General features: G+C 39.4%; 2 protein-coding genes across 4 annotated transcripts; one reads left to right on the top strand and one right to left on the bottom strand.

Annotated features, from left to right (window-relative positions):
• Window positions 1-45215: 45215 nt before the first annotated feature.
• LOC124591425 (meiotically up-regulated gene 135 protein-like) lies at window positions 45216-45799 on the bottom strand. The gene is made up of 2 exons (XM_047131734.1): window positions 45441-45799; window positions 45216-45390 (listed from the first exon to the last, which is right to left on the bottom strand). The coding sequence occupies exons 1-2, from the start codon at window positions 45797-45799 to the stop codon at window positions 45216-45218; spliced, it is 534 nt and encodes a 177-aa protein (XP_046987690.1).
• A 10753-nt stretch (window positions 45800-56552) lies between these two features.
• LOC124609119 (elongation factor 1-delta-like) lies at window positions 56553-109314 on the top strand. Of its 3 annotated transcripts, XM_047140045.1 has the most exons (10): window positions 56553-56683; window positions 57280-57371; window positions 72987-73334; window positions 75575-75658; window positions 79125-79218; window positions 86140-86309; window positions 98794-98863; window positions 102501-102626; window positions 103590-103705; window positions 109056-109314. In XM_047140045.1, the coding sequence occupies exons 1-10, from the start codon at window positions 56644-56646 to the stop codon at window positions 109092-109094; spliced, it is 1179 nt and encodes a 392-aa protein (XP_046996001.1). In that variant the 5' UTR covers window positions 56553-56643; the 3' UTR covers window positions 109095-109314. The 3 variants fall into 3 exon arrangements, with proteins under 3 accessions (XP_046996001.1, XP_046996002.1, XP_046996003.1); XM_047140046.1 differs by lacking the exon at window positions 72987-73334 and having other exon boundaries at window positions 56555-56683; XM_047140047.1 differs by lacking the exons at window positions 72987-73334; window positions 75575-75658 and having other exon boundaries at window positions 56555-56683.
• The last annotated feature ends 34865 nt before the right edge of the window (window positions 109315-144179 follow it).

Below are 144179 nucleotides of genomic sequence, written 5' to 3' on the forward strand. Positions count from 1 at the left end.
TGATCTTATGGTCGACCAACATTTGTTATGGGACGAACAAAACAACTCCGACAATAGAATAATTACACAAGCCATTATTCTTGTCGAAATTCATGATATTAGGCTACAAGTCCTTTTAGACAATGGGCATCAAGTCAGTACTACATCACAGTAATGTTTTGAGTACATTTCAGAAAAATTAATAATTGTGTCCATAAATGATATCAAAGTCGTAGGGTCTACTGGTGAAACCAGTAAGCCAATTAAAACTCAAATATTGGCAGGATTCAAAATTAAAGGACGAAAATTTGAATGTGATTTCCTGGTCATTCCAGTTTTGAACGCCGAAATGATTTTGGAAATCGATTGGTTGGATAAAGAGGAAGTGGTTATTGACTGTAGTAATGAAGATGTCAAAATTATCAGTAAATGCGATAATTTGGAAGTAGGGTTTGAACAAACTGAAATTTCACAAGACGCTAAAGTAAGTGCAATTAGAAACTGGCCCTGAAAATAAAGGTTTTTCTAGTGTTTTTGAAATGTATCATGTTAAAAGCTTAATTGATGACAACCAGAAGAGGATAATTTTAAAGAAATCCTTGAGAACTTACAGGATCTTACACTAGAATAAAAATTTGAATTCTTTAGCATATTAAAAAAAATCAGAATATATTTTCGGACAAACCTGCCCTAGTTGAGAACTTTGGGCACTGTATCGAAACTCTGGCACACGAACCATTTTTCGTGAGAGCCCATTTGGTTCCCTTGTCTAAGACATAGGCTGTACAGGAAGAAATAGATAAAATAATTGAATGGGGGGGTGATGATTATAAATAAGAAAGATAGCGGGGGGGGGGGGGGGGGAGTATTGATTGATGTACAAACTTTAAATAAGATTATCAAAAGAGAAGTACATCGACCAGAAAATCTGGATGAGATGCTGCAAAAATATCATAATGTGCAGTACCTGACAAGATCCCAACAAATGCAGAATCTCGCAAATACGAGGGTGGTTTGAAAAGATCTCGGATTCACCAAGAGAGGACAGTGCTAGCGCAACGAGTTGTTCCCGTGATATTCATTAGACTGTTGCCTGCAAACACATGCCACGTCAGTGCTCTTAGAAGTGAGCTGTGGCGGTGAAGTGACTCTGTGGCTGTTCTGACGTAGTGATTTGCGAAGATAGAAAAAAAAACGAGATTCGAGCAGGGATTAAGTACATCCTAAAGAAAGGTATGAAAGCAAAGGACATTCATGCCGATTTCCAGAATATGCTGGGGGACTCTGCTCCTTCATATTCAGCTGTGGCCAAGTGGACAAATGAATTTAAATTTGGTCGGGAGAGCTTAGATGATGATCCGCGCAGTGATCGGTCAAGATGTGTCACTACTCCGTAAATTATTGCCAAAGTGCACAAAATGGTCATGGATGATCGCCGACTGAGAGTGTGTGAAATTGCTCGTACTTGCCAGATGTCATCTGAAAGAGTATATCACATTTTAACTGAAGAATTAGAAATGAAAAAGTTATATGCAAGATGGGTGCCCCGACTCTTGATGCTGGATCAAAATCGCAAGTGTGCCGTCGCCATGGCAAAATTACACGAACTAAGGCACCAGTCTAAAATTGTCCCGTTTGGTATTAATACATCTGTTTCGATATTTATCACGGCTTTAGATTCAGTACTGGGACAGCAACTAAGAGCTAGATTCACAATACATGTAGACGACTTGTTGATTGCCACAGAAGAGTGGCAAGAGCACTGTGATTTGTTAAACAAAGTCTTCCCTGCTCTTCAAGCAGGAAGGATGACATTAAAACTGAAAAAAATTGAATTTGCTAAAAGAGAAATAAAGCACCCAGGACATATCATTACCACTTCTGGTACTGGTAAGGACCCAGAAACATTAAATGCTATTGAGAACTGCCCTCCTCCTTGGAACAAAAAGCTACTTAAAACCTTCCTTGGACTTGGCAGATTTTACCGCAAAATTTTATTTACACTAAAGAAAATCAGGATGACTTCGAAAAATTAAAAAGTGAACTAAGTAGGAATAACGTTTTACACCACCCAGTATTAACGGAAAAGTAGCTTCCCATATTGGCTTGAAGGCAAAGTAAATTGAGTGTTTAAACTTTCTGGTAAACAACTGTATTATGTGTTCTCTTATATATGTGTCATTATCATATGGGTGTGCCCATTGTTACTCAGCGTTCTATGCAACACAGAATTTCTTCTCTACAGTGAAATAATATGTAAAATTTAACTAATGTTGTTCCTATATGAATGAGGTGAAATGATATTCTTTGTCTTTGTATTGCTCCTTATGTAGATTGAATACTGTTGTTGTGGTCTTCAGTCTTGAGACTGGTTTGATGCAGCTCTCCATGCTGCTCTATCCTGTGCAAGCTTCTTCATCTCCCAGTACCTACTGCAGTCTACATCCTTCTCAATCTGCTTAGTGTATTCATCTCTTGGTCTCCCTCTACGATTTTTACCCTCCACGCTGCCCTCCAGAAATAAACTGGCGATCCCTTGATGCCTCAGAACTTGTCCTACCAACCGATCCCTTCTTCTAGTCAAGTTGTGCCACAAACTCCTCTTCTCCCCAATCCTATTCAGTACCTCCTCGTTAGTTATGTCATCTACCCATCTAATCTTCAGCATTCTTCTGTAGCACCACATTTCGAAAGCTTCTATTCTCTTCTTGTCCAAACTATTTATCGTACATGTTTCACTTCCATACATGGCTACACCCCATACAAATACTTTCAGAAGCGACTTCCTGACACTTAAATCTATACTCGATGTTAACAAATTTCTCTTCTTCAGAAACGCTTTAGTTGCCATTGCCAGTCTACATTTTATATCCTCTCTACTTCGACCATCATCAGTTATTTTGCTCCCCAAATAGCAAAACTCCTTTACTACTTTAAGTGTCTAATTTCCTAATCAAATTCCCTCAGCATCACCCGACTTAATTCGACTACTTTCCATTATCTTCGTTTTGCTTTTGTTGATGTTCATTTTATATCCTCCTTTCAAGACACTGTCCAATCCATTCAACTGCTCTTCCAAGTCCTTTGCTGTCTCTGACAGAATTACAATGTCATCGGCGAACCTTAAAGTTTTTATTTCTTCTCCATGGATTTTAATACCTACTCCGAATTTTTCTTTTGTTTCCTTTACTGCTTGCTCAATATACAGATTGAACAACATCGGGGAGAGGCTACAACCCTGTCTCACTCCCTTCCCAACCACTACTTCCCTTTCATGTCCCTCGACTCTTATAACTGCCATCTGGATTGAATACTATCGTGATGTATCTGTAAATTTTTCTTTCGCCCAACGAAAGATGCAATTACTTCATAACTATTTCAGTAGTGGCAACTCCCTATAATCAAACTCACAAAAGTACCTCTTAGCACCTCTTGTCCAAGTCAGCAGTGTTCCACCATTAGTAATCATTTACCTATAATTATCATTATTGTACCACTGTACTGTAGAGATAGTAAATGTTATTGAGAGCCAGTTGCTGCACAAACGTATTAATAGTCCTCCTGTGTAGTTCAAGTCAAATCAATGGTACATTACTTGCTAAATTGCGTTGCTATCTTGTATCTTATCAGCAAAACAGAAGTTCAGTATCAAGTAAAGTCAGTCCCAATAGATAACATGCTAGTACTGGGTACAACTTTGCCTAATCAGACTGGCAACCATTTTCTTTTACGTTTTTATAGTTACCCTGATTACTTATAGAACCTTGGGCCGTAAGAATAAAGTGAAACAAATGCTTTTCCTTCGAATTTCGAAGCTAAAGCTTCGGAATTTATGAATAAAATGTGAAGCAAGAGCTTTAGCTTGTGGGAACAAAAAGAACAGTGAAAGCTTTTGCTTTCCCCTTGAGATCTTGCTTCGGTATTAGATGAACTGTGAGAATAAAGAGAAGCTCTGACTTCATTCTGGAAGCAATTGCTTGCAAAACTTGTAGGCTCTTCAGTAGCAGGCTCATGTTTGCAGAGGGCAGATATGGCTCAAATAGCAGTACGTTTACGCCGCGAAAAATGCTACAGACCACGTCGATGTCTAGAGCATTATAAAACTGTATCGTTTCAACGACGAAAATATTAAGTAGCTTGCAAAGCATTTTCTGACAGAGACAGTGCAAAGAAGAGGTGGAACACTATCGTCGGAACAGAAGATGAAGATTTTCCTTCGGTATGTAGCTGATCCAGGATTCCAGTCTGGAATAGCAGAAGAAATGGGAATTCATTAAACTACAGTGAGTAAAAAAGTGAATAGTGTTTCTAAAAAGATAATGGAAAAAGCTGATTTGTGAATCAAGTTTCCGTCATCAACACATGATATTACTGTGGCTAAAAATGAGTGGCTACAAAAATGTAAATTTCCAAGTGCTATTAGTGTAATTGACTGTACACATGTGCGAATTCTAAATCCTGTGCAATTTAACGACGAATATATCAACAGAAAGGGTTTTGCTAGTATAAATGTGCAGGCTACATGCACTGTGAAGAAACAGTTCACTAGTGTTGAGGCTAGCTGGCCCAGGTCAGTACATGACAATCGAATATGGAGGAATCCAAGTGTCTGGAAAGTGCTGAGTGAATGTAAGAACACTGTTCTTTTGGGTGATGAAGGGTATGGCCTAGAGCCCTAGTTGATGACCCCCTTTTGTAATCCAATTGAGGATAGTCACAAGTCACTCAATAACCTTTTAAAAGAAGAAAGAGTTGTTTGTGATAGAGCGTTGCCTTGGTCAGCTGAAGAGGTGGTTTCCTGTTTTGCAGTATATCTGTAGAGTTGCCTTACCAAATGTTCCAAAAACAATAGCTTGCTGTTTTATACTGTACAATGGTGCGAAACATCTATAAGATGAAGATTTTTAAGACACAGCACAGGATTTATATGAAGATGGTGGTAATGAGGAGGAGGAGCCTTTAACTGAAGCAGATATTCTTCGGAGAGGAAGTCAAAGAAGACAATAAATTGCAGCTTTAATACAAAATGCAGGACTTTGAATTTTTTTGTTTATGAAAAGATAGAAAACTACCGATCGTCTACAACAAAAGGAATAACACAATCTACAGAACGGTATATACATTAAAACTATTTTCATTTTCCTCGTGTTGCAAATTGTTTACATTATTGGTTGTTTGGTTGTTTTTTGTTTTTTTTTTTGGGGGGAAGGAGACCAGACAGCGTGGTCATCGGTCTCATCGGATTAGGGAAGGATGGGGAAGGAAGTCGGCCGTGCCCTTTCAGAGGAACCAACCCGGCATTTGCCTGGAGTGATTTAGGGAAATCACGGAAAACCTAAATCAGGATGGCCGGACGCGGGATTGAACCGTCGTCCTCCCGAATGCGAGTCCAGTGTGTTTACATTATTCATCTTTATATTAAGAAAGTACATTAACATAAATTCTTTTTCCATTTGCAGTCGAGTGAGCTTCAGTTGCTCCAGCAGCACCCGCCTATGTAATTCTGTGGTACTGAACATCTTCGTCTCGTCTGTTTCTGGCAATGCTCCTTTCTTCAAGGGTGGTGGCCTGGCATATGGACTTGCTCTAGACGAAGAGAATGGTAGGCCAGCGAAGATGAAAGCGATCAATGGTTGTAAGAGAGAAGGTAAACCCTTTTGATGGTGGGAGTAGTTCAAAGATGTCAAGATGCATGTGCTCAAATTATTGATTTTCTGGAACAAATATACCAGAAGGCGCCCTGACATACTGACTAATACTGTTCCACTGCCAGGCCACACGTTGGCGCACATATTCCTCACAGTCTTTGTCTTTGTTTAGCCACACAAAAGATCGTTTCACTGTGTTAATACTGTCCCATATTCCAGGGTGCTACCAGTCATGTAAGGAGGTGATTGCCTGCTACAGAAACCCAACTGTCACAAACTCTGGTTTGGTAGTTGCAACGTCTCAATACAGCTGCGTGTTTAATTGTGGTTCTGTAACATGATAGACATAACATGACATGATGGTCACATCAAGAAGTCTCGCAGCTAGCTGTCTGTTCGAAGTGCTGCAGCAACAGCTTCAAAATCAACCGTGTCAGTTATTGCTTCAATATGAGGGAGAGCATCCACTCACACATTCAGGTCTTCATTAGCATGTACTGTGTGGGTGGTGAACAGAAGTGACGTAATGCTGATTCTGGTGCATTTTGTTTGTGTGGGTTGCATCCATCCTCAAGCAAGCAAACGTTCAGGGGAAATTATTTCTGATGACTCCCTGCTGATAACCCATCCTTCTGAGAAACCGCCAACCCTCCCTTCCCCACTCCTTCTCCCACACCCTTCTGGGAAATGTGGTGCTGATCCTAGGACAATTTTTTTGACATTCCCCCCCAGTTCAGTTCTGAGCCAATTTTCCCTCTGGGAAATCCCTTAGCCTTCATTCCTCCCCACCCCTCCCCTACCCACCTGGAAAAACTGTGGCACTTTTGATGTAAAATATTGGTGAGAAATAGCTCAGTTGTGGTACATCCATTCTTATCTATTGGTGGATAGTGTTGCAATTAGGTCAAAATCCTTTACTGCTTGATCAAACAACCCCTTAGTTCGCTACCCACTTCTGCATATATTGACACATTTTTGACTGATAGGCTTGACTTGTTTCATCACTACAGCTCATTTGCATGTTTTGCAGGAAATATCTCGTCAAATTGACAAATTTCTGCAGAGTACCAGGTGATGATGGGGTCATGGCTTCATGCACGTTGAACACAGGACAGCGACAGCGAGAGTGCAGGGCCACTGTCAGCAGCATCCCCAGTCACCTGCTACTTAATTCATGAACAAAGCATCAGGCATCTGCGGCCCTTTGATACCAGATTCATTACCTGTTTTATTCCCAAATACGCACCTTCAATACCAGGTAAATGGAAGCAGCTGCACTATGTGTTCTCGCCCTGCTGTGCAGATACTAACTAAGATAGTTCACAATACCATCAGCAGAAGATGCTGAAAGAAGCAACCTCTCCAACCCTCTCCCTCCAATCCACTCCTCCCTCCTTGTCACTCCGTTAATTACATTCTGTCGAACAAAGCATCAGGTGGCAGCAACTCTATGATATTGATCTCTCTCTCTCTCTCTCCCCCAGGTGGCTACACCCTGTTTGTATGTGAACCAATGTCTGAAACCACACAGATGGAGGTTTTCATCTCTACCCAGAATAATATGTTGCTGCTGACTAATTCTGGGGACTAATTGAGAGCTGACGCAGTTTCGATACCAAAAACAGAGGGAAATAATCCACTTGCAACATATTACCTAAAACACTCACCACCACCTTATGGTGATCCTTCTTCATAATAAAACTATTTTCAACATTTGATTAGCGCATGCAAACTTTATGCAAATCAAGAAATCAAATTCCTACTTCAAATAGGTTGTAACGCTAAATATATGTGAGGTCTTGTATGCACGAACATTCGAAAACACAAGCGCCCTTCTCCACCGCAATGTTTCCACTAAACACATCTGATGAATGAACCCTACCAGTCACATACACTCGCGATCACGAAGAACGCGATGTCCGCCATCCTCTGGGCAGCACCATGCTTCAGGCTCCCAGCCTCACTGCGTTGTCAGCCGAGACATAGCATCGTCGGATGGGCGCCAGTCGGGAGAGATTTGCACACGCATCGGCAGCTGCACACTCGTCCCCTGCAGCCACACGCTGGGCATATCAAATGCTCAACGGTCGGAAAGAATGCAACCAAGCAGCCAACCGAGATGTTTAAATGGATAGAACAATCGTCCAGTGTAAGCATCCATCATATTGAATCTTCTCACGCCACACACACTTCCGTTTATGTCGCCACTCATCCAGCATACTGATCACTTCGCTACTCAGTCATCCAGAGAGCGCCGCCGCCAGGACTTGTCCTCGCAGCCGCGGGCAAGAGCTGACATGTCAGAGTATTCCCAATAACTATGCACCCGTCACAGGCACGCTAATCCGCTACTTCCGGTCGACCGTAGCCTCGTGCCCACTCGTGCCTCCAGCCGCGGCAGACTGCGAGACAACCAGGCGCGGGTTGGACGTACAGTTCTAATTGCAATTCCACCCCAACATAAAATCCCTGCAGTTTGAAAAGTTCATTTTACCAAACCTGAGACAGAAATGTTGATGACCATACACCTCGAATTTGTCACGCGAAATGCAGATTTCTCCCTTTCATACGAGTTATTTTCGAAGATAGAAGTAATCGAGGCATACAAGTGTTTTCACTTCACTAAAGTAACGTTATCTGTTGTGAAAATCCTGCAACACTACGGCACAGGCTGTAAGTCCCCTAAGTATTCTCTCATCAGGAAAAAAAAAGTTCTAATCAGCTTAATGTCTGTAACGTCCTGCATCACAGGACTAGAATATTAAACTCATTTTTGGCTAATCATGGAATGCTAAGATGTACCTCTGTCACAGGATGCTTCCTCACCTTCTAACTCTCTTAAAGTAACCAAATACTTGTTCTTAATGTAACAGCACAGAGAAGTTGTAAATATCAGGTTTACACTGCGTATTACTTTTAAACTCGGTAATATAGCTGATTTTATTAGGATGGTCATCTCTCCCAGTGTAGGTTGGAGTTTGAAATTTCGTTATAAGATATCGCCACAACAAAAAAATCTCCTGATTATTACTCCAGCTGTCCGCAGCTCGTGGCCGTGCGGTAGCGTTCTCGCTTCCCGCGCCCGGGTTCCCGGGTTCGATTCCCGGCGGGGACAGGGATTTTCTCTGCCTCGTGATGACTGGGTGTTGTGTGCTGTCCTTAGGTTAGTTAGGTTTAAGTAGTTCTAAGTTCTAGGGGACTGATGACCATAGATGTTAAGTCCCATAGTGCTCAGAGCCATTATTACTCCAGCTCCCGAATCATATCTGTGGTACTCTAGCTGTCGCTTCCACCTGCTCGGCGGCACGTCATTGATATCAAATTGATATCTTAATTAATGAAATTGATCATGAGAGTCACTTTGTGTGGCGAGGTATTTTTTTCCAACAGTCGCATTACACTCGCCAAGTAACTCAAATGGGAATCCCTGGAGGGAAGACAATGTTCTCTCATTTCTCATAGGAACTGCGATGATAAAGATACAAGAAATTAGCGCTCATAAGGAGTCATATAAGCAGTCTTATTCCCTCACTCCATTTGAGAGTGAAATAGGAAGGGAATGACTAGTAGTGGTACAGGGTACCCCTTGCCACACACCGTAAGTGTATAGATATAAGTATAAATTTAGTCTACCTATTAAGAATTCACTCCATCCATTTGTAGGCACACAGCACTTATGGAAGAATGTTGTTTCTTATTTAAATAAACCGAAAATGGAACTTCTGACATTTACCCTACAGTCCTGGTGCTTCAAACACATAGATCATGATTCAATACACGCTACCACGAGTGACAGAAGATGCTTCACTGCTCTAATTACACGTCAAAATTGTGAAAAGAACCACCACTCGTAAAGAACAGATCGTAATGCAAAACATATGTGAGAATCACACATGCATTTTGCAAATCAAGTAATTAAAATTAAAAAAAAAGCGCTCGCTGTAGCGCTGAATATATATGAGGTCCAGTTTGCACTGACGTTTGAGAACAAAGACACCTTCCTCTACATGCTGCCCACAATCCAGGCCACGCACACAGACGTGAAGGCAGCTCAGTCCATACTGAGTAGCAGTTCACAGTACAGACACCCAGCTAAATTTTTTGTGAACGCCTACTTGGGCAGCCTGGGACTGAATCCCCAGGCTTTCTCTGATCTCAAGGTCTCAAACAATGTATTAGATGGCGCCATGCCTCTGAAATTTGATACCTGGGAAATTCATGTTTGTGTGGCATCTCAGAACATGTGCACTGTCTCAGGTGGTTAGTTCCTGTCACTGTCGCTAGGTACAAAGGAAGTTTCCAAAGAGATGTCGCCATCCTCTGCTGTGAATGACAGGAAGTAACCATCTAAGACAATGCATTAAGCTGGTAAGAAGAGGTTTTTCTTTGCGGGACGATAGAATACTTAGAGGGAATTCTTCCAATCCATATGTGGCATAAAGAAAACCAGTGCTGCCGGCCGGGGTGGCCGAGCGGTTCTAGGTGCTACAGTCTGGAACCGCGAGACCGCTACTGTCGCAGGTTCGAATCCTGCCTCGGGCATGGATGTGTGTGATGTCCTTAGGTTAGTTAGGTTTAAGTAGTTCTAAGTTCTAGGGGACTGATGACCTTAGAAGTCAAGTCCCATAGTGCTCAGAGCCATTTGAACCAAACCAGTGCTTAACAGTATTGGTTAAAAACAGTCTTGGTTGCAATTTTAGTTTTTTAGTTTTCAACGACGCGTCGCCTTATTTAGGCATCTTCAGGTTATCTTAATTTGGCATTTCTTAGAAGAATCCTTTACTCACTGAAGCCAAAGGGCATCGTCGAATATATCAGGCCAACATCGCCTTCGTTACTCAGTAAAAACTTTTCTTAATGGTCACGAGTGACACCAAGATTTGCATAACGCGTTCCCCTTCACAGGAGGGCCTCGGGCAGTGCGAGACAAGCAGGCATCTTTTGGATGTGGAGCTGTAACTGCAATTCCACCCACTGACATAGATTCCCTAGCTCATGAAACCCACTTTACCCATGCCAAAATAGGGTTGTTGATGTCCACATACCTCGAATTTGTCGCGCAAAATCTAGACTCCCCCATTTTACATGCATTATTGTCGAAGACAGAAGAAATCTGAGGCTACACGCTTTTTCACATCGCTAAAGTATCGTTAAAGTTTGAAAATCCTGTACAATAGTGTGGCATAGGCTATATTTCCTCTAAGTATTCTCTCATCCGGTGAAAAAAATCTCTTCTTATCAGGTTAATGTCTGCAACGTCCTGCATCACAGGACTAAAATATTAAACTCATTTTTGGCCTCCGTCACAGGATGGCCTCTCACTATCGAACTCTCTTAAGGTAATCAAAGGCCTTAAGCTTGTCAAAAGGGAGTACAGAGGAGTTGTAAATATCAGGTTAATACAACGTATCACTTTATAAATTGGGTATTGATTTTATTATGATAATCATCTCTTCCTTTGCAGGTGGGAGATTGAAATTTCGTTGAAAGATCTCGTCGCTAAACGAAAACCGATTACCGCTCTAACTCACGAATCATGTAACTCCAGCGCTGCTTTTTAGACAGTCCCTTTACATCTTGTAACTGCTCCTCAGTTTCTGCTCCACACTCCCTGTAGTTTCGTCCATGTAATCGTCCGAATTCAGTCGCAACTGAACGGAAGTCAGAGAGCGCTATATCTAAGACCTTCTGCAATCCTTGGAGTAACAGTTAATGCGACACGGCCGTCTTTTTTTACCAATCGGCTGAAATGGGAACATGTTGTCGTAGCTCTAACTAGTGTATATGATGTGTAAGGCAAACGTCAAATGAAGCTTTCTAACGAAACACGCGGTAGTAGAAAAAAATAGTACAGGCAATTGCAGAAGCTAGAAGAAGGATGAGGATTTTGCTACTGCATTGCGGGACAAGAGGTAGTAGAAAAACATAGTACAGGTAGTTGCAAAAGCTAGAAGAAGGATGAGGATTTCACTACTGCATTGCGGGGCAACACGAGGTAGTAGAAAAACATAGTACAGGCAGTTGCAGAAGCTCGAAGAAGGATGAGGATTTTGCTACTGCATTGCAATGCGATTCCAAACTACATACAGGTACTTTTGAACAATTAGTTCATGATCCCACTCTAAGGGTAAATTGTTGCGAAAGCATACTTGACCTTTTAGTAACAAATAATTCTGAACAAATAGTGAGTATTGTGACGAATACAGGGATTAGCGATCACATGGCAGTTACTGCTAGGCTGAATACCGTAACACCTACAACCATCAAAAAGAAACGCGAAGTATATCTATTTAAAAAAAGCTGATAAAAATGCTCTTAACGCCTTTTTAAGAGACAGTCTTCACTCCTTCCGATCTGATCACGTAAGCGTAGAAAAGTTGTGGAATGTTTTCAAAGAGATAGTATCGACAACAATTGAGAGATATATACCACATAAATTAATAAGTGATGCATGGTTCAAGCTGGAAAATGGGCTGCGACAGGGAAGTGCACTTTCGCCTTTATTGTTTATTATTGTTATGGATGAAATCCTACAGCAAGTATCAGATGCAATTGGAGATCATAAAATGAAAGCAGTGCTTTTTGCCGATGACCTGATGTTATGGGGAAATTGCGAGAAGGAGGTGCAAGAGCAGTTAGATGTATGGGAGGCAACGGCAGCACAATATGGAATGCATTTCTCTGCAAAGAAAAGTGAAATAATTGTCACATGAAGGAAGAAGAATAGGCCAAATGTGGATATAACTTGTGGAGGGGAAAAACTACAAGTGGTAGAGAACTTCAAGTACCTGGGAAGCATGATTGAAAGTAAGGGGGGAAACGCAATGGAAATAAATGAAAGTGCAGAAAAGCAGGGCAGTTCTTCAAATGCATTAGGGGGCTTATTTGGAGCAAGGAGGTGCCACAGAAATCCAAGGGAATTATATACCGAACCTACTTTGTCCCCATATTGGCATACGGAAGTGAGACATGGGTAATGCACAAAAGCGACAAAAGTAGAATACAAGCTAGTGAAATGAAGTTCCAGAGGAGCAGGTTGAGTGTAACAAGACGAGACAGATTGACTAAAGGAGGAACCAGTACAGGACAGGATAGAAAAATCAAGACTGCAGTGGTATGGACACATGAAGAGAATGGATGAGGGAAGAATTCCAAAGAGGATGTTTGATCTGCAACTGGAGGGGAAGAGGCCCAGGGGAAGACCAAGAGATAGATGGGTGAAGGGAGTGAAGGAATGTGTGACGAGAAGAGGAGAGAACTGGACGAAGGTGGAAGAGGGGAAATGGTGGAAAGACAGAACACGATGGAGAGGCTTGTGTTCCCGACAGACCCAGCCAGTGGCTGGAAACTGTCCAAGATGATGATGATGACTGATCACCCATGGTACACAAAACGCTTCAGATCGTTGTTGCAGAATCAGCAAAAAAAAGCATGTCAAATTTAAAAGAACGCAAAATCCCCAAGAGTGGCAAAGCTTAACAGAAGTTCGAAATACAGTGCGTACTTCAATGCGAGATGCATTTAATGATCTCCACAACGAAATTCTATCTCGAAATCTGACAAGAAACCCAAAGAGATTCTGGTCATACATAAAGCACATCAGTGGCAAGACGCAATCAATACCTTCACTGCGCGATAACAACGGTGAAGTCACTGATGACAGTGCCACCAAAGCAGAGTTACTAAACACGATTTTCCGAAATTCCTTCACCAAATAAGACTTAGTAAATATTCCTGAATTCCAATCAAGAGCAACTGCCAAGATGAGAAACATAGAAGTAGATATCCTCGGTGTAACAAAGCACCTTAAATCACTCAATAAAGCCAAGGCCTCCGGTCCAGATTGTATACCAGTCAGATTCCTCTCAGGGTATGCTGATAAAATAGCTTCGTATTTAGCAATTATATACAACCACTCGCTCACAGAAAGTACCGTATCTAAAGACCGAAAAATTGCTCAAGTCACACCAATACCCAAAAAGGGAAGTAGGAGCAGTCCGTTGAATTACAAGCCTATATCACTAACTTCGATTTGCAGTAGGATTTTGGAACATATACTATATTCGAATATTATGAAGTACGTCGAAGGAAACGATTTATTGACACATAGCCAGCACGGATTCGGAAAATATCGTTCTTGTGAAACACAACTTGCTCTTTATACTCGTGAAGTAATAAGTGCTATCGACAGGGGATGTTAAATCGATTCCATATTTTTAAATTTCCAGAAGGCTTTCGACACCGTTCCTCACAAGCGTCTTCTAACCAAACTGCGTGCCTACGGAGTATCGCCTCAGTTGTGCGACTGGATTCGTGATTTCCTGTCAGAAAGGTCACAGTTCGTAGTAATAGACGGAAAGCCATCGAGTAAAACAGAAGTAATATCCGGCGTGCCCCAAGGAAGTGTTAGGCCCTCTATTGTTGCTGATCTATATTAACGACATAGGAGACAATCTGAGTAGCCGTCTTAGACTGTTTGCAGATGATGCTGTCATTTACCATCTTGTAAAGTCATCAGATGATCAAAACGATTTGCAAAATGATTTACATAAGATATCTGTATGGTGCGAAAAGTGGAAATTGACCTTGAATAAAGAAAAGCGTGAAGTTATTCACATGAGTACTAAAAGAAATCAGCTAAATTTCGATTACGCGCTAAGTCACACAAATCTGAAGGCTGTAAATTCAGCGAAATACTTAGGGATTACAATTATAAATAACCTAAATTGGAACGATCACATAGATAATATTGAGGGTAGAGCAAACCAAAGACTGCGATTCATTGGCAGAACACTTAGAAGGTGCAACTGGTCTACTAAAGAGACTGCTCACACCACGCTTGTTCGCCCTATTCTGGAATATAGCTGTGCGGTGTGGGATCCGCATCAGGAGGGACTGACGGATGACATCGAAAAAGTACAAAGAAGGGCAGCTCGTTTTGTATTACCGCGAAATAGGGGAGATAGTGTCACAGACGTGATATGTGAATTGGAGTGACAATCATTAAAACAAAGCCGTTTTTCGTTGCGACGGGATCTTCTCATGAAATTTCAATCACCGGTTTTCTCCTCCGATTGCCAAAACATTCTGTTGGTACCCACCTACATAGGGAGGAATGATCATCATGATAAAATAAGAGAAATCAGGGCTCGTACAGAAAAATTTAAGTGCTCGTTTTTCCCGCGTGCTGTTCGAGAATGAAACGGTGGAGAGTTACTTGAAAGTGGTTCATTAAACCCTCTGCAAGGCACTTTATTTCGAATAACAGAGTAATCACGTAGATGTAGATGTACTGCAGCTCGAAGGAGTTCTGCGTCCATCAGGGTGCATTCACGTCTGTTACCCAAACATTCTCTCTATCCTCGTAATTTTGTACCATCCAAGAGAGATAAACTACGAACTATAAAAACTTCAGTAACATCAATCGATAGAGAAGTAGATAAGATATTATTGCATCGCTGTCTCCCAATATATCCCAAACGAAAATACTGTCTGCACGCCGGCATTGACCATATGTGGCGATCCTATTAAACACAAAGGTTCATTAGAACAGGTGGCTCATGACTGAAGTCGCTTCCATAGACCAGTGTAAAATTTCGTCACTTGTACTGTAGGAGGTCCATATCCCACAGACCATCACTTGCAAGAGAGTGTCACTGTCTTGTTGTTTGATACATTGGTTTTCTTTTTCTTTCTACTGTAACACATCCGAGTCGTGTATGACTACAGCTACATACACTGCAAGCATTTTGTTTTTTCTACCACGACTTCGAGGTCTGTGTCAGGGGCTAGAAAGACATTAACACATCTCAATTCATCAGCTCTCACAGAAAACTGAACATCGCAAAGTCTAAATTATGCTGCTGATTCCGAACACACACACACTCACACACACACACACACACACACACACACACACACACACACACACACAGGATGCTTGGAATTAAACACAGTGGAATGTTTCTCATTGCCAAGAAAAAAAATGTGGAAGATATCGTGGCATATGGGAACTGATAGAGTTTTGCGGTATTTTGGGGCGTATCCAAACAGTTGTCTGAGGGTGATTCATGACCTAAGCATTTAGAGTCATCTTTCACAGTGTCGTAGTACCAGATGTCTAAGTGTCCCGTTCGTGTACGTGATCACTATTTCGGTGCAGGCCATCCCCAGAGGGTGTGCTCCCTCTAAGACTCTAGCTCCAACTCAAACAGGTGATGTCTGTCAGTCATCATGTGGTAATCAACAACACACCAGTGGACAAATGGGATGTGAAAGACGCTACTGATGTACTGTAATAAGCACCACAGTTGATAGGGTGATCAATTTTAGTAATTATACCAGTTTCTCTGTAATTTCAACACTGACCAATGTCAAGTCAGCACGCCTCATAGTTTCTATGTATCGCTATACCACCCCTCCACTAGTTTGACAGTAACGTATACTAGACAGCGAATGGTGATAGATAATTGTGCAGTATGTCCATTCACTGTTAATTCTCGAACATATATATACCTAAATATACCAGACAGTGTCCCATTCTGATATAAATATTACCAGCACTTCCATCATAGTGCGTAATTTACGATTGCGATTGCCGATCTCTCTCTACGTGGACGGGAGCCACAGGGCATTTTCTCATTCTTAGTATAAAGTCGGAGATTGAAAGATTCCCACACATTGTCTTTGACGAAGCCTTCCTACAAGGCTGTCGCCGATTTAATTTGCTGCTGACCAGAAATAGGTGGCTGCTACATGCACTACATTCTACTTCTCGTAAAGGAACAGAGCGAGTCCAGAGCGTAACTGCTGTTCAGAAGAGACTGTTTCGCATCAATCATATTCAAGGCGCCCATCAAAGTGCACAAGATCTCTAAAGATGTGCGCATGTAGAGGCCGTTAGCAACCCTTATCGGCATACAGTAGATATGAGAGTGTTGTGATGATACAACAGATTGTTATGAGGAAGAAGCGCGTTTATGCACGATGGAGTTCCAGATGGACGTAGTTGGAAGTATTTTAAGGAATCAACTGCACTAACAACTCAAAAGTATTGTTCCAGTGTCTGGAGACAGTACCAAGAAGATACTGATCATGGAACATAAACACATGCATTCGTCATGTTATACGGCTCTGCACTTAACACATGCTATAATGCTAGAGCGGTGAGGCTTTCGACCTATTACTCGTGCGGAATACAATGTACGAAATATATTCCCAGCGCATGACATACGTTCTCTATGCAAGTTTCTCTACGATACTAGGATGATAAATTGTACAGTGATAAAACTACTACCTTGCACACCAAATAAAACATCAGTTATTTGTAACACAAACACTACATAGGTTTCTAGAGGTATATCACGCCTGCTGTTTTCGAAGTCCATGTCCGATTACGGTTCTCAACAGCCCTATAAAAAGATCGTCGACAGCCGAAAATGCATATGAAGAAACAGTGACATCTTACAAGGAAATAAACACTGCGATCAGTAGCCATAGGAGATGTAATAGTCTCACTACAGTTTACCACCGCCCTTGGTAGCCTTCCTCTTGCACACACAGGTCATAGTCCGATGTTAGGCTGTATTGCTCATGTGTGGGATACTATTGTCATTTCTCCTTGAGATCATATCTCTAGAATGCCTCCTCTCTCCACTATTTAGGTGTATATATGTACTATGAGTCCAATCTCCTCCTCGAAAAGACGCAGTTTTATTGTCTTTTTAGTACTCTGTTCATGGTAATTGTCTCTAATTTTATGTATTCTCAGTCAATTTCCATAATTTTACTAGGTTGTTGCGAGTTTTACTTATTTCATGCTATTTTTCCGTCAATTATTACGTATCTCACATTAATTTTTTCGTGTTCATACCAGGATCTCCTCGAATTTTATCAATTTTATGTCTTCTTCCATATTTTTTCCATAGTTTTCCATATGTATATGGTCATGCTGCTGACATACCTATGTACTGTTTGATTTTCTACGAGAACATTCGCGCATCTTACACACCACCTTACTAAAAAAATCCTAAGGCTTGCCTGCTCCCCGATGAGCCATATGCATGCATTTAGGATAGGTCGGACATGAAAAGTATAGTAACAGTAGCTTCGTATCTACATGAAACTCAAGATTCGATTTACGTCCAAGATGTGGCAGTGAAATGGGGTACTTGACATACATCTCCGTTCGTCTAGAGGAGGGTACCAAAGCAGGTTTTCCATCGAGAGACTTGTTTCATCATACATGAGTTGGAAGTCCCCTGATGATTGTCGTATCTACAGGTTTGCTGTTAACGATTGCAGTTAGATTGTGGTGTAAGTCACACACAGAACACGGACACAGAGTTAATCGCAGATTATACCACACATCTGATACAGCCGAGGCAACAACGAAAACAAAATGGTTAAATGCGTGATAACGACCTGCAGCAACATCTCCGTCTCCCTCTCAACCGATCACTTAATCTACTCTCTACGCAGATCCATATAAGTTGAGAGGCAGATGGCTCTCTTTTTTCCAGAAAAGCATCAAAGACAGCAGTCAACTTGCATGTATCACTATTACCTCAATAGATATAGAGTAGAATGTTGTTAAAAAAGCCATACTGCTATTGTTTGTTAGGGGAGTGCAAGGTTGTGACTGGTGGAGTGTACAGAGAAGCACATTGTTATTACTGTTTATTAGGGTTTAAAACACCTAAACAGTCGTGCACGGGGTCCAACACGTGACCCATTCCTGTAGCTGTATATTGCAGTCACCCCAGCTGGTAATACAACACTCTTTAGGTAAGGACACTTTATAAAAATTTATAACACAATTGGCAATAATTTCGGGGTCACACCTGAGCTTGTGGTCCAACATACATAAAATTTATTACTCTAAATTTGATGGTCATCCACGTTAAACGTTCTATTTCAACCGTCTTATCGCTGTCAACGAAAAATGACTGTTTGCCTAGTTCCCGGTGCTTGCATGCCTACTTTTTCTCGTATTCCTCTTATTGTCGAATACTCGTTGCCATGTACAATAATTGTCCTGCACCAAGCAGAAAACATGCAGGTATTTCATAAATTTCTCCGCATTTCGGCTTATTTTCCCTCAATCTGTACGTATTTTCCGTCATTTTTCCTTATTTTATCAATGTTGTGTCACTTCTGCACGTGCCATCATGACATTACTTCTCGCTCCGTATTCAAAAATTGCATACGGGAGTAGACCATACGATGCAGATGTCCCAACCACCGCAGGCGATGTTGTTTGAGCGTGGCAGTGATACTCTGTTGTTTTGCAGTTTTCAGAACCATATCATTTGTCACATGACCCTTCCATGATATTCCAGAAAGATGCTGCGTAAGCACCACAGGTGAAAGGCGCTGAGCTTTCGTTCCTGTTTGGCACACGACGCCCAGGTCTGAGCTCCATACAGGAGAGTACTCAGCACACATGATTGATATACAAGTATTTTTGTCGACTATGTTATATGCTTGCTGTCCCATGATCGTGTGCGGAACTTTCTGAAAGTGCTGGCAGCCTTTCCTATTCGTGCATTTATTTCGTCATCCAGGGAGAGATCTTCTGTCATTTTGAACCAAGATAGCAGAATTTATCGACTAGATCACATAACTAATGGGGAGGTATTGAATAGAATTGGGGAGAAGAGGAGTTTGTGGCACAACTTGACTAGAAGAAGGGATCGGTTGATAGGACATGTTCTGAGGCATCAAGGGATCACCAATTTAGTACTGGAGGGCAGCGTGGAGGGTAAAAATCGTAGAGGGAGACCAAGAGATGAATACACTAAGCAGATTCAGAAGGATGTAGGCTGTAGTACGTACTGGGGATGAAGAAGCTTGCACAGGATAGAGCAGCATGGAGAGCTGCATCAAACCAGTCTCAGGACTGAAGACCACAACAATAACATAGACTACCTTCAACAAGGAATCGTCCAGTTTGATGACAGGCAGATCTATATATTCTTGACCCATAATAACCGTTTTCTTTACATTTATAGACATGGAGAAGAGCTTGCATGTAGTAGAAAATTTATCCACAAGCTCTTGCAAATCGTCTTAAGTATGCACTACAAATGCAGCATCATCAGCAAATAAAAGGCTATTTACTAGCAAGTCTTCTCGGCAGCGCTTGGATCTGAGTAGAGAAATGTTGTAGAGCTTCCTATCGGCTCTGATATGCAGATTAATGCCCAGGTTAGTTTCACCAAAAGCCACTATGAGAAGTGCTGAGAAAAAAAATATTAAACAGAGTGGGAGCCAATACGCAGCCTTGACGAACCCCTCTTTTCACAGCAAACGGGTCGGATGTGATTCCGTCGAAGACCACAGTACGTTCCATACCTTCTTGAAAAGCCTTGATCATCTTTAGAGCTTTGGAGGACACCCTATCTTCAAAAGTACTGCATACAGTCCTTCTCTGCTGACTGTTTCGAAAGCCCTTTTTAGGTCGATAAAGGCAATGATTAGAAGGGTTATCTCTTCGCGTCGCTTTTCCTGAATTTGCAGAGTGTGAAGATATATCAACTTTAGATAGCTGGGGACGAAACCCACATTGTTCCTCAGGGTATATGCGCTCGGCAAGCTTCTGAAGTCTGCCCAGCACCACACGGGCATATGTTTTTCCAGGTATACTCAGAAGTGAGATTCCACGGTGACAGTTGCAATAGCTGCGATCACCCTTACCTTCAACAATATTAGCATCGCGCATGTCTTGCGGCGCAGTACCCTCAACCAAACATTTCAGTAAGAGGTTGAAAAGCAGCTGAAAAAACTGGCTTAAGTTTTACAATTTCTGTGGAGATGTTGTCTTTTCCAGGGCACTTCCCACATTTGAGCTGTGCAGTTGCTCTCTGAAGCTCCTCTATAGTAGGCATGACATCCAAGTCATGATAAGGTGTCATCTGAGGAATTTCATCCATTGCGTTTGGACTAATGTTCATGGGATGTGAGTAGAGGCTGGAGTAATGTTCTACCCAACGGTGAAGTTGACGATTTCGATCTGTGATGACTTTTCCATCCATTTTCTTGAGTGGTACGCTCTTCTTTGGAGTGGGTCCAATGGCCCGTTTGATGCCCGAGTACACATCACCGAGGCCGCCAGCGTTGAAACACTCCTGTATGCCAGTGCAAAGTTGCTCCCAATAGGAATTGATTCGGTTGCGGACAGTGCGTTGAATAGTTGCGTTTACTTTGCTTAGCTCTCTACGAGTAGAACTGCATGTGTTTTTAATTCCAGATGTCAGTGGCCTGACGCTTATCCTCAAGGAGAGGTTTCAGCACATCTGCGTTCTCAATGAACCAATCCCGGGATTTTGCTTCTAGATTACAGAACACATTTCCAGCCGTAACGGTAAGAAGCGATTTGGTTTTCTGCCAGTCCTCAGAAATAGGAGCGGCTGGGTCCCAGGGATCCACCTCTTTTTGTATCTCTTCTACTGCAGCAGTTTCTTGTTTGGCAAAGATAAATATTTATTTTGCAAGGTGTTCTGGCAGAGTGAAACTTTTTAGTCACGAAGCGCACTTTTCTCGCTACTAGTGAATGTTCTGTGTCACAGTCTACACTAAGGAAAGAACGAGTATGAAGAAAGTAATGCAGATCTTGCCTTAGAGTTAGTAGCATGACCATATAAATATGGAAAACTGTGGAAAAAATATGGAAGAAAACACAAAATTGATAAAATTCGAGGAGATCCTGGTATGAACACGGAAAATTAATGTGAGATACGTAATAATTGACGGAAAAATAGCATGAAATAAGTAAAACTCGCAACAACCTAGTAAAATTATGGAAATTGACTGAGAATACATATAATTAGAGACAATTACCATGAACAGAGTGCTGAAAAGACAATAAAACTGCGTCTTTTCGAGGAGGAGATTGGACTCATAGTACATATATACACCTAAATAGTGGAGAGAGGAGGCATTCTAGAGATATGATCTCAAGGAGAAATGACAACAGTATCCCACACATGAGCAATACAGCCTAACATCGGACTATGACCTGTGTGTGCAAGAGGAAGGTTACCAGGGGCGGTGGTAAACTGTAGTGAGACTGTTACATCTCCTATGGCTACTGATCACAGTGTTTATTTCCTTGTAAGATGTCACTGTTTCTTCATATGCATTTTTGGCTGTCGACGAACTTTTTATAGGGCTGTTGAGAACCGTAATCGGGCATGGACTTCGAAAACAGCAGGCGTGATATACCTCTAGAAACCTATGTAGTGTTTGTGTTACAAATAACTGATGTTTTCTTTGGTGTGCAAGGTAGTAGTTTTATCACTGTACAGTTTATCACCCTAGTTTATCGTAGAGAAACTTGCATAGAGAACGTATGTCATGCGCTGGGAATATATTTCTTACATTGGAATATTAACAGCACTGTATTCCGCACGAGTAATAGGTCGAAAGCCTCACCGCTCTAGCATTATAGCGTGTGTTAAGTGCAGAACCGTATAACATCACGAATGCATGTGTTTATGTTCCACATCAGTATCTTCTTGGTACTGTCTCCAGACACTGGAACAAGCAACTGGAATCACTCAATAGAGGAAAGTCCACTGGACCTGACGGGATACCAATTCGATTCTACACAGAGTACGCGAAAGAACTTGCCCCCCTTCTAACAGCCGTGTACCGCAAGTCTCTAGAGGAACGGAGGGTTCCAAATGATTGGGAAAGAGCACAGATAGTCCCAGTCTTCAAGAAGGGTCGTCGAGCAGATGCGCAAAACTATAGACCTATATCTCTTACGTCGATCTCTTGTAGAATTTTAGAACATGTTTTTTGCTCGCGTATCATGTCATTTCTGGAAACCCAGAATCTACTATGTAGGAATCAACATGGATTCCGGAAACAGCGATCGTGTGAGACCCAACTCGCCTTATTTGTTCATGAGACCCAGAAAATATTAGATACAGGCTCCCAGGTAGATGCTATTTTTCTTGACTTCCGGAAGGCGTTCGATACAGTTCCGCACTGTCGCCTGATAAACAAAGTAAGAGCCTACGGAATATCAGACCAGCTGTGTGGCTGGATTGAAGAGTTTCTAGCAAACAGAACACAGCATGTTGTTATCAATGGAGAGACGTCTACAGACGTTAAAGTAACCTCTGGCGTTCCACAGGGGAGTGTTATGGGACCATTGCTTTTCACAATATATATAAATGACTTAGTAGATAGTGTCGGAAGTTCCATGCGGCTTTTCGCGGATGATGCTGTAGTATACAGAGAAGTTGCTACATTAGAAAATTGTAGCGAAATACAGGAAGATCTGCAGCGGATAGGCACTTGGTGCAGGGAGTGGCAACTGACCCTTAACATAGACAAATGTAATGTATTGCGAATATATAGAAAGAAGGATCCTTTATTGTATGATTATATGATAGCGGAACAAACGCTGGTAGCAGTTACTTCTGTAAAATATCTGGGAGTATGCGTACGGAACGATTTGAAGTGGAATGATCATATAAAGCTAATTGTTGGTAAGGCGGGTACCAGGTTGAGATTCATTGGGAGAGTGCTTAGAAAATGTAGTCCATCAACAAAGGAGGTGGCTTACAAAACACTCGTTCGACCTATACTTGAGTATTGCTCATCAGTGTGGGATCCGTACCAGGTCGGGTTGACGGAGGAGATAGAGAAGATCCAAAGAAGAGCGGCGCGTTTCGTCACTGGGTTATTTGGTAACCGTGATAGCGTTACGGAGATGTTTAATAAACTCAAGTGGCAGACTCTGCAAGAGAGGCGCTCTGCATCGCGGTGTAGCTTGCTCGCCAGGTTTCGAGAGGGTGCGTTTCTGGATGAGGTATCGAATATATTGCTTCCCCCTACTTATACTTCCCGAGGAGATCACGAATGTAAAATTAGAGAGATTAGAGCGCGCACGGAGGCTTTCAGACAGTCGTTCTTTCCGCGAACCATACGCGACTGGAACAGGAAAGGGAGGTAATGACAGTGGCACGTAAAGTGCCCTCCGCCACACACCGTTGGGTGGCTTGCGGAGTATCAATGTAGATGTAGATGTAGATGAACAATACTTTTGAATTGTTAGTGCAGTTGATTCCTTAAAATACTTCCAACTACGTCCGTCTGGAACTCGCATCATGCATAAACGCGTTTCTTCTTCATAACCATCTGTTATACGGTTACAACACTCTCATATCTACATGCGCGCATCGTAAGAGATCTTGTGCACTCGGATGGGCACCTGAGTAAGATTGGTGCAGAACAGCCTCTGCTGTACAGTAGTTATGGATTCGGCTCGTTCTGTTCCTTTACGAGACGTGGAATGCAGTGCATGTAGTAGCCTCCTACTTCTGGTCACATGCAAATTAAATCGGTGACAGCGTTACAGGAAGGTTCGTCAAAGACAATGCAGGTAAATCTTTCAATCTCCTACTTTATCCTAAGAATGCGAAAAATGTCCTGCGGCTTCCGTTCGTATAGGGAAAGTTTGGCAATCGAAATCGTAAATTACCCACTATGATGGAAGTGCTGATAATATTTAGATCAGAATGGGACACTGTCTGGTATACTTAGGTATATATATGTTCGAGAATTAACAGTGAATGGACATACTGCACAGTTATCTATCTCCATTCCCTGTCTACTACACGGCACTCACAAACTAGTGGAGTGGAGGGGTGGTATAGCGATATACAGAAGCTATGAGGAGCGCTGCCTTGTCATTGGTCAGTGTTGAAATTACGGAGAAACTGGTAAAATTGCTAAAATTGATTACACTACCAACTATGGTGCTTATTACAGTACATCAATGTTGTCTTTCACATCCCATTTGTCCACTGGTATGTTGTTGATTACCACATGATGACTGACAGACATCACCTGTTTGAGTTGGAGCTAGAGTCTTAGAGGGAGCACACCCTCTGGGGATGGCCTGCACCGAAATAGTGATCACGTACACGAACGGGACACTTAGACATCTGGTACTACGACACTGTGAAAGATGACTCTAAATGTTTAGGTCATGAATCACCCTCAGACAACTGTTTGGATACGCCCCAAAATACCGCAAAACTCTATCAGTTCCCATATGCCACGATAGCTTCCACATTTTTTTTTGGCAATGTGAAACATTTCACTGTGTTTAATTCCAAGCATCCTCTGCGTGTGTGTGTGTGTGTGTGTGTGTGTGTGTGTGTGTGTGTGTGTGTGTGTGTGTGTTCGGAAGCAGCAGCATAATTTAGACTTTTTAGAGTTTGCGATGTTCAGTTTCTGTGAGAGCCGATGAATTGAGATGTGTTAATGTCTTTCTAGCCCCTGACACAGACTTAGGAGTCGTGGCAGAAAAAACAAAATGCTTGCAGTGTATGTAGCTGTAGTCATACACGAGTCGGATGTGTTATAGTAGAAAGAAAAAAAACCAATGTATCAAACAACAAGACAGTGACACTCTCTTTCAAGTGACGGTCTGTGGGATATGGACCTCCTACAGTACAAGTGACGAAATTTTACACTGGTCTGTGGAAGCAACTGCAGTCATGAGCCACCTGCTCCAGTGAACCAATACCTGTATGTTTAATAGGCATATGGTCAATGCCGGCATGCAGACGGTATTTGTTTTGGACATGTTGAGAAACAGTGATGCAGTAATATCTTATCGAGTTCTCTATCGAATGATGTTACTGAAGTTTTTATAGTTCGTAGTTTATCTCTCTTGGATGGTACAAAATTACGAGGATAGAGAGAATGTTTGGGTAACAGACTTGAATGCACCCTGAGTGACGCAGATCTTATTCAGACTGCAGTACCTGTATGTAGTTTGGAGACACATCGCAATGCAGTAGCAAAATCCTTGTCTTTCTTCCAGTCCCCATAACTGCCTGTACTGCCTTTTTCTATTGCCTCGTGTTGCAGCAGAAAGCTTCGTTTGATGCTGCCCTTTAGCATCGTATACTGTTGGCAGAGCTAAGACAAACTGTTCCCATTTCCGCCGAGGGCTCAAAAAAGACTGTGCTCTCTCATTAACTCAGCTCACCCTGTTTTTCCACGGATTGGAGAAGGTATTAGATACAGCGCTCTCTGACTTCCGTTCAGTTACGACTTAAAATTAGGTCGATTACATGGACGAAGCTATAGGGAGTGCGGGGGAGAGACTGAGGAGCAGTTACAGGATGTGGAGGGACTGTCCAAACAACCGCTCTGGAGTTTCTTCTGTATTTTATCCTTGGCAGATACGTCTGAAAAAGGTAACTCGTTTCGAGAGATGAGAGGGGCCCAAATATAAGTCACCATTGGCTGTAATCATTAAAAGATGTCTCCATAGGATCCAACGCAGGTATGTGGTTAAATGGAGAGACTTGATTCCAAATCTCAGAGCGTATTTCTACCAGAAAGCATAACGCTATCAGTGACTCTTGTGTGTGCCTGTAGAACCAAGACCACTTTTTATGCAGGGTGACAGTAACATAGTCGTTGTGATTGTGTTTTTAATAGCGTGGTCTTTACGCGAAATATATGTTGGCTGCGATAGGATCCTTATGCAGTCAGCATCAAATGTCGGTTCTCAATAACGTTCGTCGAAAAGAACATCGTCTTTTAATCGCTATGCAAAGTGACTCTCATGATCAGTTTAACTACTTAGCTTATCAGTTTCATATCAATGACGTGCCGGTTGACGGGTGGAAGCCATGGGTAGGGCTCCACGGAAATGGTTCTGAACATGGAGCAGTAAGCAGGCATTTTTTTTCGTTGTGCCAATGTCTTTTAACGATATTTCAATCTCACACCTATGCAGGGAGAAACAACCGTCGTAATAAAATCATATGTACTACCGAATTTACAAAGTAATACATAGTAATAACCTGATATTTACAACTTCTCTGTGCTGTTACCTTAAGAAACTCCATATGGTACCATATGTTTGATTACCTTAAGAGAGTTCGAAAGTGAGAAGGCGTCCTGTGACAGCTCTCCATCACGAGCCAAAAATGAGTTTAATACTCTAAACCTGTGATACATTACGGAACGAATAAGAAAAGATTTTTTTCCTACATGATGAGAAAATACTTAGAGGAAATGTAGCCTCTGCCATACTGTATCAGGGGTATTTCACAACAACTAACGATACTTCAGCGATGTGAAAAAGGCTGTATGCCTCGGTTTCTTCTCTCTTCGAAAATGTATAAAAGGGGAGAATCTAGATTTGACGTGAGAAATTCGAGATGTATTGTCAACAACATCGCTGACTCGGACTGGGTAAAGTGGATTTTTTATTCTTGTGGATCCATGTCGGTTCAAAATGGTTCAAATGGCTCTGAGCACTATGGGACTTAACTTCTAAGGTCATCAGTCCCCTAGAACTTAGAACTACTTAAACCAAACTAACCTAAGGACATCACAAACATCCATGCCCTAGGCAGGATTCGAACCTGCGACCGTAGCGGTCGCGCGGTTCCAGACTGCAGCGCCTAGAACCGCTCGGCCACTCCGGCCGGCTCCATGTCGGGGTGGAACTGTTTTGAACTAATGTATACGTCCAAGCCGCAGCTGCATAAGGAGTCAGCATCCAGTAGCTCAGCGTGTGACGGGTACAAAGAAAGTGCTGACCTGTCTGATCTTGCCAGCGGCAGCGATAGAACCAGACGTGTGTGTGTGTTGCGTGAGAGAAGATGCAAAACTTTGCGTGTTGGTGCTGGATGTATTAATAACATCAGTGTTCCTACCACCCCAATCATCGCTTTCCGTGGCTGTAACATACGCGCGTCCACGACTGTGGCTGTGGCCGTGTCAGTAATTTTTACTGATCTTTGAAGGTGGACGCTGACGGTGCACAAGGGGACGTCTGGCAGGTGGGGGGCGGGAAGTGTTAGTGTTTCAGCGATCACGAACATCTAGCCCTGAAAACTACTGCTACGGGCTGGATCGTGGTTTAAGTGTCTTGTAGTGGTCTCTATGCTATCACACAGTAGTAGAGAGAACTAATTCAGGAATTCTACAGTGCTTGAAAAACCCGATCGCGACGTCAGATTCCCGATCGATAGCGATCTCAGACATCTAACCATGACAACTACTACTACTACCGACTGGATCGTGGTTTAAGCTGCCGTGTTTAGTGCTTCTCAGTACATGCAGTGGACTCTCTTGCATAGGTATTTGTTGTTGCTGTTGTTACTATCCCCTTTCCCCACTTCTTCTTTGTCCTAATTTAGCGGAGGGAACAAATTTAATAATTCTATAGCGCCTGTAGTGGTCGGAAATTCCATAAAAACATTATAAATTCATGTCGAAATCTAAAATTCCAGCTATCATTTCACACATCACCACTATCAATCGTGACTTGAATAATAATACGTTAGAATTATTTAATGAAATTTCTCTTCGAAAACATAACACTGTTGTTTATGCATGCAGACTATTGTGCAGTGTCGATCTTTCTTTATTTCGTGCAATTTTAAACTGTATGAAACAAATTGTTTAAATGCCTATGTTAACGATTTAATTAATATTTCCTGTGGCACATCTTCTGAAGCAACATTTGTCACATCTTCAAGATCTGATATTCCATTCCAGATTTAATAACCCCTGAAGCAGTTCGTGAAGTGTACCACAAGAAAGTTCACCTAGAAACTGGGGTACTTTAGCGTTCATGGCCGAATGAAATTTCCCATACTAGTTACTCTGTTATCTGCAAAGCAACTCTCCCACTCTCTCTCTCTCTCTCTCTCTCTCTCTCTCGCTTTCCTTGTTCTCTCTCTCGCTCTCTCCCTTTCCTTGTATGCAGCGATCGAGTCAGTCTGCTACTAGCTCTGTGACATAGTCAATTTGTGTGTGTGAAAAAGCTACTGTGTCCGCCTTATATCCCCTACATCACGATCATGTGACCGAAATTAATTATTTATCAACTTCAGCTGTATTTCTGGATCGATTCCCAGTCACGCATTTGCTTTGTAAGAATGGTGTCTCGCAAGTGCTCGTATCCGACATGTTGGTTCATGCATACATACCACTTGGGATGGCTGTGGACGCCGACAGGAAGTGTGTTATTATTGAGGGAGGGTTTCGCTCGCTGCTACTTGTAGTAGCCAGAAAGGACACCGGCGGGTCCAAGTCCCTGGCGCATAAGCCAGAGTGCACTGCTGCCAAAGCCTGCACAGTGAGGCAGCCGACAACCGTCGTGGCTCTTGGGTGTGTTGCTGGGGCAGCCATCATGAGTGGGGAGACGCAAGAAAGTTTTTCAGATACGTGTAAGCTATCTGTTACAGTGTAATTACATGTTTCTTTACACGATTTGAATGAAAAACAAAACGCCACAGTTGTTTAAATATTCTGCACACTGCAATCGATTTCCTGACAAATTCTTTAAATAAACTATACACCAACTTGTGTACCATAAATTATTAAAGAAATAATATTCTACACATTGTCTACGTTGTTTAAACAAAATTCCATACACTGCAATTGATCAGTCAATGTTTCCAGAAGGGAGGAAACTGAAGGATATCGATTTAACTAATTAATTACTTAGTCCATGAATTTGCTACAGTGGTGGGGAGGGGTATTCAAATAACCTGAAGCAGCTTGTGAATACCGAAAGTGGCGCAATTGAACTATTTCCAGCAATTTTTTCAGTCAGTTTAGTTAATTAATCACTTAATTAGACATCAGAAGTTGTGCTGGGTTTCTGAGAGGATGGGGAGGGGCAGGGGTGCATGGAAAACCACTCATGACCAATAGGTTAATGACCTGTCAATCAATCTGATTTGGACCTCGAATTCCCCTTTTCTAATGGCCATTTCTTGTTGTTCTGATTTCGATGAGAACAAGAAAGACTTTCATTTTCCATGTCTGTTTCGTCTTCTTGCTCTTGAATTTAACTCCCATGAACTCTGTAGCTGTTTACCCGATCAATAGTTGCAGACTGGTCTTTATCAGTTTCATTTGTTTGGTCGTTGTCTGAGTGTTCGTGTACTTCATTTGTTGCTAGTCTCTTCTTCAAGGGTGGGAATCCCTCTTAAGCTAAACTAGGGGATTAGCCAGCGGATTCCATGTGAGTATTCTCGGTGTTGCCCGTTGCAGCACTCGAAGAAATTAGTTCTTGTGCCTCCAATCTTGGCTGTTGTAGCGGATTATTTCGTGGAATAATCACGCGCCAGTTGCAACACTTGATAATGACATAAGGCGGAAACCTAGATCATGTAATAAAGCATATCATACAGTCAGATGGCGGTTATATCATTCCGAAAATTTCACAGATTTTGGCACTCAGGTTGTCACGTAATAGTGACTTATTTAGTTTCGTTATCGTAAAAAAGGTCTTTCACACACATGCGTTGATAGGAATATTGTAGCACTTTTGCAGCCCCATTATGGAGACATTTGGCTGCTCTACCTGAGGAAAACAATGTAGACGTTATGGACAGTTTTAAAGCAAAAGGATATGTCTTTAAAACGGAAATTTGATTGCAGATCAATCAGCTATATCTGCATACGCACAGGAGGGGTTTCAACGAAGCGGCAAAGGGCCTTGAAAACAGACGAAAGATTAGTAGTGACCTGAATGCATTTAGAAAACTATCCTCGCAATTCTTTTAAGGCCGCAATGAATTCTTCAAACCTCACCTTTTTTTTAACGCCAGAGAGCTTAGGGAACTGGCAGTTTATTTGTCAGAATTAGTCCTTCTAGAATGCGATTTTTTTTAAATGCCTCCCCATCGAATCAGAAATAAGTTGTTTCTCACCTTGCAAAGTCTAATTGTGCCCAGTAAAGAGAAAATGGAAGGTCTACAGTCCTTTCTGGATGATGTAATTTTCGTTCTTGCTTTTCTTTTCATTTTCCAACAGCCTTGCTGCAGTGGTAATACCGGTTCCCGTCAGATCACCGAAGTTAAGCGCAGTCAGTGGTGGCTAGGACTTGGAGGGTGAGCACAGTCTGCCGAGCTCTGTTGGAAAGCGGGGTGCACTCAGCTCTCGTGAAGCAAATTGAGGAGCTACTTGTTTGAGAAGTAGCGGCTCCAGTCACGAAAACTGACAACAATCGGGAGAGTGGTGTGCCGATCCTATGCCTGTTCACATCCGCATCCAGAGATGTCTATAGGCTCAGGGTGACACGATGGACGGTCAGCACCGTTAGGATCTTCCGAGACCTGCTCGGATGGAGTTTAGTTTAGTTTTACTACTTTTCCTTTACAAAATCGAGAACAGCGGGCCTTAAATTGAAAAATTGTTCTGGGCGTGTCCCTTAACTTAACCAATGTACTTTAGAATAATATATTAAGTCTCCATACTCTTCGTTCAGTTCCATCGAAAACTGTTGCAACAGACAGTGGAATAATGTGTGCAACTTTAGAAAATTTACCATTCGTACTAGTAATTTCATCACATGCCTCATGCCTGCAAATTTAGCATAAAATGCTTCTTAATATACAGAGCAATGAATATACTCTCTCGATTGTTGTAATTTTTTGCACTTTCGTTGTCAACTACATCTTTAAATTCTTTCTACATGGTACCATAGCAAATTTACGGTACCTGTTCCGGATTATGCAATTGCAGTACACTCGTAGATATTCTATCATTCCCATTGATTTTTTAAGGCTTATGACGATAGATCTCTAGACTAGATCTTTTTGTTCGGGCATCCACTCGACCTGTGAATGTCCTTTACGTCACGAACAAATAGTGTAGCGTAAACAGTGCTGACACCGCAGTTCTGTCGAACTGAAGAAAGTTGTGCCGACCAAAAAATGGCACATCGCAATAATAAACAAAATGTCTCACTGTACCGTGTAGTTAGAAGAACCACCTAAGCCATGCACGCTACGGTCGCAGTTTCGAATCCTGTCTCGGGCATGGATGTGTGTGATGTCCTTAGGTTAGGTAGGTTTAAGTAGTTCTAAGTTCTAGGGGACTGATGACCTCAGAAGTTAAGTCCCATAGTGCTCAGAGCCATTTGAATCATTTTTAAGTGATACAGGCCGAGCTCTGGCTCGCACGCAGCTCACACTTCCAGCCCACGCTCGGTCTGGCACGCTGGGACTGTTCCTGTTCTTGACAGTCATGCTTATGGAAGCCGTGTCAAAGATGACAGGAGCTTTCTAGCGACTTTCGTGATCGTTTGGTGCGTGTCTCTCTCCCATGTGGAATACATCTCATCTGCGCTTTCTTAGAGTTCGTTTGCTTTGTATAGCTTCACTTTGGTTTGTTCTCTTTTCAACAAGTGTCAGTTTGAGAAAATAGTGAAAAAGTGCCTGAAGGATTTCAGTGTCAGCGACAGAGGCCAGTTTTGTGACATTTTCACATCTCAATATGAAATCGAGAATCTTTCCTCCAAGTTCTGACCACATGAATGTAGAACTTCAACATTTATAAACAACAGAACTTCGAGTTTAATGTAGCCTGCACTAAAGGAAAGGCATAACCGCCAGCTTACTTTGAGACAAATGTCAGGACAGTTCACACTAGACGATATGATGTTGCAGTGCTCAAATGGTTCAAATGGCTCTGAGCACTATGGGACTCAACAGCTGAGGTCATTAGTCCCCTAGAACTTAGAACTAGTTAAACTTAACTAACCTAAGGACATCACAAATATCCATGCCCGAGGCAGGATTCGAACCTGCGACCGTAGCGGTCTTGCGGTTCCAGACTGCAGCGCCTTTAACCGCACGGCCACTTCGGCCGGCTGTTGCAGTGCCTATGTTGTTCAGAAGTACGATGCAATGTTTCTTCGGACATGCATTCACTGCAGCGACGACATCTATTATGAAATGCATGAGCCACCAGACGGTTTGTGAATTGGTATAATCATGTCTTCCACAAAGGTCGCAAGGAGTGGCAGTCGTAGTCTGCAGATTGTAGTTCGCGGTAGATGCCTGTCCACCGGATGGCTAATCAACATTTAAACGTCCGATAAATACTAAGGGCAGTTCATCAGGGCCCGGAGACTTGTTTGCCGCCCCTGTACTAGTGCTGTCAATCCCATCCTCTTCCGAAACTTCTTACAGCAAAGTCGCCTCCTTTGTCGGCGTTGTGGTGCCATATTTCAAATAACTTCCGGGAATTCAGCCGAAATATCGGCGGTCGCTGAAAGCGTTACCTGGCTGAATTCCCGGAACTTGTTTGAAAGTTGTATACGCCAGGAGAAACTCAGGTCTCACATTGTGGTGCCATAAATCGTCTGAGAAACATCTGCCAATGCCGTCGGATCATGATTCTGAGCTGAATAAAGCTGGGGATAATGGTCATGGAATGTTGTGTTGTAAGGAGAAGCGACGACCGTCTTCTGTGCCGACTGAGTGTATCAGCACTCTTCAGCGTCGATGACGTTCACGAAGTACAGAACATAGACGGGCGTTCACTTGCTATCCTACATGGCGTCCTTGAGCGATCACCATCCCCATCGCGTGTGAGCGTTGATCTGAGCCTTAGCATGGTGAGACGTCGTTTGTTATTCCGCAGATTGCGTCGTAGTATCACAATCTCATAGTACTTCTAGCAGAAATCAAGTATATGGCTGCGCCAAGCTGCGCGATCTCGACCAGTTAATCAACGTTCGTAGCATGGCCGGTTTGGTATAGTCCAACAACCAGTGGATCGTCGTAGGATATGCATGGAGGCGGATTTCAGACAATTGCCCGATATCCTCAATCGTTTTGCTACAATCTGGATAAGCCAGGTGAGCGAAGTTTAACTACCAGTACGCAACTGAAGTAACCCAGAGCATTGAACGGTCGTGCCGGCTTTGGAAGAGCAGCACGACTTCTTCCACATAGAATCGTGAATGTTCGCGATGTCTGTCCATACCAGAAGGTGCACAGGAACTGATAAGTCTTATACCCAACCCTGTGAATGCCATTCCTCGAACACCAGGAAAATAGTAAATGTCGTCCACCACTATTCCTTCCTATAGAAGTATAGTGACTCCACTGACTGTGAGAGAGGAGTGGGACATTGTAACCCCTACTTAAATATGTGGTCTTTCTTGAAACTAAAATTTATTCGAACCGGCCATGAACAATTCCCATATTTTATATATAATCATGGATTCCCGTTTTAAAGTAGAGAAAATTATATAAAAGAATAATAAGAGCCAATTGAACAGAGCGTTATTTGCGAAGTAGCAAGGGGCTTTATTCATAGAGTTTCTAAGGAATGTCCTTTTGGTTTCACAACTACTATACAAACCCAATGCATGGAGTTTAAACGTTTTCAGCGTCTAGAAGTCTTTAGTGTTTGGGAGTCTTTGGCATCTGAGATTTTTTGTATTCGCGATTTTAGTATCTGAGCTCTTAGAGTTTGAGACCTGAGTTTTCGCGACTCTTTAAATTCATGCGCCACTGCGTGAAATAGTGAACTTCGTTGGAAGCCAAGCTAATTAAGAGTAAACCCCTATTCGTTCAATTTAATGTCAAAAGTACGAACACTGATAGAACTGAGATAACATCCACTGAACATCTCAGTAGACAAAAGATCGATATCATTAATTCCAATTTAAGAATATCGCAACTTGACTTTCGATTATAGACCCTGTTTGCGATTTTACTATCGAGCTAAAGTATGACCATGCATAGTAGTGAATTATATCAAAGAAACTGTGTCAGTAAAAACTGAGTTAAGCAAAAACAATAGTGTCCCACGATTTCGGACAGAGTATCAGGAGAAGTGAACCTTTTTTTGGACTATCTCTGGACAATAATAATAATAATAGTTTATTCCGTATTAATATTAAAGGGAATAATTTGCAATGGACAAAACATCAAGCTGTGTTAAATGAACGCTGCGTCTTTTGAAGGAATTAATTCAGTATACATGTGCTACGCTACTCTAAGATATCAGTTCATTTTGAAACACAAATCGGCCGCCTAGTAACTGTTAATGAGCATCTTCGGTGGCAATCGCTGAACAACACAGCTAGCCGATAGTAATAATTTGAATATAAACTTATTAACGAAAGAGACTAAAAGATTTGTGTAGCCCCAAATATAGACTCAAATTAGTGCAAAAAGTCTACATTGTCAACAAATATTGACTGCAATAGCAGATAGTGTTGTGTCGCCACACTTTAATGTATCTCGATGAGGTCAAAAGTACTGGTTGTGCATAGGAAAAGGACATTACACTTTTGCTGATCGTGGAGGTGCCAGTAGGCAGCAGTAGGAGGCGTCACAACATGCTTGTGACATAGCCATACATGCCTGGGAAGTAATCAACTTTTACTTTCAGGAGAAAGGCTGTATTGATGGTAGCACCGTTCAGCATGTCCTGAAGCAAGGATAACTTAGTGGGCATCTGTATAGTGTTGATGTTGACAGTCACATCATGATAAGTTTGAAGTCTATCCATTGCACCCATGTTGGTCATCAGCACCACCATAGTCAATGTGGGCTCATCACATCAGGGTGTTTCATTGTGGTCACCAATAGTGGAAAGGGATCAACAGTGATTGGGTGAAATCGCTTGCATAGTGTCTGACAGTGGGTGCTGAGCCTTCTTCGCAATCGTCTACTAAGTCACCATGAGATACCACTGACAGTTGATGGATTATCTCAGCTGCGGAGACTCTGCCATCACTACAAGCTGATAATCTGCGGCAGGTATCGCAACATACATGCATGTATGCAAACACATTTCACCAGGGAAGCGACTTTCAATTAAAATGTCTTCCCTGCACAGGAATATACACACTGGATGTACAAGTACAGGCTGTAGACACATAGTTGGTAACATGTGCGAATTTGGGTCTTACTTTGAAGTATACGCAGATAGCTTAATGGTAAGGCAACCCCTCATGATAAGTGGGAAATCAGGGTTTCAAACATGATCAGGCACAAATTTTCATTAGCGTCATTCCATTATACAGCAGATAGTTGTTCATATTCACAACTGCAAATACATTTCATGTGTTAACACTAGATATCAGTACAACAGAACAGACTGTCAAGTCATGCCGTTGGCTAGTGGTGGATGGTTCACACTAGACAGAACATCAGTACAACGTTAATTCACTTAGCCAGTATCAGACAGTGAAATTGAGGATATGAGGTACTGTCCAAGATACAAAAAGTTGGAGAATAATATCAGAATTGAAGAAGTTTCTACATCTACATCCATACTCCGTAAGCCACCCGACGGTGTGTGACGGAGGGTACCTTGAGTACCTCTATTGGTTCTCCCTTCTATTCCAGTCTCATATTGTTCGTGGAAAGAAGGATTGTCGGTATGCTTCTGTGTGGCCTCTAATCTCTCTGATTTTATCCTCATGGTCTCTTCGCGAGATATACGTAGGAGGGAGCATTATACTGCTTGACTCTTCGGTGAAGGTATGTTCTCGAAACTTCAGCAAAAGCCCGTACCGAGCTACTGAGCGTCTCTCCTGCAGAGTCTTTCACTGCAGTTTATCTATCATCTCCGTAACGCTTTCGCGATTACTAAATGATCCTGTAACGAAGCGTGCTGCTCTCCGATGGATCTTCTCTATCTCTTCTATCAACTCTATCAGGTACGGATCCCACACTGCTGAGCAGTATTCAAGCAGTGGCCGAACAAGCGTACTGTAGCCTGCTTCCTTTGTTTTCGGATTGCATTTCCTTAGGATTCTTCCAATGAATCTCAGTCTGGCATCTGCTTTGCCGACGATCAACTTTATATGATCATTCCATTTCAAAACACTCCTCATGCGTACTCCCAGATAATTTATGGAATTAACTGCTTCCAGTTGCTGACCTGCTATTTTGTAGCTAAATGATAAGGGATCTATCTTTCTGTGTATTCGCAGCACATTACACTTGTCTACACTTTCATTGCGACAATCTAGAGAAGGAACTACAGTGCAGTCTTCCTCTGTGAAACAGCTTTGGAAAAAGACATTTAGTATTTCGGCCTTTAGTCTGTCATCCTCTGTTTCATTACCATTTTGGTCACAGAGTGTCTGGACATTTTGTTTTGATCCACCTACCGCTTTGACATAAGACCAAAATTTCTTAGGATTTTCTGCCAAGTCAGTACATAGAACTTTACTTTCGAATTCATTGACGGCTCTCGCATAGCCCTCTTCACACTACATTTCGCTTCGCGTAATTTTTGTTTGTCTGCAAGGCTTTGGCTATGTTTATGTTTGATGTGAAGTTCCCTTTGCTTCCGCAGCAGTTTTCTAACTCGGCTGTTGTACCACGGCGGCTCTTTTCCATCTCTTACGATCTTGCATGGCACATACTCATCTAACGCATATTGTACGATGGTTTTGAACTTTGTCCACTGATCCTCAACACTATCTGTACTTGAGACAAAACTTTTGTGCTGAGCCGTCAGGTACTCTGTAATCTGCTTTTTGTCACTTTTGCTAAACAGAAAAATCTTCCTACCTTTTTTAATATTTCTATTTACTGCTGAAATCATCGATGCAGTAACCACTTTATGATCGCTGATTCCCTGTTCTGCGTTTACTGTTTTAAACAGTTTGGGCCTGTTTGTCACCAGAAGGTCTAATATGTTATCGCCACGAGTCAGTTCTCTGTTTAACTGCTCAAGGTAGTTTTCAGATAAAGCAGTTAAAAAAATTTCACTGGATTCTTTGTCCCTGCCACCCGTTATGAACGTTTGAGTCTCCCGGTCTATATCCGGCAAATTAAAATCTCCACCCAGAACTATAACATGGTGGGGAAATCTACTCGAAATATTTTCCAAATTATCCTTCAGGTGCTCAGCCACAACAGCTGCTGAGCCAGGGGGCCTATAGAGACATCCAATTACCATGTCTGAGCCTGCTTTATCCGTGACTTTCACTCAAATTATTTCACATTTCGGATCTCTGTCAATTTCCTTCGATACTATTCCACTTCTTATCGCTATAAACACGCCTCCCCCTTCACTGATCAGCCTGTCTCTGCGGTATACATTCCAATCTGAGTTTAGGATTTCATTACTGTTTACGTCTGGTTTCAAAAATGGCTCTGAGCACTATGGGACTTAACATCTATGGTCATCAGTCCCCTAGAACTTAGAACTACTTAAACCTAACTAACCTAAGGGCATCACACAACACCCAGTCATCACGAGGCAGAGAAAATCCCTGACCCCGCCGGGAATCGAACCCGAGAACGCTACCACACGACCACGAGCTGCGGACATACGTCTGGTTTCAGCCAACTTTCTGTCCCTAGTACTATATGGGCATTGTGATCGTTTATTAATGAGAGCAGTTCTGGGACCTTTCTATAGACGCTCCTGCAGTTTGCTATTAGCACATTAATATTGTTATTCCCTGTTGCATTTTGCCTACTCCTACCTTGCCGCGTCTCAGGAGGCGTCTTGTCGGGCCTAGGGAGGGAATTCTCTAACCTAAAAAAACCACATGTGCACTCCACACGTACTCCGCTACCCTTGTAGCCGCTTCCGGCATGTAGTGCACGCCTGACCTATTCAGGGGGACCCTACATTTCTCCACCCGATAGTGGAGGTCGAGAAATTTGCGCCCCAGATCTCCACAAAATCGTCTGAGCCTCTGGGTTAAGCCTTCTACTCGGCTCCAAACCAGAGGACCGCGATCGGTTCTGGGAACGATACTACAAATAGTTAGCTCAGATTCCACCCCGCGAGCGAGGCTTTCCGCCTTCAGCAATTCCGCCAACCGCCTGTTCGGACTGAGGATGACCTCTGAACCCAGACGGCAGGAGTCATTGGTGCCGAAATGAGCAACAATTTGCAGTCGGGTGCACCCAGTGCTCTCTATCGCTCTATGACAAAGGAGTAGAAATTGGAGGAAGAAGAGTAGGGTGTTTGAGATTTGCTAATGACATGGTCCTTCTAGCCACAGGGGAAAAAAAATTACAGGATTTGGTGGACACCATTGCAAATAACGGAAAAAAATATGGAATGAAAATTAACACAAATAAAACAAAAGTATTGGCACTAGGAGGAAATAAGGAAATAAAAATTATGCTGAATGGAGAAACACTAGATCAGGTGCAAAATTTTAAGTATCTTGGAAGCAGGATAGACACCGGCTGGAAGTGCACCACAGAAATTAAAACAAGGATAGCAATGGCAAAAGTGGCGTTTTATAAGAAAAGGAGAATCTTCTGCAGCGGTCTGGACAGAGAACTCAGAAAGAGACTCATAAAATGTCTTGTATGGAGTGTTCTTCTATATGGCGCTGAAACATGGACTATGAGGAAAAAAGACATAGAAAGGCTGGAAGCTTTTGAGATCTGGACATGGCGGAAGATGGAAAGAATAAGTTGGATGCACAGAGTAAAAAATGAAGAGGTACTGAGAAGAGGGGGAGAGAAAAGACAGTTACTAGATGTAATAAAGAGAAGAAAAAGAAATTGGATTGGGCATATATTAAGAAAGAATGACGGACTGATAGAAACAGTTTTAGAAGGTTATGTAGAAGGGAAAAGGAAGCGAGGAAGGAAGAGATTCCAGATACTGGATGACATGATGGACGGTACAACATACAGCAGCCCTAAGAAGGGAGCAATGGATCGCAGAAAATGGAGAGGCAAAGGACCTGCTAATATAACAGATAACTGATGGTGATGCACCCAGTGCTCTCTATAGCCGTCGGTAGGGCCTCCTCCACATCTCGGATGAGACCCCCCAGCAAGCAGATAGAGTGAACAGTGGCCTTCTTCCCCGACCTTTCCGCTAATTCCCTAAGGGGCTCCATCACCCGCCTAACGTTCGAGCTCCCAATAACTAATAAACCCCTACCCCCATGTGCCTGCTAGGACCTTGCTGAAGGAGCGGCCATATGTCCACTCACAGGCAGAGCGGGCGATGCCCCACAGCCAGCCTCCACATTGACCCTCCGCCTCGTGCGCCGCAAACGCCGCTGGACCCGCCACTCCCCTCGGGGAGAGGGTGGCCCAACCGCTCCCGGTACTCGCCAATATGTCTCGACAGCAGGGACAGTGGGTGAAGCCTGTAACACCTGGGGTGTACCATGCGACGCACCAGACTCCCCACTGCCGCCTCACTCCAAGGCAGCAGCCTGAAGACGGCTGATGTAGTGTAACGACGTAAGTTTCTTATAAATGATTTTCTTTCGACATATGACCATGTGTGGACTTCGTCACCTACGTCAGTTACAACCCACTTCAAAATTATTTAAATTCTTTTTAAATTGTCTCAGAATGGTTCTTGAACGAAACTGTAAAACATCATTTCAGTCGTATGCACAGAATTACGTCACTCGGGCCAATTGGTTTGCGTAAACTTTTTCAATTTTAGATGTCGTTTGTTTCTCCTCAGAAATTATATTGATACACGTTATCTGATTTAATCGATATTAGAACCACATTGAATAAACTTTTTGAGATTCAAAGTCGCGATGAACGCTGTCAAAATTCAATAATCTTGTCAAATATATTATTAATTCATTCACATAATTCTTCATAAATAAATCTTCGGAACACGTATTTCAACTTAAGTAGCATCCAGCAGTTTATTATCTTCCTACATACAGACGTGAACCTGAGCCTTGACGAGACAAAACTAATATTTTCAATAAGATTAAACTTCCTATGATATCATTGTTGTACAAAACATTACAAATTCTCAATTATTTGATTTTTAGAAGCACGACGCAACAACTCGGTTTCAGGATCTTCTGTTGCTCTTTGGCTGTCGACCCGCGACGTATAGTGGCCAGCAATTTTCTCTCTGGTCCCGGCAGCGAAGATGCTGTCTCCGTTCGTTGCGCCGCCCTCTCCGTACATGAAACATAAAAAATAAATACAAAAACTTTAGACAATTCACAACCATTACAAATATTACAAAAATACATAAACAAAACTAAATTAAACTTATATTCACCTGTAATCTGGGCTGACACTGGTGGATGGGTGACGCTTCAATTTCGCGTCCCACTACATACCCCACTCACAAGCGCAGTTTGTCAGGTTTAACCGAAAATAAAACTTTTTTTATATACCATATTTAACTGTTAATACATTTTCTTCACATTTTACCTAATCTAGAGTCCTTGCTCTTAGATAGATTTAATCCTCTTACTACGATATTGTTGTGACTATTTGTCATTTACTCTTAATTGTGTTATTATGGTAATTCATAACCGAATATATGGATATTACTCCTTTTCATTTAATAGTTGCTAGTAAATAATAATTTAGTACGTTCTTTAACGTTGTTAGATTAGGACAGAGCGTTCAAATTGTGATAGGTTAGTTTCAGTTTTATTCATTTACTAAGTTATTCTTTTCACTAATGTATATCACTAATAAGTTTCTCACAATAACTAATAGTACTATTTACTTTACGTCATTCTTTTCCCTAATGCCTTATTTATGCCTGAGGCCAAGAAGAAATCAAGCAAAACTTTCTTTAGAATCTCGGCACAGCTCTCTTTACCTTCGGACACTTTGTTGGGTAATGGCAATTTACTTAGGAGAAACAAGCGAGAGAGCCCCGTTTGGTGTGTTCTAAATTAACACTATTATAAATCTCTATTAAAGGCACTCTGCTATGTTCTCGTGAGCCATATAGCTCTGGACGCCCATGGTCCCTAAAATTATTAACCATCCCCTTTGGTTCCTACTATCCGAGTAAATATAAAAATATTCAAAATTCCTTCTGACCTAATAACAAAATTTCTTCCAATTAAATCCCCTTTTAGTTATCTTTCTCTTTTTGAAGTACCGGTAGATTATTGTAGAACACTTGTTTAAGCTTTCTGTCATTTCTTTAAAATAACACGTAACTATCACGAAAAACTTCACATGAATAAACTATGAATGCTCTTCCATATGTAACATATACTAAATATTAACTTATTTAGGAATGAAGGGTTTCATTTCATCAACACTATATAATCCTTTAATTACACCTGATGAAGGTTCCATAAGAAGTAACGCTTTGGGATGTACAATCTTATGTACAACATATGGACCTCCAAAGATAAAGAAGAATTTTCTACATTCCTTATTGATCTTCGAACTTTTAGGATGAGATCGTACTAAGATCTCCTATCTGAAATTTGGGTTCTGTAGCTTGTTGATTACAACTTTTAATTCTCCGTTCAGCATTTTTAACAATCTGTTCGCAAACTTTTTCGTCTGGGATGGAATGTTGGATCTCATTTACTGGTGGCCAAGGTAGAGCAGCTAGTAAAGGCTCACCTATAATTCGTTTGCCTAAAATTTCTATAGGTGAAAATCCCGTCGTTAGGTGAGGCAATTCATTTAATATCTTTTGGAATTCAGGTATTACTTTGGCCCACTGATAATGTTTATGTACACAATAAGTTCTACATAATCGTCCTAATTCTTTCATGACTCTTTTTACTAAATTACTTTGAGGGTGATATTTCGAAATTAAGATATGTTTGATTCCATATTGTTTTATCATACCTTGAAACTTTTGACTAATAAAGGCACTACCGTTGTCAGACATAAGTCGTTTAGGAATGCCCCAGTTAACAAAGTAATTTCGGGTGAGGCAGCGTATAACGCTTGCTGTATTCGCTCGTTTCAAAGTATATAGCTTCACATGTTTGGACCAACATTCCATTACAACAAACACATAAGTAAATCCTCCTGAACTACGAGGCAGAGGGCCGAAAAAATCTAATGACAGTAGATCCCACAGACCTCGAGGAATTACAGCATATAATTTATAATGCTTAGATTTGTTATTAACTTTAACCTTTTGACAGGTTTCACAAGCCCTAATAATACTTCTCACAATACGGGACATATTTTTGAAATAATAATACTTCATTAGATGTTTAATACATTTATGAATTCCAAAATGCCCGTAACCTTCATGAATATAAGTAATTAACTCGTACACAACAGTTTTCAGAATGCAGATTTTCCATCTCTGGTGTTCCCTCTGTCCTTTCCAATACAAGTCGTTGAAATATAACCACACACCCTGGGTGTTAACTGTTTCGTCCCCATTATTAAGGTTTTGTATAAGGTCGCTATATTGATCATCATTTCTTTGATTGCATCTAATAGCAGTTACTATCCTTTTAACCTTACGTTCGTTCTCCTGAGTTAAAAGGAAATAAACACGGTAATTTGTTCCTGGTTCTTCTGCAATGTTAATATTCTCCATTCCTACTGGAAGTCTCGACAAAGCATCCGAAACTACATTCTGAGATCCTTTTATACACCTAATTTCGTACTGAAATTCTTGCAAGCATAATACCCAACGTGATAGTCTACGGTGAAGTAACTGACAATTGTTCAAAAAGATTAAAGCCTGATGATCAGTATATACAATTGTTTTCCTTCCCATTAATAATCCTCTAAATCGTTGAAAACCCCATACCACTGCGAGAGCTTCCTTCTCGGTTACAAAATAATTTCTTTCATGTTTATTTAAAGTTCTACTAGCGAATCCAATAGGCCGATATAATCCCTTTTCATTGGTCAGATCACCTTGGAATATTACGCAAGACACTCCATAATCAGAGGCATCCGTACACATACAAAAGTCCTGATTGAAATCTGGATGGTATAACATTTTGGCTTCTGTTAATGCTCCTTTTATCTTATTAAAAACTTCCTCTTCCTCTTTTCCCCAGAGCCATACTGACTTCTCTTTTAATAAATCCAGTAATTTAGGGTTAACAACATCCTGCCCTGGAAGAAATCTTCTCAGAAATCCTACCATTCCTAAGATGATTTCAGTTGTTTCCGATTTCTAGGACTCATGCATCGAGCAATAGCTTCAATACGTGCTGGGTCTGGCCTAATACCTTTACTGTCCACTATATGCCCCAAAAATCTCACTTCCTCCTTTCCGAAGTACGACTTAGATAATTTTAACGTAATTCCTCTGTCAATTAAACGGTCAAACAATTCCCGTAATATCATTACATGTTCTTCCCACGTTTTAGTGGCTAACAAAATATCATCTACATATAAAATAATCTTTTGTAACACTTGCTGACCCAAAGCAGAATCTAATGCCCTAATGAAAGTTGACACTGATATATTACGTCCAAAAGGTAAAACTTGGAACTGATATGATCTGCCTTCAAAAAGAAAAGCCGTATATTGCCGTGAATCTGGGTATAATATTACTTGATGGTAGCCAGCAGTTAAATCCATTGTACTCATATAAGAGAACCAGCAATCTTAAGAAGTACGTCCTCCATAAGCTGAAATAATTCTTTAGATAAAATACTTACTTCGCTACCCGAATCGATTATAATATTTACTTCGGTATCTTTAATATAACCTTTAATAACGGGTTTATAAGTTACATTCTCCCTTATCTGATTGTCTTCCTGAAGTAAATCTTGTTGCCAATCACCTTCCTTTTGGCAGCTTAATGATAAATTGCCATTGGGTCTTGTATAATCTTGACTAACAGATCCCTTTAGTTGACCTGTACTAAAGGACTTTACTAGTTTTCTGAACTTTCTATGATAACGTCACCTACAGCATGACCTTCATTAATTACTTGAGGATGATTTATCTCATTATCGTTATTGCGTAATTTCCGCATTTTAGAGTTATTACCATGATTTTGTTGGCTCTCTTTATCTTTGGATTGACGTTTTATATAACAAAACCGGCTATGATTGTTGTTGTTAAATTTTCGTGGTTCTGAATTATTATTATTTTGAGGATTGTCATTTCTACCAAATCTAAATTTCTCGTCTTCCCTTTCTCTGTTAAGTATATCTAACTGTTCTAAATATCCTAATAATTCGCAAGGTTGTGAAAATTCTCTTTCTATCATTCTTTCCTTTACATAATACGGTAACCTACTAATTAGGACTCGTATTAGGTGACTTTCAATAATTGGTTCTTCAATTAATTTAGCACAGTTTAAATGCCACTCGAAATAATTCCTATAACCTCCCCACCGTTTAGAATATGGAGGAGGGTCTAACAACTCTAAAGTTTAGTGTTTTTGTTTTCCTCTTGACCAAAAATTTTGTTTAAACTGCTTAACAAAATCATCCCAGTCCCTAAATTCAGTTCTATGCAGTACTGCCCATTCCGCAGCTTCTGCTTCTAAATGTCCTATTACAAATTGAATCCGTTTTTCATTACTCCATTTAGGAGATAATGAAGTTTCAAAAGCTTTTATAAAGATTATAGGGTGAAGTTCGCCTCCTGGTTTGAATACAGGAAATCGACTTGCTACATTTGAACTTGTCGTTATATCATCCCAACATTCTGCGATAGACATAGTTGGATTTTGTTTAGATTGCAGAGACGGAGTTGCATCAGATTGGCTTGCCGTGATTTCTTTATTTATATTGTTGTCATCCAAGCTAGCAAACACGATTATGTTATTACTTCTACTACTTGAAATGTTTTCATTATTATCTAATTCCGATAACCATTTAGTAATTTCCTGTATTTGCATTTCTGTATTGGATACACGATTAGCTAATATCGATTCTTCACTGTGTTCACAATGTGAATGCTCTGTACCTTCATCAATGTTATTATCTTTGGAAGTCTCAAGGTTACTGCGTATTTTGGTAATTAAATATTTCATGTTTTCTATTTCAGTATGATCTTTTTCTACTCAATGAGTTAATATCTCTAATTCTACATTGTCTATTGAAGAAATCTGTACAGGTTTGGTAGAAACCTCTTTAATAGATTCTAATAATTATCTACGAACAGTTTCTGTTTGCATAGAGAATTCATCTAGTAACTTATCGTTATTTTTCTCTATTTCATTTACAACTAAGACATTGACATTATCTAGTCTCTTGGTTAAGTCAGTAATATCATTTCGCATGCGAGCTTTTCCCTCATGCGATTCCTGGATATGTTCTTCTAACCTTTTACAATTATCAGCAATCTTATTACTAAGTCCTACTAGTTTTCCTGCGTTTCAACTTTAGAAGCCTCTATTTTATCACTTAATTCTCGACTGGTTTCATTAAGATGTTCCTGTAACCTGTCCGTAGATTTTTTTAGCTCCCCTTTTAATCTAGCAGTAGATTGCTCGTTAGACTGTTTTAATTCCTGTTTTAGTTCCTCTTTTAATCTAGAATGTTTTAATCTAGCAGTAGATTCTTCGTTAGACTGTTTTAATCTAGCAATAGATTCTTCGTTAGACTGTTTTAATTCCTGTTTTAGTTCCTCTTTTAATCTAGCAGCAGATTCTTCATTCAACTGTTTTAATTCAGCTAGAAAATCCCCGTTAGATTGTTTTAATTTAGCGATCGCCCTAAAAAGGGATCTCATGCTTCAATCGGACACAGATAGCTCTTCGTCTGACATTTCACTTCCCGACATTATTGTAAGATATTAACTAGTTACACACGCAGACTTGTAATCAACAATCCTATTGAAGCACACTCCCTATGTACAACACTCCACTTCCAACTTAAAACAGACTCACCGGACACTAATATTGTAGCTTGCAGTTCTCGGTGATCAGTGTGCTGCTATGGGCTGTAGAAGTAACAGCTGTCGATGCAGCCGCTGAGATGCTGCGACCCCGCTTCCGCAACCGGCAGGACGCTGAGTCGAACACCGGAGACGTCACTGGCTGCAACCACGCCCGGCCCACCGTTGACAGGCGAAGCCCTCAGCAATACCTCTAATAGCATCTGGAGGAACGCCCCCCAGCTGATGTACTGGCCCTGTTAGTTTAGGAGAAAAAGGTTTTCGGGGTTTGCAGCGTTCAGCTGCTGCCCAACAGATGCGCCTTCTCGTAGAATAACTGCGTGACCGTACTGCTTGGCTGCACTCCATCAGCTGCCCACACCCGCGAAGTCGCCGCTGGCTGGTGAAGGCTCCACGAAAACTCGCGTTGACTTCCGAAGGACTCTTGATGTTTTGTTTCGTACCTGTATGCCTTAGTTGCACACAAGTCCTGTTTATAAGGTCGCCATGGTGTAGTGTAACGACGTAAGTTTCTTATAAATGATTTTCTTTCGACATATAACCGTGTGTAGACTTCGTCACCTACGTCAGTTACAACCCACTTCAAAATTATTTATATTCTTTTTAAATTGTCTCAGAATGGTTCTTGAACGAAACTGTAAAACATCATTTCAGTCGTATGCACAGAATTACGTCACTCGGGCCAATTGGTTTGCGTAAACTTTTTCAATTCTAGATGTCGTTTGTTTCTCCTCAGAAATTATATTGATACACGTTATCTGATTTAATCGATATTAGAACCACATTGAATAAACTTTTTGAGATTCAAAGCCGCGATGAACGCTGTCAAAATTCAATAATCTTGTCAAATATATTATTAATTCATTCACATAATTCTTCATAAATAAATCCTCGGAACACGTATTTAAACTTTAGTAGCATCCACTAGTTTATTATCTTCCTACATACAGACGTGAACCTGAGCCTTGACGAGACAAAACTAACGTTTTCAATAAGATTAAACTTCCTATGATATCATTGTTGTACAAAATATTACAAATTCTCAATTATTTGATTTTTAGAAGCACGACGCAACAACTCGGTTTCAGGATCTTCTGTTGCTCTTTGGCTGTTGACCCGCGATGTATAGTGGCCAGCAATTTTCTCTCTGGTCCCGGCAGCGAAGATGCTGTCTCCGTTCGTTGCGCCGCCCTCTCCGTACATGAAACATAAAAAATAAATACAAAAACTTTAGACAATTCACAACCGTTACAAATATTACAGAAATACATAAACAAAACTAAATTAAACTTATATTCACCTGCAAACTGGGCTGACACTGGTGGATGGGTGATGCTTCAATTTCCGCGTCCCATTACACTGACCGCGACCATCAACACGTTCAGCTGTTCGCGAACAGTGGCCAGCTCCTCCTGCGTCCTTACACAGCAGTCACACATCCTATCCGTCCTAAAAATCGATTTACTGTAGAGAGTTAATCAACTTTTAGCTCGACTGCTAATTCACTAAAGGCGACTGATTGTTGACTAAACTGTGGTTGCTAGACACTTCTTGTGGAAAACTATGGAAATAGCACTATCTGTCTGTGGACTGTATTGAAAACAAACTCTAGCACTACTGGCACTATGGTTGACTAAAGGGACTCTCTCTGACTGTATTCAAAACAAACACGAAATCTATGGAACACTATTACTAGCACTCGACAATTGAAGCTTCCTAAGCGCAAAAACACACTGAAGAAGAAGTGACAAGTAAGAAAAATACAGTTAATACTTAAATTAACGTAGTTCGCTGCACAGCAGACGTGAAGCGGATGGCAGTTACGACGACACTGACACTACAATGATAACGTTTATTAATGGCCAAAGCAAACAATACAAAAGATATTCTTGATCAGTTTTGCATGGTAAATTGCAGATAAGTGAAATAATATTTCAAAACAAGGGCATTTACTTGTTAGTGAAAACATATAAATACAAAAGCATCAAATAACATTTGTAAGGGAATATATAAGAGTTTTTTTACCTTATCCATTAGGTTTATTTTCGTATATAGCAAATAACATCAAACAACTATATTTTTTTCCATCAATAGAACTGACTTTTTCACTTAATAATTTGTTACCTAGTGAACATTGCTTCATCGATTTAAGTTCTTATTTACATGCAGTGTACATATCAGGTCTGTTCTGCTCTCGTAAAACCTAAATGACTTTTTACTTTCAAATACCTGGCCTTGCTTATGGAATAACAATCTAAGGAAAAAATGTTCTGACTTACTGCTACCCCTCCCCCCTCCCAGGTGAACATCAACATCTGAATGACATACCAGGATAATTCTAGTAAATTTTCCAGAAGCACGATCATCACTAGTATTTCGTTTTTGATTCATAGTGAAAAAGACAAATCTAACTTTTGGTAAATTTTCAAACTAATCAAATCATACCTCAGTAAAAGACAGCAGTTTGTGTATTCAGGACATCAGCTGTCAAACACACTTCAGGTTCAGCATAGAGTAACACAGGGATATAAATTAGGATTATATCTATCCCTTGCACAATAAATGACCTATCAGAAAATGCAGTTGTAAAGACATATATTTGTGTGGATGATGTAGATTTTTTGTCTGTAAACCATGTTTTAGATGATCTTGTCAGTGGTATGAATTTGGTGAAAAAAACGAAGACCATTGTCTAATGTTAATGGTTTAGTATTAAACATAAAAAGGATCCAGAATATTTGATTCAGTCTATCAAAATTGAAAAAATAGGAAAACAGAATCTAAAATTGTTAGGCATTGCACTTCACAACAAACTAACATGGATCTCCCATGTTGAATATGTGACAATTACGTTGTCAAGAGTGATATATTTGCGGAAGAGACTGAATCAGTTTTGAATTCATAAGGACAACATGTTTAGCTTTCTTACTGTATTTTAAGGTATTAATGAATAGCTTGGGGAAGTAACAGTAATATTTACGAAATTCTTGTGATTCAGAAAAAGGTAATAAGAGTAATGGAAAAGGTAGATAGAAGAACACATTGCAAACCCTTGTTAATTAAGTATAAGATTTTCACAGTAATATATATATATATATATATATATATATATATATATATATATATTCTGGGTAGTGTTAGTTATATACTTGGCGAAACAGCTAAATTAGGTGCAACAAACCAAAGACTTGATTATAATATAGCAGCCTGCACCTCTATACTTTCATCACAAAATCGGTTAGCAAAATCTAGTAACAGTCATATGATCTATAATAAATTGTCCAAACACATCCCAAGCATGCCAGTCAAATTATTTAAGAAAAATTGCACGGTTTCTTGTTAGCTCATTAGAAGAATTTTCAGATATTTCCAGTATGAGTGTAGCAATGTAAAAGCTTATTCTTACGGAATTAATAAGTTAAGTGTGCTGCCAATATTTATTGCATTTAATAATGCCAAAAGACTAATAAAGAATCTGAATCAGAATCTAATCTATCTCTGCATTTATCACATTTCCAGTCTGATACTGTCTTTTTCTGTTAAAAGTTAATAACTTTTCCATATCTTGGTTTTATACCTTGTGCAAGGTGCTTACATACATGTTATATGTATTTTTCAAATTATTCTGTTGTAATTAGTCTTTGCTAAGTCCGTTGCTCCTTTCCCAAGCACTCTGTATGTGAATAGGTTATATTAAACCTTTCACTGCAGCATTAGGAAAGCAGATACAAAACATGTGTGCAGCTCATCAAGTGGACTTTCTTGCAGTCGAAATTTTTCCCTTTCTCTTACTTTTTGTTTTGTTTTTAAGTCAGAAATTCGAAATTAAACTCAGGACCATCTAAATCTATCTCACACATCTTTATTCATACCGTTTTACAAAAACAGTTGCCTAGAATTTCCAGCCATTGAAGGGATGACAGCACAAGAAACCAATTTAAAACGAGTGCAACAATGAAATTGAAAAGTTAATCCATATATATATATATATATATATATATATATATATATATATATATATATATATATATATATATATACACTCCTGGAAATTGAAATAAGAACACCGTGAATTCATTGTCCCAGGAAGGGGAAACTTTATTGACACATTCCTGTGGTCAGATACATCACATGATCACACTGACAGAACCACAGGCACATAGACACAGGCAACAGAGCATGCACAACGTCGGCATTAGTGCAGTGTATATCCACCTTTCGCAGCAATGCAGGCTGCTATTCTCCCATGGAGACGATCGTAGAGATGCTGGATGTAGTCCTGTGGAACGGCTTGCCATGCCATTTCCACCTGGCGCCTCAGTTGGACCAGCGTTCGTGCTGGACGTGCAGACCGCGTGAGACGACGCTTCATCCAGTCCCAAACATGCTCAATGGGGGACAGATCCGGAGATCTTGCTGGCCATGGTAGTTGACTTACACCTTCTAGAGCACATTGGGTGGCATGGGATACATGTGGACGTGCATTGTCCTGTTGGAACAGCAAGTTCCCTTGCCGGTCTAGGAGTGGTAGAACGATGGGTTCGATGACGGTTTGGATGTACCGTGCACTATTCAGTGTCCTCTCGACGATCACCAGTGGTGTACGGCCAGTGTAGGAGATCGCTCCCCACACCATGATGCCGGGTGTTGGCCCTGTGTGCCTCGGTCGTATGCAGTCCTGATTGTGGCGCTCACCTGCAAGGTGCCAAACACGCATACGACCATCATTGGCACCAAGGCAGAAGCGACTCTCATCGCTGAAGACGACACGCCTCCATTCGTCCCTCCATTCACGCCTGTCGTGACACCACTGGAGGCGGGCTGCACGACGTTGGGGCGTGAGCGGAAGACGGCCTAACGGTGTGCGGGACCGTAGCCCAGCTTCATGGAGACGGTTGCGAATGGTCCTCGCCGATACCCCAGGAGCAACAGTGTCCCTAATTTGCTGGGAAGTGGCGGTGCGGTCCCCTACGGCACTGCGTAGGATCCTACGGTCTTGGCGTGCATCTGTGCGTCTCTGCGGTCCGGTCCCAGGTCGACGGGCACGTGCACCTTCCGCCGACCACTGGCGACAACATCGATGTGCTGTGGAGACCTCACGCCCCACGTGTTGAGCAATTCGGCGGTACGTCCACCCGGCCTCCCACATGCCCGCTATACGCCCTCGCTCAAAGTCCGTCAACTGCACATACGGTTCATGTCCACGCTGTCGCGGCATGCTACCAGTGATAAAGACTGCGATGGAGCTCCGTATGCCACGGCAAACTGGCTGACACTGACGGCGGCGGTGCACAAATGCTGCGCAGCTAGCGCCATTCGACGGCCAACACTGCGGTTCCTGGTGTGTCCGCTGTGCCGTGCGTGTGATCATTGCTTGTACTGCCCTCTCGCAGTGTCCGGAGCAAGTATGGTGGGTCTGACACACCGGTGTCAATGTGTTCTTTTTTCCATTTCCAGGAGTGTATATATATATATATATATATATATATATACAAATATATACAAATATATATATGGATGGGGGGTATATATGTGGGTGGGTGTCACACCTGCATGTAACAATTACCACCGATTCTGTACTTAGGTGTACCAGTGAAAGGGTTAAACTGCACTGCTTTAAATTTTACCAAGTAGTTACTTACACTAGAATTTGTCAAGAGGTTATGGTCCCACACAACACAAGTAGGAAATTGAATATGTAACTATCCATCAGTTTTTGTAAAGGAGCACACAAACAAGTCAGTGACGCATTACAGATCAACCAACAGTCAGAAGTAGCATCAGTCAGCAAGTTAATGTCAGTAAATGAAAGTCACAGAATTATTGTCATAATCATTAGTGAAGGTATAGAAGTAATGTAAATTGTGTTTAACTTCGTGCATAGTAAATTTTTGTTCGTTATTAATAGAGTTGATTAAATCACAATTAGAACTTCTGTTAGAGAATCTAGGTTTTCCGTGATTTCCCTAAATCGTTTCAGGCAAATGCTGGGATGGTTCCTTTGAAAGAGCACGGCCGATTTCCTTCCCACTCCTTTCCTAATCTGAGCTTGCACTCCGTCTCTAATGACCTCGTTGTCGACGGGACGTTAAACACTAACCACCACCACCACCATCTGTTAGAGAATCAATTACATTGCTTGGCGATTTAATCTAGACTTAACATTAAAATTAAAGAAGTTGCTTTCAGTAGCAGCAATGTAGGAAATTAAATGGACAGCAGGAGAAACTGAACCATATGTCATGTCTTAGATTGAGAAAGATCATAAGCCACAAATTTTATAGATTTGAATATCAGCAGAAACATAGCTAGAAAAATAGAAAGTTCAAGTCTGCCAGTCAAATGCTTTACAGATTAGAAACGGTCTATTCTTCATATTTAACAACTGAATCTTTGGAGAGAAATTTCATCAGTTACAGATACAATATGATAGTAGGTAGTAAGTTAGCTATTCAAAACTATATGCAGACACAAGAATGGAGAGTTAACAGAAGAAGCAGAAGCTGTGAAAGAGAGTTGGATTATGTCATATAAACTTTGGCTGACCACCAAAACACCATCACTTCCATTCTGCATGGGATAATATGACAGTATTCGGCAAAAATTTCGACACATTTTCTGAATGTTTGCGTCTGAATAGGTTAAACGAGCTAGAATCGCCAAACATGCCCGTAAACACTTTTATCTCAAAACAAAATATGCTCTTTATTAAAGCAAGTCAGCAGGAAAATTCTCGGTATTTGAAATATGGCATGTAAAGAAACATTGTAGAAATAAACTTGACTGTAGCATTTAGCCTATTCTAGCGAAAGGTATTTATCCAATAACTTCAAATAAAAGGGTAATTTAGCCAAAGAATATCCAAATGCAGCAGTAGACAGCAATAAGGCTAACAAAAGATCCAACAGTAGGGAATCAAACGGTTTGAAATATAAAGAGAGTATTCACAGTTGGATTATCTATAACCAATATAAAAGAAATGAATTTGCAATCTGATCGAGAAAACGTTTGGTACCAAGATAGTGGTGTCACACAATTCATGACATTCAGAAAGGAGTGGTTAATAAATTAAGCAAAATTAAATGAATGTACAAAAGTGGTGATTGGCGACATTACTAAATTAAAAGGAATGGTGTGGAATACATTGAATTAGAGGCCTTCAATTGGAGAACAGTGGTATGATATAGTTCTAGACAATGTTTTATATGTGACAAATATAAACTTTTATTTTCTGTTACTCAGCTCTTACATAAAGCCTAAAATCAGATGCGAGTGACAGCTGTGCACACTGTTATTTCGTACAAAAGATTCTAATAAATGTATGACAAAAATCTCAATTAAAATGTGGCATGAAAAGTAAGCACATCGAAGTCACCTATGTCAGAGATGTACTAAAAAGAAATAACATTGATTATATTGATGACAAGAATGAGTATATATGTATTGGTTGTATCTATGACAAACAAAGTCATAAACCTCATGGGACAAATACGAATGTTGCTGAAAATAGTTTGGATCTAATCCATGTTGATTTGTGTGTGGTGAATCCCTTGTCATTAGGAGGAGTAAGATATTTTTTGTTTTGTTTTTTAAAGATGATGTTTCCCATTTCTTATCTCTTCATTTTTTGAGGAAGAAATATGAGGCTGTTTCTCAATAAGAAACTATCATGAGAATGGTAGAAAATCAGTTTGGGAAGAAAGCAAAATTTTTAAAGTCAGATGACAGGACCAATATCAAGAATACTCCCACTAAGATGATTGTAGATGAACTGTGTGTTCTCCATATCCAGACCAACACATACACACCTCAACAAATCTGAAAAAACTGAAAGAGAAATGCAACAGTTGTTCAGTCAGCACGATCAGCAATACATGTGTGTAATCTAAATGAGAATCTGTGGGATGTAGCGATATATTATGCAGTCTTTACGCTAAATCAAGTTGGAAGAAAAGTAGATCTTACTACATTCAGACGTTCAGGACTTGACTGCTATGCTCTGAATGGAGATCACAAACGAAGAAAAATTCAAAAGATATCACAAAAAGAAACCTTTGCGAGGTATGATTTGAATTCATCCTGCTACAGAATCTACCTATTTGATGAAATGTGCAACTCGTCTCTGGTAATACTACATTTAATGAAAGAATAGAAGATAAAGAGGAAGCTGTCATAGTTGAGACTTTCACAAGAGAAAAGCAGAATGAAATTGATGATCCAGGAAAAAGCCAGATATCTGACGAACCACTCTGTGATATTGTGGCGTTCGCTGTGTTATTCAGTGGTTTGGTATTTAACTAATTTGTAAATGGAAATGATAATCTTATTTTATTACATTGAGTAATTACTAAATAATTTTTCTCCCCGCTAAAGATTTGATCAAGTTGCTAAAGAACTCCAAGTTAACGTCATGTTAAAGTGTTGTCTGTAATTTGTGTAAGTGTCACTGAATCACAGTTCATACAATGGATTCTATACAACTATGGATTATGATGGAAACAGTTATCTTCAGCAAAATGATCATTAAAACCACCAAATATCAGCCGCGCACAAAACTGACGTATGTTACCTGAAACAATATTCTTCGCAACTCGTGCGTAATTAATTTCGGCTCCATACATCAGCAAGAAAAGTTTGTTATAATGATCGTGCTATGAGCACTGTTTTTAAAGAACCAATCTGATTCGAATCATTTTCATTAAAATGAGTTCGGAACCACCAGTGCACATTTACTTTTACACATTTGTATTACGTTCGGCATTTATGTCTGCAGAGTTGCGTAATTTGAATTTGCCGCTGACATAATTGTTAAGATGGCAGCAGACAATTGATAGAGACTTTCTATTGTTAGACCAAATAAGTAAGTATTTAAAATGATTATTAAATTCTATAAACTATACTTTCATATTGTGCAGTATTTAGACCTCATCAAGCAAACATTTGATTTGTTCTAAGGAAAACACAGACAAAAACGCGATACAAATCGCTATCATCAATGGCTGCACTCCTTGCAGCGGAAAGAAATAATTAACACAGATAATGCTTACTGAGAGAGGAATTAAATTTACAAATAATTATTCACTCATATTTATAATAATAATGAACTATATTTTCAAGTAATAGTTAACAAATAATTACAATTTCTTAACAGACCTCAGTTTGATATGTGTCCGAAACTTACAAAAGCCAACCAACAAGACGTAAAAACAAAGGAAGAAAAAACGCAGATCATAAAAGCAATTTACAATTATCATTGTCTTTGTATGATACATATCAATATGTCCAATTATATCATGGAATATTATATAAATAATTAATATTTATAATTTTCACTGTTTTTTCATATGTCGAATAGATAATGTTTATATCTGTTAGAGGCATAATTTCCTCTCATCGCACTGTAGCCAAAAATTTATCTCGTGGATGTTACAATATCTCTGAAGATTGCAGGATGTCATCTGGTTACCTAACACAAAATAGAGACTTAACACTAAACCTATGTGACAGACGATACATTTGGCAGCCTGTCACTTTTTCTGACTATGAAATGAATCCTGTGCAACAGAATAATGAAGACGTTTGTAGTTCAAATTATTTGAAAGACAAAAACTGGTATAAAGCAATGTCTGATTAATATAAATGGTTAATAAATTTGAAAACTTAGAATCTTGCAGAAATTCTAAAGCATATGAAACCTTTAACCAGGGTATTGTGTAAAACTCAAGACAGACATTATAAAACCAGACTAGTTGCACGTTGTTTTGAGCAAGACGAAAGACTAGACTATTCAGAACCCTTTAGCTCTGTAGCATGTTACGAATCAATTACATTCCTTCTTAGTTACTTCTTAGTCTTGCGGCTACAAATAAAATGAAAATAACAACTTTTGATGTAAAGGCAACATTTCCACATAGCCATCCATCAGTGGAGGTTTATGTGAATCAACCAAATGGATTCACTGCTGGTACAAATAGAGTCCAGAAGCTGAATAGGAGTTTATGTAGCCTAAAAAAGCTCCATAAAACTGGAATGAGATATTCTGAAATTCTCTGATGATGTTAGTTAGGGTTTGTTAATACTGGCTATGTTTCATGTGTCTATTATAATGATGAAAGAATTGTTATAGTAATGAAGCATGTGCTTTTGTTTCTTTTTAATCTTTATTTTGTTATTGTGCTTTGTTTTCTTGGCAGTTGCAAATGGTCCGTGGCGACTTGGATACTTTTTTCCATTGAGTGTTTTTCCACAAGCTGGATCAGATATTTCAAAGGGAAAAATTATTTAGGTTTTATAATAACTGAAAAGAGCTGATCAAGAAGTTTGCGTTGGCCATTAATAAATTTCATCGTTGTTCGTTTTTCAGTTCAGGTACTGCACTTCGAGTTTTTGTGCCACAGATGATGATTCATAATCTCACACTCACAATTCGGTACTGGGCTAAGCGAATTAACATGGCTGACGTAAGGGAAAATGGGAAGCAGCCGTTTCGTGACTGGCAGTAGTATTTAACTTTAATTGGAATCTGATCGATATAATGGAGAGTTTCATGTGCGATTTTTCAATGCCTCTGTAGATGCAGCATATCTTTCGCCTAAGAGTTGTACTCAGTTTTTTAGTACTGTTCTCTTTGCGCTAAGATCCATGACAACAGCCGGTCTTTGCCGTCAGTGGTCGGACGTATGGTAGTTGTTTCTGGCAACGTGTTGATTGTAAAGAAAGGTATGAGGAGTGAGGAATATGTTTAATGTTAACTTATGTACGCTGCGCTATTTCTGTCACTGCTGCTCATTCCCGAAAGAGTTAATTTGGGTGATATGTGCGGAATTTGTTGAAGAACCGTCGGTGTTGTTGCATAGTGTTTCTGTCGATAACATAAGCTTTCTGTCTAAACGAAGTAAAATATTTTCAGGGATCAGAAGTGAAACAAGGTGTCATTAGTGTTCAGAAAATGCAATCGCAGAACAATGAGCTTGCATATCGATGAAGCGTGTCGTATATTTAGTGTGTTATTCTGCAGTCCATTTCTGTCACCCGTATTCTGATAAGTTAATTGCATTAGTATAAAGCATTTTAAGTGTTATTTCACGACAAAAGTTTTTCAGGCATATTTTCTCATCACCGTTGTAGTCGCAGCTTGTGACAGAAGTTGTATCCCTTATTTGTAGATACATTCTTGAAGTCAGTATTTAGCTTAAAGAATGAAGATTGTAAGACTATAATTACCGTAGTTCGTATGTCAATATGAATAAACCTTCGATACATTTCACACCGAAAATATCAGCATGTTTTAAAGCATTATTTTTTTTATTCACCAGACATGACGTCACCGTTAGTGCACGAGAAAATATGGTTCGAAAAATTCAGATATGACGAAGCAGAGCGACAGTATTTTGAGAAACTGTCAAAGGTAAGCAACCTATCTTACATTACAGTAACTAGGACACTACCTCATGTGTAAATAACTGCTGTCACTTTTTCATGAACGTTGTAAGACCAAAGGCAGAAAGATTTTGTAGTATATCCAGTTTACTTTGTGGAATAACAAATTCAACAAGCAAAGTAGTGTTCACCTTCTTACATGCACACTGGTCAGTTTGGAGTGCTGTAAACTGGTCATAAGCTGTTGCCATTTCCTCATTTCCTGAGTACGCTGTGGTCACTTGAATCCTCAGATAACATCCATGTTCACAGGACTTGATCAATTTGCAGCTCGTGGTCTAGTGGCTTGCGTTGCTGCCGCTGGATCACGGGGTCCTGGGTTTGATTCCCGGCCAGGTTGCAGATTTTTTTCTGCCCGGGGACTGTGTTTGTGTTATCATTTCATCATCATTCGTGCCAGTGGCTAGATTGAACTGTGTACAAAAAATTGGAGCTTTGCACATGTGCTGATGACAACGCAGTTGAGTGCTCCACAAACCAAACATCAGGACTTGCTCATCTATGTCTCTAGATTTATGAACACAGTAGTAACGTATTGTAATGCTCCTGGCCCATTAAATCAGTCTTGATGACGCATGGACTGTCAGCTACATGCAATAGCAGATGTAATGTAGCAATCAACAGCTTTGCAGTTTGGTAGTTGCAGAATATAGTAATCAGTGAGTTTCTGGAATACCTTGGAAGCAATGCGTGGACCCTCTCCCTTATTGAATTGATCCCATTATCAAAGTTGGAAGGGGTGTTACATGGAATTAGTGTGATGTCTCTTGGGGGTGATTAAGCTTTCGTCTGATGTGCTTATGTAATTGTTGCACCGTACAAGGTGGATTTGAAGTTTGTTTTATTAGTAAGGTCTTGAATTATGTATAATAATACAATAATTTTCCTACATTACCGTCAGATAGCTCAGTACATTAGTAAAAATCTTGAAAGGGAACTTCTTGTTTCTGAATTTGTGGTGACAACTGTTTACTGATGTAGTCTTATTGAAGTTGACAATCTTTATTTTTCCAGTACAGCAGAAAATAGTATGGAAATTCCAAGCTTCCATTATCACATTGCTGGAGTATCTGTTTAATGATCTCAGATGGTGTCCTTTCCAGATAAACATTGGCTACTGTTTTCTCTTCAGTAGTGGTATTTGAAGCAGAAGAGAAAAAAATTAAAAGTGAATCTTTTTAGTCATATTCCATCAACTGACATACTGTTCTGTGTTTGTTATGGTTAAATATCAAGTTTAATCAAAATATATAATGAAAAGCAGGGTTCCGTATTTTTAACAAAGTTAGTACATTTGAAATTAGTGCAAATTCAGAACAAATGAGTAAATCAGGGCTTCATAGACTTGCCATCAGTATACTTACTTTTTGACATGATCTACTGCATAACAGATGAAATGCTAACAGCAATATTGCATATATGATTGGACTTTAAATATAAACAAAAATTTCACACATATTGCATTGAACGTGATGTGGAGATTCACCAGTGCTTAAGTAGAATTTCTTAGTGGTGTGTTTTTGCTCTAGAAGTTTATTTGGATTAAGTCTCAATTTGTAGAATTTTATCATTGCCATAGCTTTTGTTTCTAACTTGTCTGGTTTTTTTCATCTGTAGGCTATATCTTGTTTCAACAGGTGACTTAGGACCTGGCATGGCCAATGAATTTATTTATTTTACCGACTCAGTTGGTTTCTTATACCAGTCAAACAGTTTACCTTCACAGCATTAACTTACTCAGAAGTACTCATCATGCAATGAAGTTCGTGGCACTAGATTTTACGAGCCTGATGGTTTTATATTGGGCGACCTAAGACACTGGTTAAAGAGGTTTCATATATGATTCACAAATATATCCTATGCATATATCAAAGAAAACTGTGTTGATGCTGTTAAAATGAACAAGTGTCACTAGTTGCTCACTTTCCAACACTTGTAACTAATTCACACCAGGTGTCTAAAATCATTCAGAGTTATATATAATCATCTGCAACTTCAAATACAGCTAAATTTTCTGTTCAGTGAATAGAATAAGTAACTGGCTTTTTTGCTGTAATGGTACTCTGTAATGATGAGCAGATTTTTGAAAAAGTTCTTCAGGATGGGTGGGCACTTGTCAGGGGAGAAGTAACATTTTAATGTTTGGAAAACATCACTGACTCAACAGCTAGTAGAAGAGAGAAACGTTTAATTTTGCTATGACCTAGAAGTTCCATTTAAGAGCATTTCCAGGAAAACAGGGACATTTCAATGAAAATATATTTATTGAGATCTAGTTGCCAAAATTTGGCAAAATAAAGCTAGAAGTGTATATTTTATCATGTAATTATCATTTTACAAAACTTTCAATGTAGAGCACGTCAATTTTACCATCCGTTATTGCCTTTTTTCTGTTGAACAATAACACTGGAACAGTGTATTAGTGCACCCTTGTTTGTAGTCCAGTGGGCCATTCTTGAGAGTATGACTCAGAAAAGCAAGTCAGAAAAAAGTATATTTGTGCCAGAATGAGAGCTTCTGTGAAGTCTGGAAAGTGCGAGACGAGGTACTGGTGGAAATAAAGCTGTGAGGATGGGGCGCGAGTTGTAATTGGGTAGCTCAGATGGTAGAGCGCTTGCCCGCAAAACGTAAAGGTCCTGAGTTCGAGTCTCTGTCTGCCACACAGTTTTAATCTGCTAGAAAGTTTCATTTCAGTAGATTTGTGTATTAGTTCATTTGATGTGTCTATTGTTTCAAATTAATTATTTTTATTTCAAAATAGCGTCCCACATGTAACACTAACACAACATTAAGTTTTCTTTACCAAAAGTACTTTGTGTAATTGTGCTAAAGAACACTGTGAAAGTAAGCTAGTTTACATGAAGAACTCGGCTGTAACTCATAGTAAAATTGAAGTACATTAAGAATCACTCCACTGCAGAGTGAAAATCTCATTCTGGAAACATGAACCATGTCTCAACAATATCGTTTCTTCCAGGAGTGCTAGTTCTGCAACGTTCGCAGAAGAGCTTCTGTTAAGTTTGGAAGGTAGGAGACGAGGTACTGGCAGAATTGAAGCTGTGAGGATGGGTCGTGAGTCGTGCTTGAGTAGCTCAGTTGGTAGAGCACTTGACCGCGAAAGGCAAAGGTCCCGAGTTCGAGTCTCGGTGCGCCACACAGTTTTAATCTGCCAGGAAGTTTCATATCAGTGTACACTCCGCTGCAGAGTGAAGAATCTCATTCTGGTAATATGGACTTACTATGCAGAGGAGAAGCAGAAATATTAGACTGAATATGAAGCTGTCTACCTGTAATACTCAATTGAAGGGAGATAACGATTGCGTTGTTTAAATAAGTGTTTTCCAGACGCCATATCTAATTGGGCTAGCAAATCTGCTTCAGACCTTAACATGTAAACTGTGCAGTGAACAACAGTTACCACAATTCAGTTCTTGTCTTTCGGAAGATGTCGCATGAAATGTAGTGAATGAGATACATGTGTCAAGAATTGGGCATTGCACACTGCATTCTGTTCAACATCTGATGCTGTCAGAAAATAGGTGGAGAGGAATATTGTTTTAGAATGAAGGTACATGTTTTGGGCACTTACTTTGCCAATTAGCATAAGACATTTTTAAAACTAAATTTCAGATAGCAATACATAGTAATAATAGCATCAAAGACTAGAATCCAAAAGTTTAGGGAAAAATTGAACAATGAGGAAACATATCAGCTACATTTAGAAAAAGGGAAGTGTGACAAGCCAGTTAGTGAACAACAAAAGCATTACATAAGAGACCCAATAAAAGAATTGTTGTGGTGAAGAAGTTATCAGAATATCCAGAAATTGAAGCTTCTTGGTCTTTTTCCAGAATGGAAATACCATTGTATGGGAATAAAGTTTATACTCTTGTTTCGTAAGTCCAGATTTTTTTCTCAAAAGATGACCTCTCAAGAAATCTTCCAGGAAAGAGATTGTATGGTTGTTAGAGATACAATTACCAAAGAATGGAGTAATGCACAGAAGAGAATCACGTTGACAATAGTTACGGAAGCATATGAACTTTTTAAATGTGACACTCTGTATACAGCTGTGGTGAATAAATAAATTTCTTGATCGAAGACCAACTCATGTTTTTCAGACATGTAAAATGCCACATACTGTCTGGATACCATGCAAATATGGAGTTTCTTGTAAAATGTTTAAGTGATGAATTTCCAGATTTCCCAAATGATACCAGCATGTTGGTTCCTAAATTAGTCTGTAGTACAGACAATGAAAAGTGCAGGGCATAAAATTGTGGAAATTGTAAGTTCAAGCCAGTGATCCCAGACATATTAATCTAATAGATGAAATTGATATGTATGAGGAAGTACATTGGAAGGAATGGAGAGGAGTAGTGGTACGGGTCTGTGGGGAAGTCTATAAAGAGAGCTGTCTGGAACAGGGTGAAATCAGAGTTTCAGTGCACAAATTGCAGAGAATTTTAATGATTGTGCCAGGCACTGTGTGAAGTTAAATAGTGCTCTGTTCCCAAGGAAAGGATTGCAGAAAATGTTGAAATGCTGGAACAGAGATTGTCTACAGTCTGTCCTATTCCCAAATGCAGTTATTACATTATTTTTATTCTGTCAAAGTGTGCTTAAAGATGGGGCAACAGCATAACCAGAGCTGTAGTCTGTTGTTACTTTTACAGGATTAAAACAACAAGAAATGGATAAGGTGAACATCAGTGGTGCAGATTTTGTGTAAGCTGTTCTTCCAGTGACAGGGACAAAATCTCTTGTGACTGTCATACATGGCAGAAGGCATGTAGCTATTAAGTGTACCATTACTTTACATGAAAAAATGTGGAAAATTTTTTATTTGGCCTGCAGTGAAGTATGAGTGTATTAAAGATGGGTCTGTACTGAAGAGAAAGTTGTGTGTACCAGCTTTGATGAATAACAGGGGACAGTCCTTGTTTGACTAGATTTTTCTAAGTCTGTTTGAGTTTACTGTAAGTGCTTATGCTTTCTTGGTATTGGGGTGTAGCTTAAATAGTAAGTTTTAGTCACACTAGGTACTGCTATTTAATATTCTATGTAATTCATACATCACACAATTTTTTCCACCTGGAGCTATGGCAGATCATACATAGTGTCATGCATTGGTGCAACTTAGTAATTCTTTTCTCGTAGCTGCATTTTTAATAGAAGAATGTAAGTTCCATTTGGATGTGTTTTGACTGAATTGCTGCCACTAACAGAGCAGAATTATGTTTTTGTCGTCAGAATCGTTAAGTTTCATGGCAGTTTCTCGTCCCACCAGTAATATTGGTTTTATTTATTATGTTGCAGACAGTTCAATATTCATATCGGAACACTGTATATTTTAGAATTAAGACTTGTTTCGTTGTGTAAAACACTAACTTTACTTCAAATAACTTATGATTACTAAATGTAAAAAGCAAAAATACTAGTACAAATGTGCTCCCCCCCCCCCCTCCCAACCCCAAAATGATGGAATTGCTCATGCCTAATTCAGAGAGCTCACAGTATGATTTAAGTTTTTAAACACTGCATCGTAAGTTTGGAAGTGTTTGTGGATTTTACAAATTAAGAGCCGCAAGTCAGTGGGTAAGCCATTTTCACCAGTTTGGGCAGTGTTTTGCACAATATGAGCAAGGCATCCTACACCTATTATATTGTTTTCTGTCTCTTCTTCTAACTTTAAGTAAAGATTGTTTTTAACTTTTCTTTCCTCGATAATTGGTATGTGTTCTCAGTGGAAATTGCTACAATTTTTCCAATATGTTTAAGACATAATAAAGTCAAATGCTTTGCAGTCTTAACACCAAGGTTCACCAATCCTAATACGTTCATTATGATGCATTTTTGCTGGCTAGTAAAACCTAATTACTAAAGCAACCAGCTTTGTCAGTGTTGCTGGAAGAATCTCACTGAAAGTTGTAGTTCTTTTTTCAGTTTCATCATTGTTCCATAGCAAGTGGTGCAATTATATTCATAATAACTGATTTAGTTTTGTAAGCACAAGAACATCTTGTTGGTCAGTGACTTAATTTTGTCAGTAGTGCTCTCCATAGATCTGACACTTCACTTGTGCGTCACCGTGTGGTATGCGTATGTTATTGTGCCAAAGTTACTTATCCCTGTCTGAAAGAACCTTTCCTATATAGTTAAACTGAATTGCAGCTGTTTGTAGGTCTTAATGTGAATTGCTTTATTGATGTGTGTAATGATACTTTTACACCACAAACTATGCTCAGCATTTTCACTCTATCTTTTGATAACTGAAAATTCGTGCTGTATCTTTGTTTAGTTTGCACTTTCATTTTCCCATGATTAATATAGGTAATATCAAGATAAAGTTTATCAAAGACACTGCCACAAGCACTGGAAATGCTAAACTACAGTACAACACACCAAAGCTAGAATAAATGCAGTTGAAACTTCCTGATAGATTAAAACTGTGTGCCGGACCGAGACTCTTAACTCGGGACCTTTGCCTTTCGCAGGCAAGTGCTCTCCCATCTGAACTACCCAAGCACAACTCACACCCTGTCCTCACAGCTTTACTTCTGCCAGTACCTCGTCTCCCACTTTCCAGACTTCACAGAAGCTCTCCTGCTAACCTTGCAGAACTAGCACTCCTGGAAGAAATGATATTGTGGAGACATGGCTTAGCCACAGCCTGGGGGATGTTTCCAGAATGAGAAATGAAATAAATGCAGTTGTTTGCAGAATGCGGTATCATTGAGTTTCTGAAAGAACAGCTTTATTGTATTGAATTTGACTGAACTGTACAGTTCAGTTCTTAATGCAGGTGAAGCATAATGCCAGTGTCCCAAAGCTTTGAATGTCAATATGTATCAGGACTGTTGATTGGTTTAGAAAGAAAAGTCATGCTTCATACAACAAATATATGGAGTATTTTGTTAAAATTAGGACTTTCCCAGAAAATATGGGAAACCTACATGGTCATTTTGTTTGTAGTAGGGAAACTGAATTTTCATTTCAGCTTTGAACAAATGTGAAATCTAGTGAATGTCGAATGTATAAGAATGCAACCCACATTTTGCTTTAGAAGTCGTAGGGTATAAGTAATTCCTAATTGAGTGTTGCACTGATTTTCCAGAATCCATTAACCGTTGAAATATTGAGGGAAGTAAGGAACAAAGGCTGCTACTCTTGTAATTGTGTATTTAATATGTTCAAGTTTATCCATGTTCATATTTCTTTAGTGCCCTGTTGGCATATTGGCTGCCACATGGTGTAAGTCACACATTGGAAAATGGACTGGCACCACTTACTAGACTGGTTATCTTTGTACCCAACAAATGGCATGGATCTTAGTTAAGTAGGTTGCTCACACAGAGCAGTGACTCTTAAAACACTGAACAAAACTGCTGAATACATTGGCAGTTAATCGGTGTACATCAAAGTATTCGTGGTAGCCAGGACTGCTAGCCTAATAATGAATAAGTTTGTGGTTTCTGAAATGGAAATCAAATGTTCAGATTCTCTGACAGAAGGGGGGGGGGGGGGGACTGTGGCTGGAAATGAAAGCAACTGGTTGAAAATCTCATATCAGGTAAGAATCTTTTATAAATAAAATGTGAATGACTAGTTTGAATTCCAGCAGCTTGATTGGGAAAAAGTCCAGCTTCTGGGAGCAGGGCTGGGCCCCCATCAATGAGCTTTACTCTGCAACTACTTTGAATACCTTACCTCGGTAGAATATTTGTTATAGATGCAAAGACAAAATGTGGCAGTCCTATAGAACTTTACGCTTCTTTGTGAGCATAATTTCTTCCTGCATTTACAATGTGCTCAAGTGTACATTTCAACCAGTAATGAACAATTTGATGAAACCATAACATCATCAAAATAATATTGTCCAAATTTTGCTTCTTGGTTTTCATTTTCCTTTTGTATCTCATGACTGTAAGAGTTCTGTTTGTGTAGGTAGTTAATTTTTATTTAAGCTCATTTCCCTTCCCCTTTCTAACATGGTTCTGTAAGTTTTAATTTTGAGGTAGTTAAAATGTTTAACATTTACATTTACAAATTATTGCTGTGATACATGTTATGCAAGATATGTATATAATTAAGAATTTATATCTAAAACAAAGATGATGTAACTTACCAAACGAAAGCGTTGGTATGTTGACACACACACACACACACACACACACACACACACACACACACACACACACACAAAATTTAAGCTTTCGCAACCCACAGTTGCTTCATCAGGAAAGAGGGAAAGCTGAAAGGATGTGGGTTTTAAGGGAGAGGGTAAGGAGTCATTCCAATCCCAGGAGCGGAAAGACTTACCTTAGGGGGGAAAAGGGACAGGTACACACACACACACACACACACACACACACACACACACACACACACACACACAATGGCTCAGTGGTAAAGTTCAAGGCTACAGACCCTAAAGTCTAGAGTAAGAACCCCACCCAGTCTTAGGATTTTAGTCACTTTTCACTTCTTTAACTTCGGGCAAAGTTTTGTAATGTGAAAAACGCCAATTAGCACTGTGATTTGGAGCCAGTGTTAAATTGTAGGTCCCCTCTGATTGTCAAGTCAGTTCAAAGGTTGAAGAAAGGCAACAGCGTACTATCTCCAGTAAAACCATGCCTAGGAAAGCACTGCAGTGTTCAAACCAATCATCTGGTCAAAGAACTTCACTTCTTACTAAAAGCATTACATTTTTGTCTTCATCTCAACTTTCTAATTCATATTGAAGAAACTGGTTGAACAGTACTTGTTTTCATGACATACAGCTATTACAAAAAACTGGTAAGGTAAAATTTGTGACATACAACACTTTTGCTAGAGGAAAAGTTGTGGAATTAATGAAAAGGGTCATGCCATTCAGAATATAGAACCACATTAAGAGGCACATTATAGTTGTAAGGAGGGAAGTAGGAAGACCTTGGCAGATGTGTCAGTGAAGTAAACTAAAATTTGCACATTTCCATAGACTGTACAAGAGGCCGTGTCACCCATCACTTTTTACATGGTTTTCATATTTCCATGTTTGATTTCTTTATGAGTTGGTAATGTTGTGCTTTTTCAGAGTCATACCATGATTGTTCAGCATTCTGTTAAAAATCAGTCCCTGCTGGGAGAATTTAACAGAAGTAGTGACAGTTGCTCTCCATGTAACTTTTGTCAGTTACTACCAAAAATGCATTGTTGTAAATAAATTAGAAAATGTTGAACTGTATGGTATTGGTGTTAACTTTGGCCCATAATATCAGAAAAAATGGCTAACATAAATGATTTGTGTAAATATAATATAGTGGCTGACCTGTCCCTCTCCTTCCTCTCCATAATCTTGTGCATACTCACATGAGAAACATGGTGATAAGTTTCCAACAACAGAATTATTCAAAATAATTAAAACGCCAATATCTGACAGGATGCATGTGGGACACTTTTGTTTGAATGGTGACAAAAATGCTGAAATCCACTGTAAAACATTAAAAAAAAAATTAACTAAGCTCTCATTAAAGAAAACCTCTAAACAACATAGAATTTGTATCACTCTTTTCAATTAACCAAAGTAGGTAAACTGAACCCCCGGAGTCCCACAATATGGATACTTTGAAAGAATCTCAAGAACAACAAATTGTGGCATGTAAGTAAATTAATGGGTCAAGTGCCAAAAAAATGAAAATTTGAGTTAGTTGAAATTCCACTGTAACCACCAACGCCAGTAACATACATTCTGATAAAAGTGCCAGAACAGTGCAAAACAGTATTTACAGCTGTCACAAGATGGCACTCGTGTCTAACACCAACATTGATGTTCAAATAATGAGTCATGTGCCCTCTGTTCTGTTGTCGTCTTGGCGCATACTTGCGTAAATTGTTGACAGCTCTGTGGTATGTTTGCAATGATAGGACACTGCTGAAGTAATTATTACAGATACATAATACACAATATTGAGTAAATAGAAAGGAAAACTGCACCAAAACAGAGGTAGAGAGGTGAAGATATTATGCAGTGAAAGAAAGGAGCATACTCGAAAAGATAGCACTGTGGTTCCAGCTAAAGAGGCTCCCAAGCATCATGTAGTCCTTAATTGCTGTTGTAAGTTTTATTACAAGGGTTGGAATCTGATTAAGTTATGTTCTAGTATTTTAATGCATTTAATTTGTTATTGAAACAAATTTCATATGGACAAAAATCATTGTTCTTATCGTGATTTTATAGTTAACTACTCGAATGAAATTGTTTACTTACCTGCAAATACCTAGGCATGTTGATCGAAACATATTATATATACTGCTTCACTCTTTCAGGTCTCCTGTAAATGTCAGTTTAACTGCAGGAACCTTCCATATGACCAGAAACTTAGGTTTAAGGAATTCTACTCACTAAACAATACAGTGAAGCAAAATAACTATGCAGTGTCTCACAAGTTTGCAAAGTGAAGATGCAAATGTTAAAAGTAACGGAACTGCTCAGCTGTCTACTGAGAAAGGTGCAGGACAACTGGTCATGCCAAAGAAGAAAAACCTAACTATGTGTTAAGCATTGCTTGATAGTGAAGGAGATGTAATAAGAGTATGTAAAAGAAAATTTATTGAGGTTCTCGCTTTGACCAAAAGAAGAGGTCAGACATTAACACAGTTGAAGCAGAGTGGTGAGATTGTGTATGAAGAAAAGTGAGGAAATAAGACAAAACACTGGAAATATACAGAAGATTAAAAGCTGGTTGTTCATATTAACACCATACCAAGACAAGAAAGCCACAAATCAAGGGAAAAATTGGGTGATTCACTATACTCAAGTGAAGACCTGACTTTTTAAGGAATTTCAAAGGAAACATGAAGACACTAACATCACATACGCTTCTAAGCAAAAGTCTTTGAAGACAAATTTCCCAAGCTAAAATTTCATCATTTGTCAAGTGACACTTGTTCTGCGTGTGACCTCCTTAAAGCCAAATTGAGGTGTGATCCCAATAATAAAGGCAATAAACTGCAGCTAAAATGCTATCACCGAAAAGCAAAGAAAGCTCTGGATTCCACAGAAGCTGACACGATCAAGAGTCAAGGGCCTAACTAGGAAGTATGTACAGCTGCGATGGATTTGAAAAAAGTGATTTCTCTTCCTTCTTTAAGGCACAGTGAAATATACTATTTATGACAGCCGTCAAATTACAGCTTCTGCATTCATATTCGTGATAATCAAACTGGTCGCGATTCTCGGGCATGAGGCCATATGTGGCAGGGGTGGGAATGAAATTGCTTTCCATATGTGCTAAGCTTTTACTTTGACACTTACTTGTAAAAAGAAACTAATAATGTGGAGTGTGGGCAGAACAAAAACAAGATGTTTCTGTGGGTTTACCTTACAGCAAAGGGCTAATTTACAGAAATAGAACCCAAGTTTTTGGTGAAAGGACACTCTTCTATGTCCTGCGATTGTGATTTTGCTCACATTGAGAAACAAAAGGCTAACTGGGTGTGAAGTTCCGAAAGATTTAGTTCATCACCGAACTACACACACACACACACACACACACACACACACACACACACACACCATTCATAGTGACTATTATGCAAGAAACAGATTTTTTACGACATCAATTCAGCTGCTGAAAAATATGTCACCAATGTGCGTATTTCAAAAGCACAGTGGGTCAGACTGACTGCTGAACGGCCTGGGGTACTGCAAGTTTGGTCAACTCTTACTGAAATTGAAGACTTCAAGGAATATTAAATCTTGAAGAGAAACGTGAAGCCTTCTGATCTTAAACAAGTGCAGCTGGAAACACTACACTGTGAATGTTGGCTGTCTGAAAAAAGAGAAGGGATTTAGCTAAAGTGATACCATTTGTGAAAGAGGAGAATAAGTGGTTTTACAAGAAACTTGTGAAATGAGTGAAAATGGACATGATGGCACTTGTATCGTTACTTATGTTAAACCCATTGCAAACAGAACATGTCATTTTCTTCAAATTTTGTATCATTTTGTTCTTAAATCCACTAACATTGAATAAAAACACACATGTGACAAGAAACCTGTATAGTTTTTGTTTGTGTAGTGATCCCCAACTTTTATACTGCTTTTGTTGAAGTGCCATACACATTTTGTTGATTATCTCTAAATCAGTTTTTGGCGGCGCTTGGCCCATTATTTACTTACATGCCACAATTAGGAAAAGGAGATGTACATTCAGTTCACTTTATGAAAGATGTCAGGAACCACTCAGAATTTCTTGTGTGACACAAGATCATTAATAACAATTTCAACGTAGGGAAAAGTGCAAAAATACTAATATTGACATGAGGCAGATATGAAAAAGCTAAGCAAGGCTATTAACAAAGTGTGATCAGTATGTACAGGGTGTACATAAAGTCTGGGAACACTTTCAATTATTTATCGCACAAGAACCAAACATTGTACAGATATCATACATATGTCATTTTGAAGAGAAACCCTGAAAGTTTTTTCGTATATACCGCCACAGCTTAGTTTGGTAATTTGCCGATAGTCAGCACTAGTCACAAACATGGCGAGTTCAGGTGCAGAGTGAGCTTTCTGTGTGTTGGAGTGCGACAAAAACAAGTGTGCTACAGCTGTTCAATGAATGTTTAGAACAAAGTATGGTAAGAAGCCACCAAGGAAGGCTATTTACCACTGGCACAACAAATTCGTTAAGACGTGTTGTTTATGCCTGGCAAAGAGAAGCGGGCGTCTGTGTGAGTGAAGTGAATTGGAGCGCGTACAAGAGACATTCGTAAGGAGTCCAAAGAATTCCTACTTGGACGTGTTGCAGCAATGGGTGATGCTTCAAATGCAGTTGGACTCTCCATCTTTCAGCAGGATGAGGTTCCATCCCATTTTCATCGTGAAGTTTGTGGATACCTGAACACGGTGCTACTGCATCGATGGATCGGCCGTGCCACAGAAGGGGATAGCTGTTCCATGAAATGGCTTTCCCGATCACCAGCTCTCACTCCATGTGACTCTTTTCTGTGGGGGCACATTAAAGGTCTAGTGTATGTACTGCCTCTACCACGTGATGTAGCAGAGCTCCGGGAGAGAATATGGGAAGTAACTGCCACAGTCGATGATGCTGTGCTGGGACGGGTGTGGCAAGAATTCAGTTGTTAGTCTAACGTGGATGTATACTGATAAAAAATTTTGATGACTAGAGGGTGATGGCTGGAAGAAACAAAGAAAATAACCTCTACGCACCAATCTCAGTGTATGTTGGAACCCCTGTTACGAGCAGTTGTGGAAAGTTAAGATGGTGGAATAGCTGATTTGTATGGTCAGTGACATACCTATGATTTCATCTCAGCTATGGGAGAAATAAGTATTTAACAATGTTCAAGGAGCTAGTGTGGTCTTACTGAATTTACTGAGAAAAAACTTCACTTGCAGGGGCAGATGCACACAACGTATAGTAATTTAACAGTGAGTTTTCATTTTATTTTCTGGTGCATTTGGTGTTTGTTATATGCAAGTAAAAACAATGAAAACTGAAACTATGAACTGCTCTGCTAATATTCATCTGTGGCTATGCTGGTGATCAATCTGTCACCACAACCTAGCTTCCACCTTTGAGATGTAATCATTAATAATATTTCAACATAGTGGAGTAAAGCAGTAACCAACCAAAGATGGTTTTGAACACCATAATTCTTGTCTAGGCATGGTCTTGTTGGAATTGGTATGCTGTTGTCTTCCTCTGACCTGACTGACTTACCCAGCTTGTTATAAGGCTACCTACAGTTTAATGTGGATTCCGAACCACTGTACATCTCAGCATTTTTCACTTCAACAAATATTGCAAGAGGTGAAAAAATTGATAAGTGACAGATAAAAATGCCAAGATTCACTGGGGATCAAACCCAAGACCTATGGATTTGTAGTCTGCCACTTTACCACCAACCCACAAGTGCCAAAAGAAGGAAATGATGAAAGAGCCATGCACTCAGTGTGAGTAATTGTATAAACGATATCTTTAATAGCATTTCAACATAAAATGTGCAGATAGGATGCACGATACTGCAGGAATGTCAGTATTTGATAAAAGCATACTTTGCAGGAGATGCCATCCACTAAATGTGATCAATCATTATGTTAGGTGCATAGACATCCATTGATTCACCCTCTGTCCTCCCATATGCTATCCACAAGTTCACATGAAGCACATTGTCAGCATATGCTCTATAGCACAAACAAGGTGAAGGGTGTGAATGGTCTTTTTTAAAGTTTAGCCAGGTCAGGATAGGAGAAGGAAACGGATTATTTGAAATTTTGGAATTGATGGAGCAAATGGTATCTGAAAAAATGGCTGTTTGCAAGGCTATTAAATTTCCAGTGTTCGTCATCTCTTTATACTGCAAAAATAAGTTTAAATTTCTTAAAAACTCTCACTGTTTGTAAAGAAAATTTTTGTGCGCATTTGACTATGCAAGTTGGTCTTCTTTAACAGTGAATTATTGGTTACGATGACACACCAACTAATTGTTTATACAACATGGCAACTAGAGAATTTAAGATAAGTGCATCCTTACATTATCTTGGCTGAAGAAATATATTGTTCACTTCAGTACATGGGATATTTCGTTATTTGCAGTGTGAGGAAAATGTGTGGAGAAATAAGGAAGAATCTTGTGGAGAAAAGGTTCTCCTCCCCCCCCCCCCCCCCCCCCCACCCCCAGGTGGATGTGTTCACCAATATATGAATTATTTTAATTATTTCGTTATTGCTCTCTTAGTGGTGTTACCATTAGATTTAATGGTGACTAGGTTCATACATTAGTGAAAATGGTAAAATACAAATATTTAGGAGTTTTATAGGTGTCCTGTCTGTTCAAATCACAATTGTTATCACATACCTGACTCATTCTCATGTGATACATGAAATAATTTCATAGTATAATATCCATACATTTTGAGCTCTTCTCAACTGATTATACTTAAATAATTTTGTGTTAATTTTTGACAGGTTATGTAATGATAATGTGAGTAATGGTTTGAAAATGAATACATTCAGAATTAGTCACAATTAACTTGAATTTACAAGTATAAGAAAGAAAAATAATCAAGAAGTCATAAGTCAGAGGAGTTGTAGTGGTAATAGGTAGATGCATAACCATTTTTTGTTCATAAATGTGGGCTTATTAGCAGGAGTGCCATAAGAATGTAAAAGTATATGCAGGTTGGGTGCTCCATTAATTGTTTCGGGCATGCGATTTCATTAAGCTGTCACTTTGAAAGAAAATTTTTGATATTTTACACAAAATTCTGCTTGAAATTTAGTAAAAAGTGATTAATTTATAAACTGAGTAAGGAATTCATCCTTACTTTCATTTTAGGGCAAAAAATACCGTTGTAAGCTAAGACTGCGAAAATTGATACCTCTGACCTGTGTGTGATGTTGTTTGTTGAGAGCCCTTTTGTCTTTGTTTTCCCCGCTGATTTTTATACACACACTTTTAGCACTGTCATATGGTTTTTCTTCTGTAATGGGATTGGCATTGTGTGTTGCATTGAAGTAATCATTCTGGAAATATTATTACATTTTGTTTTTTCTATTTTTGCAAGCTGCGTGTAAGTAATGGGATACAAGTAACAGTGTCCATACCTAAAGTCGGGCATGTTCTCTCACATTCACTGCAGAATGTGAAGCCTGCTGAAAATGAGCATATTAAAGAAGTAAATTTAATTAACAGCATTGTACTGTCCAATGAGAAACTTCGCAAAGGTTGCACTAACATAGAGAATACAACTAATTCAACTATTTCTGGAGAGATTTCTATTGAATGTGTTGGTAATGTATCCACCCCACATCAGAACAAAGAGGAGAAAAGATTCAAGCAAAAAGAAACAAAGGAGAAAAGAAATAAATTAGATAAGAAGTCGCGTGAAAGAAGAATACTAAATGATGCAAAGGTAAATTTTATCTTGCTGTCATGTTGCATGCAGTAAAACCTACAATGGAACATATTTTTCACAAGTGCTGCATGAGGATTTTGTGCAGGAAGCAATTTGAAATTTTTCCAGTTTTTTGCACATCTTGAGCAGTTGTAGCACAAAACATTCACTTTTACAAAATAATTAGTTTGGTACTTTCATATGACTTCTGTTTTATGGGTAGTCAGCTTTTTATGCGATTTCATTTGTCCAATTGTAATTGCTTAACAACTTCTTGTAATATTTTATTATTTGGCTCTTTGAGAGGCATTTAGCAATTCATTGTCTGCATGTTAGTTTTGTTCTCGATTGCTTACTCTCTTTCAGTAGTTAAAGGAGTTAAAAATAATTAAAATCAAATGTAATAAGCAACACTGCAAATTAGTTTCTATTTAGTTATGTACAAACAACTAAATTTTTTGTGAAATCTGCATTTAATGATATGGGTGGTTAATATTAAGAGTGTGGCAGATGTCAATCATGAGGACAGAGTTGCACGTTCACACATGGCGTACTATGCGCTGATTCGACTCACCGAAACATCAATCACTAATTTATATTAATCAGAGTATAATACAGTACATTGTTCTGCACAGGCCAGGTACTAAATGCTCTTAAGAATTAAATACAAATGTAGTAGCATATGTTCTGAAGGAAATCATTGGTTTGGATGGCAGTTTAATAAGTCTAAGGATTTGTGTCTGAGGTCAACTAAGAGTTAACAAGAGACTGTATGATTTAGAGGGCCAGTAAGTTAGCGTACTTCAGCTCAGCATTTGGACGGCAGTCTTAAAACTGAAAGGAAGACTGTCATTCAACCCCACAAAGAAAACAATGACCACCATTATACAGTCCCATTAACAAACATCAGTCTTCTATGGTTGGGTTCTGAAGAGCACACCAGGTTCTCTCTCTCTCTGTGTGGCGGGGTGTGGGTGTGGGGGGGGGGGGGTAATGATGGAAAAGATTCTCAGGTCCATATCGTGTTCATTTTTTCGTCCCTGTACACCTCAGTTTGAGAAGAGTTGTCACAGGATTGTTGAGATCTTTAGTTTAATTTTCCTGTTTTTCTGTCGTGTTAAACTCTCCCCCACCCTCCTTCTCCCTTGTCATGGACAAAAGGATTGCGGGTAAGTTGTCAACAGGAAAACTACTGCATGTGGTTTTTTTGTTATAGTGCTACTTGTTGAAATATTTTGTTACTTTCTGTATTTATATCTACTTCTGTTTTAATTTGTTTGGACTTTACTTTATAGATGGTCATGTAACAAAATACCTACTGCTGGAAGCAATGTGTCCAGTGTTATATGTGACTCCTAAAGTTCAGCAGAAATTCTAAGCTTTTTGCATAACTTATCAGGCAGTATTTGGAAAAAACAATGTCTTTATTCATTTGTTTTGGTGATCTAAAGTAGCCATGTTTGTAGACATCATTTCTTTCACTAAAGAGGATAGGTTGTTGTGTTTTAATAGCGTTCCTTTCTTCAGTTTTTGTGTAGCTCATTATAAAGGATCTTCAGAACAACAAATATCATACAAAAGCCATTTTAAACACGAGTATTTTTATGACAGCCTGTGACAATTTAAAAATTAAATTTAAAATAAAGGTTTCTTCTCTTAAGTGAACAATCAACTCCATAACTAATTATGTTATTATGAAAAGGAAAGTTGCTACTCACCATATACTGGAAATGTTGATAAGCACAACAAAAAGACTCTTTGTATGGTGAGTAGCAACTTTCATTTTAATATTATTGTTACATTCCATCCTGGATTTTTCATTGCTTAATTAGATACACTTGTGCATCATAAATTATCTTTGTTAGTATGTGGCTGAGTAGTGACACACAGGAAAAATGTAGGTTTAAATTAATGTTCCTGCATTAAGTTGTTATAAATTTAGGATTCAGTGTGCTGCTATTTATTTTTTAAGTCTGGGTAATTGAATTTAGTTTTTCATGTAATTAATTTATTCTTTTAACGTATTTCTTCAAAATACATATGTTGAATATATTAGAAATATGCTATTTCATTCTTGCTCTCAATATTTTGTTTCTGTTTCTTTACATTGATATTGTTAACTGAGAGGTGAGACACTGTCATATGTGTAAACTATAGTGTAGAAGTTTGCATGCAACCTAAGATATTTTTACACATAACTTTAACATATTGATGACTGGTGTGCTTTTTTAACACTGTTATTTTCTCTTTTGGTGTAGGGATCTTCTAACACTCCCTTAAAAAGCTCTTTGGCAGGAGAAGTAGCAAAGGCTCGGCAGCATATAAAAAATTCTTTAGAATGTGTGAGTAACTTGCATGATATTATCTAGTTCTGTTTTTAATGTCCATTATTTTTAAGATTATTCATAATACATTCACAGGTTATTTATTTTAAAAAAATTTCTTCATTGAATTGTATTCACAATTTTTTGTGGATCTACATTTCTTAACTGGAGCATGTGTTAATGGTACACTGAGTTAATGAACACATTTCTTAAAGACTGTACTGTGCATGTAGTATTGATATGAAAAGATAGACATCAGTGATACAACTCTTCCGGTTTTTATTTACTTAAATGTAAATGTTATTTTGTAAGAAATCATTTAAAAAGTTAAATCACTTTTGCATTACATACTCAGCCTTTAGGTCACAACGTGAATAATATTATTACTGGCTTCAGTTGTGTGTAGCCATCATCCTCTTGATGTTCAAAGATTCATATGTAATGTCAGTTAATAAACAGCATACATATCCTCTTGCTCATACCAAGCTCTTAATTTGTCAGGCTTCTGCTAAGACTTTATAAGAGGAGAGTGGAAGAATTTATCCCCACAGAGCCTGTAGAAGGCTACTTTTGGAATGAATGGTGCAGGGACACTAACTTTTCCTACCTAATGATAAAGTGCTGTCACTACACTGTTGTAGTTAGCTTAAATTATTAATAAAGTAAAGAATGAAGAAATGTTTCAGGAGATCTTAATTGTTTGTCATTTGTAACGAGTTTGGTTACTGTTGCAAATTTCACATCAGTTCTCAAGAGCAGTATATGGAGACATTGTTGTTCGCATTCTTCACTTCATATTAGACAAAATTTTTTCATGGATGCTCATTCTAAGTATATTGGCATGGGGAAATAGTGATGGTCTTGTGAATTATTTGTGTTTTTCAGCCTTAGGCTACAAATTGTATCATATCCTGTTTAAACTTATTGCACAAATTAAATCCAGTGACTCCATTGAGTGAACCAATGCTGAAAAATAAAATTAAAGAAAGGGGGAAGTTGTTTCTTCTGTCAGTTGTTCGCAGGTCCTGTAATATACCTGGAGTTTGCTTAATCACACAGTTTGAAACAACCCTGATGGCACAACACACTGTGCACTAGTATGTGTGTTAATGATGTTATCAGCGTCCATAGGAAAATGAGTGGAAGTGAATGCGAGGAACACGTAAATGCAATAGAAAAATTAAAAAGCAAGATAAAATTTCTGTCTCCTCCATCTCGTGCATGATCACCTGCACAATCACATAGCTCACTTGTGAGATAATGTTAAAAACGGTCAGGTGTTCTTAAACTGTCAAAACACAAGTAAGACACGAGGAAATCTAAAATAGAATCACAGGGAAATATGGTTGATGACTTACAAAAGACACAGATCAGTTAGCCATTACTACATATGGATAAATCTGTAATATTGGCAGTGGTTGAACAAAAAAACACTAGCAACTGGAGACCCTCAATGTTTGCTGATTCAGAAGTAGAGGCCAGTGACAAAAATTTTTTTACAAATAGTAATCAGCTTGGATAAGCGTGTGCTATGCTTATGTAGGTAGGATTACATATCTGATAATGGCTTCATCTAGTTAACACTGCTCATAATACGGTGTTTTGTTGCATTGTACACACTAATGAAACAATAATAAAATGTGTGGAAAGGAACTGCATTCTGCCCCAGCTGATCATAATGGATATAGTCTAAATGTTAAGTTTCTCTTGAATTAAATTCAATGTTTCTAATTAATCTGCTTCTTGTTGATTTTCTTATTTTTTGCTGCTGCTTGTAGTAGATTGCAGCTGTGATTCAGAAAGAGGTTATTAATGGACAATTGCTTTAAGTGTTGCTTGTAAATTTAGTTCTAAACATGGGATATAAACTTAAGATTTTTGTAGGATGATCGAAGATTTTCAATAAAGGGCATTTGTAAGTGCCATTCATAATAAAAACTGCAGTCATCCAGGTGGGAGTAATTTAGGACCTGATTCAGAAATATGTAACAAATAAGTAAAATTACAGTATTTTCCAATGATTTATTAAGAGTTTTTATTCATAAAATATGTGTGCATAAATGTGACGTCTAGGCTGAGCATCATTAGCATTAAATTGCAGTGATCTCAACTTACAACCTTAAAGTACTAGTGTGATATACCATTGTGTGATATGATACAACTACTTCATGATCACAGCTCTGGTGGCATTGTTTGCATGCACATTAACTGAAGTGTTACATACTGATTTGGCAACTCTCAACCAAACTATCAGCTTCCAACCTAACCTAGACCTTGGGCTAAGTTACAACCAGTCTACATGCCAACAACAAATACAGATGTAAGAGGAATAATATCAGTAATACGCTCTTTTTGTTTGTATCACACATAATGATTGTATTAAGAGACAAAGCAGACATCCTTATTGATAGCAGAACAAAGGTGCTTTTCCTAGGACTCCGTAGTAAGGGCAGTCTCAACCATTCAGATGTACACACGAGGATAGTACTGCACACAATACATGTCTTAAACTTTCTTACACAGATGCACAGGGTACCATTTGATCTGTTGAAGGTATTGTGATTTCTGAGAGTAAGGATATCAATAAAAAAATAATGTACTCTCTGTACATCATATTTGACTTTGTCTCCAGTTTGTCATGATTTTTAATGAAAGAGAACTTAAACATGTGAGATAGTGCTTCACAGAATATAGCAACTGGATAAGAATTTCAGAGAATGTTGTTAATTTCATACTATGGCTGTATGGGGAGTAGACCAAGAATTTGGGAAATAAAAGCTGCAATACAAGAAAAGAAAGGAAAACTGCTTAATCTCTAAGGAAATTAAAATATAATGTCATTGAGAGAAATTGTTTACTAAAAATTGGGGTATAGATTGGTGTGGTTTTCCAAGGTGCTGGGAGTTTGACTTCTGTTTATCACTGTGGCCTATTTGCTTTTATCATCATTTGACACAGCATTTCCATACAATTCCTTCAATTCTCATTGTCATGATCAGCATTTAATTATAATGTTCAGATGGATCTAGCATAAAAATAACATTCCACATGACAAACTGTTCTGAGAGTCCATTTCAGTTGTGCATTTTACAGTTTTCAAATAGTGAACTGATAGCTGTGTTTTTCACTTCAGTTCTTCATGCATTGTAAAGAAATGTCTTTTTTGGTTCTTTAAACTACTGGTGTGGAAAGTGTAAAATGTTGTGAAAAAATGTATTACATTCATCTGCTATTGACGAAAATTTTACAGAAAACATTTTGTTTTTTTTCCCTGTCATTGTGTTGCACAATGTCATATCACTTCCACACCAGGAGTTGTAGTGTAAGTTCTCTGTAATTAAAATACAAATTAAAATCATTGCATAAAGGTGTATATTGATGCTGAAAACAGAATTGTTTGTGTAAATTTGGTTGTAAGGTATTTAATTTTTTATTTGTATTTGATACAATTTGTACTGTCATAAACTTGCATCGTTCTTTATAGATGGATGGTATAGCGGCCTTGGCAACAAATGTAAATGTTGAACTTGTTAACAGACTGAATTCCTTGGAGAAGAGCAACACTGAACTCAACAGCCGTAAGTGATGTATAGTATATTGTATTAATTTTGTCAATAGATAGCCTTGTGAATGGACTGTTGCTCTATGGCAATGCAATTGCTAAAACTTCCAAGCACTAAAGTTTGATAATTACTAAATTATCACCCATTTAGAATGTAAGCCATTCTGTTACATGGCTGAAATATCTTCAGAGACAAATGGCTGCCACCTCTGGCACATTGAACAAAAGAAGCAATCGGGAGGAGGTGGGGGAAGGTGAAGGGATAGCAGAATATAGGTGGGTGGGGGAGAGAAGAGAGCTGTCTGGTGGAGTGTGCAGGGTCTAGATGGAGGCATAACACTGCCACCAGGTGCAGCATTGAGAGGGCTGTGGGTTAGGGAGTTGGGGGAGGGGGAGGAATGAGGAGCTGAAAAGGAGAGGAGTAGGGAAGGGGAAAAGTGGCTGGGTATGAAGGCAGAGGATGATACAATGAGGGTATGGTAAGATGAACGGGAAAGAGGTAGTAAAGGCAGGGACAGAAAGTGTTGGGGTGTAATGTGTGGGTACAGTATGTTACCATTGATGCTGGCATAGTTTCTTCAAGCCCCTTCATAAGAACAGACTTTCAGCAAAAAGAGGACCTCCATGCATAACCTCAAAACAAAAGCTGACCTGATGATCCTACCTGCAGACAAAGTTGGCACCACAGTCATTATGAATCAAAATAACTCTGGTGGAAGTCGTCTGCCAGTTTCCTGACTCCTTCTCCCATAAACTCTGCCAGAGTAATCCCATCCCAGAAGACCATCATAACCTCCAGTCCCTGCTTAAAGCCTCAGGCCCATCCCAGAACTCATTTCCCTCCTGAACCATAGCACACCCTGCATACCCACCTTCTGCATGCTCTCTGAACCACAAACCCAACAGTCCTGGATGGCTGGTTTTTCTGCCCCCATTCAGCCCTCATTGACCAACATCTCCCTCGAATTGTCCATTATTTAACCTCTCAAACAAGCTTTCTTTCATAGACTGTCCATCTCTACCTCTCTACCTCTTTACCTCCTGCATACCTGCTTGTCATTGTTGATGCCACATCCTTTACACCCCTGGTCTTGCCGGTATTGAACACTACCTTTTCCCAACATCCTTCAGACACCAAATTCACTGCCTCATTCATCATAAACTGTACTAATTTTATCCTGACACAAATGCTTCTCCTTTGAAGGGGAGGTATACAAACAAATCTGTGGCACAGACATTAGCACCGACATTGCTTTCTTTTACACTAACCTGTTCACAGGCCATCTGGAGGAGACCTTCTTAGCCTCCCAAAATGCCAAACTCCTAGTATGGTTTAGTTTCATTGATGATATCTTTGTGGCCTGGACTCAGGGCAAAGACATGCTTTCCTCATTCCTTCACAATCTTAATACCTTGACTTCCATCCACTACACCTGGTCCTCGTCAACCCAGTGTACCATCTTCCTGGGCATTGACCGTCTGCTATGTAATAGCTCCATCCCATCTCTGTCCACAATAAATCCACCAACCATCAACAGTACTTGCATGTCGACTGCTGCAATCACTTCCACACCAAAAAATTCCCCCTCAGATGGTGTATCTGTAGTGCCAAGAGCTCCCTTGTCCACTATGCTGAAGGTCTCACCAAGGCCCTCACACAGGCACTATTCCTCAGATCTCTTGTCCCATCTCCTCACAAACCCCAACGCTCACACCACCACCAAGAACCAGCTATTAAGAAGCACCTCTGTCACCAAATACCACTCTGTACTGAAATGACTGCATCCTTCATCAGGGCTTTACCTATCATGTCCTGAAATTAGGGACCTCCTACACAAGATCCTTCCCACCCCTTCTAAAAAGGTGTTCCATCGTCTGCCCAATCTCAACAACATCCTAGTCGATTCCTGTGCCACTCTGAATCCCAACTCATTGCCATTGGATAACCCAGGTACAAGATCTGCCCAGTTCACCCAACCAGTGCCTCCTATTCCAATCCTGTCACAGGCTTATCTTACCCCATCAGAGACCAGACTACCTGTGTAAGCAGCTGTGCTGTATACCATCTCTACTTCAATCATCACTCAGCATCTTATATTGGTATGACTACCAGCCAGCTGACCACCAGGATGAACAGCTACTGCCAAACTTACGGCCAAAGGCAAATTAGACCACCCTGTGGCACAACATGCAGCTAAAATGACATGCTTGAGATCAGTGGCTGCTCACAACACGCACCATCTGGATCCTCCCCTCCACCACTAGCTTTTCTGAACTACTTACAGCATATTCACTCCTGAAATTATCACCTCAGCCTCTGGTAACTTAATATCCCCACACCCTTCACCCAACAATTTCTGCCCCATCATACCACCTCTTCCCTACTCACATCCCTTCAACCTCATTTTGTTCCACCCTTTGTCGACAAACCAGCACATTTTTCCCCTTCCTTACTCATCTCCTTTTCAGATCCCCCCCCCCCCCCTCACTCATTCCCACTCGCCATTTCCCCTTGTGCACCCTATTTCCCCCTCCCCTCCTCCCTGCCCCTGTGCCCCCCCCCCCCCCAATACTGCACCTGGTGGCAATCTTGCCGTGTCTCCATTTAGTCCCTGCACACTCCACCAGACAGTGCTATTCTCCGCCCTGCTATCCCTTCCCTGCTCCTTCCAGATTGCTCCACTCATTCAAACCGAGTGAGGTGGCGCAGTGGCTAGCACACTGGACTCGCATTCGGGAGGACGACAGTTCAATCCCGTCTCCGACCATCCTGATTTAGGTTTTCCGTAATTTCCCTAAATCGCTTCAGGCAAATGCCGGGATGGTTCCTTTGCAAGGGCACGGCCGATTTCTTTCCCCATCCTTCCCTCACCCGAGCTTGCGCTCCGTCTCTAATGACCTCGTTGTCGACGGGACGTTAAACACTAATCTCCTCCTCCTGCACTCATTCAATGTGACAGTTGCATTCTGGTTCGGGCTGCCATAGGTGGCGGTAGAGTGTGTGTGTGTGTGTGTGTGTGTGTGTGTGTGTGTGTGTGTGTGTGTGTGTGTGTGTGTGTGTGTGTTTTTTTTTTTTTTTCTCTGTAAAAGTGTCTTTCCATTGTGCCTGTCTGCAACGCAACATGTTACATTTGTGGTGAGTAGCAATCTGTTCTTTTCCCTATATTTTTCGTTTTCCAACCTGGATATTCCATTGATTGATATTTAGATGTCTTGACAATGTCTACTTCATTATCGTTACAATCAGCTACATTTTTCATTGCAGCATGGTTCCTGAAACGTTTGTTTTCCTGTCTGTTCTAGCAATTCCTCTCTCTCTCTCTCTCTCTCTCTCTCTCTCTCTCTGATGTATGCTTGCTGAACAACTGTGTTTGTAGTGATTTTATGTAAAAAGCCATATCTCAGTGCAGTGTGTGAGAAATAACACTTCTTTTCAGGCACATCAGAAACTTTTTTGAAAACCCTGTGTAGTTGGCTGAAAATATTCCAACCCATTTCTACTCTTACATTTATTTCTTTTTGCTGTCCTCCATCACTGTGTTCAGCTGCCCCAGATTCTACAACTCACTATCTGGATTTCAAGGTCTAAAGTAAAAACTTCTTATACGAGACTCAGGTATTTATAACCAGGCAGATGTTACATGCTGCAGGAAGGAGGCAGTGTGCTACAATCTGCTTGGTTTTCAAGCAAAATTTGGCACTGTATTGAGAATTTCTTGATGCGGAGGAGAGTGAGGGAAGTGTTTAGGTGCCCTACCTTTTTATGTTCGTGATCTGGCAGACAGTACTAATAGTAACCTCTGACTCTTCACAGATAACGCTGTTATACACTTTGAAGTACTATTTGGAAAGCATTGCACAAGTATCCAAAAAAACTTGATAAGATTTAAGTGGTGCAGAGATAGGCAACTTGCTTTAAATTTTCAGAAATGCAAAATTGTGCATTACACAAAATTAAAAAAATACATCATTGTGTGACTGCTGTATCTGTCATATTTTGTCAGTCATCTCGGATGTGTGTGGCTGTAACATTCCTTGAATATATGAAATTGAGTGAACAAACAGGTTCAGCTGTAGCTAAAACAGGTTGCAGAGTTTGGTTAATTGGAAGGATACTGGGAAATTGTGATCAGAGTACAAAGGAGGTGGTTTGCAAAGTACTTGTGTGAGTCCTCCAAGAATACTGCTCAAGTGTGTGGGACTTGTGCCAAATAGACTACATCTACATACATACTCCGCAATCCACCATACGGTGTGTGGCGGAGGGTACCTCGTACCGTAACACTTGTGTTATGATCAAACCTACCAGTAACAAATCTAGCAGTCCGCCTCTGAATTGCTTCTATGTCCTCCCTCAATCCGACCTGATAGGGATCCCAAACGCTCAAGCAGTACTCAAGAATAGGTCGTATTAGTTTTTTATAAGTGGTCTCCTTTACAGATGAATCACGTCTTCCCAAAATTCTACCAATGACCTAAGACGACTATCCGCCTTCCCCACAACTGCCATTACATGCTTGCCCCACTTCATATCACTCTGTAGTGTTACGCCCAAATATTTAATCGACGTGACTGTCTCAAGCGCTACACTACTAATGGAGTATTCAAACATTATGGGATTCTTTTTCCTATTCATCTGCATTAATTTACATTTATCTATATTCAGAGTTAGCTGCCATTCTTTACACCAATCACAAATCCTGTCCAAGTCATCTTGTATCATCCTGCAGTCACTCAACGACGACACCTTCCTGTACACCACAGCATCATCAGCAAACAGCCGCACATTGCTATCCACCCTATCCAAAAGATCATTTGTGTAGATAGAAAACAGTGGACCTACCACACTTCCCTGGGGCACTCCAGATGACTCTCACCTCCGATGAACACTCACCATCTTAGAGCCACTCACATATTTGGGAACCAATCCCATATGCTCGTACCTTAGTTAGGAGTCTGCAGTGGGGCACAGTCAAACGCTTTCTGGAAGTCAAGGAATATGGCATCCATCTGATACCCTTCATCCATGGTTCGCAAGATATTATGTGAAAAAAGGGTGAGTTGCGTTTCGCAGGAGTGATGCTTTCTAAAGCTGTGCTGATGTGTGGACAGCAACTTCTGTGTCTCAAGGAAATTCATTATATTTGAACTGAAAATATGTTTGAGAATCCTGCAACAAACTAATGTTAAGGATATTGGTCTGTAATTTTGAGGATCTGTCCTTCTACCCTTCTTATGTACAGGTGTCACCTGCGCTTTTTTCCAGTCGCTCAGGACTTTACGTTGGGCGAGAGATTTGCGATAAATGCAAGCTAAGTAAGGAGCCAATGCAGTAGAGTACTCTCTGTAAAACCGAATTGGAATCCCATCAGAAGCTGACGATTTGTTTTCAACCCATTCAGCTGCTTCACAACCCCAGGGATGTCTATCACTATGTTCTCCATATGGACAGAAGATACTGAATGTAAACAAAGAAGGGTGTCACAAATAATCACAGGTTCTCTCTCTCTCTCTCTCTCTCTCTCTCTCTCACACACACACACACACACACACACACACACACACACACACACACACACACACACACACACGTTGAAGACAAAATTGACACTTGACTTCATTGTGCAACATGTGCAAACATAGCTAAAATAAAAGCTCATTGTTATTCCCATTGTCATTGTGCCAAACAGAGGAAGTTTATTTCCTTACCTTTTAGTAACAAATAGCAGGGTAATTCTGATAGGATTTACTAAATTAAGCATTAGTTCATAACAAATTTTCCCAGTGCTGCTGCAGCTCTGTAACTTTGTTAGAACATCCCACATTTCAAGGTCATCTGATGGCTGTTATTGTTATTCACTATTCCTTTTCTTAAATTCTCAGTGAAATGCATTAACTGCTTGATGTCACCAGTTTTTGTTTCAGATTCTGAATGATACTTACAGACTGCCCATTACATTAGTATCTTAATAATCGTGTAGTCTCTCTTACATCTGTATTTGGTTTACTAGGTTTTCATCTTTAGTTCTGTGGATACCTACTCATTGATAGTCCCATTAGTTTTATCTGTGGTTTAACATACTTACTCCTCCCTTTCTGTGACCTCACATTGATCACATTCCTTTTATATCTTCAGCTTAGTACGTAGCAAGTACACCAGTGATATTGTTCGAAGAATAGTTCCTGGACATTCATTTGTGTGATGTGCAGAAGTAAACTTCTTGTTCCCAGAAACGTAATGTGAGTAAGTCATATCTGGTGTCAGTCCTAGATCATCGTGCAGAGACGTCTTTAAGAAAGTCGATATTCAGCTACTACTTCTCAATACATACACTCACCGATGTCCTTTGTCATTTCCAACATGTCTTGTTTTACACAAAATAGTGCAAAACGTGATTAAAATACCAGAACCAAAAACAATCTGTATAAGGACTATAAAACCTTAACATCAGTACAAAAAGGAGTCAAATACATTGGTACTCATATATTCAGTAACTTACCACAGCATATCAAAGGTCTGGTAAGTGATAAAGATCGGCTTCAGAGTGAATTAAAGAACTTCCTGTTGGACAGCTCCTACTCCATCGATGAATATCTTCACAAGGACCCAAGTATTATAGCTCATAACTCCATCTGCATTAAAATTGAACAATATCCACGTATCTGTGTAAATTTTTATTTGTGAACTATCTTAAAATTAATCTGAAACTTATAATTCGTTCATGTTTCATTACTAAACAGTTGATTTCTTGATATGTCATGCTATATTGTATGATGCAAGCTTCATCTTGCTTTGTTTCTGAAGTATACTGGTGTTTAAACTGGGGTCACTATCTCAAATAAAATTCAAATCATTATGTAAAACTGTTTTAAGAAGTTGATACATTATTTCATGTCAGGAAATTGAAATTCTGTCCTAGTGTGATTTTGTTCACAGTTGTGAAAGATCTGCAAGCTGTTATTAAACAACTGGACTCTCGTGTTAAAGTGCTGGAAACAAATTCAAATAAGCCAAGCCACGCGACCACTGTAGCACCAGCTCCTACACAGGAGAAAACAGTAGATGACAATGATGATGGAGTCGACCTTTTTGGATCTGATTCTGAGGTAATTAAAAATATTCTAGTTACTACTGAGCAGTTACTTTATATTGGAAACCGTTTGTCCTCCGTTCATAGCTTTGGAAGCGGAACACTGAAATCACAGTGGTTGCTTGAAAACCATAAAGTTCTGTTTGGAGTTTTGGTTTGGAAGTGCATTCATATTTAATTTCTGTATACATTGATTTCACAACTACATTGAACAGAGAGACATTTAGAATCCAGATAAAACTGTTAAGTCAGAGAGTGGTGACTTCCACAGGTGGTATGTGATATTGCTGATACTTGTATTATGAGCATTTTCCGTGGTCCAAGGCACAATTTTCTGCCACTGAAAAAAGTGTGTGAACATTTGAACACTGGAAAGGATTTACACTCACTGCTTGCCACAGTAGTAGTATATCATATCCCTAGCACTTGCACCTAAGTGTACAAAGGAACTACAAAAAGAAGCATAAATACCTGCGTGAAGAAATACAAAAGCATTGTCACTTCGGCAACATGTAAAAATCAGCAGTAGCAAATCATGCACTCGGGCTGGGAAACAATGAAATTCTGAAAATGTAGTTTTAACAAGATTTGATAATTACTGTGCTAGGACTTACAGAGTGGCCATAAAAATACAAAAACACAATTTCAACAAAAAAGGAGGAAGATTGAAATTAGACAAGCTTTGAGCCTTAGTGCTAAATAAAACAAACAGCACCAATGCTTCCCACAACTGGCGCCATAACACAAGTTGGTGTGACTCCGCTATCTTAGGTAGCAGTCTGATGTCACGAACTGAGCATTGTAAACATTACAGCTAGAAGAGCTTGTTTGAGTCTGTAACAACTTTGAGTCCTTAAAGCCTCTGATGTCTTTATAATTGGAAGACAAACCATAAGGCAAAGAATTAGGCCTTTGACCACAACTTAATTCTTTATGCAAGTAAAAAGACAAATCCAAAAATAAAACCAAAAAAAACTAATTTTTATAATACATTAGCTGAATATTTATGTAGTGGCACTGAATTGTGTGTATGGGGGGGGGGGGTCGCAGGCAGGAGGATCGGGGGGGGGGGGGGATGCATTTGTGTGTAGTTGATGTTTTGCTGCTGCTAATGACCATTGTGCCTTCATATTTTCTATATTGTCAATATGCATCCACTTGTATGTTCCCATAATTAGAAGTTATCTGCCAGTTACTCTCAAAGAAAGTGTTCTTGGAAAGGAATGAAAGAAAAGTGTAATTGACATTAAATGACGCTAGGAAGGCATTAGCATTTCAAGTAGTGTTTACAAACATTATTTAGTTAACTTTCTTCACCCCTGGACTCCTAATTTCTGTGCAATTCACACCCTAGGGCTTTGTCTAACATTGCCAACCTAACTACTGTGTGTGTAACGTTCTTCATAGTTATGTTAATGAAGAAAGCTTGGGGTTGGGTGAAACTTCGCTATTAATGCAAATGGCTGGAAAGTTGGCAACAGTGAATAAGAGCTATGGATGATATACGCACTACAGTATAACCCCACTTTTATGCTCCCAGAATTAACGTTTCTCTGCTGTTTGACATTTTTTTATCATTCCCATCAAATTTCCTATGTCCACAATGCTAATTTCCACCTGATTTTGTGTCAACATATTTACAATTTTCTCACACTTTACGAGTTATGAAAAATTGTTCATGGAGGAAAAAAATGATGCTGGTGCAATGTTGGCTATCCAGTAGTGTTTGCAAATATTATGTGGCTAAGTTTCTTGACACCAGGGCACACTACTCAGCAGTTTTGAACCAGTAAACGTGTGAAAGTTGGCAGAATTTGTGCCGAATCTCCTGCCAGTGCCAAGCTGTACTTGGCGTGGTGGCTGATGATAGTAACTAGGTTTGTTTGAATGATGGTATCACGACCAATCACAGCCATTTTCAGACTGTCTCTACTGCGCAAATGCAGTTTCGTGATTGTTGTGATCAGCGTGACGCGTTTGTCAAACCGTATTTAGCGTGTTTCAGCATTTGGTCACTTGTAGCTCTAGTTGACCCTGTCATTCACTTTGTGTTGCTCAACTGCTTTTAGCTGAAACACAGCACTGGTTACTTATTTTTTGAAACTGAGCAAAACGTGTTTCGAGAATTTATTCTCATTGTCAAGTGCATTATTTGTGTATGTATTGCTTGTGATATTACACAAACAAACAATGTGAGTGATGGCTTGAGTGTGTGTGGTTTTCCATGTAACTGAGGAAGCACAGTACCCAATAAGCTGAAAAAGACTACAGTGCAAGAGATGCAGAATAATACATATTGAAAAAACACTCAAAATACTTGCCTACATATTTGCACTAGACAATGAGAGAAAATTCTCAGAACACATCATGCAATGTGTGAAAAAATACGTAACTAGTACAGTATTTCATTATTTAAATAAACAATGACAGTTGCAGAATTTCAAAAACATTGATTATGACAAACATTCCTACTTCCCAGACTGTTATCAGTTCCAGTTACATCAGCGATTTTTATTAGGTATAAAACCTTTATTCGATAATAAACAAGTCCCTGACAAGTCTTTTGATGCCTATTATGTACATATATCATACGTAAAGTGTGAAAATGCAAGGGGGAACCCAATATGTTACTTTCACAGCTTTAAACATTATTTCTCACATTTTACATTTTCCCACATTTTAAACCATTTAAGTGAAAAGTGTAAAAGTGGGGTTTCACTGTAGTTACAAACTGTTGCAATTAAGGTGCATCTCATGACAAATGTCTGAAGCAGGAGTGCCTGCAGGTTTTCATGTCAGTAGGAGCAAAATATTTTCCCCATACGTATGCTTTAAAAATTTTGAGGACATTATCTGCTCATTATTTCTCCTATTGGTTTTTACAGTGCATTTAGTACCTCCTCAGAGTTGTATACAAACTAACAGTATAATTATAGTAAGACCTGGTTTTACATCTCCAGATTTCACTTTTCTTATCATTTACATTATTTTCAGTTGGTCCCATCGTAAGCCATATTTTCTCAGTTAATTGTTTTGTTGCCATTAAAGATTCCACATTTCCCATATTTTGTGCTGTTGAACCACTACCAAAAGGCATCAGTATTGACTTTCTAATCAATTTATATGGAAACTATAGTGCTCTTACTCATCTCAATCTGTAGGACAATGTGTGACAAACTGCACACTTCTATGAAAAGGATAGTGCTTTGTTTGAAGCTGTACAGTTCATGACCTGAATCATTTTGTGTTGTATGAGACACGCAGGTGACATGTTTAGGAGCACTTTTAAAATGTTTACTTATGTTTTGTGACCTTACTGTACTCTGAACTGCAATAAATCATCAAAAATAGGATTTGAAGTTGTTTTTTTTTTCTCTTAAAGGCAAATCATGTAATTCATCAAACAGTATGGAAGAAATGATTGATTTCAACTAGTTTGTACTAATTTTGGAAGATTCTCATTGACTAGAGTAATTCTTCTACATTCTAAGTTTTGGTCATCATGGTATTAATAAAATTACTTGACTTCACAAATGCATCTTTATGCCATTCAGAATATGTATAACTAATTTTTTCAGATTTATGAAACTTTTTTAATTGGTGAATGCACGGTGTATGAATTCACTGCCATGACCGCCAAGCTTTATACAATACATGGCTGAAAAGCTCACACAACTTACAAAGACCACCTTTAACTGCTTTAGAATAAAAGCATCATGGATGTTCAGTCCAATCCAAATATTCTCTTTATGCCATGTGTCAGTTCTGAAGTTATAATTCTCAACTTGCCATCAATTTTATTAAATCTTCTACCTTCCGGCAGGGATGGTGAACCAATGGTGCATGTTCCTCTACATTTGAAGTCATCGTACCAAAGTTTGTTGTGAATGGGATATTGGTGCCAAGGTGTCATCAGAGTTGTGGATGACAGATCTTCACTCATGCTCACTCCCTTCGTGTCACAATGTACTCGAATGATTTAGTAATAATACACCATCATCCACAGTTAGGTCACACAGATCGGCAGCTGTTCTAATAATGCTGACTTCTGACCTCTGCTGATGATTACTGTACAGCTAAATTGTTATAGCAAAATAATGTTCACCTGTTTTTGCATCTTGTACACACTTATGTCAGGTGCTACAATTACACGTAGTTAGTACCATTTCTAAAATTGAAAGTATTTATTTATTCATAATGGCTAGTTTAGTAAAGAAACAAAAGATCAAGAAAAGTGTAATAAAATTTCAAAATTGGTGGACTGACAAATATGGCATGATTAACAGGTGCAATGAAGCAGTGTTTTATATTCTGGGGCAATGGTATTTAGAACTTTGCCTGTAAAACAATACTATGAAACAAATCACTATACTTTACGGAAAAAGCGAACCAGAGCAAAAGGGAATCAATATGTGTCATGAAACTTGCTGGCAGATTAAAACTGTGTGCCGGACTGAGACTTGAACTCAGGACCTCTGCCTTTCGCGGGCAAGTGCTCTACGACTTGCCCATGAGAGGCAATGGTCCCGAGTTCGAGTCTCGGTCCGGCACACAGTTTGAATCTGCCAGCAAGTTTCATATCAGCGCACACTCCGCTGCAGAGTGACACTCATTCTGGGAATATGTGTTATGATGATGGGAATAGTAGACGTGTGTGATTAAGTAATTTAACAAGGACTGTCATTCCAGAGCTGCTGATGTAATTTCAGAGCATAGTAAACCTATTGCTGATACGTGATTCTTGAAGAAAGCCTGGTTGGGAAGTGCCCAATCACATTTTGAAAATAGGGGTAAGATAAGTTAGCCCATCAAAGATACTCCTTTATGTAGAAACACAATGGGACAGAATCGTAAAACTGGTGCAAATGTAAAACAACCAAAAAAAAGTGATGTAAAGTCCTCTATTTATATTTCGTAGTGTCTTGATGAAGTTACAGATGTAACTAAATCTGCCCATTTAGCTGTATTTTTTCAATATTGTGCAGTAAATGACATCAAAAAGAATTGTGTGGTGATAATGCCAGCAACTACTAAGGGCACAGATATTTGTGCGGCTGTTCATAACTTGCTTACTAAAAACTAAATATATTTAACCAAATTTGTTTCAATAACTACTGATGGTGCTCCCAATATGGCGGGCAAAAAAATGGTTTTATTAGTGTATGTGAAGCACATAGGGGCCATTCGATCCTTGAATTCCTCTGCATCATACATTGACAAGCTTTGTGTGCAAAAGATGGTTTTGGTTCCCTTGATAAAATAATGGCCATAGTCACAAAAATAGTGAAACTCGTATTGTCCTTGGGTGCTAATAAAAGGGCAAAGCAGTGTTAGATGGAGTCAAATCAGTGTACAATGGCTTACTGATGTATAATAATGATTGACTGAGCCTTGGCAGCATACTTCAAAGATTTGGCTGACAGGAAAATTGTGCAATATTCACAGTTAATGGGTGTTAAGTGCCTTACAATATGTTTGTTGTGGACAAGTGCCAGCATTTCCATGATTTGAACATAAAGCTTCGAGGCACAAACAAAACTGTTACTGTTATGATAGAGCTTATTTGCGCTTTTCAGGTTTGCAAGTTAGTGATAATTTTTCCAAAAACTGTTTACCAAATTTCAAAAAAACATTGCTAGTAATTTGGATTTATACAAAAAGTAACTGATGAATTTTCTTCAGTAATACATTGTTCCATTGAAGCATTTTCATAGATTTTCTCAGTTCAGAGTTGCCAGAAACAATAAAATTTATTATTGTGTGTCCCGATATAAATTTACTGGTTAAACTGAACTTTCCTAAATTGGATTGGTTTGAAATTCAAGAAATAGAAATGCAGTCGATTGATTTTCAGTCTAGTTCAATGTGGACTCAAAAATTGATCAAAAAGAAGAGAGAATTGAAAGTAAAAGAATTAGAAAGTCTGTCAGCAGTATAAGCAAAAATGGTTACATTGAATTTGTGAAAGTGTGGAATTCTATACCATACAAGCATAACTGTATAAAGAAGCTGGCATTTGCTACCTGAACAATATTTTCATCTACCCAGGTCTGAGAGTCATTATTTTTTGAAATGAATAACATCAAAGACTTACTAAGAGACTGTTAAAGGATTCGAGTTCAGCTTGCATTCTGTAGCATATTGTTAGAAAATATGCACCTAATATAAATTATTTGGCATCAAATTTGCAGCAGCAGAAATTGCATTTTTCTTTCATTTAGATAAACAAAAAAGATGTTTTACGATTTCTATATTAATGCTGTTTCTGGTTGCTAATAAATTGAAGTACTTTTTCAGTGGAGCTGAGATGTCTATGCAATCAAATTTTAAAATATGCATGTATTCATGCACTGTCAAATGCCTAAACACGTACAAAATAAGCAACAAAAAAATTACTTTTAAGATTAGTTTTATGGCATGCCATGGACATATTAAATATTTATTTGGGAAAAATTGCTTGTGTATTCACAAATGTTTGCCATTTGTGCCTTGGGGAATAGTCAGTTGCCTCCCTCCCTGCTGCCAAACATAATTTCCAGCATCAGAAATATTGACCAGGAGATTACTATCCTTCCCATCAAAGCACTTGAAACCAGCAAAGGTACCGGCTGGGTCTGCATTTTCTCCAGCAATATAATACTGGAATTAATAGTAAATAGTGTTTGGTTCACCATTTCCCTGTTCCATTGCAGGTAGTATATTTTTCAATTCCATCACTTTTGTTTTCAGTTTCTTTATGGAGTACAAAATATGGACATAGTCCTTTTTTTTACTATATTCACTATGCTTGAATACTTCAGTGCACAAAATTCTAAGTAAACCACATTCACTCACTATAGCTCACTTACAACTCATTGTTGACTTCGGAAAACAGAGAAACTTCATTCACTGCCAACGACACTCTTGGGCTGTACCGATCAACTGGGTTTCATGAAAGCACATTATAGAGATTGCATGCTCAAATTTGTTGCTTATTTGCAGTAGTGGTTCTGAAATTACTTTAATGAAGGCTGTTCAAATGCAATTAATTGAGTGCCAGTATCACATAGATTGGCAGTAGTTCTTTACTCCTCCTCCTCCCAGTATATGTATTCTCATTTATCGAAAAACTAATAGTTTTTGGATTGCTAGGAATCAGTCAAAAGCACCTGTTGCTAACTGCTATCCTGTATTTCACACATTAAAAATAATCTTTAGTGGACAATGTTGCAAGTTTTATGATTTGAATTAATTCACTGATGTACAGAAAGAGCTAATCAACCAGTAAGTTTCTAAAGACACATTAGTAAGCTTCACAGCTGCTGTTGTGAATTGCTGAATCAATATGTGATCGCACAGACAATTTCATGCATGTACTCATTAGGTTTCAGTTCACTGTTTTCAATTACAAACACACAACATTTCCTGAATGGCCAAGGAATTCTGGAAGCTCGAGAGGAAGAAATTGCTCAGTAACTCACCTCCCACATTTTTGGAAGGATAATTACAATTTCGGTCATTATTTTAAAATTTTTTATTTATCAAAGAACTGAAGAAAGTATGAAAAATGTATCTTGAAACTTGGTCCTTTTCAGTACATATTCTTTTATGTATATCAATTAAAAATGTGCCAGTAATGTTTTAAATGATGGCGTAAAGGGCTGCTCTCCTCTAAGCGGCCAGTCCTCGAAGTGTTACCCACCATGCAACTAGGCATTTTTAATATTAACAAATTGATGCTCCAGATGTAAAAAATAATCCTTTGATTATTTAACATATGACATCCAAAACAGTCACATGTAAAGAGGTATTACAAAACAAATTATATTATAAAAAGTATTAAGAACTGGTATAAATCAGAAACTGGAGGAATATTTAAAACTGGAAGAATATTTGCGAAAATAAACTGGAGATATATTAACACAAAAATATAGATTATTCCAAAATGGAAGCTGGTTCACAGTTGAAAAGTGTGTTGGTAAGTGAAATTTTAGAGCTCCATGTTAGCACCTAAAAGCCAATTCTTTATCTAGTTTCTGGGACAAAAATGTGAAGGAAGCAATCATCATTAAATTTTATGTGCTAAGAATACCCTAACACTGATGAGGCCATCAATGATTGGGAAAGAAAACACTATCCTTTACTAACTATGCTCAGTAAGGTGCAGATGTAGGCATTTAAGATGCTGCCTTGATAAATTCCACGCTCATTAATGACATGAAATAGGGGAGTGAATCAAATTCCACTCTTCTAGTAAACAGCCAAATCTTTGTCCCAGTTTTCCAAAATGATGTGAAGATCTTTGCTGATGGGGACTGCATTTGAAACTATATATCTGATTACAGGCAAAATCAGTGATTCTACCAAAAGAGAAGTTACATCTTAATGCAAATGGAGACTTCAGAATTTGTTGTAGCAAAATGGTAAACAGCTGTTTCAATATGGTCTAATGTATGCTGAACGCTATTCTAGTACATACATGTCCTATTTGTCAGAGCATGTACAGCAAACCATTTGGCAGCCATCTCAGTCAAACGGACACTTCTCAGAGTCTCTTCTGGTTAAAATATAACTGCTACAATGGAAGTCAAATGAGTTTCACTTTCAATACATAAATACTAGGTCACGAAAATGAATATGGAAATGTAAATGCTGGATGAAACACTGTGTTTAACATGCCAATATTCTCACGTAAAATGAACCTGCAGATTTTGCAAGTTAAATCAATACCTCCCTTTCCAGTTTCATATCTTTTGCAAAAGAATTGGTTACAGAAGCTTTTTAAGCGCATACTTTATTAAACATCAGTAAGCAATTTTATTACAATTACCCAATAAAATGAGGTTTCCCAAATTTGTCATCCAAAAAAATACAAGGTCAGCTTGAAATTTCAGACTGTGAATCAATGTGCTTATGTTGTACAATGGATTATATAGGGGATATCTTAGAATTACAGATGAAGCTCTAGCAATTGAAATTGCAAGCAAATTTATTTTGAAAATTCTGAAAGGTTGGAGGAGCAATAGGGACACCAACTTGGGTGAGAGAGGACAAATGTGGGGGAGGGAGTGGTGAGTGGCCAGCAAATTTTATCATCATCTCAACCATGAGAATGTATACTGCTTACCTTGGCTTTTTATGGGGATCTATAATGTTTAAATAGCAGTTTGCCTGAACCAATTTGTAGTCTAAACTGAATTCAGTTGGACAAATACTCCACAATAGTACACATTTTAGCAGGAGATGGTATAGCCTAGATAGGGGCCAATGGTGTAACTACATGTTTCATGCAGCAGTGTCGTCAATGCTAATTGTGAGTTATGATGGGAACGAAAGAGGTGTGTCAGCTGCTGGTTCAACACAGCCAATGAGAGGACAGCAGGCACACATGTGGGCACACATATTTGGAAGCAAGAGACAAAGGAGTACTGCCACATTATCATGTTACTGTAGATGCGAAATCCACTATCTGTTTGAAAAAACAGATGTGCTCTCAGGATCCACCACAACCACATCCTCTGAAATCTGTGTATTCAGAAGAAACATACAAATATTTGTGACAGTGAAGATGATTTTTGATGCCCTTTCCACTCACAGCAATTAAGCATCTTCATGTTTTTGCAGCGCAATGACTGCTGCATTAAATTTCTAGTGTGCAGCCGCATAAATTCAGCTGCTTCTAATACTTTGGATGTATATCGTTCAGCCATCTTCAGAGTGAGCCAAAACACTGACGCTCAAGCACTTGTTTCAATCTCTTGAACTTGCGAACTGCACCACTGCACATATGGCCAGATTCACAGGCATCAGAGATGTTGATCAGCAGCAAAGAAGTACAATATGCATTAATTGTATCTGTGGCTGGGCAGTCAATCCATGCTGGGATGTCAGTGTGTCACTCTGAACAGCACTTTCTGATAAATTCCACTACTTATCCAAGCTGAGGTCTCTATCCCTTAATTAAATTTATCGCCAAGGTAATTTCAATCGCCTCTTTCCACTCAGTCCCACAAAGATGGAGGAGATTAAATTTTGACAACAGTGTGGCCAGTATCAATACAGTGTTCTGCCACAGCTGATTTATTTGGATGTAAGAGGTGGGTGTACCAGCTGTGTTCCATACATTGTTCATGGACTGTACAAATCGTATGTTCAGTGTACGAGAAGCCACATTTGTAGGGGACCTTTTCAACTCCAACCTTTTGGAGCATCAAACCCTCTTTAGTAGAATCTGAGAGTGCTGTTGTCTTTGTTGGAGGACGAAAAATCACTTACCTTTTGCTCGCTGAGGTTCCATACTATTTTTGACAACAATCTTCCCATATATGACAGTAAGGCCATGGATTTAGATCTGTCTGTGTTATCTTCTGCACTGCTTAGTCACCTTTGGTTTCATTCGTAGTGCCTTACATATCTGCTGTGGAGAATAACCATTGGCGCCAGAAACTAAGTGTAGGAGCTCATCCTGCTCTCGTCAGCAATGATGTTTGCTCTGTGAACTGAACCTAAAGTTTTGTGAACACTCACTGTCTGCGAAAGATGATGGCAGTTATTTGCAAGTAAATATAAATCTCTTTCATACATTTCAGATACACTGTATGTTCCAAAGGTACCATCATTTTTGCACCACACCAAATCCAAAAACCGAAGACATCGCTCCTTTCAATTTCCGTTATAAACTGAATTTTTCTGTAGATGTGTGACAAAACATGCACTGTATCATTTGAAAGATACAGAAGTTAGCAAGTATGCCAGAACTTACCCCAGTTCACTGCTAATTGCACCATGTCATCTTAACGCTCTTGTGCATAGCATACGAAGTATTATATCACAATTTAAGGATGAAATTAAAAAATGGAAGTATATTAATGTTAAAATTGTTAACTTTCAGAATGATCGGACAGAAAAACCTGATTACAGCACTTGATTACATCCATTAAATAATACAGTTTAAATAATAAAGTTTCAAGACTTTAATGTAAATAACAATCAACACCAGGACTCTCAAAGTAGTTAAGAAATAATGTTGTACTGCCAATTCCATTCTAAAAGTTCTAGCTGGCAAAGTTTAAATGCAGTCGAACTGAAACTTTTTCTGTGATTAACTACTAGCCAATCATCAAGAGGTATTGGAGCATTGGGTAGAGTATTTCAGTGCACTGTTGGATGCTTGAGTCCCCTATTGAATATATCCCAGCCCCACTAGATGATGCCATAATGCCTCCCCCTTCCCAAGGAGAAGTGTACAAAGCAATTGCTCGATTGAAGAACAGTAAAGCACCAAGGACTGACAATATAACATCTGAACTATTGAAAGCTGAAGGAGTTGAGCTAAATCGTAGGATCTAAAAGATATGTGCCTCATGTGGGAAAAGTAAGAGGTAGAGTTGCCAGAAGAATAGAATGTAGGGATAGTGTGTCTGGTGCATAAGAAAGGAGATCTAGTTGAATGCAGCAACTACAGAGGCATAACACTTGTAAATATTACATATAAAGTACTATCAAATATCCTGTTTAGTAGACTTTCACCTATACCTGTTAAGGGAAAGGTAGCCTGTAGATAGTTGTGGTGCGAAAGGAGACCAAATCGTGGCCCAAGTTACTCAGGTGTGGTCTTCTGAACACAGTGATGTGGTATAAGCTGTGCTCAGGCTCAGTCTGTCAAGAATTACCAGCCCATATCAAATTGTAGGTCCTCATAAATAAAATTGGCCAGGAAAGTTTGTTCAAAAGTTGGAGGAAGGCAAAGGCTTGCAGGGCCATATTAAGTTGAGCACTGCAGTGTTTAAACCAACCTGAGTTGATAGCTTGCGGGCTTTCTAATAATAAATGATGTGGTGGGGTGTGGCCCTCAGCTACGTACCCCCTGACTCAGAGCTAAAATATTAAAAGTTTTGGCTGGTTTTGTTGTCTGGGGGCTGGGATACGTAGTTGCCGCATTACAGGCCAAATACTGCCGAGTCTGCAGTATACGATAAGAATACACACATAAATTGACTGGTCCAAGGTTTCTATTGCTCGAAAATTGTGAATTATGAATGTAACATATATATTTATAAATAAAAGATTGCAATTAGATAAAATCTGCAAGTACTACCTGAACAACTTTAAATGATGAGTACGATAGTAGAAGTACTTTTGAGAATTTGGTATATTTCTGCAAAACATTTATTGCTGTCGATGGTCCAGCAATTAAATAAAATATAAGTTGAATAACAGGGAAACAATAGATTCCTACTTCACATAATTAGTTATGAACAACAACATAGCTCGCGAGATATTCACTTCTGAGTGCATGCGCACACACAGATGTGGAATTACTTTTCATCATTTTCGGTTGTTTTTCAGCCATGGAATTTTTGTTACATAAGGTAAACATCACCCTCTATACCACATAGTTTGCGTGAACATGTAAGACATCTGCTGTTGAACTGTGAATTTATGGGTTCCTCTGTAGGCTTTATTAAAGTGTCTTCAATATTTTCAATAAAAATTAACCACAAACACAATTTTGTTTGCAGGAAGAAAGTGAAGAAGCTAAGAAAATAAAAGAACAGAGGTTAGCAGAGTATGCGGCAAAGAAATCAAAAAGTAAGTACACTCTACTTCAAATCCATATCTGAAGACACCACACAGTGGTACATATTTTATTAGCTTTTACTGATGTTCTCTCTCTCTCTCTCTCTCTCTTTCTCTCTCTCTCTCTCTCTCTCTCTCTCTCTCTCTCTCTCTCTCTCTCTCTCTCTGTGTGTGTGTGTGTGTGTGTGTGTGTGTGTGTGTGTGTGTGTGTGTGTGTGTGTGTGTGTATACTTTGATACTTCACTCAGTATTTACTCCACTTTGTCACCAAATAATTGAAATGTGGTGTACTTGTTTGAAATAGATGACAATCCAGGATAACATTTATTTGCACCATAAATTTAAGGTGGCAGTTTCAAAATGGTGCACAGACTCCAATTCATCTCATTTGGTGGTATTCAAAATGAATATATGAGAATGTCTTGAACGCCATGTCCCAATATCTGACCATTTTAAAGGCATGTCTATTTTTTTATTATTCAAATTAGTTTTAAAAATTACATTTAAATTTTTGTCATACAGTCCTCTTCATTCATTTTTATTGGGCTAATGTACAGGGTGGCACAGAGAAATGGAAATATTTGATATTATTACAAAACATTTCACCATACACATTAAATTGATTCTGAAAATTTTGCACAGTGTTATGCAATGTGTTCTCTAAGATGTTGGTGGTGGTCTCTTCAGTGTGTTTAGCTGGGCAAGATTTGGTGGTGTAGTCAGATACAAAATTCTCGCCAGATGTCCCCCATAAAATGTGGGCGCACACTGAGATGTCTGGAGGCAACCAATTAATGTCAGCATTCTTGAAATTATGTGGTCCCCAAACACATTTACTGCAGGCATAAGCAGTTGAGCAGATTGTCTGGTGGTTCCATCATGTTGAAACAAGGTGTGCTGAATGTTAAGATTTGGAAGAGAATGGAATCAAAAATGTCCTGTTGATGTAATGTTGAGACACATAGACAGCAGTGTCTCCTCCATGTTGGAAACAGTAAGGGCTTTTCAGCCCTTGACACAACACTGCACATCATATTGTCACCTTAGTGCTTTGTAACACTCACCAGTGAAGTACAGCAGGATTTATTTCTGTCGAGTAACGCTTGTTCTGCTTATTCATGTATCCACTTAGATGAAAATGGGCTGCTTCTGCCATCCAAAAATTTTCAGCAAAGTTAGCATCCTCATTGATTTTGGCCAACAGATTTTCACAAAAGTATATGAGCAATACAGAATCAATAGTTTTCAGTTATTGAATAAGTTTGTAAGAATGAAATTCAAATCTGTGGAGTAGTCTCTGTTCGGTCAGACTTTGATCCAATTATGGCAATTTTTTGCGACTCCTTACCACTGCACCTAGCCCAGCACTAGTGTTTTTTGGGATTCATGCAGACAATACATGCCCACTAGTATATCCTCCCCTATGCCAAACCACTCTTCAAAGTTAAAAACCGACATTTTGATTGCATGTGAAGAAGGAACTTGATCACAAAGTAGGACCTTATAGTGGCACCAAAATACCGTGCAGTGATCACAATGTTGGTAATCTGCACTCTGTGACAACATGCTCCACACTGCCCCATTGCAACTAAGTGTCCGTTATTACCTCCCCCGCCCCCACCCCACTTAATGAACATCTGCAGGACAGCCCACATCAACTTAAGTGGTTACTATTTCTCTGTGCAACCCTGCATAATTAAATCATGATTCAAAAAAAGGAGTAAAAACTACATTTCAAACATACTAAGACTACATTTCTTAGTGGTAACTAGAATGTATAAGATATCAGAAAAATATTATTGAATATACATTTATTTTTTGTGGAACAGTATTCAAATTCTAGTGAAGCTGTAACTTCTTTACATGTGCTATATTGCTGAAGGTTAAACACAGAAGAAAACCAAATTAGTAATTTCTTAGCACAGCTAGTAAAGTCCCGTCTATTACAATCTTAAAGGAACTGATATTTGTTCCATACACGAGTTTGGTTTTGAGTATTACAGTTCTTAAGAACGCATAACAAAGAATTGTAATTCGTGCTCTCTCCTGGAACTGACTTTAGTAAACATGTTAAATGCACATTAAAAAATACTCTTGTCTGATTCACAAGATGTATTTAACCTAAGGCATAATATTTAGTAGTAGTAAGTGGGGCAGGGGGGGGGGGGGAGAGAGATCTGGCAGAAATAGACGTTACAAAAACTAGATGGCAAATGTTTTGTTCAGTAAAATGTTTCATTTCTCTGGTTAGTAAAACTGAATCGAATGGACAACTGATGTGATAGTAGATAGATATTTCTCAAGGTCTGTAATTTCTTGGTTTGTGTTTGAAAATACATTTATTATTGTAAAGTTTAAAATAATAATCTTTTGTTTGTGTAAAAGGAGCATCTTTCCCTCAGTAGTACAATATTAAGATTAGTGGACTATCCCCATTGTTGTCCAGATTCACAGTGCATAATATTAATTTTGTTAGATACATCTCAGAGAGGTGATAATAGTCAAAAGAATTTTCACATTTTGCTTCAACTTTACTCGTACCAGATTACATATGCTTCATATGTTATCTAATAGCAGCTGGAATGGAAAATTTTACATAATGTTAAGTGAATGATATTCAGTTACCTTAACCAATTAAAATGTGGACTGTCTACATATACATCAAACCAGATAAATAATAGAGCTCATATTTAAAAGAATGTGTGTAGGGCCCTGGTGTGAGGAAAAAGGACTGCATGTTTGTCTGCCTCTCTCTCTCTCTCTCTCTCTCTCTCTCTCTCACACACACACACACACACACACACACACACACACACACACACACAGCATAAAATTTATAATTTTAAATTTTTCACAGTACTGCCTAGAAGTCACTTCACAGATGTAGATAACTTACACAACAGATATCCACATGCTTGTAGCACATATTGAAGTGCATGAAAGAGCTAAATGGTTGCACCACATAAAGCTCTGTAACAACTAGAGCCAAAGCATATGCACGTGGCTCATCAAATGATGCCAACAGCTTAATGTTTGCTGTGTAAAAATGTTTATGGGGGAATCATTTATACAAGTCTTTGATTTGGATGTGTGTTATAACACATCCTTCTTACTTTTCACAACTAGTTTTTGGTGTCTCCCCATGGAAGTATGAACAATGTTATCTATTGGTGTTGTAAAATTTTAACATCTCACAGCTCTAAACAAAAGTATAAAAATATTTTTTTGCTTAGGGATTAGCATTGTGAGAGAATAATACCATTTCAAATATATGGCCCTGTGGCCAAATTAAGTGTTACTAGTGTCCCAATTACTGCAGATTTTGAAACAATGTACTTCAGTGATCAGAATTGTTCCTCATTAAAGAAGAAACCTGAAACATGAAAAAAGCAAGTGTTACTGGCAGTTGTATTGAAGAATAATTTTCCATGTCTGAAGCATCTGCCATAAATTTAGAGGAGAAATACTGTTTGAATGTATGATTCTGTATTGACATGTTTTGAAGAACTTTGTAATAAAGCCTCAGTTTTATTCTGTTTTACACAAAACTTGCTAATACTTTTTAAGTGTTATGAAAATGACACGAGAAGGTCATAGAGAAAAATACATAGTCTAAAAAATTGTTATATGTATTCTGTATGATTTTCAGAACCAGCACTAATTGCAAAGTCAAATATTATTCTGGATGTGAAACCATGGGATGATGAAACTGACATGAAATTGTTGGAGGCTGAAGTACGCAAAATATCAATGGATGGTCTTCTTTGGGGTGCATGTAAGTAATATTTTGTCTGTTGAATGTTAGATGTGTCAATTTAATAAATTGCAATGCTAATACTTTTGTGTCTACTCAAGAATTTATTAAAATAAAGGTAGAGATAAGTTTGTCCAACAATTTCATTATATAGTTTGCAGCTACACAGGTACCAGCACATAATACTCCTTAAATAGCTAACAAACAAGATCAAGTTTTACACTTGCAACATAAAGCATTATCAGTTTTATTAAATGTTAATTTTTATGTAAGTCGAACCTTCACTGTGCTTAGTTCAGTTACTAGTCTTTTTGAAAATTGCTACTATAACATAGTGAGACAAATATTGAGTGGTTCCTTTCAAAAGAACAACTCTGATTTCCTTCCAGATCTTTATCTACCCTACTGAAGCTTGTGTTTAATATTTAAAGGCTTTGTTGAAAGATGTTAAACCCTGATCTTTCATCCTTCTCTTAGGTGGAGAAAGTCTAAATCAGACCATCTTTCACACCAATAATTGTCTCCTATTACACCAAATCATTGACTGCTAATGCAGTTCAGTTGTTGTCAGTGTATACACAATGGTTTACTGCTTGTAAATTAAAGTGTACTTTCTTTCTTTGTTCCGGGAGTGCATATCTTCAAAGATGTGAATGGTCTGTGCATGTTAAAGAAATATGTACAGTATATGATTTGTTTGTGCTTTGCTATTGACTGTGACTAAGGATTGTATGTCTGTTTTAGAATCCCCATGAAGCAGTGATATTCAGTAGTGTTACATGTGATATCTCGTGGGTGGTTGGCGGAACAGGATCTTTGGAAACAATTTAAACATTTTAGCAAAATACGCCTACTTCCCTTGACTCTCTCCTGTAGGAATCAAAACCTGTGCATAAATCTGAAATTATCTTCCATTTAAAATTGATGTTGCTATGAAATTTTAATTAATTTATTTTGACCACAATTCTTTCCTTCAAATTGCAGCAAAACTTGTACCTCTTGCTTATGGAATACATAAACTTCAGATTTCATGTGTTGTGGAAGATGACAAAGTATCTGTTGATGTACTTCAAGAAGCAATAGAAGCAATTGAAGATTATGTAAGTAGTCCTATATTACTTTTCAGTTTGATAGTTTAGTCTGCTCAGTGACATATTTCAAGCAGTTTGCTATGTTAGTATTTTCTTGTAGTGTCTGTACGTGGGCAGTGCATGTGTAAAAAGTGTTTCAAGTGTGCTTGTAGACAGTTGACTACCAAATATGAAATTGAAAGTGTGACATACCATAAACGCTGTCATTACCGTAGTATCACAATCTAATACGTAAAGAGTGACACGTGTGCATAATAAAAACGACAAAAAGAAACTGAGTGACAGTCTCAGTTCTCACTGTACCCAAAAATGCACTGTGGCTTTAGACTTACTTGCTGATTGCTTTTTATTCTATGACTGTCCTGTAAGTTCTCATTCAGCTGTCATTATATTTTCTCCAGCACTGAATAAATCATTCCTAGAAAGACAGAAAATAAAGATATTATGTTCAGACACACTCTCAACATTTTTCATTGAGTCTCTTGAGTAACAGGCACGTAACATAAATGTACATAAATTGTCCATTGATAGCCCTGTAGTACTTACTGCCTTTGATGACTGTCTTTGTGCTAGCAATAATTCTAGTAATGGGCACAATATGTAAGCTGAGAAACGAGAAGTGTCATTGGTTTGAATAGAGCTGTAAGTGGGGGGAGGGGGGGCCGCACGTGTGCCCACGATTATTACAGGATAGTTGCAACTAAGAAAATGGAAAATTGAGGTTTGCAGCTACATTATTCAGAGAGAGATAAATGTATTATTAAAAACAAAGATTCCATGACTTACCAGACGGGAAAGCGCTGGTAGATAGGCACAATAAAAACACACACACACACACACACACACACACACACACACACACACACACACACACACACAAAATTTCAAGCTTTCGCAACCCACAGTTGCTTCGTCAGGAAAGAGGGAAAGATGAAAGGATGTGGGTTTTAAGGGAGAGGGTAAGGAGTCATTCCAATCCCGGGAGCGGAAAGACTTACCTCAGGGGGAAAAAGGACAGGTATACGCTCGCTCGCTCGCGCGCACACACCTACCTGTCCACACATATACAGACACAAGCAGACATATTTAAAGGCAAAGAGTTTGGGCAGAGATGTCAGTCAAGGCGGAAGTGCAGAGGCAAATATGTTGTTGAATGAAAGGTGAGGTATGAGTGGCGGCAACTTGAAATTAGTGGAGATTGAGACCTGGTGGATAACGGGAAGTCATCCAATCTCCTGGTTTCCCACCTCTGGAAAGGCAACTCACACACCTTCACAACCTTTCCAACAAACCTCAACCTCCTCTCATTGCACACAGACCCAGTCTCTCCCATCTACTCAATCTCCCACTTCCAGCTCCACTCCCCCAACACCTCAAAATTCTAGCCAACACAATCTGGAACCACAACACCCCAATTCAGTAGTTAACCTTTCCTCCAAACCTCTCTCCCAATCCGAAACCTCTGTCCTATCCAAAGGCCTCACCTTCAGCCCCACTCCCAGATTCAACCAAACTGCCCTTGTCAAAGATTTACTGTCTTACACTCATAGTCTCTGCTGGAAACATCACTTTGCCACAAATAAAAATAATCCTGATCCCACTCCTAATGATCCAACTCCCCAAGACACTATCCAAATTGAACCCTGCCTGGAACAATTCAGTCCTCCATCACAGCGGGACCCACCTCCTCTTCCTCAAAATCACCCTCTTGAAACCTTCCAGGAATTTCTCACTTCCAGCCTTTCCTCTCACTCTTTCTTGAAAAACCTTCATCCTACTCCCATCATCACCACAGCTGAAGCCCAGGCTATCCGTGATCTGAAAGCTGGCCGATCCATCATCATTCTTCCGGCTGACAAGGGTTCCACGACCGTGGTATTTGATCGTCGGGAGTATGTGGTTGAGGGACTGCGTCAGCTTTCAGACAACACCACATACAATGTTTGCCTAGGTAATCCCATTCCTGATGTCCAGGCGGAGCTTCAAGGAATCCTGAGAATGTTAGGCCCCCTACAAAACCTTTCACCTGACTCCATCAACCTCCTGACCCCACCGACACCTCGCACTCCTACCTTCTACCTACTTCCTAAAATTCACAAACCCAAACATCCCGGCTGCCCCATTGTAGCTGGTTACCAAGCCCCCACAGAACGTCTCTCTGCCTGCGTAGATCAACACCTTCAACCCATTACATGCAGTCTCCCATCCTTCATCAAAGACACCAACCACTTTCTCAAACGCCTGGAATCCTTACCCAGTCTGTTACCCCCGGAAACCATCCTTGTAACCATTCATGCCACTTCCCTATACACAAATATCCCGCACGTCCAGGGCCTCACTGCAATGGAGCACTTCCTTTCACGCCGATCACCTGCTTCCCTACCTAAAACTTCTTTCCTCTTCACCTTAGCCAGCTTCAGCCTGACTCACAACTTCTTCACTTTTGAAGACCAGACATACCAACAATTAAAGGGAACAGCCATGGGTACCAGAATGGCCCCCTCGTATGCCAACCTATTTATGGGTCGATTAGAGGAAGCCTTCTTGGTTACCCAAGCCTGCCAACCCAAAGTTTGATGACATCTTCATGATCTGGACTAACAGTGAAGAAGAACTCCAGAATTTCCTCTCCAACCTCAACTCCTTTGGTTCCATCAGATTCACCTGGTCCTACTCCAAATCCCATGCCACTTTCCTTGACGTTGACCTCCATGTGTCCAATGGCCAGCTTCACACATCCGTCCACATCAAACCCACCAACAAGCAACAGTACCTCCATTACGACAGCTGCCACCCATTCCACATCAAACGGTCCCTTCCCTACAGCCTAGGCATTCGTGGCAAACGAATCTGCTCCAGTCCTGAATCCCTGAACCATTACACCAACAACCTGAAAACAGCTTTCGCATCCCACAACTACCCTCCCGACCTGGTACAGAAGCAAATAACCAGAGCCACTTCCTCATCCCCTCAAACCCAGAACCTCTCACAAGAGCCCCAAAAGTGCCCCACTTGTGACAGGATACTTCCCGGGACTGGATCAGACTCTGAATGTGGCTCTCCAGCAGGGATACGACTTCCTCAAATCCTGCCGCGAAATGAGATCCATCCTTCATGAAATCCTCCCCACTCAACCAAGAGTGTCTTTCCTCCGTCCACCTAACCTTCGTAACCTTTTAGTTCATCCCTATGAAATCCCCAAACCACCTTCCTACCCTCTGGCTCCTACCCTTGTAACCGCCCCCGGTGTAAAACCTGTCCCATGCACCCTCCCACCACCATCTACTCCAGGCCTGTAACCCGGAAGATGTACACGATCAAAGGCAGAGCCACGTGTGAAAGCACCCACGTGATTTACCAGCTGACCTGCCTACACTGTGACGCTTTCGATGTGGGAATGACCAGCAACAAACTGTCCATTTGCATGAATGGACACAGGCAGACAGTGTTTGTTGGTAATGAGGATCACCCTGTGGCTAAACATGCCTTGGTGCACGGCCAGCACATCTTGGCACAGTGTTACACTGTCTGGGTTATCTGGATACTTCCCACTAACACCAACCTATCCGAACTCTGGAGATGGGAACTTGCCCTTCAATATATCCTCTCTTCCCGTTATCCACCAGGCCTCAATCTCCGCTAATTTCAAGTTGCCGCCACTCATACCTCACCTGTCATTCAACATCATCTTTGCCTCTGCACTTCTGATCGACTGACATCTCTGCCCAAACTCTTTGCCTTTAAATTTGTCTGCTTGTGACTGTATATGTGTGGACGGGTGTGTGTGTGTGTGTGTGTGTGTGTGTGTGTGTGTGTGTGTACACCTGTCCTTTTTTCCCCCTAAGGTAAGTCTTTCTGCTCCCGGGATTGGAATGACTCCTTACCCTCTCCCTTAAAACCCACATCCTTTCATCTTTCCCTCTCCTTCCCTCTTTCCTGACGAAGCAACCATGGGTTGCGAAAGCTTGAAATTTGTGTGTGTGTGTGTGTGTGTGTGTGTGTGTGTGTGTGTGTGTTTTTTTTTATTGTGCCTATCTACCAGCGCTTTCCTGTTTGGTAAGTCATGGAATCTTTATTTTTAATATATTTTTCCCATGTGGAATGTTTCTTTCTATTTTATATATATATATATATATATATATATATATATATATATATATATATATATATGTCCCTTTTTGTTAGTCTAAAGTGCAAAACATCATCCAAAGACAATTTCCTTAATAATTTAGGATACATTGCCAAGAAAAGGGTTTGATAACAACAGTATTAATGATAGACTGGCTGGCTACTTTTTGGAATTGCAGACCCGGTTTTTCTCAGTAAGAGCTATGCTTGTGTTGGTCACCTCACACCTGAAGTAGTAAATAACATTGCTACAATGAAGATAGTTGTGGTACCAGGAGCTACATCTCAAAGCTGTAAGTGCTTGATATCATAAGCAAACCATTTAGACAGTTTCCAAAAACTCTATTCTCATAGATTATTGGACTGCATAATGCACTCACTTCGGCAACAATGAAAAGCAATCAGTTAGCCTTATGTGTGAGTGGATTCTCTCTTCATGGTGCACAGTATTAACAGATTTTGTCATCAAGAGTTCGAAAAGCACTGTGTCCAGTCTCTGGATTGTAGCAAGGACAACTTACTTTCAAGAGTGGTGAAATTGATAGTAATGACACTCACCATACAGAGGAAACATTGAGTTGGACAGGCAGAACAGAAAGAAATCAGCTTTCGAGCAAAAGGCCTTCTAAAGTAGCGCGTGCACGCCGGTGACTCAACATCTTCTCCTTATGGGGAGTTGCAATCTTATCATTTTCAGAATATTGACTTGATTCCATCCTGAATTTTCCATTGGTTTGATAGTAATGATACACATTAGATAATGAAGTGGTAACAGTAAAGCTTTAGCTACTTGCAGGAGACAAAAATGTGATTGTTTGCCCGGCAGGGTCAGGGATTTTCTCTGCCTCGTGATGACTGGGTGTTGTGTGATGTCCTTAGGTTAGTTAGGTTTAAGTAGTTCTAAGTTCTAGGGTACTGATGACCATAGATGTTAAGTCCCATAGTGCTCAGAGCCATTTGTGATTGTTTGACTATGTTGTGAGCAATTTTTGAAAATGAGTAACACAACACATATTTTTATCTGAGTTTCTTCCTTTTTTCGTCCCTCAGCATTGAGGGAGGGCTTATATTCAGGTCAGTGTAGTATTTTAGTGATCTTTGTACTTGACTTATTCATCCATATTTTTATAAGGGAATGGCTACACTCAGAAATATGGCAACTATCTGTATGTGCCAACAAATAAGGCCTGCTATCATACTATATTTCTAATAATATTGCATTTATTTTCAGGTCCAAAGTGTGGATATTGCTGCTTTCAACAAGGTTTAACCCCTTCAGAAGAAGTGCCAACCCAGGATCATTCCATGTGATTTTAATGATGTGAGAATTTGTACCAGTTTGATAGGTTTCAATTTATGAGTTTCCTTACATAATACATCCATCATTGTTGTGAAACTTTTCTAGTACCAAATGTCCTAATTCCATATCACTTATTTGTTACTGCAGTTTTGTTATACAGCACTACAAAGTAAATAATCTGAACACATTATTGTCGTGTACTAAACTTCCATCCATAATTATTCCTGATATCTTTATTGTTGTTGTTGTTGTTTAGTACCAGTCAGTTTATTTTATGTGCTGGGAAATGTTTTTCTAAAAATTGGCTTACTGCAAGTGTGATGATGTGGCTACATATTCATTTGCAGTTGTCATCTTTGTAGTCACTGTCTTCAGTCCAAAGGCTGGTTTGATGCACCTCTCCATCATTGTCTATCCTGTGCAGTCATCATCATCTCCAAATAACTACTGCAACCCACATCCTTTTCAAGCTGCTTGCTGTATTCATCCCTTGATCTCCCTCTACAATTTGTACTCCACTCCCTCACTCCCATCCATCTTTGGAATATAAATAATTACTTTCTTAATAAAGTTTGAAGATATTTTACATGTCTCATATTTTTTACATACAAGATTGAATAATTGTCATGGCTTGCTCTCAAAGTGATCATAATTCTGAGGAAACGTTTTCTACTCCATGAGCACCGTTCCAATATACACACTTCAGGGCTTTCTTCTTCCATCTCATCTTCATCCCCTTCTGTTTCTATAATATTGTGTTAGTTTTTCTCTTACATTGAGCATCTATATATTTCTTCCATCTGTTGGCCACACTTTCTTTATTTGATATAGTCTTGCCATTTGAGCTCTTAATTTTTATACAGGTACTTTCCTTTCCTTCAAAGACTTCCATAATTTTCGTATAGGTGGCATGTATCATTCCCCTATTTATGCATGCTAATACACCCTTGCATTTCTTGTTGAGCCAGTCCTGTTACATTTTGCACTTCCGATCAATCTCATTTTTTAAGAAATCTTTATTTCCTTTTACCTGCTTTGTTTGCTGTATTTTGTATTTTCTCATTTCTTCAGTTAAACTGGATCTCTCTTGTGTTATCCAAGGATTTCTGCTGGGCCTTGTCTTTTGACACATTTGACCTTCTGCTGCTGATACTATTTCATCTTTTAAAGCTACCCATTCATCATCTTCTATTCCTACATTCCTCTTTCCCAATTACAAGACGAGGTATTTTTTTTACAAAAATTGTCATTCTAAAAATACAAAGTTGTCTTAAGTTTCCAGATTGAAGCTTTGGCAATTGAGGTTTTGTACAGATTTGTTTGGAAGACATCTGAAGAGTTCAATTGATTAGGCTCAGTATGCAGAAGCACTTGATATAGTATCAAACTTGCTTGATCAGTCATGCAACATTTGACTTGCAGCACTAGTACAATGGATAGATACGTGAGAAACTATGAACTAGGCACTACTACAGTCTAATGTTTTGCTTACTAAACTGACACTTTTATGAAATCCTATAGTGTCAACTCACAAATTGCTATTGTATGTGAACAGGTTGTATGGCTGTGTATACATACATTTATGCAGCTTTTAAAGTAAAGGTAACATTCTGAGGTGAAAGTTTGGCCTTCAAAAACCATTACACAGTTCTAAACCAAAGCCCAGTATTTTATTTGGTTATGAGAAACTAATGATTTATGAAGTGAAGTGTGTTGCAAATCAAAATTCCGTAGCTGTTCTCATATTAGAATACCAGGGAAAGCGATACCAGCTTCTAATCAGCTTTAGAGCAAGATCCGGGAATTTTTTTCATCCAGGAGAAAACCAGGAAAACCCGGGAATTGTTTAGAATTCCGGGAATTTTTCATTGTTTTAGTTTTCAGTTATTTTTGTGATTTTGACTGATAAGAACACATACTCTAACAAAGGATAGTATTGTATCCTGCTACTGCAGAATAATACTGCAGCAACAAAACATGAACAAGAGGAAAAAAAACGAAAATAAAACTTAAGTGCAAAGGAAATGCACCATATACAACAACAAAACAGTACTCTTACAGGTGTCTGCCAACAGCAAAGTGTGTCAAAGGCTTTAGGAAACTATGCAATGCTTTATAACAACAAATTGCCTCCGATGAGTGTGACGTGATAACTGTTTAAATTAGATTCGTTGGAGCAGTTGTGGTCGGGCTCTTGCACATGCGCAGTTGAGTCACGTATGAGTAGTACCTCCTCCCGCTTCTGGTTACAGAAGTCTGCCTGGGTGCCACTACTTGCCCCTGTTCGGAAATATTGTACATCCAGGGCTGATGCAGAGAGCTGTCAGAGTTGTGGTGGGGAGGTGGGTTGTCTCCACGTGACCTGTGATTACGTTCAGTGATTTTGTTGTTTCTTCTTCGTTTATTGCTCGCACGTTAAATGATAACAAAACGGATTTTTGTGGCCGGGAGCTGTCAAATGAATTAAAATACGTTCACATAATTATGGCAGGCTAAAATATGTTAATAGTTTCAGATTTTATTACCATCTTTCTGACAGTCAAGCATTAATCGCCTTATAGAACAATGAAGTTATTTTTGCCAGTTTGCTAAAGCGATTTGGCCTTTACTAATCCTTTCTACTGAGGCAGTCAATGTATATGAAACGAAGTGTTTAATTTCACTCTATTGGCTAGTTTCAACTGTTCACTGCATTTAAAGTGCACGTATGGCATTATGCCATAATAAAGAACCAAACATGAGTACTGGTACTCCAAGAAAATTTACATACGGATGTGCATTTTAAGCCGAATTATGCATTTTAGTATGGTTCGCAAAGTCCCGATGCTCTTGAAGTATCCTTTGATGTCTTGTTTGTTTCATGACATAATGTAAGATCTTCTAATATTTTACACATATGAACATACGGGCTTCCTGCGTCATCGTAGCTGCACAAGCGTGGTGACGTCTGTTATCTGGCCCTTCCTTGCAACTGCTGACACGAACCTATTTCTAACAGGTCACGAAAAATATTGCGAATGGTGGTTTGAAAAGCGTTACATTCAAAGTAGATTTCCTTTTACGCAAGATGAACCATGTGCGAGAATGTACGATGAATTTATTAAATCACAAAGTGTCGGAATCTCAGTTAAAAATCAACTCTTTTAGGACGACCATTCAGAAGAATTTCGAGACCGGAAGATCAGACATTCGCGTTATTAAAAATTTTACTGGGACATTTGTGTGATGTATCTTAAAGTGTAACGTGCGCAAAAAAGATAAACATTATATGTGGAAGCTTAGCTTCTCTTCCAACTTATTAATCTTAGAGACCAATATTATATGTGAATGCTAAGCATATTAATTTAAGCCATTAACTTTTCTTATTTGTGTAATTGCACTACTTAAGAGTGATCTTGCTAATGGCTGACTACATCACGTGCCCTATGCTGTCAAAAGCTGGCGAGATCCCGTGAATGAGCTATGACTGGCTTACACAAGCACATCGCAATCTCGATTTCAATGCTTCGGAAAGTGACATGCGTTGTTTGGCGGAATTCAAATTTATACCTTTGTAATACGAAAATATGCTGCGTACATGATGCTGCTCATCAAAGGTCTTTCAAAACGTGTTTCCCCCCTGAGTTTCGTTTTCTAAAGTGACGGGAAATTCTGCGTCTGTATGTAAAACCATAAACATTCAAAGGATTGATGAGTTTTACAGTGCCGAGGAAGAATATACTGTCACTTAACATGGAAAAAGTGCATTTTCACCTGGGAGAAAGTTTTTGTCCAGGAATTTTTTTCCCTTGTCCACGTATACATCGTGTTTATTTAATGGTCACTTGTTGTTAACCATCCTTTAATCTTTGTATTGCCTTGCACTTGCCTAAATCTTACATAGTGATCTTACTGCTCTGATAGGGTTTAAAACACGATATATCCGTAAAGTGCATTTACGATGTCTCCTCATACATATGGTGTATGATTTGTGTGCTGTCAAATCAATATGTGTTCGATTTCCTCCATCTGTTTAATTTGTATACTAATTATATTGATTTCTGCTAATGAACAAATTCTTTCAGGTCTTTGTGGGTACAATCCCTTTTCCTTCCCACTGTTTGGGTATGCTAGTCAGTAACATGATGTGGAAAACTGAGTGTTATAAATGGTCCAGTGTATAATTGTTACTACTTGTGATTGAGTTTCTTTTATTTTGCCAATTTTGGATGGGATCGCATCAACACTTCTTGAGCCACTTGAAATTTAGTTACATATGTCCTAACCTATTATCATCATTTAAGACTGATCACGCCTTTCAGCGTTCAGTCTGGAGCATAGCCCCCTTATAAAATTCCTCCATGATCCCCTATTCAGTGCTATCATTGGTGCCTCTTCTGATGTTAAACCTATTACTTCAAAATCATTTTTAACCGAATCCAGGTACCTTCTCCTTGGTCTGCCCCAACTCCTCCTACCCTCTACTGCTGAACCCATGAGTCTCTGGGGTAACCTTGATTCTCCCATGTGTGTAACATGACCCCACCATCTAAGCCTGTTTGCCCTGACTGCTACATCTGTAGAGTTCATTCCCAGTTTTTCTTTAATTTCCTCATTGTGGACACCCTCCTGCCATTGTTCCCATCTACTAGTACCTGCAATCATCCTAGCTACTTTCATATCTGTAATCTCAACCTTGTTGATAAGGTAACCTGAATCCACCCAGCTTTCACTCCCATACAACAAAGTTGGTCGGAAGATTGAACGGTGCACAGATAACTTAGTCTTTGTACTGACATCGCTGGCCGCGGTGGTCTCGCGGTTCTAGGTGCGCAGTCCGGAACCATGCGACTGCTGCGGTCGCAGGTTCGAATCCTGCCTCTGGCATGGATGTGTGTGATGTCCTTAGGTTAGTTAGGTTTAAGTAGTTCTAAGTTCTAGGGGACTTATGACCACAGCATAGTGCTCAGAGCCATTTGGTACTGACTTCCTTCTTGCAGAAGAGAGTAGATCGTAGCTGAGCGCTCACTGCATTAGCTTTGCTACACATCGCTTCCAGTTCTTTCACTATGTTACCATCCTGTGAGAATATGCATCCTAAGTACTTGAAACCGTCCACCTGTTCTAACTTTGTTCCTCCTATTTGGCACTCAATCCATTTATATTTCTTTCCCACTGACATTACTTTCGTTTTGGAGATGCTAATCTTCATACCATAGTCTTAACATTTCTGATCTAGCTCTGAAATATCACTTTGCAAACTTTCAAATGAATCGGCCATCACAACTAAGTCATCCGCATATGCGTTGTTGTTGTTGTTGTTGTTGTTGTTGTTGTTGTGGTGGTGGTCTTCAGTCCTGAGACTGGTTTGATGCAGCTCTCCATGCTACCCTATCCTGTGCAAGTTTCATCTCCTCCCAGTACCTACTACAACCTACATCCTTCTGAATCTGCTTAGTGTATTCATCTCTTGGTCTCCCTCTACAATTTTTACCCTCCACACTGCCCTCCAATGCTAAATTTGTGATCCCTTGATGCCTCAGGACATGTCCTACCAACCGGTCCCTTTTTCTCGTCAAGTTGTGCTACAAACTCCTCTTCTCCCCAATTCTATTCAATACCTCCTCATTACTTATGTGATCTACCCATCTAATCTCCAGCATTCTTCTGTAGCACCACATTTCGAAAGCTTCTATTCTCTTCCTGTCCAAACTATTTATCGTCCATGTTTCACTTCCATACATGGCTACACTACATACAAATACTTTCAGAAACGACTTCCTGACACTTAAATCTATACTCAATGTTAACAAATTTCTCTTCTTCAGAAATGCTTTCCCTTGCCATTGCCAGTCTACATTTTATATCTTCTCTACTTCGACCATCATCAGTTACTTTGCTCCCCAAATAGCAAAACTCCTTTACTACTTTAAGTGTCTCATTTCCTAATCTAATTCCCTCAGCATCTCCCGACTTAATTCGACTACATTCCATTATCCTCGTTCTGCTTTTGTTGGTGTTCATCTTATATCCTCCTTTCAAGACACTGTCCATTCCTTTCAACTGCTCTTCCAAGTCTTTTGCTGTCTCTGACAGAATTACAAGGTCATCGGCAAACCTCAACGTTTTTATTTCTTCTCCATGGATTTTAATACCTACTCTGAATTTTTCTTTTGTTTCCTTTACTGCTTGTTCAATATACAGATTGGATAACATTGGGGAGAGGCTACAACCCTGTCTCACTCGCTTCCCAACCACTGCTTCCCTTTCATGTCCCTCGACTCTTATAACTGCCGTCTGGTTTCTGTACAAATTGTAAATAGCCTTCCGCTCCCTGTATTTTACCCCTGCCACCATTAGAATTTGAAAGAGAGTATTCCAGTCAACATTGTCTAAAGCTTCCTCTAGGTCTACAAATGCTAGAAAAGTAGGTTTGCCTCTCCTTAATCTGTCTTCTAAGATACGTCGTAGAGTCAGTATTGCCTCACGTGTTCCAATATTTCTACGAAATCCAAACTGATCTTCCCCGAGGTCGCCTTCTACCAGTTTTCCCATTCGTCTGTAAAGAATTCGCGTTAGTATTTTGCAGCTGTGACTTATTAAACTGATAGTTCGGTAATTTTCACATCTGTCAACACCTGCTTTCTTTGGGATTGGAATTATTATATTCTTCTTGAAGTCTGAGGGTACTTCGCCTGTCTCATAGATCTTGCTCACCAGATGGTACAGTTTTGTCAGGACTGGCTCTCCCAAGACCGTCAGTAGTTCTAATGGAATGTTGTCTACTCCCGGGGCCTTGTTTCGACTCAGGTCTTTCAGTGCTATGTCAACTCTTCATGTAGTATCATATCTCCCATTTCATCTTCATCTACCTCTTCTTCCATTTTCATAATATTGTCCTCAAGAACATCGCCCCTGTATAGACCCTCTATATACTCCTTCCGCCTTTCTGCTTTCCCTTTTTTGCTTAGAAGTGGGTTTCCATCTGAGCTCTTGATATTCATACAAGTGGTTCTCTTTTCTCCAAAGGTCTCTTTAATTTTCCTGTAGGCAGTATCTATCTTACCCCTAGTGAGATAAGCCTCTACATCCTTACATTTGTCCTCGAGCCATCCCTGCTTAGCCATTTTGCCCTTCCTGTCGATCTCATTTTTGAGATGTTTGTATTCCTTTTTGCCTGCTTCACTTACTACATTTTTGTATTTTCTCCTTTCATCAATTAAATTCAGTATCTCTTCTGTTACCCAAGGATTTCTACTAGCCCTCGTCTTTTTACCTACTTCATCCTCTGCTGCCTTCACTATTTCATTCCTCAAAACTACCCATTCTTCTACTGTATTTCTTTCCCCCATTCCTGTCAATTGTTCCCTTATGCTCTCCCTGAAACTCTGTACAACCTCTGGTTTTTTTCAGTTTATCCAGGTCCCATCTCCTTAAATTCCCACCTTTTTGCAGTTTCTTCAATTTTAATCTGCGGTCATAACCAATAGATTGTGGTCAGAGTCCACATCTGCCCCTGGAAATGTCTTACAATTTAAAACCTGGTCCCTAAATCTCTGTCTTACCATTATATAATGATACCTTTTAGTATCTCCAGGATTCTTCCATGTATACAACCTTCTTTTATGATTCTTGAACAAAGTGTTAGCTATGATTAAGTTACGCTCCGCGCAAAATTCTAACAGACGGCTTCCTCTTTCATTTCTTACCCCCAATCCATATTCACCTACTATGTTTTCTCTTCTCCCTTTTCCTACACTTGAATTCCAGTCACCCATGACCATTAAATTTTCGTCTCCCTTCACTATCTGAATAATTTGTTTTATCTCATCATACATTCCATAAATTTCTTCATCTGCAGAGCTAGTTGGCATATAAACTTGTACTACTGTAGTAGGCGTGGGCTTTGTGTCTATCTTGGCCACAATGATGCGTTCACTATGCTGTTTGTAGCAGCTTACCCGCACTCCTAGTTTTTTATTCATTATTAAACCTATTCCTGCATTACCCCTATTTGATTTTGTATTTATAACTCTGTATTCACCTGACCAAAAGTCTTGTTCCTTTTGCCACCGAACTTCACTAATTCCCACTATATCTAACTTTAACCTATCCATTTCCCTTTTTAAATTTTCTAACCTACCTGCTCGATTAAGGGATATGACATTCCACGCTCCGATCCGTAGAACGCCAGTTTTCTTTCTCCTGATAACAACGTCCTCTTGAGTAGTCCCCGCCCGGAGATCCGAATGGGGGACTATTTTACCTCCGGAATATTTTACCCAAGAGGACGCCATCATTTAACCATACAGAAAAGCTGCATGCCATTAGGAAAAATTACGGCTGTAGTTTCCCCTTGCTTTCAGCTGTTCGCAGTACCAGCACAGCAAGGCCATTTTGGTTATTGTTACAAGGCCAGATTAGTCAATCATCCAGACTGTTGCCCCTGCAACTACTGAAAAGGCTGCTGCCCCTCTTCAGGAACCACATGTTTGTCTGGCCTCTCAACAGATACCCCTCCGTTGTGGTTGCACCTATGGTACGGCCATGTGTATCACTGAGGCACGCAAGCCTCCCCACCAGCGGCAAGGTCCATGGTTCATGGGGGGGCCGCATATGCAAGACTGCTTATTTTATGTTCACATATCTTAATCTCACCCAGCCAGTCTATTGTTTTCAACATATGATCCATAAATAATATGAACAACAGTGGAGACAGGTTGCAGCCTTGTCTTACTCCTGAAATTACTCTGAACCATGAGCTCAATTTACCGTCAACTCTAACTGCTGCCTGACTATCCATGTAAAGACATTTAATTGCTTGCAAAAGTTTGCCTCCTATTCCATAATCTTGTAGAACAGACAATAACTTCCTCCTAGGAACCCGGTCATATGTGTTTTCTAGATCTATAAAGCATAGATACAGTTCCCTGTTCCACTCATAACACTTCTCCACTATTTGCTGTAAGCTAAAGATCTAGTCCTGACAGCCTCTAAGAGGCCTAAACCCACACTGATTTTCATCCAATTGGTCCTCAACTAATACTCGCACTTTCCTTTCAACAATACCCGAGAAGATTTTACCCACAATGCTGATCAGAGATACCTCTGTAGTTGTTACAATCTTTTCTTTTTCCGTATTTAAAGATTGGTGTGATTACTGCTTTCGTCCAGTCTGATGGAACCTGTCCCAACTCCCAGGTCATTTCAATTATCCTGTGTAGCCATTTAAGACCTGACATTCCACTGCATTTGACGAGTTCCGACTTAATTTGATCCACCCCAGCTGCTTTATTGCACTGCAATCTATTGACCATTTTCTCCACTTCCTCAAATGTGATCCTACTTCCATCATCATTCCTATCCCATTCTACCTCGAAATCTGAAACATTACTGATCGTATTTTTACCTACATTGAGCAACTCTTCAAAATATTCCCTCCATCTGCCCAAGGCATCCACAGGATTCACCAGCAGTTTTCCTGACCTGTCCAAAATACTTGTCATTTCCTTCTTACCTCCCTGTTGAATACTGCTAATTACACTCCAGAATGGTTTTCCAGCAGCTTGACCCATAGTCTCCAACCTGTTTCCAAAGTCTTTCCAAGATTTCTTCTTGGATGCTGCAACTATCTGTTTGGCTTTGTTTCTTTCTTCGACATAACTTTCTCTGTCTACCTGAGTTCTAGTATGTAGCCATTTTTGATACGCCTTCTTTTTCCTTTTACAGGCTGCCTTGACTGTGTCATTCCACCAAGCTGTTTGCTTCATCCTACTTTTACACACTACTGTTCCAAGACATTCTTTAGCCACTTCTAGTACTGTGTCCCTGTACCTTGTCCATTCCTTTTCCAATGACTTAATTGACTGCATTCAACTAACTGGTACCTTTCTGAGATCGCTGTTATGTACTTGTGCCTGATTTCCTTATCCTGAAGTTTCTCCACTCTTATCCTCCTACATATGGACCTGACCTCCTGCACTTTCTGCCTCACAATCCCAATTTCACTGCAGATTAAATAATGATCAGTGTCATCAAAGAATCCCCTGAATACACGTGTGTCCCTCACAGCCTTCCTGAATTCCTGATCTGTTATTATATAGTCAATGACACATCTGGTTCCCCTGCCTTCCCAAGTATACTGGTGAATGTTCTTATGTTTAAAAAAGGAGTTTGTGATTACTAAGCCCATACTGGCACAGAAATCCAAGAGTTGTTTCCCGTTCCTGTTGGCCTCAATATCCTCTCCAAATTTACCCATAACCTTTTCATACCCTTCTGTTCAGTTTCCAATCCTGGCATTAAAATTTACTCTAACAACTACATCACTGAGTGCCTCATAAAAACTATCCATCTTATCTTGATCTGTCCCTTCACAATGTGAATATACTGACACAATCCTAATTTTCTTGCTAGACACTGTCAAATCTATCAACATAAGTCATTCGTTTACATACCTTGTTGCAACTACGCTGGGTTCCATTTCTTTCCTGATGTAAAGCCCTACACCCAATTGTGCTATTTCTGCTTTGACTCCTGACAGGTAGATCTTGTATTCTCCCACTTCCTCTTCTTTCTCACCCCTTACCCGAATGTCACTAACAGCTAAAACATCCAGCCCCATCTTACTTGCAGCCTCTGCCAGCTCTACCTTCTTCCCAGAGTAGCCCCCATTGATATTAATAGCTCCCCATCTCATTACCATTTGTTTGCCAAGTCGTATCTTAGGAGTCCCTGGTTTGTCAGTTAGAGGTGGAACTCAGTCACCTCCAAAGGTCAGGCATTTTGCTCTGATTGTGGCCAGCATCATATTTAAAGTATCGGGGAAGCAGGTTGCTAGCCTTACTTTCCTGAGTCCCACTGGGTTTTACCCCTAACGGTTGACGGACTAACCGGTGGATTTGGTAGTCTTTGCCGAATGAGCACAAAGGTGACCACGACTCAGAATATGTCAGAGATGCTCAGCCTTATTCCAAAGTAACTGGTATCCCGACTGTCGGGACCACTTACGTGGCCACTCATACGTTGCCTGTGGTTCACAAACTAGGACATGACTACCGGAACCCACACCATGAACCTATTATCATAGGATTTTTTTTCTACCTTCTCCAAGGTTACAAGAGCTTTTCTTAACTTCTCCTCCATAGTCATTTCTTTTCTAGGTATCTTTGTAATCGTTTTGCCCATTCATATTTTGTAACTTCATTGTACATTAACTCTGTGGGTGTGAAACCAATAGATGTGTATGGTAAATTATTTACGAGCTGATGGAATGGTGATATAAATTCAATCCACTTAATGTGTTTTTGTGGGGTATATGTATGGGTGAATTGGTTAAATGTTCTGAATACTCTCTATATGGGGGCTGACCTCTGGGTGAAAACAGGATACTAGTATCATGTGTTTGATTTGACAAATTCTTTCCATTTCTTACTGATAAAATATGACACAGTGTCAGTCAAGATTATCCTCGGCTTTCCTACTTGTGAGAAGCAATCTTCCACTATTCCCTTCATGATTGGGCCTGAAGTTACTGTCTTAAACATATGGTCTGAAGTATTTAGAAAACACATTGTACGTTACTATTATATGTTTTGCTCCAAAGTTTCCTTGCAGGTATGGACCAGCCACGTCCATTGATACTAATTCAAGTGGTTTTGTCGGAATGATAGTACGTAACTTGTTCAACCTAGACACTTTACACGTTTCCTGATCACTTGTTGTATCCTACATCTCATTTTTAGGAAATAGCAATGGTTGTGATTTTGCCTGTACATTTAGACACACCATAGTGCCCCCACAAGTTATGACTGAACTTAATAAAATTACCAACATAGTCCTCTGGTAAGTGCGCGCGCTCTTGTTCTGGCATGTGTCTATGAAATAGCATTTGTTGCTATATCACATAGAACTTGTTTACATTTGTGTACCTAGACTCCTGTAATTTTTTCCTTACCTTTTGCCAGCACTGATCCTCTTCTTGCAACTGTCACAGGTTGCAGCACATTTTTACGTAGTACGATCAATACGTTCTGCCATGCATTAGTAAGACTAATATCTGAGATCTGTTCAGTAAATTTCAAAAATTCATTAAAACCATTTGGTGGTATCGATAGTGAATCAGCTATTATGTTTTGCCCATCCCTAATATATAATGTACCAAAACTAAATACTTGCAAGTATAGGTGTCACTGAGCTGTGCTTGTAGGAGTGGTCTCTCTCTCTCTCGGATTCTACAGTCCCTCTTTCTAAGTTTTCAGAATCGAAAATGCCTGGTGGTGAATAAAGTGAGCGAGCTTGTAAATTTCTTCTTAGAAAGTTATGAAGATCAACGCAGCACAAAATCATTATAGTTGCTTTATGGGGATCAAGATGAACAGGTTTTTGTAAAACACAAAAACAGAGGATAGTTTTCCAAAGGCATTTTCGACAGCTTGTCAGCCTAAAAACCTGTAGTTAAATAATCTTCCTCTGCTACCTGTGTTATGATTTCCTGGAAAGGGTTTCATGACATGTTCTTGTAGTGCAAAAGCATCAGCAACAATTACAAAGGAAGTGGACACTGCTCTTAAAGGCAGAGATTCCGGTCATGGTATGTGCAGCTCACCTGCCTGAAGAGCTTTATTAAAGGTTGTACTGTCAAATACACCTCCATGTGAAATATGTCCCTGCACTCCTATATCTGCATGCAGAACCTGGCAATCAGCATCCACTAATGCCATTGACATAATGTTGCCAGTGTCTTTACAGTTGTATTAAGTGCTTCCAGCATGAGCAGGATTAACAATTTGCACGTTTTCCATCTAAAGACCCTATGCAATGAGGAAAGTTCCAGTGAACCTCAAATTCTCGAGCAATTTCCTTCCGTTGTGCTTCAGTATTCGGTACCTGAAAAAATAAACAAAGAATCTGAAGCCTTTTTTAAGGGTATATTAGAAGAGATAAGTGTCGAAGAGGAAATAAAATTGGAAGAGGAAAACAGTACCAGTACCATTTTCAAATAACTTCCGGAATTCAGCCAGGTAACACTTTCAGCGACCGCCGATATTTCGGCAGGAGAACAACCCGCCATTTTCAAGGCAAACTGCAACGGACAGGCGGCGTACATGCAAATTTAATACCTCGGTTCTCCGACAGAAGCAGGAAAGATAACACACACACACACACACACACACACACACACACACACACACACTATGAATTCACAGGTGAGGCAGCATTGACTCTGTTCCTCTGTTTTTTGACAAGGGAGAGAGCCGGATTCCAAACAGAGTTTAAACAGAAACCTCCATCCCTGTTAACAAGGTTGCTCACTAATTTAATCTCAACTGCCTCCCTAATAACACTGTCCCAATAGCTGGACGTGCATGCCAATATCTCGGTGTTATTATATAACATGGGGTGACCAGTATCCAAGCAATGTTCAGCAATAGCAGATCTATTTGGCTGCTGTAATCGTGTGTGCCGTTTATGCTCAGTACATTTGTCCTCCACGGTCCTGATGGTTTGACCAATACATGCCATGCCGCAGCTACAAGGAATAAGATATACACCTGCCTCACGCAGTCCAAGATCATCCTTAATGCAACTCAAAAGTGCTCTAATTTTAGATGGAGATCGGAAAACACATTTCACATCGTATTTCTGTAAAATACGACTGATCTTATTGGACGTGTTTCCTATGTAAGGCAAAAAGGCAGTAGACTTCGGGTGATTGATGATAATTCTGAGTCAACACCTAAGTCTACTGCCTTTTTGCCTTACGTAGGAAACACGTCCAATAAGATCAGTCGTATTTTACGGAAATACGATGTGAAATGTGTTTTCCGACCTCCATCTAAAATTAGAGCACTTTTGAGTTCTGTTAAGGATGATCTTGGACTGCGTAAGGCAGGTGTATATCGTATTCCTTGTAGCTGCGGCATGGCATATATTGGTCAAACCATCAGGACCGTGGAGGACAGATGTACTGAGCATAAACGGCACACACGATTACAGCAGCCAAATAGATCTGCTATTACCGAACATTGCTTGGATACTGGTCACCCCATGTTATATAACAACACCGAGATATTGGCATGCACGTCCAGCTATTGGGACAGTGTTATTAGGGAGGCAGTTGAGATTAAATTAGCGAGCAACCTTGTTAACAGGGATGGAGGTTTCTGTTTAAACTCTGTTTGGAATCCGGCTCTCTCCCTTGTCAAAAAACAGAGGAACAGAGTCAATGCTGCCTCACCTGTGAATTCATAGTCTCACTATCGATAGCTCTGACTTTGGTCATCTTTGGTGGCACTAGTGTTCAGTGTGTGTGTGTGTGTGTGTGTGTGTGTGTGTGTGTGTGTGTGTGTGTGTGTTATCTTTCCTGCTTCTGTCGGAGAACCGAAGTATTAAATTTGCATGTACGCCGCCTGTCCGTTGCAGTTTGCCTTGAAAATGGCGGGGTGTTCTCCCGCCGAAATATCGGCAGTCGCTGAAAGTGTTACCTGGCTGAATTCCCGGAAGTTATTTGAAAGTTGTATACGCCAGGAGAAACTCAGGTCTCACAGTACCAGTACTCATTCGGAGCCACCTCAAAATCCACTGTGCAAGAATGCCAAACTTCTGCAACAAAATTCAACAGGTGATGCTTTGGAACTACTGCGGAGAACAAGTGAACACATCCTAATGAAAAAGGACACAAAACTTTGAGGTAGATTAAAATTGTGTGCTGGACTGAGACTCAAATTCAGGACCTTTGCCTTTCGCGGGCAAGTGCTCTACCATCTGAGCTATCCAAACATGACTCGTGCTCTATCCTGGAAAAAGACACATTTGTCATTGGTAAAATATGTGAAATGTGAACTTCGAAACAAAAGACGTATTACGATCCTGCAGAAGAGGATACAGGACTTAATTTTTCAGTCAATACTCGAAAAAGTAGCCGAATTTTAGAATGAATCAAGTGCAATAACAGAAATAAACTTTGTGCAAATTGACGTGAATGAAGTGCAGCAAGAAAATGTTTATTTTAACTAAGGACTACTAAATTATTTACTGTCCAAATCAACTTTTTAATAACTGCAGATAATGTCATTTAGTTTTAAATAAACAAAATAGAGATGTACATTAAGGGGCAATATGAATCTCCAGCAGCTAAAATAAGTAATGTAATGGCTAGTTGTTCAGCAGAGATTACAGCTTTTTGAAAATGTGTATCCTACATGTTTAGTATTGAGCTGTCATATTTAGTAATACTTCAAACTATCGTAGGCACACAAAATTATTGAAACTCTGTATGTCTTGAACTTCCAAGTCACTCATCACTGAACTGTAAGCCCCGTGACTACAATGTTTACTGAGAAAGTTACACACCTTACACACCCACCATCTAAGTTCCTTTCTCTGATTATTCTCCCTTTTTACAATTATATTCACAGCACTAGCGCAAAGCAACAAACTCTGCATTGGATGCCATGTTCTGTGAAACTGGATGGCTACATGTCGCAAGTGGAATGATCACATTGGCTGCTAGTGCTTGGCACACTAGTCACGATATACATGTGCTGAGATGATTGCCTCCGTGGCTTGTGCTGGGCATAAATCTAAACAAAAAATCCCTCAATGTGAACGTATCATAAGAAATCGAACTCCATGAAATTTCAGCAGCTACTGTTCTAAATTTTCTAGACATGTCTTCACTGGAATGATAACTTTGTTTATGCCCCTTCTATAAAAGGAACCTCACACTGCCATCCGCCTTTGCAATTGCTAATATGGGACAACAACAGGATGAGTGAGAATGTTCTATAATCTCCCAGTTAATCATGTGTTCTATTTCATTATTTACTGCTTCCTTTTTTGACCATGGTATGAGGTATGACTAATAACAAAATGTTTCATGGGGGTAGACATCCACCTTGTACACACAATCTTTCATTACTACCGGTCGTTTCACAAACACGTGAGCATATTGTTGGGTGAGTACACTTAACTCCTCCCTTTGTGCCTCAGATAACAAAGCAAATATGTTGACCTTTGCCTGTACTGCAGAACATCTATGTTCTCTCGGTTGAAGTTTTAGTGGATCAAATGGCTCTGAGCACTATGGGACTTAACTTCTGAGGTCATCAGTCCCCTAGAACTTAGAACTACTTAAACCTAACTAACCTAAGGACATCACGCACATCCATGCCTGAGGCAGGATTCGAACCTGCGACCGTAGCGGTCGCGCGGTTCCAGACTGTAGCGCCTAGAACCGTTCAGCCACTCCGGCCGGCGAAATTTTAGTGATTTTGTTCATCAAGTAATAATATCTCAGGATATAGCAACTGTATTTTCACTTTAGCATCCTCTCTGCAGCTGTTTAGAGTTGTTCCTACCCTCGCCAAACCTACTGATACCTCTTGCTCATCCATTCTGAAATAACTTACCCTTACCTCCTTCAATCTGTTCCTTGAATAATTTGAAAGCTTCCATCCCATTAAACAATTGGCAATCAGTTTTCCCACTACCAAAAAGCTACATTCTACAGCGATGTCTTTGAATGTTAAGTGTATAAAAGCCAATAATTTTAGTCCCTTTGATCTGTTTCCAAGATACAGCATTTTTGTACTGGTGAAGTTGGTATGTGTCTATCCTTCCTAATTTTACTAAACAAATTTTGTGAATTTTAGTCAATGCCCATGTATCTAGTACAATAAGTGCCTATTTTAGCCGTTATAATGGCCTGTATTAATTTTTCTACTTTTTTATCATTTAAATCTTCCATACACAATTCCTCAAATATCACTATGCTGGTCACAGCATATAAAATACTTTGGAAATGAGTGTGTGCCCCACTCCTCTCCTTGGTCTGCAAGTGCAGGCTTATCGTGACTGGCTGTTGTTTTACAGTGGGGGTCACAGTAATTTCGTTGCTTTGCATTTCATCTACTGTATCCACAGTATGATCAGTGTTTCTTCAGTTTGTATCCTGCCCAGATCGTGAATCAGTTTCTCTTTGCCCTTGTCCTCTCTCCTGTAAATCTCTCCAGTTTCCTTTTCTGTAACCGTTGTTATTTATGTTAGGGTGCCTCCTGTTGTCCGTATGTCCTAGCCAATTGCCAATCAATTTTTGTCTACTGGCAGTGGACGTTGAAATCTGTTATCAGGGCCCCTTTGTTCCATAGGGTCACGGTAACCTGGATCATGTTCTCTCGTATCCCTTTTTTTGGAACTAGTAATTTCCTATGTTACTGTAGTTCTTATTTTTGTTACTTTGCTGAGGCGCATAAGGATAGCAACCAAGCTGGTTGTTTCCACTGTTATTGGTATAGTGGTTTCCATAACATGATGTATCAAGCTGCGTATCCCTGTTCTCAGCTGGAGGTTGCCCCTTTTCATAGATGAGACAGAGAAGCAACACTTGAGATCATTCCCTGGTATTGTCACTAATGTTTCCTTGGTATGTGGTGGCAATTGACTGAGTATCTGTAAGATGTCAACATGCGAGATTGAATTCATACAGTAGCATGTCTTAAGACATTTTTCAGAATATTGCCACAATCCTCCCTGTTTACTGTTAAAGGGCTGAGGGTTAAACACCTCACTATCCAACCTCTCTTGTACAATGATTGACCAGAATTTGTCAAACACTTACTCAAATTGTTTGTACATGTGACAGTCCTCAGCGATGTTGGTAGCCCAAAGTAAAGCCTACTAAGAATCTGATTCTTTGTGCTTCTGTCCCGTTACGTGGCAGCTCATTTTGGAATGCCCTTATGAATACGACAGTGTTTGTCTTCAGTGGTGTATAGAACAAATTGTCTAGGTGTAATAAGGCTTCATCAGCTGAAATAGATGACAGATGGATAGGTGCTAGGCTCACAGGTTGCAGCACTGTCTGCGGCTGCGTGTGGTTGTACGCAACATATGATGGTGCTATCAATAGTATTGCTTCTTGCAAATTGCATTCCCTTTCTTCACCACCAGGTATAGTTGCAGATGAATGCGCTTAGGTCTGCATTCACAGTGACATAGACAATGGTCATCAGACACCATTGCCAGAGGTCGGCCGACTACGTGGTCATAGTGTGTCCGAGCTTTGTCAGTTTTGGCAGGGTCAAAGGAGGTTAGTTTGATTAGGTTAGAATCTATTCTATATATGAAGTAGGTTAGATTTTAACCTCTCAGGATGGGGTGGATACCACAACACCTCTGTTCTTGGATATGAGTGCTGCGTAGCATCTTTGCTATTAGAGAGATGCCAACTGCATGTGAATGACCTTCCCTGTCTCCTAAAGAAAGTGGTGAGTAATATACACTCTGTCCTCAGTTACCAGAATAACCAGACAAGTTTTACAAATATACGGGATGATGGGAGAAGCACTGTTATACTCGAGGTAATTCGTGGTGACCTTGAAAAGCAATTTATAAACACTCTTTTTCGCTATATTTGTTTAAAGTTGTGCAGACATACATCAGTTAACCTTCAATGAATGTTATTTAGCACACAAATGAAAGACAAGCATGAAGTGTAGCATAAGATACTCTGATAACCCACAGCACTTAAAAGTGGAAATACATACCATATACCACATTTGCAAACCACTTCATACATACAGAATCTGTGCCCTGCTGGCCTAAAACACCAGTAAGCGGCAATAACAATTCTTAGACAACCTGTCACAGAAAGATCCAGTAAGTAGCTATAAAGATATAAGAAATGCCACACTTTTACTGGAACAAATTATTTTTTGAGGTTATAATCTATGACTAAAATTTCCAATAAAGATTTTGCCTATTTGAGGTTTCAAATAAACCTGCACTATTCCAAACGATATCCCAGTTTTTTTCAGCCTAACTAGAAACAATCGTGTAGGCCATTCCGGGGGTCAAGCTGCTATTGGCTACTGCGTATGATGTCAGCGGGAATACTGTTCAGGACTCGCACTCGTGGTCCATGTAATGCTATCTACCATGGTCCATGATAGTTTTAACACCAGCCTCATGAAACGTATGTTCTACAGTGCTGATGCACACTATGAAGTATTGCTTGAACCTAGAACTATATAAACACTTCTTTGTCATAATAAGAGCCACTTTGAAAGATTTACTATCAAGGGACTGTGGAATACCCTATCTTTCCGATGCTAAAACAGCGCTTACAAATTACATGTTTTCTCTAAGTATTTGAGCTAGGAAGTTGAAACTTCTACAGGTAATTTACTAGAGTACTGGCTGCAACTTAACACAGGGCTTTCTAAAAATTTGAATCCAGTTGTTAGAGATTAATTTTTTCTATTGTAATGAACATTCATTTCTCTTTTGTATCATTTTTCGTTTATAAATTCAACAGTATACAGGTTTTTGGAAAAATGCTATCTTAAGTTACACAGAAGAGAGACTGTAAAATTTCCTAAACATTTGAATCAAATTAGTTTGGTAGAGCCTGAGAAAACATGTAGTGTGTATGAAAAATAAAATTTTTTGGACTCCAGCAACAAGTTTGGATTATCTTTTTAGTGCATTCCAAGTCCATAAGCTGGATTATCTTCATCTTCTGCAAACTACTACTCTAGTTTCCTCTTTGTCCTCCACCTGTTTACTCTAGCTTGTATTTCTAGGCTTTTTACAGGCCTGTCAGCAGCCCAAAGACATTCCTTGTCCAAAACATTGTTTGTACCATGTTGAAACCTATCTTCATTCCCATATTTTGAAATACTTTGCACCTTTTTCCGTCTCCCTTACTCCTCTTCTCACTTTTTTTACTACTGGAGTTAATTTTATTTGGCTTGTGGTTTTATTTATTTAGATATGATTATATATGTGTAGCAGCAAGTAATTTGGTACATGGTAACTAGTAACTTTGCTTTACGATATTAAAGTTTGGATTTGCAATGTTCAGACTGATATAAAACTTTTACTGAGAGCTGATGGCAGTACACAAAATTATTTGTAACAAGTTGCTAAGGTTTTGATTCAATGTTATTACACTGCCTTTACTTGGTAATTCTTTCTTCATAAAAGCAAGTAACTTTGAGTAATGTTGAGTAAATGTTTCACTTTGGCTGTATGAGTCACACTAGCACACACATGTTAAGTTCAGACATGGAGTGGGAGAGGAATAAACACTTTTATCATAAATGTGGCACACTGTGGATCAAATTATTGCTTTTCCACATCTTCTCTGGATAATCATGTAGGAAACATTCACTTGTTACTGTAACATAACCAAGAAAGAAAACTATCTGAACTCACTACCTTGCATCGTATTCAGAAAAGTCAGTAATGAAATTCAAATGATCGTCACAGCACTGAATGTTGGTTACGTTATGCAGTGGATTTTTGAATAGGCCCTACTGTTAATTAGAACAGGCGCGCGGCTAGCCCGCGTTCTCTTAATCTCTGGGAAAAAATGTAAAAATATTGCTTTAGTTTCACAGAGCAGACCTTGCCACAAAATGTGAAAATGATAGTCATAGGCCTAACACAGTTAATCATTACATTTTTGTGATCGCATAGAACATGTCGCACAGTACCTTCCAAATCAAACTGAGAAATGCACTGAATAATATAATATGGTCTGCTGGCACTGCTGGAAGCTGTAAGAAAATGTTAAATATTATGTTACCTCACTTTACCTGAAATAAATGTTTTTAAATGTGCCGTGTCTATGGTCGTTGCTCTCGCAGATTGGTACAGCGGCTTCCGCTAAATTAAATGCTGAAAATGTCTAAACTATTTATGGGACGAATGGCTGGCAACTTTATAAATTATTTTAGAAACATATTTGCTCAAACTCTATATATTCAAACAAAAATGCATTAATTTTATACACCCTTTTACAACAACTCGCCTAAAGGCGGATCTCAAGCTTCATGAACAAAAGACTCACGGCCAGCATATTCATTTGCTCGCTTTTTACTATTTATACATGTACTGAATTGTCCTTTTTATCTGAGGCACAGATCATAATCACTAATTCATTTAACAAGAATATGATTGTCAAAGATAATAATGTCATGGATTCAAAGTTTAAAAAAATGCATAAAAGTCAAATAATTATGAATGTTGTACATACACACATAATATAGTCGTGAAATGTTTACACAGTCTTGCTTTATTGCTTCACTTGGTCATGTTTATTATTGTTAAATTATTTCTCTTTCGCTGTGTGCGTGGCACTATATCGATACATGTTAACCGGTCTAACACACACAGAAGAAATTCTGTCACACGCTCTTTATGACGATTGGTCAGGAGACACTACAACCTTAAAGATTTCCATAATTGAAAGTAGCAACAGTATCATACACACCAAAGTGAAACGTTTGTATTCCAACGAACACAGTCATGGGTATTCTTGACCATTTACACTTTCATTGGTGTTTTGAGTTTTTCCATGAATACTTTTTCAACAGTTAAGGTGCTGCTGCTAAGTCTCTGAAAATAGGTTCTCACCTCCATTACCGCATCAGGCAGACTACGTGTAATGTTGTATTTACACTATTTGTTTCTTGCTTTCGGACACAAGTAATGATGGGACTTTCATAGGTTGAAAATGCATGAAAAAGAGCTGAAACAGCCTTCATTTCATCAACACTGTGTGTGTTACCTAATAGCCATTCCATAATAGTCTTGTATTTTGTCAATTACATTGTCAGTTAACATTGCCTTCCCATCCAACCCTTCACAACTCACTGAGATTTTGCTTTTTTGTACGAAGCTTTGTCTCTGAAGTCTTGATCCGATTTGTTTCTGTGTGTGTCCAATACACTCAGATTTCTGCACTACATCATCACCACAGAACTTCAGTTCTTGAATAGGCTTGAAACTTTTAGAATCACCATCACCAAGGTAATTCACATGTCACATGCAACAGAACGCTGAAATATGCTAGCAACAACAGCCACTTCCGTTCCCCCACTACTGCCACTATAGTTAGCTGTGCAATTATTTTCATGTTTACCTTTATTTTTTTGGGGCACCTACAATATTGATATTACTGCTACATCTGAAACTTCCCCATATACATACTGGTGGCAGATACTACACCATGAAGAGCTGTGTGTCCCCGTTTATGCCCAGTACCATTATGTGCTGCAATCAAGGCTATATTACCACTGTTTTTCTAGGTAATTTCAAAGAATGTTTGCTATCGAACCCACGGACCCCAAACTATAGATATCGAATGTGTGATTCTAAATCGATCATGCGACTGTGGTGGCAGGCGTTATGATAAATTACTTGAGTTGCTTGGGAAACCTACATGATTTATGTCTGTAGTTAGTTGGGAGGTTTGCGGTAGTAGATGTTTCTTTGGCCAATTGCCTCACGTCGAAGAATCTAGTTCCATGCTTATGTCACATAGAAAATTGTAATCTTTGTTGGAAATATGGACTAATGCCAGTTGACAAAAGGAGGGGCTGTGAAGACTGCAGTGGGGTGAATTCTATAAAAGTTCGTAAGAAGAGTTCTGAGTGAAATACTTTCACAATTTCATTGTGGAAACTGTGGTAAATGAACGACTATCAGGAAGAATGCATAGTTTGACTACTCAAAATTCAGTCCAGAATAGCATTAGTCTTGTATCTTGCTGGATTAGGGACTACATCTTGTGAGCAACGTCGTCAGAAAACGACTTCTCTACCAATACCGTGTGCAACTATTTCAGATTTTGCAGAGAAGTTTGTTGTGTAATAGTGACGAACGACAGCGTACCGATTGGTGGACCATAAAGTTGTTGGACTAGTCAAACATAGCAAGAAGAAAAATCCAGCGAGAAAGACCTTTAAATAATGAAATCGAACATATTTGTGTATTCAATGTGCCAGATGTGCCTTGTGGTAAGTGTGTTCTCCACAGGCAGGTGACTGTAGCCGGTTTGATAAAGCACTTTATACTGCCCGGTAGCAACGTGATTATAGACGGCTATCAATTCCACAAGACACCGAAAGCAGAAGGATTAAACTATGAGTTCTTGAACCAGTGTGTGGAGTTCGTGTCTTCCGATAATCACAGTGTGCACACGTAGAACATCGAGCGGCTGAGGAAATCGGTGAAATCTTCCATTAAAAGAGAAGGCCGTCCAGGAGGAAGAATCCAAGTCCACTTGTTTCAGTATCTGTATTTCGATAACTTGCGGCTGCAAGGAAAAGTTGATGTATGTGACACGCTACGCATATTTTTGCGTCACGTAGGCAGAGTCTAACCAAGGTTACGGCAAAAAAGTAATGCTTCCTATAACATATACATCAAATGGACTTTCTCATGACGACGCGGTCGACGACGAGTGAGGTAAGTCATTTCGTTCGTAATTACAGGTTCGTTTTAGCAGTTACCAGATAGCGCCAACAACAGGCTGTACTGCGCATACGCAGCTACGATGACGTAGGCAGCCCGTGCTTGGTGCTTGCTCTGCTCATACGCTTTTCGTCGCATTTCTGGTGGAATTTCGTGCGTGGTGGGGGATCACGTGACCATGTTCAGCCCTGCAGCATGATGTTGTGAGGACATGCAGAGTTGTACTTAGAGCAATTGTTTTATCATATCCCACACATCTACATACATACTCCGCAATCCACCATACGGTGCGTGGCGGAGGTTACCTCGTACCACAACTAGCATCTTCTCTCCCTGTTCCACTCCCAAACAGAACGAGGGAAAATTGACTGCCTATAGGCCTCTGCATGACCCCTAATCTGTCTTGTCTTATCTTTGTGGTCTTTCCTCGAAATGTAAGTTGGAGGCAGTACAATTGTACTGATAAAGGATGCAAAAAAGGAAGCAGTTCTTGGCAAAATATCATTTCAAAATTAGACTCCACAGCTCGAAGTACCATAACATTTTGCTATGGGGTGTATTTGACATTTTTTTTAATTTGTACTCTGCAATATTGTTATGTAGCATTTCCAACAGGTTTACATCGACACAGTCCTGCAAAAAACTAGTGGGATGGAATACAAATTTCTTGCAAAAACACACACACACACACACACACACACACACACACACAGTTTCTTGTGTAGCTTACACCGGAATATAAAGGACAATAAAGTTCATAACTATTTCAAAATGTGCAAAAAATTACCAAGGTTGTCTGTGAGCCAAAGGTACCGTACAACTGACAGTTTACATTCTACCCTAGGATTAAATATGAAGCCATGTACGGAGTTAAAACGATAATACACGGTATGCTGCCAGTCTACAATTTACCATAGGATGGCATTCTATAAATTTAAGACGTAAACACAAATTAAGAAACAACTTCACGCCTAGAGGAAGTACTAGACAAGTGCCTTGTGATCGAAAAACACTTTCACAGAAGGCAGATTTGTAAAGTTCTGCTACAGCTGTCATTATATTTGAAACAAAATATTTAGTTAAAAACATCTGACAAAATTTGCCTACGTAGCTTCATGTAAATGTTCACGTATGTTCGTACATATATAGCATTAACGGATCTTACAGTGTCATAAAAGGAACAGGACAGCAGACTACTCCAGCCAGCATCGGAATTTCATAAACCATACTAAAATGATTCATTCCGCTCTAATTGCACATTTCTCTGTCCAGATGCACTCTGAAGTACCTGATATTCAGCTTTTCATGTGGTTTTCGTGATACCAATTTTCTCGGAGGTCCAGTACTGTATTCTCATGTTTGGTTCTTTATTATGGTATGTCATTCGTCCCAGAAAATGAAAATTTGCATTTGAAATTGAACGAAGTTGAACGTAGCGAATAGTGCGGAATGAAACACTTCGCTTCAAATAAACTAATTGCCTCAGCGGAAAAAAAAAAAATAATAGAAGCAAATTTCTTTACAAAACAGACAGAAATAGCTTCATTAAGACATTAATGGTTGATTGATAATAACGTGGAAATAATATAAAATCAGAAAATTGAAACTATTAACTTACTTTGGTCTTTCATTGATATGAGAATGTATATAATTCACTAGATGGCTCCCGGCCACAGAAATCTGTTTTGATTTCAATTGACGTGAGAGCTATAAACGAAGAGACCAGCAATATTACGAAGACACGAAACATATACACGGGTCCCCGCCCCCCCCCCCCCCCCTTATAACTCAGCTTGCTCTCCCTTATAACTCAGCTTGCTCTGCGCATGCGCGAATCTGGCAGCTTGGGGTGCGCCGGAAAAAAAATTCCGGGTAGCATCTGGCTACTTGCTGCTACTGCTCATGCAGCAAACAGCCACGCTCGAAGTAGCCAGAAGCGGGAGGAAGGCACTGCGCATGCCCACGAGCCCGCTGGCAACTGCTCATACGAACCTAAGTATTTCAATCAAATCAACGCTCTTCTTATGTCGTTGCTGTAAACATTGCCCGTAACGCCAGCCACCAGTCACAGGATCGATTTAGAATCGCACGTTCGATATCTATCGTTTAAAACCAGCGGCTTTGATAGAACATACCTGGAAACTAACGTTTCCTATTACTGCCCCTTCCACGGCTTTCTTCATAGATTCTATGCAAACACCTTGTACTTTAGAACCAATAAATCTATTATAGTTCGTAAACATGGTTGGGAGATTTGGAAGATTCATCATGCCACAGAAAACTGCACCTGCAGTAGCATCTTTACCGATTGTATGCAGGGATTAAACAAACCTAATGTCTTCATAGCTTTTGCTACCATTTACTTCATTTGGAGTTATTGCAGCACTATTTCAAAGGGTGGTCGCGTATGGACACTTACCACACATCAGTTCCATTTCACCGACAAGTCCTATTTTTTTATAGTATGTTCCAGATCGACTTCACAAAGCAGAAATGCCGTTGAGAAATTACATATCAAATATTTCATTCACATCCTAGTCACCCATAAAACATTAATACTTTTCACTTACTGAACCAAGCTCCCTCTGCAAAGTACTTCCGCTCTCACTTTCAATGCAATGGACAGGTGTACCAGCAAGGTTGTGTTCACACATTTGATTATCGTCTTTATTGCTTACGGTATTGACACCTACCTATGGCTTTCCAACATTTCTCCTTTACTTAAAAGCCTTAAGAGAATTTCTAGCCATTCTACGGTCACCCATGATTATCCTTCAATAAACAGACTTAAATGAACAAATTTCACAACCAATATTTTCAAAACTAAAAATAAATAAATTATTAAATAAACATGAATCACACGACAATCGAGGGTTCGATAGATATCGAACTATCACAGGTTAGCCACAACATTTATTTTGTAACACTTCTTTTCTCTCACATCACTAAAATATACATGATGAGCAAGTAGTCAGGAGCACAATATTTGACAGCAGTTTTCCAGCGCCACATTGGGTCACACGCATGCAGAATATATTTTAAAAATAGTTGTTTTCTGAACTGAATAAATTATATATCAATTGAAAGGGGAAAGTTAGCAACATGTCGCAATGAAAACTGCAAAAGTCCCTTTAGACTCGTTTACTTTATTGAACTACTTAATTTAAGGAGAAGTAAGCTCACTTCTGGAGATTACGGAGTTCTAGTGATTACTGGCGATGTAATCCGAATCCAAAAGTAGTTTCTCTGAGACTGAATCCAAAGAACTGTCAGTGCAAGATTGAATCTGGCCTAGTGCGGAAGACTGTCTAATTTGTTGTCTTATTGCAAAAGGAAACTGGCAACTAACTGTAAATAATGAGAATGTGAAGTCATCACATGTATTCTAAAAGGAATCCGCTAAATTTCCGTTACACAATAAAGCACACAAATCTAAAGGCTGTAAATTCAACTAATTACTAAATAACTGAAGTTGGGTGGTTACAAAGATAATGTTGTGGGTAATCCGAACCAAATACTTCGCTTTATTGGCAGAACACTTAAAAAATGCAACATGACTACTAAAGAGACTGCTTGCACTACGCTTGTCCGCCCCCTTTACGTAGTATTGCTGTGTTGTGTGGGAGCCACATCAGATGCAACTGACGGAGGAGGACATCGAAAAAGTTCAAAGAAGGGCAGCTCCTTCCGTATTACCACGAAATAGGGGAGAGAGTGCTACGAATATGAAAAGTGAATTGGGTTGGCAATCATTAAAACAAAGACTTTCTCGTGGCGGTAGAATCTTCTCATGAAATTTCAGTCACCAATTGTATGGAAATGATCGTCCTAATAAGAGAAAGCGGAGCTCACACGGAAAGATTTAAATGTTCCTGTGCGCTGTTTGAGTGGTGGTTCGATGAATCCTCTGCCGGGTACTTAATTGAGAAATGCAGAGTTGTCGTGTGGATATATAAGCACATATGTGTACTTCCACAACATAATTCAAATACTTGGCTTGTAGGACCCTGTTGCTTGTTTTCTCTCCTTAGCAGTTGTATCTTAGTTTTTAATTTATTTCGTGTTTAGCAGAAACATCTAGGTCAAGAACTACCTCTTTGTTGGTAGACTGATATAATTTAGTTTCCTTCCAAGATAAACCTTCTAAAGCAGACAGCGCACTTTCGTCTTTTCACATTGGCTATCCCTATAAAAAGCAATGCACGTTTAATTGCATAGCCAATAGCACATAGAAACGTGTTCGAACAGAGGATGAATTTTGTTGTCCTTACTGGTGTTTGCGACAACTTCGGATGCATCTCTGTGTCAATTTGGAATTTTTTGTAACTTTTAATTATTTTTTCAAAGAAAACCCCGAAAGTTCATTTTTAAGTCCCATTTAAAATGTTCGGGAAGGAAATGTTATCAACAAATCCTTCCATTATTCACATTATGAGAATCAGTTCTTTTAAGACGTGGCATTCATTTGCGCTGTAGTTGTCTTATGGAAATCGATGGTAAACGACATCCGCAACTTATCTGAAACATTTTTGCATTCAGCAATAGAACACTGATTTCTACTTTTGCTCATAATAGTACTAATCGACCAACTAGAAGAGCAGCTAACTAGCAACTGCATTCTGTTTATTTCAAGGCAGGGATTCGAGAATTTGCTTGCGCATTAACAATCCACGTGTAGTGTTCTCGGCTCCCGCTTCTCGCTTCCCGTATTCCTAGTGACGTCACGCTGTTTCACCAACAGTCTGCGCGGAAAGCCAGTGTGGCATGCCATACTTAACAACCATATATAACCGTTCACTCGACGAAAGATTTGTACCCAAAAACTGGAAAGTTGCACAGGTCACACCAATATTCAAGAAAGGTAGTAGGAGTAATACACTAAATTACAGGACCATATCATTAACGTCGATATGCAGCAGGATTTTGGAACATATATTGTGTTCGAACATTAAGAATTACCTCAAAGAAAACGGTCTATTGACACACAGTAACATGAGTTTAGAAAATATCGTTCATGTGAAACTCATCTAGCTCTTTACTCGCATAAAGTGTTGAGTGCTATTGACAAGGGATTTCAGATCGATTCCGTATTTCTGAATTTCCGGAAGGCTTTTGACATTGTACCACACAAACGGCTTGTAGTGAAATCGCGTGCTTATGGAATATCGTCTCAGTTATGTGACTGGATTTGTGATTTCCTGTCAGAGAGGTCTCAGTTCGTAGTAATTGACGGAAAGTAAAGCAGAAGTGATTTCTGGCGTTCCCCAAGGTATTGTTATAGGCCGTTTGCTGTTCCTTATCTATATAAACGTTTAGGAGCAATGTGAGCATCCGTCTTAGGTTGTTTGCACATAGTTCAAACGGCTCTGAGCACTATGGTGCTTAACATCTGAGGTTCTCAGTCCTTAGAACTTAGACTAGTTAAACCTAACTAACCTAAGGACATCACACGCATTCCATGCCCGAGGCAGGACTCGAACCTGCGACCGTATTGGTCGCGCAGTTCCAGAGTGAAGCGCCTATAACCGCTCGGCCATAGCGACCTGCGTTTGGAGATGACGCTGTCGTTTATCGACTAATAGTTATCAGAACAACAAAATTTCAAAACGATTCAGAAAAGATATCTGAATTGTGCGAAAATTGGCAGTTGACCCTAAATAACGAGAAGAGTGAGGTCGTCCACATGTGTGCTAAAAGGAATTCGTGAAACTTCGGTTACACGATAAATCGGTCAAATCTAAAGGCAGTAAATTCAACTAAATACCTAGGAATTACAATTACGAACAACTTAAATTGGAAGGAACATTTAGAAAATGTTGTGGGGAAGGCTAACCAAAGATTGCGTTTTGTTGGCAGTACACTTAGAAAATGTAACAGATATACTAAGGAGACTGCCTACACTACACTTGCCCATCCTCTTTTAGAGTACTGCTGTACGGTGTGGGAACCTTACCTAATAGGACTGATGGAGTACCTTACAAAAGGCGGAGTTGACAAATTGGCAAGCTGTGTGCAACATACACCGTAGCAAGAAAAACAAAACGATGGCCATTAGCGGTGTTCTTTCGGATGGTGGATACTGCTTGCATTAGTGCTCAAGTTATAATGAAGAGCAACATCCCCAGTTTTGCTGTGAAAAGAAGGGAATTTATAAGACAGGTGGGGCAGGAGCTTGTGCATCCTCAGGTTTTAAAAAGAGCTTCAAACTCGGCTTACCAAGATCCACCTGACTGAAGGCAGCAAAGATCTCAAATGCAGAACAGTTTATTCCAGCAGTTCAAAGAAATGAACGCACATCAGGAAAATGCACAGTCTGTCCAAGAAATACTAACAAAAAAACCAAGTTCTTCTGTTGCAAGTGTAACCAATTTCTGTGTTTAAATCATATGAAAAACGGCTGCAGTAAATGTATCAATTCAGAATCTTCTTCCAGTGATGATGAAAATGTTCAGTGTTGCAATGTGTTTTTTCTCTAGACTTTTGACATAAATGATGTTTTAAGTTATATAAATATGTCTGTTGCTTTGTCTGTTAATATCTCTAAATAATTTTAAAATGGTTAAAGCTTTTCTTATTTGATTAAATCGAAAAATAGTATGTGTACGAACATTTGAAACCATTTCACACGTTATTGATTTGTCAGTTACAGATAATTATTCGAGTACCTTAGTGATTAAAATTGTACTTAAATAAATTAATAAAAGACTAAATGCGATGTTTATTGTCTGTTGTTGTTGCTGTGGTCTTCAGTCCTGAGTCCAATGCTAAATTTGTGATCCCTTGATGCCCCAGAACATGTCCTACCAACCGATCCCTTCTTCTAGTCAAGTTGTGCCACAAACTCCTCTTCTCCCCAATCCTATTCAGTACCTCCTGGTTAGTTATGTCATCTACCCATCTAATCTTCAGCATTCTTCTGTAGCACCACATTTCGAAAGCTTCTATTCTCTTCCATACATGGCTACACCCCATACAAATACTTTCAGAAACGACTTCCTGACACTTAAATCTATACTCGATGTTAACAAATTTCTCTTCTTCAGAAACGCTTTCGTTGCCATTGCCATTCTACATTTTATATCCTCTCTACTTCGACCATCATCAGTTATTTTGCTCCCCAAATAGCAAAACTCCGTTACTACTTTAAGTGTAATCAGATTCCCTCAGCATCACCCAACTTAATTCGACTACATTCCATTATCTTCGTTTTGCTTTTGTTGATGTTCATTTTATATCCTCCTTTCAAGACATTGTCCATTCTGTTCAACTGCTCTTCCAAGTCCTTTGCTGTCTCTGACAGAATTACAATGTCATCGGCGAACCTCAATGTTTTTATTTCTTCTCCATGGATTTTAATACCTATTCCGAACTTTTCTTGTGTTTCCTTTACTGCTTGCTCAATATACAGATTGAATAACATCAGGGATAGGCTACAACCCTGTCTCACTCCCTTCCCAACCACTGATTCCCTTTCGTGCCCCTCGACTCTTATAACTGCCATCTGGCTTCTGTACAAATTGTAAATAGCCTTTCGCTCCCTATATTTTACCCCTGCCACTTTCAGAATTTGAAAGAGAGTATTCCAGTCAACATTATCAAAAGCTTTCTCTAAGTCTACAAATGCTAGAAACGTAGGTTTGTCTTTCCTTGACCTTTCTTCTATGATAAGTCGGAATCCAAACTGATCTTCCCCGAGGTCAGCTTCTACCAGTTTTTCCATTCGTCTGTAAAGAATTCGTGTTAGTATTTTGCAGCTGTGACTTATTAAACTGATAGTTCAGTAATTTTCACATCTGTCAACACCTGATTTCTTTGGGATTGGAATTACTATATTCTTCTTGAAGTCTGAGGGAATTTCACCTGTCTCATACATCTTGCTCACCAGATGGTAGAGTTTTGTTAGGCCTGGCTCTCCCAAGGCCGTCAGTAGTTCTAATGGAATGTTGTCTACTCCTGGGGCCTTGTTTCGACTTAGGTCTTTCAGTGCTCTGTCAAACTCTTCATGCAGTATCATATCTCCCATTTCATCTTCATCTACCTCTTCTTCCATTTCCATAATATTGTCCTCAAGAACATCGCCCCTGTACAGACCCTCTATACACTCCTTCCACCTTTCTGCTTTCCCTTCTTTGCTTAGAAGTGGGTTTCCATCTGAGCTCTTGATGTTCATACAAGTGGTTCTCTTTTCTCCAAAGGTCTTTTTAATTTTGCTGTTGGCAGTATCTATTTTACCCCTGTGAGATAAGCCTCTACATCCTTACATTTGTCCTCGAGCCATCCCTGCTTAGCCATTTTGCCCTTCCTGTCGATCTCATTTTTGAGATGTTTGTATTCCTTTTTCCCTGCTTCACTTACTGCATTTTTGTATTTTCTCCTTTCATCAATTAAATTCAGTATCTCTTCTGTTACCCAAGGATTTCTACTAGCCCTCGTCTTTTTACCTACTTCATCCCCTGCTGCCTTCACTATTTCATTCCTCAAAGCTACCCATTCTTCTTCTACTTTATTTCTTTCCCCCCCTCCTGTCAATTGTTCCCTTATGCTCTCCCTGAAACTCTGTACAACCTCTGGTTCTTTCAGTTTATCCAGGTCCCATCTCCTTAAATTCCCACCTTTTTGCAGTTTCTTCAGTTTTACTCTACAGTTCATAACCAATAGATTGTGGTCAGAGTCCACATCTGCCCCTGTAAATGTCTTACAATTTAAAACCTGGTTCTTAAATCTCTGTCTTACCATTATACAATCTATCTGATACCTTTTAGTATCTCTAGGATTCTTCCATGTATACAACCTTCTTTCATGATTCTTGAACCAAGTGTTAGCTATGATTAACTTATGCTCTGTGCAAAATTCTACCAGATGGCTTCCTCTTTCATTTCATAGCCCCAATCCATATTCACCTACTACTTTTCCTTCTCTTCCTTTTCCTACTGTCGAATTCCAGTCACCCATGACTATTTAATTTTCGTCTCCCTTCACTACCTGAATAATTTCTTTTATCTCAAAAAATGGTTCAAATGGCTCTGAGCGCTATGGGACTTAACATCTATGGTCATCAGTCCCCTAGAACTTAGAACTACTTAAACCTAACTAACCTAAGGACATCACACAACACCCAGCCATCACGAGGCACAGAAAATCCCTGACCCCGCTCTTTTATCTCATCATACATTTCATCAATTTCTTCATCATCTGCAGAGCTAGTTGGCAGCTTTTCGAGGAGCTCTTTGCGGTGTGGGGGAGGAGTAGCCATGCATGTGAAAAACGGCATCCCATTTGAGTCAATTGATGTTTCAAAGTACTGCACTGAAAAGGTGTTTGAATGTTGTGCAGGTGTGGTTAAATTTAACGGAGCTAAACTTCTAACTGTTGTTATTTATAGATCCCCAGACTCCGATTTCACAACATTTTTGCTAAAGCTTCTTGGTTCACTTTATAGGAAATACAAAAAGTTAGTTATATGTGGTGACTTAAATATTAACTGTATAAGTGATTGTGCAAGGAAGAGGATGCTGGTAGACCTCCTTAGTTGATATAATCTTATGCAAACTGTATTCTTTCCAACGAGAGTACAAGGGAATAGTAGAACAACCATAGACAACATTTTTGTTCATTCCTCATTACTAGAAGGGCATTCTGTTAGCAAAAAGGTGAATGGCCTTTCAGATCATGATGCACAAATTTTAACTCTCAAAAATTTTTGTGCTGCAACACGTGTTAAATATAGCCATCAGCTGTTTAGGAAAGCTGATACAGTTGCTGTAGAGATCTTTGTAAACCTCATCAAGGAACAAGAGTGGCAAGATGTTTATAGCGCTGATACAGTAGACGATAAATATAATGCTTTTCTCAAGACTTTTCTCGTGCTCTTTGAAAGTTGCTTTCCGTTAGAACGTTCAAAACAGGGTACTAGCACAAACAGGCAGCCTGGGTGGCTGACTAGAGGGATAAGAATATCTTGTAGAACAAAGTGGCAATTATATCAAAACGTTAGAAACAGTCAAAATCTAAATGCATCAGCCCATTACAAACAGTATTGTAAGGTGGTTAAAAATGTTATTAAGAAGGCAAAAAGTATGTGGTATGCAGATAGAATAGCTAAGTCTCAGGATAAAATTAAAACCATATGGTCAGTCGTAAAGGAAGTGGCTGGTCTGCAGAGACAGGTCGAGGATATAGAATCAGTGCATAGTGGGAATGTCTGTGTTACTGATAAGTCGCATATATGTGCAGTATTTAATAATCACTTTCTGAATATAGCAGGTGAGCTAAATAGAAACCTAGTCCCAACAGGGAATCATATAGCGCTCTTAGAAAAAAGTTCCGAGACTGTTACCTGAAATGCTCCTCCATGATACTGACAAGAGGGAGATTGAGTTAATAATTAAATCACTAAAGACCAAGAACTCTCATGGATATGACGGGGTATCTAGCAGAATACTGAAGTATTGTTCTATGTATGTTAGCCCAGTACTTTGCCATATCTGTAACTTTTCCTTTAGGAGTGGTCGGTTTCCTGACTGATTAAAGTACTCGGTAGTGAAGCCGCTTTGATAATGTTGACAATTTTAGACCTATTTTTATGCCATCGGTGTTTGCTAAAGTTATCGAGAAGGTTGTATATACAAGGTTACAGGAGCATTTAAATTCACATAATTTGCTGTCAAATGTACAGTTTGGTTTTAGAAATGGTTTAACAACTGAAAATGCTATATTCTCTTTTCTCTGTGAGGTTTTGGACGGATTAAATAAAAGGTTGCGAACGCTAGGTGTTTTCTTTGATTTAACGAAGGCTTTTGACTGTGTTGACCACAAAATAGTACTGCAGAAGTTGGACCATTATGGAGTAAGGGGAGTAGCTTGCAATTGGTTCACCTCTTACTTTAAGAACAGAAAGCAGAAGGTAATTCTCCGCTATATTGAGAGTGGTAGTGATGTTCAGTCCCAGAGGGGCACTGTTAAGTGGGGCGTTCCCCAAGGGTCGATGCTGGGGCCACTGCTGTTTCTTATTTATATAAATGATATGCCTTCCAGTATTACAGGTGATTCAAAAATATTTCTATTTGTTGATGACACCAGCTTGATAGTGAAGGATCTTGTGCGTAATATTGAAACAGTATCAAATAATGTAGTTCATTAAATAAGTTCATGGCTTGTGGAAAATAATTTGATGCTTAATCACAGTAAGACTCAGTTTTTACAGTTTCTAACTCACAATTCAACAAGAACCGATATTTTGATCAGACAGAATGGGCATATTATAAGCGAGACAGAATAGTTCGAGTTCCTAGGCGTTTGGATAGATAGTAAGCTGTTGTGGAAAGCCCATGTCCAGGATCTTGTTCAGAAACTAAATGCTGCTTTATTTACCATTAGAATAGTATCTGAAATAAGTGACACTTCAACACAAAAAGTAGTCTATTTCGCATATTTTCATACGCTTATGTCGTATGGTATTATCTTTTGGGGTAATTCTTCTGATTCAAAAAGGGTATTTTTGGCTCAAAAACGGGCTGTTCGAGCTATATGTGGTGTAAGTTCGAGAACCTCTTGTCGACCCCTATTCAGTAGTCTGGGAATTCTGGCATTGCCCTCACAGTATATATTTTCTTTAATGTCGTTTGTTGTTAGCAATATTAGCCTATTCTCAAGAGTTAGCAGCTTTCACTCAGTTAATACTAGGCAGAAATCCAATCTGCATGTGGAATGCACTTCCTTGACTCTTGTGCAGAAAGGAGTGCAGTATTCTGCTGCATCCATCTTCAGTGAACTACCACAAGAATTCAAAAATCTTAGCAGTAGCCCAAACTA

This window comes from Schistocerca americana, chromosome 1 (genome assembly GCF_021461395.2).
Source record: "Schistocerca americana isolate TAMUIC-IGC-003095 chromosome 1, iqSchAmer2.1, whole genome shotgun sequence".
NCBI classification, from domain to species: Eukaryota; Metazoa; Arthropoda; class Insecta; order Orthoptera; family Acrididae; genus Schistocerca; species Schistocerca americana.

Bases quoted from the DNA above. Each gene is read 5' to 3' on its own strand.
- LOC124591425 (XM_047131734.1), bottom strand. From the start codon at position 45,799: ATGAGATCCCTTTTTAGGGCGATCGCTAAATTAAAACAATCTAACGGG. The intron at 45,391-45,440 runs GCAGGAAAACTA...TAATTGTAAAAG, and splicing joins GAGGCTTCTAAAGTTGAAAC to GTTAGAAGAACATATCCAGG.
- LOC124609119 (XM_047140045.1), top strand. From the start codon at position 56,644: ATGGTAGTTGTTTCTGGCAACGTGTTGATTGTAAAGAAAG. The intron at 75,659-79,124 runs GTGAGTAACTTG...CGTTCTTTATAG, and splicing joins TAAAAAATTCTTTAGAATGT to ATGGATGGTATAGCGGCCTT. The intron at 102,627-103,589 runs GTAAGTAATATT...TTCAAATTGCAG, and splicing joins TGGTCTTCTTTGGGGTGCAT to CAAAACTTGTACCTCTTGCT.